Raw genomic sequence first — 144,179 nt, 5'->3', positions numbered from 1 at the left:
GGCAAAGAATGCCCTTGCTCATGCTGTGCAATCAGCTCGCCATGACTGTGACCTTCTGAGGGAGCAGTTTGAGGAGGAGCAGGAGGCGAAGGCAGAGCTGCAGCGTGGAATGTCTAAGGCCAACGCTGAGGTGTGTCAGTGGAGGAGCAAGTATGAGACTGATGCTGTCCAACGCACTGAGGAGCTGGAGGAGGCCAAGTAAGTCAGCAGTGTTTTTACCATAGAGTTATACCGGTATATAAACTAGAGAGCGGACAGCCCCCACTATTAATTTCAATTCCCAGATGCTCTGGGAGCTCGGTTTTACACTGTCAGGTACCACTAGGCCTGTCGCCCAATCTCAATTATCTGAGATAATCGCTTGACATTAAAAAAAAATCTAAATGGGCATAATCGTGATATTCATTTCAATGTCAAAATGTAAAAAAATATGTTTTCCAACATTTTCAGAAAGAGTGGAATTAGCAGATCTACAAGGTCAAAACGCATCACACGTTTTGCCCTATACAAAACATTTCCCACAATAATCGAATTCCATTGAAAACTGATCAACAGGAAGAAGCTCGCCCAGCGTCTTCAGGAGGCTGAGGAGCAAATTGAGGCTGTGAATTCTAAGTGCGCCTCTCTGGAGAAGACCAAACAGAGACTCCAGGGTGAAGTGGAAGACCTCATGATTGATGTGGAGAGGGCCAATGGTTTGGCTTCCAACCTCGACAAGAAACAGAGGAACTTCGATAAGGTGCTTTGACGTACATTATTACAAAATAATTCTTGTGTCCTTAAAGTGGGGTAAATGCCACATTTCATTACAAATGGTGTGCAGGTCCTTAAAGTGGAGGTAAATGACACATTTCATTACAAATTGTATGCAGGTCCTGGCAGAATGGAAGCAGAAATTTGAAGAGGGACAGGCAGAACTGGAGGGAGCTCAGAAAGAGGCTCGTTCTATGAGCACCGAGTTGTTTAAGATGAAGAATTCCTACGAGGAGTCTCTGGACCAACTGGAGACCATGAAGCGTGAAAACAAGAACCTGCAACGTACGTTTTCATACCTGCAACAGTAAAAAACAAAGGAAAACAACCGATCAAATGGTGGATCAGGTTACAACTTTATTAAAATGCAAATACAAAATATTTGCTGACTGATTCATTACTTTCAATCCACTGCAGAGGAGATCTCAGACCTGACTGAACAGATCGGTGAGACTGGAAAGAGCATCCATGAGCTGGAGAAGTCCAAGAAGCAGACAGAGACAGAGAAGTCAGAGATACAGACAGCCCTGGAGGAAGCAGAGGTATTAAATAAAATACCAACATCTATAACCTAAAGTTTTATTTATTTCGATACGTTCAAACAGTGTAGCAGTATAATGATGGATCTTATATTAAAAAAGTTCTACAACTTTTTGATCCTGTATTGCATTTCAGGGTACTCTGGAGCACGAGGAGTCCAAGATTCTCCGTGTCCAGCTGGAGCTCAACCAGATCAAGGGTGAGGTGGACAGGAAGCTGGCAGAGAAGGATGAAGAGATGGAGGGGATCAAGAGGAACAGCCAGAGGGTGGTTGACTCCATGCAGAGCACTCTGGATTCTGAGGTCAGGAGCAGAAATGATGCCCTTAGAATCAAGAAGAAGATGGAGGGAGACCTGAACGAGATGGAGGTTCAGCTGAGTCACGCCAACCGCCAGGCATCTGAGGCCCAGAAGCAGCTGAGGAACGTTCAGGGACAGCTTAAGGTGCAAAACATATTTAGACACATCTTCAAAAAATGGAACTGCTTTGAACAAATCACATTCTGATGTTTCTCTTATTGTGACCACCTCAAATGTGATTTATTTTAGGATGCCCAAGTGCACCTTGATGATGCTTGCAGAGGCCAAGAAGATAGCAAGGAGCAAGCTGCTATGGTGGAGCGTAGGAACGGTCTAATGGTCGCTGAGATCGAGGAGCTGAGAGTGGCTGTGGAACAGACAGAGAGAGGCCGCAAAGTGGCTGAGCAAGAACTGGTGGATGCCAGTGAGCGCGCTGGACTGTTGCACTCTCAGGTAAGTCAATGGAAAAACTCAACAAGATATTTTTAACATACAACTCATTCATACTTGCATTGCTAAACTGAATCTTTATTTTAGAACACAAGCCTTGCGAACACCAAGAAGAAACTTGAAACCGACCTGATCCAGGTCCAAGGTGAAGTGGATGACAGTGTTTCAGAAGCAAGGAATGCTGAGGACAAGGCCAAGAAAGCCATCACTGATGTAAGTTAGGAGCTCTGCCTCTTATCCAATATACCAGGACAATTAGACATCCTTATGGCATGCTTAATTATTACAATTGAGAGAATTCCACACCCACATTCCTTTGTGTCGGAAGTTTTGGTGACACAGAGGTGGCGACAGAAGTGTTGGCGACACAGAGGTGGCGACATACATTTTATTTCTGTTCAGAAGTTCTTTCAGTACTGTACCTTCATGATGCTCAGTGTCATCATAGAGGGCAGGTTTGTTTCCCCCCCGACCACATCACCTTTTTCACATTAATGTTCGGGTGAATTTCACCCGTGTTTAGTGAGAGAGTGATCCCACAATGGGCTTTTGATTAGCTTTTGATTTTTTGCTATTTTTTTCACTGGATCATTCTCACATGTCCCACATTTCCAGTCTACCAGAAGTAGTATTAACCTAGGAAGCTGAACGGAGCCTGGACAGGCCTTGTTTACAATATGAATCCAAACCGGGGCACTGGAGAGCTCCACATCGTTGGCTCTGTGCCGTCGAAGAAACGTCGTTATGACCAAAATGCCATCTGGGACAAGGAATAGGAGATATGGATTATTATGGCGACGACAATCTAAGATGGGCGATCCAGTGCTGTGCTAACAACATAGCTAGCTAACCGGTTAACGTAAGTAGCATTATGGCTCGATCGATCGAATGCACTATAAAAGCATTAATCAACGGCAATGGTGGTAAGCGTTGTATTAAAAATATGGTGGGGGGTTTTGCCCCCCTATGATGTTTTTGTTTCCCTCTGGTCTTATGACCACGATTAGTATCCGTTTATTACCCTATTATTACCTGTTATATTACAAGATATTTTCTCGCAGTCAACATTAATATAAATGTAATCTATGTACCATGTTTGTAAAGTGTGCAGTGACATGATTATTTCCTTGCGGGATAATTAAGTACATTTTATCTTCTTTCCAGGCTGCTATGATGGCCGAGGAGCTGAAGAAGGAGCAGGACACTAGCTCTCACCTGGAGAGGATGAAGAAGAACCTGGAGGTCACAGTCAAGGACCTGCAGCACCGTCTGGATGAGGCTGAGAACCTGGCTATGAAGGGAGGCAAGAAGCAGCTCCAGAAACTGGAGTCTAGGGTAAGATGTGGTTTACTTCAACACAGCTTATAGTCAATGAAATAAGAATAAGTCATTTCATAGTGCATAATTCCTTTGTGAAGGTGCGTGAACTGGAGGGAGAGGTCGACAATGCACAGAGAGGTGGAGCAGACGCTATTAAAGGTGTCCGCAAGTACGAGAGGAGAGTGAAGGAGCTGACATACCAGGTACTGTAAATTATGCTCACTTAAATATCCATCATGCCACTATCTAAATGAATAGATTGCATGAACTACAAAATACAAAGAACTATAAATGTCATAAATTCACACTTCAGACTGAAGAGGACAAGAAGAATGTTGCCAGGCTTCAGGATCTGGTAGACAAACTGCAGATGAAGGTGAAGGGCTACAAGAGGCAGGCTGAGGAAGCGGTAAGACAATATACATCTTTAGTTGTGTTCGCCATGGGCAGAGTGTTGTGAAATAATAACACTAACATGAACATTAGCCACAACCACACTTTACAGTTTTTCTGAAATTGTCTTGCTTGGACTATAATTGTAAGGTGCTCTTTTCAAATATTGAGGCTTTGAGTTTGAACCATCTCTATCATATTGTAGGAGGAAGCAGCCAACACTCACCTGTCTAAGTGCAGAAAGGTTCAGAATGAGCTAGAGGAGGCAGAGGAGCGTGCTGACATCGCTGAATCCCAGGTCAACAAGATGAGAACTAAAAGTCGTGACTCTAAGGTAAATACTAAATACATGTGCAATATCAAGGTTTATTATGTTGGCTGTCTAAGATGGCAAGATTTAACAAAATAAATCATGTTGAATATCTAATATCATACTCCTATTTTACAGGGAAAGGAGGCTGCTGAATAACTTCTCCAATACAACTCACCATAAAAACTCATAAAATATGACGCATTGTATTCAAAAAGTCATACAATATGACCCATTGTATTCAATAAAGGTGTAATCTCATGTATTCATTGTACATTGTATTCATTACATCACGTTGTATTGTCAGGTTCTTCAGAGTATTCTGGTTTCAATTAACTCACACGTCCACTATATACTATTTTGTAAAACCATTGCAAGGATAAATAAATGTACTTAAAACTCTATATGTATGTATGTATTTTAAATGAGCATTCAGTGATTTGGGTGATTTGGAAAACCCCCGGTCCCTCCCGGTAACAAGATGTGCACATGCACAGTGGGGAGACACGCAACAGGCCAACAGCACACACACCATGATATTTGATGATATCTGAGTTAAGTGAAATCACTGAATATACCTTTAATGATGTTTAGGACACACAAAACACTTTCCTGGGGTTTTTATGTGTATAATATGTGTGTTTAGCTATTTTAGTCATGATGCCATGTTCAGACCCAAATTTGTCATGAAAATGTGACTCACTTCCTTCCTGGAAGTCAAGTCACACCTTCACGCAGCCTCCCCCTCTCCGCAATGAGGGGCAGTGCACAAAAGCATTATGGTCATTGTAGGAATTCAGCTATCCAGTCAAACCCTAGTCAAACACACAGACTTTTTTCTGGCCATAGGGTGCACATTTGAAATTGTTATCTACTACAAACACTATTAACATTGAGTGACTGCAGTTTCTTCCAGAGGTGGAAATGTCCCTTTAAGTATAATGGTATAATCCAAGCTGTGTTTTGCCGTTGCATGGCAGGCACATACTAATAATCGTCACAAATCAGTACAAAAATATATATGACATTATTTGAAATAATTATTGTTCAATAATTATACAAAATTAGTTTAGCTCTTGCACATTTGCGACTGCAGGTCGCTGTTTACTATGAAAACCTTAATTTCATGTCGGTCAGTCACGCCTCGTGTCAATCAGTCCTAGCCAAAAACGAAACCTAAGGTTTTTTGAGTGAAATCACTCAATATACCTTTAAAGTATTTATTTAAAGACGGTTACGCCGCGGACAAAGCCAACTCGGATCGTGACAAATCATGACAGTGAACACAATATTTTGTTCATTGTCATGATTTGTCACGATCCGAGTTGGCTTTGTCCGCGGCGTAACCGTCTTTAAATAAATACTTTAAGAAAAGCCTATGGGCAAAATGCATTGGGATTCATTTCCTGGGCCACTCGTCGTTCTGAAAGGGGGTGGGACTGCGACGCTCTATTATGGGATCACATTAGGGGACCAGGGCCAACATTTTGTCCCAGCCAGACATGCAGAGTATGTATAAGTAGGCTATTGGCACCAAATTGATCCACCACTGAATATTAACCTTTTCCAAATAATTTATTTGACAAGATATAGTGACACCAAGTGAAGAAACGCAGCACCCTGCCACCCTCCCAGTTATACAGATTATTGTTATGCTGTCAGCAGTGATTTATACATTTATTACCAGCCACTGGAAAATGGATACCACGTAGCAAGTTCACCTCATTAACTCCATATACCAAGCGTGGGTTGAATGTTGTAAGTAATAAGTATCATTTACACTTGATGTGTCTTATTAATAGATTTTAAATACTGTTCTGGCTACTTTGATACTTTTGCCATGTGAGGGGGTGTGGGGGGTGAAGTGTGTTATTCTCATCAAAATATACTTATATACTAAAGTAAAATAAGTACTCAGACTTTCCAAATATTGTCAAGCTTTTTCATAAACGGCAGATCTACACAAGCACAACACGTCACATTGTAGCTCAGCTTTTTTCGAATAGCGTGTTGTAGTATAGTCACATAGGGACAGACATTGCTGTTCCTTGGAGTGGTTGCACCACTCAAAAACATGGAAAGTAAAGTAATAGTACCTCTTATTGTGCATTGTGAGCACTGCACTTTATTTTATAGTACTTGAGTAAATGTACGTAGTTACTTTGCACCACTTTCACAGGCTAAGCATGAAACAGCCCCAAGTGTAATAATTGCTACAGTGCAGAGTGACATGGGTTAATTGTCTTAACTTAAAATGTATAGCAGTAGTACATCACACAGATCTGTAGTGTAAGAAATGTGGCCGCAGTGACTTCACGAACTTAAGGTCATTCCTCCTGTGTCCTCTCTAGCAAAGACCATTAGTTTGTATTGGAAAAGCTGAAAAGACTGAGATCCACAGTTCACATCCTCCTTTGAAGTTGGATAGCTTCAAAAGTATAAAAGTGATCATAAAGTTAAACACATGCAGTAATCAAAGTCTGCTGCGATTATATCTCAACCTTTCAAAGTGTAAGTTAAAGCATGCTAAAGTGAAAGAAAAAAGGGGTTTCATATTATGAAATTAACATTCATTTCCTATAGATTTTATTGGTTGTTTAATTGTTTTATTATACAAAAACTAGTATAATATCATCTATATTAGATATTTGATTATATCGACCGAAGGTCGCAGATTATTATGTAAACTTGCAAAAACCGTCAGTCGGTCACGCCTCCATATATGGTCAAGCATCGTGACATCACGCTTCCATAATTATATAGTCACATGTAACGCCTCATGACATCACGCCTCCATATATGGTCACACCTCGTGACATCACGCCTCCATATGGTCACGCCTCGTGACCTGTCACGCCACCATATACTGTATGGCCGTCTGTGAAGATCACGACACTGATCTCATCAAACCCTGGATAGCCATACATGGAAAAGACCTGGATCAGCACCTAGATCTGCATATATGGAGCCGGCCAGCAACTGGCCCTTAATAGATCTCCATATATGGAATGGAGCTGACCTGTCTGACATTCCATAATGTTGATCCATCCCCACCCGTCCTCAAACTCTAGACGGGCCTGCCCCAAAGTTATTAGTGCAACCGCGCCCGGCAGACGGCGATCTCGACAGGCCCAAAATGTAAGGCCCGGCCCTACCTGGGCCCTCATCAGACCCTGTACACTCAAGACCCTCTATATATGGCCAGTAGAGAATGCCAAAGTGTCAGCGCTCGCCTTTGGGTTTTTGAGTGGTGCAACCAGCAATGTCCGTGTACACCTATATGTATGTGGTCATGAGCACCAGTATATGACTATAGGGTACCAGTTAGTGCTGCCAACGAATATTCTATATCCGAATATAGATTCGAATCAAAAAAAATAATTAATAACCGAATATATAAAATTAAGGTTCGAATTAAAAATAATAATAAAAAATATTTTTTTATTTATTATTATTATTAGTTTTCGGTGCCATGGGTAAGCGTTGTGACTTGTGAGCTTGTAGATTAGTTATATTTGCCACGCGACACGCCGACAACGGCATACATTGAAGAATAAATCAGCTGCCTCGCACTCTTCCTAAACACAGACTATACAGCGCAGCGCAGCGCAGTTCTGATTGGCTGCCTCGTCTCCAGCCATGTTGCCTCAGAATTCTTTAGGGTCACTAATTTGAGCATAACAGCGGAGCGCAGGCGCTAGCCAGCTAAAAAGTTTCATAACGTCGGCACTCGGCAGCAGACCCACAGTCCACAGATAATAATAATGCAGCAGAATTAACACTGCCTCCGTGCCTCGTTTTGATAAGGCTGTGTGGTAGGATTGCTCATTTAAGAAAAATGTTTTACTGGATATGGGAGAATGTATGCGTTCCGTTCCATCTCAGTTTTCAGCAACACCAATGCGCGGAGAGAGAGAGAGTTGCGCCAGCAATGCGATCTTAAATGTTATGTCTCAGGTTGTATTGGTGTAAATATAATTATTAAAAAATCCGATTGGCTCGAATTGAAATCCGAAATCCGAATGGCTCGAATTGTTCGAATCCACGTGGGTTTTTAAAACGAATATCCGAATCCAATTTTTGGACAATTACGGCAGCCCTAGTACCAGTAGGGGGGCGCCAGAAACAGAGAGGGATAGGTGCTGCAATGTTGCCTGCTAATGAGAGAGAGAGAGAGAGAGAGAGAGAGAGAGAGGGAGAGGGAGAGGGAGAGGGAGAGGGAGAGGGAGAGGGAGAGAGAGAGAGAGAGAGAGAGGTGGGGTGGGGGGGCTGCACCACTCAGTTCACACGGGTGTGATTCTTTTTGGGGGGGGGCATTTTTGGGGGAAATCACGGCACTCGATCTTTAAGTACAATAATTGATTAAATGTACTTAGTTACTTTACACCACTGCTCAGCACATTATATTGTCACTTAAAAAATGTGCAGATACTCTGTATACACTAAACTACTGTTGAGTGAGAAAACACAATGTTGCACAGTAAGCAAATCATCTGGATTCTGGAGACCCCACTAAATCATTCAGGGACCCACTTTGGGCTCCCAACCCACAGTTTGAGAACCACTGGTCTATTCATTAAACACACTAGATTTGGGTTTAGACTACTTTGTATCTGCCTGATTTTATATAGGCAAGCTGTGACAACAAACTTGGACTGTATCAGCTTTGTGACAGAAGCTGCATTTGCAATTAAACAGTGTCTTATCTGTTAACTTGAAAATTCCCAGTTCAGTTCCTATTCAGTTCTTTAATCAGTCTCTTTCTCCAATTTAGAGAACCAGATTACCACATTTGTGGGGGGAAGGGGGGTTCAGAATATCCTTTCAGGACACAAAAAACCTGACCTGAAAGGTGAGGTGAGGTGTCCAAATGAGTATTTGTTTCAAAATCACTGTTGTAGGACATCAAATAAACTATCAATGCATGAGAAAAGAGTTTGATTTGATCAGGATCAACCTCTTTAGTCATGATTTACATTAAACAATCTGGTTCTAGCGTGCATGCATTAATTGTCTTACATAAATATACAAAAGTGTATTTCATATGCAGTCTTATTCGGGTGCAGTACTTAGTTTAGACAGTTTTTGGTTTATTCATAGGTCATTAGTCCTACAACTACAACCTATCTCAAACCCTCACCCTAAACATAACCTCCCACGGGGAAGCACACCTAAACCTAATCTTAACCCATGTCTAACCAATGACTATAGTCTAAACTAACAAAAGTGTTATAAATTCAAACATAAATCAAATGCTAAATCAAGTGAGAACTCAAATACTTTCAATACAAACTCAAATCAAACTAGAAAAAGTGCCCTTCTGTGCACAGGTCTCCACCAGGAGGATAGGAGTGTAATATAATCGTGTGTGTGTGTGTGTGTGTGTGTGTGTGTGTGTGTGTGTGTGTGACACAGCTTGGCCTGTTGTAGCGCCACCATGAGGCTGATTTGAAAACTGTCAAGTGGCATTTCTTCCTCAGCCTAGTGGGAATATGCATGCACAGTTTCACCGCAATCAGATGCTGCGCTGAGTAGTTGGGGCGATTTGTACAAAACGGGTACAAAGCGGGCTACTCCTGAAAAGTTTAGAAGCCAATCGTAGGCAATGAAGGTGGATTATGAGAAATCAAACAAACCCGTCTTGATCACATGACTATGGAGAGCATGTGTACCGATCTGCGTGAAATTTGGATAACATCTGAAGGAGTAATATTTGAAAATGTGTTTTATATATGTCGGCCTCTTGGTGGCGCTATAACAGGCCGTTCTGGACATTTTGGGGAAGAAGTTCATCGTTGGCATCCAGGGAGTGTGTGTGCAAAATGTGGCATCGACCGAGTTAACGGTGCCGGAGATTAGCTGTTCACAGACGGACACATGAACGGACGGACAGACACACGGACGGACGGACGGAGTGCAAAACATACTCTCTCCCCATGCCTTTGGCCTGGTGGAGACAATAACTCAAAAACAGTTAACCAGTTGATTCAATGATGAAGACACCAAGCCTAAAATGACAAAGGGAACAAAGGGCTAGCACAGGAATGTAGAAGAATCACCAAGAGGAATCAGAAGCTGCTGCCATTGGCAAACATTCCAACCATCTTGGAATGGAGGTGGGAGTGGGAAGTGCCATAGATATAAAAAAAATAGATGCCTCATTGGCTGCTGCAGTTCGTTGGAGCAATGTGTGTTGACGGGAGGGCGGAAGAATTTACACTGGCACCGGAAGAGTGGACAGCACACTAGGTCACGCTGCCACTCAAGTGACTACTGGCCAATCACAGCGCATCTTTTCCGGGACTTATCAGATCCGAACATGCGCTCTGTGACGCATGCTCATGCTGGTTTTAGACCCGGCCACAGTACGAAAACAGCATTCCTAAAAGTTTTTAACAACCTCATTCAGGTCTTACCTGACCGATAGGACCTTCTCCGTCCAGCTGGGTGAAGTTTCCTCACCCAAGGCCCCTCTCACGTGTGGGGCAGGGGTGAAAGTGGCTTGCATTTCTTACAGGACCTCCCAGAAATGTTGCGGCGCGGACGACCCCTGAAATTTTGGCAGTTATAAAAAACAGTTACACCTACATTATGCTACCTATTTCATTACACTTACTATAACACAGAGGCCTAACCCTAAAGTAGTTATCCTTATCCTCTTGTCCTGAGTCACAGCGAGCCCATGCAACCCGTTGAGTGAGCTACTCTTCTTCCTTTGCCCAGCAACCTGCTCTGGATCCCCTTCCCCCAGACACATGTAAAGCGTATTTGAGTACTTGCTATAGTGCTATAAGATTCCTGATATAATATCAGGAATTTCATAATAATATCAGTGATATTATTATTATTATTATGATTGATTGATTGAAATATGTATTAACAGTTTGCAGAATTACAGTACATTTCAAGCACAAACTCAATACAAAGACTGTTAACTGTGAGTGGACGACCCAATTAAGCATTACACTTGTTTACAACAGGGTCCACCATGTTCAATTCATCAAAATATTTAGAGACGTACAAATAGACACTTCTATATAGTTAAAGAACAGAACAGGAATTCATCATAAAGGAAGCAAAAAGGGGAAAGAAACAGTGAGGGGGAAAAGGGGGGGCGGTGGGGGGGATTCAGATTTTACGGGGCCAGTTTCGAATTGCAGACGTCCGTAGGTGCCCTTTGAGAGCGGTTTTGAAGGAGTCAAGGGATTCACATGTCTTAATGACTGTTGGTAGGGCGTTCCACATTTTGGTGGCATAGGAGCGAAAAGAATGTAGTCCCTTAACTCCCTTTACCTGTGCTTGGTGCTGGTCCTGCTGCCACTTCTGCCTCCTCCTCCCATCTGTCTCGCTCTCTGTGTCATGACTCATGCAACTGTATGGTCTTGGTTGTTTTTCTAACTTTGTCTATAATGACATTAGGCTATCTTCTTCAACTCTTTCCTTTCTCTTAAAGAGCTGAGCTAATGTTAGATGCATTGCCATTTATATTAGCGCATTCTTCTACTGACTTTTTAGTTTACTTCTCAAAACAGTTGCCGTCGGCATTTCATTTAGTTTCCTGTTTTGTTTTTGGGGGGTTTTCTGAACCAATCAGAACCAAGTATTGCGTTGTGCCAGTCTTGTCAGCCAACCAGAAACATGGTTTGAACGTTGGTGGATTCGTCGTAGTAGAGAGCCCGCCTTCTATATCCGGTCATTTGCACAAATACCTTAGGCAGACAAACGTTCGTTTCCGTATCCGCTCTCTAGCGGATTTCCAACCTGCAAAGTGAACTGGTGCCCCCTCCTTCTTTGACTGGTACTGACTGCACGGCGCTGCTACGAGCGAGGCCGAGCCGAAGGGAGAAACTCTTCTCTCTCCTCCAGTCCGTGGCGTCAGGGCGTGCGGTGGTGGATTAATAAAATAACAACGGATCATTACGCTGGCTGACATAAACACACTGTTACAATTCAGAAGCACTTTTTATTAAGAAAACCCGATTCTGACGTTAGTAGATTATGTTTTGATTGTTTTCCTCGTGGACGTCCGCATGTTAAGGGCACCGTGGCAGGTTATTTAATATAGTATTTTGATAGCTTCGGTGCGCTCCGGCCGGTCAGGTCTTACCGGGTCGGAGCTCCGGACAGTCCCGGCCCACTTTCACCCCTATGGGGTCCCCCAGGCCCAGGGCTCTATATTTTGGCCCCATTACTGTATTTATTAGCCTATACCTCGAAGGCTCGGACCCGCCATCTCCTTCCACTGTTATGCTGACAACGTCCAAATTTACATGCCACTTGCATCCGCCAGCAACAATTAATTTGACCCCTTAATTAGCCTCGGTCCCAGGCTTACTTATCTGCGAAAAGGAAAAGCCCCTTAATTAACTGCATAGATGACATAAAAACCTGGATGGACGCAAATTTCTTACATTTCAATGACAAACCGAAATCATCATCTTCGGTCAACACCCCACCCCTTTTGTTAACAACCTCGGCCACCACATCCTAACCACATCCACCATACCAGTGCAAAAAATCTTGGTCTATTTTAGACAACCGCGCATGCACCTCAATTTCGACGGACAGATCAGCTCTGAACAAGTTTTTTAAATTCAAACATAAATCAAATGCTAAATCAAGTGAGAACTCAAATACTTTCAATACAAACTCAAATCAAACTAGAAAAAGTGCCCTTCTGTGCACAGGTCTCCACCAGGAGGATAGGAGTGTAATATAATCGTGTGTGTGTGTGTGTGTGTGTGTGTGTGTGTGTGTGTGTGTGTGTGTGACACAGCTTGGCCTGTTGTAGCGCCACCATGAGGCTGATTTGAAAACTGTCAAGTGGCATTTCTTCCTCAGCCTAGTGGGAATATGCATGCACAGTTTCACCGCAATCAGATGCTGCGCTGAGTAGTTGGGGCGATTTGTACAAAACGGGTACAAAGCGGGCTACTCCTGAAAAGTTTAGAAGCCAATCGTAGGCAATGAAGGTGGATTATGAGAAATCAAACAAACCCGTCTTGATCACATGACTATGGAGAGCATGTGTACCGATCTGCGTGAAATTTGGATAACATCTGAAGGAGTAATATTTGAAAATGTGTTTTATATATGTCGGCCTCTTGGTGGCGCTATAACAGGCCGTTCTGGACATTTTGGGGAAGAAGTTCATCGTTGGCATCCAGGGAGTGTGTGTGCAAAATGTGGCATCGACCGAGTTAACGGTGCCGGAGATTAGCTGTTCACAGACGGACACATGAACGGACGGACAGACACACGGACGGACGGACGGAGTGCAAAACATACTCTCTCCCCATGCCTTTGGCCTGGTGGAGACAATAACTCAAAAACAGTTAACCAGTTGATTCAATGATGAAGACACCAAGCCTAAAATGACAAAGGGAACAAAGGGCTAGCACAGGAATGTAGAAGAATCACCAAGAGGAATCAGAAGCTGCTGCCATTGGCAAACATTCCAACCATCTTGGAATGGAGGTGGGAGTGGGAAGTGCCATAGATATAAAAAAAATAGATGCCTCATTGGCTGCTGCAGTTCGTTGGAGCAATGTGTGTTGACGGGAGGGCGGAAGAATTTACACTGGCACCGGAAGAGTGGACAGCACACTAGGTCACGCTGCCACTCAAGTGACTACTGGCCAATCACAGCGCATCTTTTCCGGGACTTATCAGATCCGAACATGCGCTCTGTGACGCATGCTCATGCTGGTTTTAGACCCGGCCACAGTACGAAAACAGCATTCCTAAAAGTTTTTAACAACCTCATTCAGGTCTTACCTGACCGATAGGACCTTCTCCGTCCAGCTGGGTGAAGTTTCCTCACCCAAGGCCCCTCTCACGTGTGGGGCAGGGGTGAAAGTGGCTTGCATTTCTTACAGGACCTCCCAGAAATGTTGCGGCGCGGACGACCCCTGAAATTTTGGCAGTTATAAAAAACAGTTACACCTACATTATGCTACCTATTTCATTACACTTACTATAACACAGAGGCCTAACCCTAAAGTAGTTATCCTTATCCTCTTGTCCTGAGTCACAGCGAGCCCATGCAACCCGTTGAGTGAGCTACTCTTCTTCCTTTGCCCAGCAACCTGCTCTGGATCCCCTTCCCCCAGACACATGTAAAGCGTATTTGAGTACTTGCTATAGTGCTATAAGATTCCTGATATAATATCAGGAATTTCATAATAATATCAGTGATATTATTATTATTATTATGATTGATTGATTGAAATATGTATTAACAGTTTGCAGAATTACAGTACATTTCAAGCACAAACTCAATACAAAGACTGTTAACTGTGAGTGGACGACCCAATTAAGCATTACACTTGTTTACAACAGGGTCCACCATGTTCAATTCATCAAAATATTTAGAGACGTACAAATAGACACTTCTATATAGTTAAAGAACAGAACAGGAATTCATCATAAAGGAAGCAAAAAGGGGAAAGAAACAGTGAGGGGGAAAAGGGGGGGCGGTGGGGGGGATTCAGATTTTACGGGGCCAGTTTCGAATTGCAGACGTCCGTAGGTGCCCTTTGAGAGCGGTTTTGAAGGAGTCAAGGGATTCACATGTCTTAATGACTGTTGGTAGGGCGTTCCACATTTTGGTGGCATAGGAGCGAAAAGAATGTAGTCCCTTAACTCCCTTTACCTGTGCTTGGTGCTGGTCCTGCTGCCACTTCTGCCTCCTCCTCCCATCTGTCTCGCTCTCTGTGTCATGACTCATGCAACTGTATGGTCTTGGTTGTTTTTCTAACTTTGTCTATAATGACATTAGGCTATCTTCTTCAACTCTTTCCTTTCTCTTAAAGAGCTGAGCTAATGTTAGATGCATTGCCATTTATATTAGCGCATTCTTCTACTGACTTTTTAGTTTACTTCTCAAAACAGTTGCCGTCGGCATTTCATTTAGTTTCCTGTTTTGTTTTTGGGGGGTTTTCTGAACCAATCAGAACCAAGTATTGCGTTGTGCCAGTCTTGTCAGCCAACCAGAAACATGGTTTGAACGTTGGTGGATTCGTCGTAGTAGAGAGCCCGCCTTCTATATCCGGTCATTTGCACAAATACCTTAGGCAGACAAACGTTCGTTTCCGTATCCGCTCTCTAGCGGATTTCCAACCTGCAAAGTGAACTGGTGCCCCCTCCTTCTTTGACTGGTACTGACTGCACGGCGCTGCTACGAGCGAGGCCGAGCCGAAGGGAGAAACTCTTCTCTCTCCTCCAGTCCGTGGCGTCAGGGCGTGCGGTGGTGGATTAATAAAATAACAACGGATCATTACGCTGGCTGACATAAACACACTGTTACAATTCAGAAGCACTTTTTATTAAGAAAACCCGATTCTGACGTTAGTAGATTATGTTTTGATTGTTTTCCTCGTGGACGTCCGCATGTTAAGGGCACCGTGGCAGGTTATTTAATATAGTATTTTGATAGCTTCGGTGCGCTCCGGCCGGTCAGGTCTTACCGGGTCGGAGCTCCGGACAGTCCCGGCCCACTTTCACCCCTATGGGGTCCCCCAGGCCCAGGGCTCTATATTTTGGCCCCATTACTGTATTTATTAGCCTATACCTCGAAGGCTCGGACCCGCCATCTCCTTCCACTGTTATGCTGACAACGTCCAAATTTACATGCCACTTGCATCCGCCAGCAACAATTAATTTGACCCCTTAATTAGCCTCGGTCCCAGGCTTACTTATCTGCGAAAAGGAAAAGCCCCTTAATTAACTGCATAGATGACATAAAAACCTGGATGGACGCAAATTTCTTACATTTCAATGACAAACCGAAATCATCATCTTCGGTCAACACCCCACCCCTTTTGTTAACAACCTCGGCCACCACATCCTAACCACATCCACCATACCAGTGCAAAAAATCTTGGTCTATTTTAGACAACCGCGCATGCACCTCAATTTCGACGGACAGATCAGCTCTGAACAAGTTTTTACCACCTACGTTTACTCGCCAAGATCAAACCCTACCTCCCCCCTAAACAATTCGAAACAGTCATCCATTCATTCATCTCCTCAAGGCTAGACTACTGTAATGCACTAATTATGGCCCCAATCCTCTCTCAGTCCTCACTCCTCAGACTCAGACGACTACAATTAGTCCAAAATGCTGCTGCCCGCCTCCTCACTGCAAGGTTTGACCACATCACACCCATTTTAACCTCACTCCACTGGCTCCCCATTAAACAGAGAATAGATTTTAAGATCCTCCTATTTACCTTTAAATCTCTCAACGGCCTTAATCGATCTTAATAATATGGAGATGGCCATAGCCTATATGGAGCATGTGACAGACTGATTGGCACGAGGCGAATGACTAATGAAATTAAGGTTTTCATAGTAAACTGCAGTCACAAATATGCAAAAGCTAAACTCATTTTGTATAACTATTGAACATTTTCAAATAATGTCATTGATAGATAAAATGGGTCTTATCTGTTTACAAACTAATGTCCAGTGGTCAATGTCCCATATTCTCCTTTTCCTGAACTATGACCCAGGCATTCCATTGCCATTATCACATAGTTAAGTTACCATTCTGAATTCAATAATTATTCCACATATCTCCCAGTTCATATCTCCAAAACTTGTTTTAATTTTTCCCTTTCATTCTCTGTTCATCCATGCTCCAGGAACTGGTGTATGCCTGCCCATTAGGACCGATGAGGACTCAGGAAGTATTGAATTGAGGGAATGAGGAATACCATCTCATGTGAGTTTTGTCTAAATTATTTTATAGCCGGATGGCTATATGAGAACCCAACTTTGTGGGTGATAATATTAGTAAGGTTTCCACAGGGCCCAGAATGAAAATCTTGACTTCTCACTAACTTCTCCTGTCATACGGATAGCCTCTCTTAAGTTTACTGTTGTTTGCTATTTGAGAGCCCTGAAATGTGACTCACTGAGTGATCTGAAGGAATGTGATTGGTGCACCTGGCTGACAAAGCCCAATGGTGGTCCTGTGGTCCATTTGACAATTTACAATTTACAATTTAGGCATTTAGCAGACGCTCTTAATCCAGAGCGACTTACATTGACCTTTTGCTCCAAATTTTAGCGTGTTTTGGTCATTCATTTTATAAAGACCCATTTTCTGGGTGGAACATATGACATGGTATTCTCTGTTTACCTTAAACTTCAATCCCCTTACCTCAATGTAGATATTTAGATATATATTTGGCCATCTGTTCAACACCATATGCCATTTTTAGCTGTGATCTCATACATCTCTTTCTCCTCCTCTACATCTTTCCTGTTTTCTTAATCATTCTAATTTTTCAGATCCACCATTCAATCAATAATCAGTTCTATTGTTGTGGTATAGGGAAAGTCATTTAAGGTTTTCTTCATTACAACACCTTGTTCAATTAATTAGGTACATTTATAGAATTATTTGTGTTGCTAGTTGCTTAGCTTATGTTTCCATGTTATTATTTTTCATATAAAAAAAGGTTTTAATTGTTTTATTTTCACATTTTGGACATCCTAAATACACCATTTCCCATTTTAATTAGGTTTATTTTGGTTGCCAACTTGACATTGTTTGTAAACAAGGGCGGAGTTGATAGATAAAATGGGTCTTATCTGTTTACAAACTAATGTCCAGTGGTCAATGACCCATATTCTCCTTTTCCTGAACTATGACCCAGGCCGGATCATTGATATTGTCACCTTAAATCATCCTTTTACTCTTGGCCTACTGCCTGTTTATACAGCGTTGTTCCTAATCATCCTAAATGTCATGTCATTCAGGTTTATGGCCAAAATATGTTTTCATCCGTCCCATTTAATATCTTGTTGACTCCTTATTCAGTCTCCATGTTGTCTGCCACCAGCCACAAACGTGCAATAATGAAGTGTCTATTATGGTTTGAGTCTACATGCATATGACCTTGGCCGAGTGAGATAGCTGCTCACTGAGTCAGGGAGCGTTCTTTCTCTGCCGAAAGTTCATAGTGCAGGGAAAGTTATCTACAGGTTGCCTGGCAACGCCTGCCTAGGCGCTCTCCAGGCTTCAATGGGCATCAATGACTGAACCAAGGAAGATGAACTCTGCGTCGCTACGCCATCCTCATCATCTAGGCGTTGCACTAATGAAAGAGCGCCAACACTGGTCTTGTCATCTGACATGGCGGACATGAAACATCTACAGCCAATGAACATTATATCAACAAATCTGACGTGATCTGCAGTATTTAGCCTGGAACAAATACTGTGAAGAGGGGTTCAGGTCCGGAGTTCAGTTCGGAAGTTCAGTTCAGCTTCGGGTTCTTTTGGAATCAACAATTGATTATTCTAAAATATATTGATGTAAATACTATTATCTGAACCATGTAGCACATTCTCTATGTAAATTTACTTTATACCTACTAAAATAATGGTTAAACCTTAAACTCTCTCCGAACTTTATTTCATCTGCCTCCAAATAATTTTTTAAGGTATGTTTCTATTTTTGGTACAGTGATGGTCATTTAAAGGGCTATTCACTCATTTTAAGGTAAATACAGCACGGTATTGAATTGGTCTCCCTGCTGAGCTATTGAAGTTATAGATATTTACAATGTTTTCTTAATTATACAGTCCTTTCAAAGTTATCATGATAAAAGATGGATCCTATTTTTATATCCATCAGTCATATATATTTTTTGTACAGATTTATGTGACACTTATTAGTATGTGCCTGCTGCCCTGCCATTCAATGGCAAAACACAGCTTGGATTGTACCATTATACTTAAAGGGACATTTCACTGCTGGAAGAAATTGCAGTCACAGACACATGTTAATAGTGTTTGTAGTAGATAACAATTTCAAATGTGCACCCTATGGCCAGAAAAAGAATGAAGTCTGTGTGTTTGACTAGGGTTTGACTGGATAGCTGAATTCCTACAATGACCATAATGCTTTTGTGCACTGCCCCTCCTTGCGGAGGCTGCGTGAAGGTGTGACTTGACTTCCAGGAAGGAAGTGAGTCACATTTTCATGACAAATTTGGGTCTGAACATGGCATCATGACTAAAATAGCTAAACACACATATTATACACATAAAAACCCCAGGAACGTGTTTTGTGTGTCCTAAACATCATTAAAGGTATATTCAGTGATTTCACTTAATTCAAATATCATCATGATCAAGCGGGGGCGGGCCTTGGTGTGTGTGCTGTTGGCCTGTTGCGTGTCTCCCCACTGTGCATGTGCACATCTTGTTACCGGGAGGGACCGGGGGTTTTCCAAATCACCCAAATCACTGAATGCTCATTTAAAATACATACATACATATAGAGTTTTAAGTACATTTATTTATCCTTGCAATGGTTTTACAAAATAGTATATAGTGGACGTGTGAGTTAATTGAAACCAGAATACTCTGAAGAACCTGACAATACAACGTGATGTAATGAATACAATGTACAATGAATACATGAGATTACACCTTTATTGAATACAATGGGTCATATTGTATGACTTTTTGAATACAATGCGTCATATTTTATGAGTTTTTATGGTGAGTTGTATTGGAGAAGTTATTCAGCAGCCTCCTTTCCCTGTAAAATAGGAGTATGATATTAGATATTCAACATGATTTATTTTGTTAAATCTTGCCATCTTAGACAGCCAACATAATAAACCTTGATATTGCACATGTATTTACCTTAGAGTCACGACTTTTAGTTCTCATCTTGTTGACCTGGGATTCAGCGATGTCAGCACGCTCCTCTGCCTCCTCTAGCTCATTCTGAACCTTTCTGCACTTAGACAGGTGAGTGTTGGCTGCTTCCTCCTACAATATGATAGAGATGGTTCAAAGCCTCAATATTTGAAAAGAGCACCTTACAATTATAGTCCAAGCAAGACAATTTCAGAAAAACTGTAAAGTGTGGTTGTGACTAATGTTCATGTTAGTGTTATTATTTCACAACACTCTGCCCATGGCGAACACAACTAAAGATGTATATTGTCTTACCGCTTCCTCAGCCTGCCTCTTGTAGCCCTTCACCTTCATCTGCAGTTTGTCTACCAGATCCTGAAGCCTGGCAACATTCTTCTTGTCCTCTTCAGTCTGAAGTGAGAGTGAATTTACGACATTTATAGTTCTTTGTATTTGTATTTTGTAGTTCATGCAATCTATTCATTTAGATAGTGGCATGGTGGATATTTAAGTGAACATGATATACTGTACCTGGTATGTCAGCTCCTTTACTCTCCTCTCGTACTTGCGGACACCTTTAATAGCGTCTGCTCCACCTCTCTGTGCATTGTCGACCTCTCCCTCCAGTTCACGCACCTTCACAAAGGAATTATGCACTATGAAATGACTTATTCTTATTTCATTGACTATAAGCTGTGTTGAAGTAAACCACATCTTACCCTAGACTCCAGTTTCTGGAGCTGCTTCTTGCCTCCCTTCATAGCCAGGTTCTCAGCCTCATCCAGACGGTGCTGCAGGTCCTTGACTGTGACCTCCAGGTTCTTTTTCATCCTCTCCAGGTGAGAGCTGGTGTCCTGCTCCTTCTTCAGCTCCTCGGCCATCATAGCAGCCTGGAAAGAAGATAAAATGTACTTAATTATCCTGCAAGGAAATAATCATGTCACTGCACACTTGACAAACAAGGTACATAGATTACATTTATATTAATGTTGACTGCGAGAAAATATCTTGTAATATAACAGGTAATAATAGGGTAATAAACAGATACTAATCGTGGTCATAAGACCAGAGGGAAACAAAAACATCATAGGGGGGCAAAACCCCCCACCAAGTTTTTAATACAACGCTTACCACCATTGCCGTTGATTAATGCTTTTATAGTGCATTCGATCGATCGAGCCATAATGCTACTTACGTTAGCCGGTTAGATAGCTATGTTGTTAGTACAGCACTGGATCGTCGTCGCCATAATAATCCATGTCTCCTATTCCTTGTCCCAGATGGCATTTTGGTCATATACGTTTCTTTGACGGCACAGAGCCGACGATGTGGAGCTCTCCAGTGCCCCGGTTTGGATTCATATTGTAAACAAGGCCTGTCCAGGCTCCGTTCAGCTTCCTAGGTTAATACTACTTCTAGTAGACTGGAAATGTGGCTTTTCAAAATAAGAGCTTGACTGTAAAAAATGCTGGCGTGAATTAGATCAAATTTTCAATAATGCTAGCGCTGTAAGTGTTAATAATGGAGCTGGGAACTTCTCCTTTGGTCCATCCATTCCTGGGACATGTGAGAATGATCCAGTGAAAAAATAGCAAAAAATCTAAAGCAAATAAAAAGCCCATTGTGGGATCACTCTCTCACTAAACACGGGTTAAATTCACCCAAACACTAATGCGAAAGAAAAGTAAAAAAAACAAACAGGGATGTGGTCAGGGAAACAAACGTGCCCTCTATGATGTCACTGAGCATCATGAAGGTACAGTACTGAAAGAACTTCTGAACAGAAATAAAATGTATGTCGCCGATTCGCCACCTCTGTGTCACCAACCGACACAAAGGAATGTGGGTGTGGAATTCTCTCAATTGTAATAATTAAGCATGCCATAAGGATGTCTAATTGTCCTGGTATATTGGATAAGAGGCAGAGCTCCTAACTTACATCAGTGATGGCTTTCTTGGCCTTGTCCTCAGCATTCCTTGCTTCTGAAACACTGTCATCCACTTCACCTTGGACCTGGATCAGGTCGGTTTCAAGTTTCTTCTTGGTGTTCGCAAGGCTTGTGTTCTAAAATAAAGATTCAGTTTAGCAATGCAAGTATGAATGAGTTGTATTTTAAAAATATCTTGTTGAGTTTTTCCATTGACTTACCTGAGAGTGCAACAGTCCAGCGCGCTCACTGGCATCCACCAGTTCTTGCTCAGCCACTTTGCGGCCTCTCTCTGTCTGTTCCACAGCCACTCTCAGCTCCTCGATCTCAGCGACCATTAGACCGTTCCTACGCTCCACCATAGCAGCTTGCTCCTTGCTATCTTCTTGGCCTCTGCAAGCATCATCAAGGTGCACTTGGGCATCCTAAAATAAATTGAGGTGGTCACGATAAGAGAAACATCAGGATGTGATTTGTTCAAAGCAGTTCCATTGTTTGAAGATGTGTCTAAATATGTTTTGCACCTTAAGCTGTCCCTGAACGTTCCTCAGCTGCTTCTGGGCCTCAGAAGCCTGGCGATTGGCGTGACTCAGCTGAACCTCCATCTCGTTCAGGTCTCCCTCCATCTTCTTCTTGATTCTAAGGGCATCATTTCTGCTCCTGACCTCAGCATCCAGAGTGCTCTGCATGGTGTCAACCACCCTCTGGCTGTTCCTCTTGATCCCCTCCATCTCTTCATCCTTCTCTGCCAGCTTCCTGTCCACCTCACCCTTGATCTGGTTGAGCTCCAGCTGGACACGGAGAATCTTGGACTCCTCGTGCTCCAGAGTACCCTGAAATGCAATACAGGATCAAAAGGTGTTAGGACTTTTTAAATATAACATCCATCATTATACTGCTACACTGTTTGAATGTAAAACGTATTGAAATAAATAAAACTTTAGGTTATAGATGTCTGTATTTTATTTAATACCTCTGCTTCCTCCAGGGCTGTCTGGATCTCTGACTTCTCTGTCTCTGTCTGCTTCTTGGACTTCTCCAGCTCATGGATGCTCTTTCCAGTCTCACCGATCTGTTCAGTCAGGTCTGAGATCTCCTCTGCAGTGGATTGAAAGTAATTAATCAGTCAGCAAATATGTTGTATTTGCATTTTAATAAAGTTGTAGCCTGATCCATCATTTAACTGTTGCTCTTAAAATAATGATCTGAAAACGTACGTTGCAGGTTCTTGTTTTCACGCTTCATGGTCTCCAGTTGGTCCAGAGACTCCTCGTAGGAATTCTTCATCTTAAACAACTCAGTGCTGAGAGAACGAGCCTCTTTCTGAGCTCCCTCCAATTCTGCCTGTCCCTCTTCAAATTTCTGCTTCCATTCTGCCAGGACCTGCATACAATTTGTACTGAAATGTGTCATTTACCTCCACTTTAAGGACCTGCACACCATTTGTAATGAAATGTGGCATTTACCCCACTTCACGGACACATTCATTATTTTGTAATAATGTACGTCAAAGCACCTTATCGAAGTTCCTCTGTTTCTTGTCGAGGTTGGAAGCCAAACCATTGGCCCTCTCCACATCAATCATGAGGTCTTCCACTTCACCCTGGAGTCTCTGTTTGGTCTTCTCCAGAGAGGCGCACTTGGAATTCACAGCCTCGATTTGCTCCTCAGCCTCCTGAAGACGCTGGGCGAGCTTCTTCCTGTTGATCAGTTTTCAATGGAATTCGATTATTGTGGGAAATGTTTTGTATAGTGAGTGGAGCCTAGGGCAAAACGTGTGATGCGTTTTGACTCCACTCTTTCTGAAAATGTTGGAAAACATTTCTTTGACATTTTGACATTAAAATGAATATCACGATTATGCCCATTTAGATTTTTTTTTAAATCTCAAGCGATTATCTCAGATAATTGCGATTGGGCGACAGGCCTAGTGGTACCTGACAGTGTAAAACCGAGCCCCCAGAGCATCTGGGAAACGTTGAAGTCGCCCAACCCTTCTGGCCAAAGCTGCAACTGCAGGCAGGCGGTTTTGCTCGTGCATGTAGCTCGAGCAAAAGAGTGCGCAGCTGGGGTTTAACACAGAGCGCTTGTTCACGAGTTAGCACTTCCACATTTTCAATGCGGCAGTAGAGCGTTCTTCCGGGTGCTTCAAATGCCAGTGAGCAACTTCTATAGAAATTAATAGTGGGGGCTGTCCGCTCTCTAGTTTATATACCGGTATAACTCTATGGTAAAAACACTGCTGACTTACTTGGCCTCCTCCAGCTCCTCAGTGCGTTGGACAGCATCAGTCTCATACTTGCTCCTCCACTGACACACCTCAGCGTTGGCCTTAGACATTCCACGCTGCAGCTCTGCCTTCGCCTCCTGCTCCTCCTCAAACTGCTCCCTCAGAAGGTCACAGTCATGGCGAGCTGATTGCACAGCATGAGCAAGGGCATTCTTTGCCTGTCAGAAGAAAATAGAAAAAACAATGTCAGCTGAATGAAATGACAAAGATTATGAAACTAAAATAAAATAATCTGTTCCTCACCTTAACCTCCTCTTCAACAAGTCTCTTCAACTCCTCAATCTGTTGGGTGAAGGCCTGCTTGCCTCTTGTGAGCTGAGAGACCAGAGCTTCTTTCTCTTCCAGTTGACGACCAAACTCACCTAATTAGACATTTGAATATTAATTTCAAACATTTCAAACATATCATCGGTCCTGGAATCACTGTGGATCAAAAGCATTATCTCTAATAGCGTCAATTTACAATCGACAAACCATGTAGACAAATGATTTATGATTAAATGAAAGTTTACCGTTCTCTGTCAACAGTCTTGCTCTCTGAGCGCCGATATCATTGATCTGGCGAGTGTTTTCATCACTCTTGGCCTTGATTTCACTAAGTTGATCCTCAAGGGTGCGGCACATCTTCTCAAGATTTCCCTGGAAACGAACATTATACATGTTCAATCATCTTTTTTTCAGATAGGTTCATTGCTTTGATAAAGCAAAGCTAATCGATACAGTCTATGATTCCGACCTCCGGTTTATAACTGTATGGTTTCCTTACCCAACACTATCTTAACAGCTTCATAACATTTAGAGTTTGCAATCACCATACTCGTTCACAAGATTACTTGTTTTAAACATTCCCACTGTTAAATCTGAGCTATAAAGACTTTCCATGCCCCACACATGTGAAACTATCAGTTTTTAAACGTGAGTATTTCATTTCACTTTAGTCACTTTTTGTTTGTCTGAAGAATGATATTATACCATGGCATTTCATCATACCTTTGCCTTAGCAACAGCCTCCATGTTGCTGGACAGGTCATCGATCTCCATCTTGTATTCACTCTTCTCCTTCTCCAGTTTCTGCTTGACTCTCTGGAGGTTGTCGATCTGTTCACCAAGTTCCGCCACGCTGTCGGCCTGTTTCTTACGGAGAGCAGAAGCAGTGGCCTCATGCTGCAGGGTGGACTCTTCAAGGTCACGACGCAGCTTCTGGAACTCAGCCTCGCGCTTCTTGTTCATCTCGATCTGAGAAGCGGTGGCGCCTCCAGCCTCCTCCAGCCTCTCACTGATCTCTTCAAGTTCCCTGGAGAGATCGGCTCTCTGCTTCTCCACTTTGGCACGAGCGGCACGCTCTGCCTCGATCTCCTCCTCCAGTTCTTCAATACGAGCCTTTCAAATGAATGATGTTAGATTAACATCTGAAAATAACCATTCACACTTAGGCCTACTTATTATTAATGATCTTACAGAAAATAAAAATACCTGGAGTTCTTTGATCTTCTTCTGCAGCTGGGCCCCCAACGATTGTTCATCCTCAATCTTACTCAGAAGCTGGCTTACTTCAAAGTCCTTCCTGTTGAATACAGTCAATAGTCATATTTTAGCATCATTCTGCAGGTGGTTTCTCTCCATGACATTTCATATTGTTGGTGCACATTACTTCTTTATCTTCTCGTCAGATTGCTGCTTGTCATTTTCCAGGTCCATGATGGATTCCTGGGCCAGTTTCAGATCACCCTCAAGCTTTCTCTTGGCTCTCTCCAGGTCCATGCGGAGCTTCTTCTCTTGCTCCAGAGAACCCTCCAACTGCACAACAATTTATTGTTCTTATTAATCAGTACAACAATAAACATACGTAAGTAGGTAATAAACATATAATATTAAAGATGGAGTGCCGTGATATTTGTATCTTTTCCAGTTTTTCATGTGTTTATGAGGTCACAGTACTTCATTAGACCCCTTGGTGTGATTGTTATGTGCAAGGTTCAAGGTTGCAATGATGTCTTCCCTTTGTATTTAGGGTTTCTTCCTGGAGGCTGAAACATTGACAGTCAAACGTGCCAATGAAAAAAACAGTGATATAGTAACATCACAAAATCATCCCTAACCCCTTCCTCTTTCTCATCCAATAACAGCTGTGGGTGTGGCTTCAGTTCAGGTGGATCACCACCCATCACCACCCACCAGGCAAACCAGGCATACTTAATGAACTGGTGGGCGTGTCCACATAAAAACACTTTTTGCGAAAGAAATTGTCCACCTCATATAATAATAGTACCTGATGATCATGTTTTAGGGTTGAAAAAAATCACTGCACTCCATGTTTAAATTCAAAACATCTGATTCCCTTTGGTAAACTCACATCGTCAACTTGCTGCTCCAGCTTGGTCTTGGCCTTGGTCAGAGTGTTGACTTTGTCCTCCTCTGCCTGCAGGTCATCCAGGGTTTGCTGATGGGCCTCTTGGAGGGCTTTTTTCTCCTTGGTCAGCTTAGCGACGCTCTCATCCTGAGACGCCATCTCCTCAGTCAGGTTCTTCACCTGATAGAAGCAAAACATAATGTGTCATAGAAGGGCTTAAATCAGTGCTTTTCAAAGTGGATTCCAGGGACTCTCAGGGTTCCTTTAGGGGAGGAATTGACCCTTACAAGTCTGTAACTATAGTGTATGATCTTGAGTATAATCTATACCTTGTTTTCAGTGGCGTGTTTCTCCTTCTCCACTTTAGCCAAGGTGAGCTCCAGGTCATCAATGTCCTTCTTGAGCTCAGAGCATTCATCCTCCAGCTTTCTCTTCTTGGCAGTCAGTTCTGCATTGATCTCCTCCTCGTCCTCCAGTCTCTCGGTCGTCTCTTTGAGCTTTGCCTCCAACTGGATCTTACTTTTAATAAGACCTTCACATCTCTCCTCAGCATCATTCAGAGCCTCGTCTCCCTAGTTGTCAATGAAAATGAATTTGTCAGCATTTGTTCTGGGTGAGGGGAGGACAAGGAAGAAGCTGGAGGGGTGCAGTGCAAGTTCCGACACGTGTTTTGATCCGACGGTTATTAGACCGACCACCTACCTCTATCCCTAACATAACCACAACCGCAATCACGGGAGCAGCACATATTCGAGCGGTAGTCCGACCGCTGTTCCCGCATGTCGGACTAATAGACCGACACCACGGCGCGTATTCAGAGCTTCAAGCTGTGACTCCGCCCACCCCCGGGGGAAGTTGTGAGTTGCTCTCGTTCACTGCAATGCAATTTGAGGCATTTCCAAAACAATATTGCGCGAGTAGCAATTATCAAACGTATTTGCAGTGCCATATGTTGAAAGATCTGTTGCCCGTGGTCAAGGCACGCTACCTCCGCAAGTTAGATATTATCAGCATAGATGTTTGTCCGTATGTGATTAAGGATTGGACCAAGTTGCATTGGCAGCCATAGAGAATTCTTACCCCGGGCTAAAACCGGATGTGCTGACATTTGTGGGCGTTCCTGTCTAGCGTGGTGTCAGTCTATGCTCAAACTAATCAACCTCCTCCAAAAGGATATACTATAGTAGTGCGTGGGTGAATAGCAGTTGCACATTCAAATTCACCCTCCCCACATAAGAATGTCAAATTGGGTCAGGCCCTTGTACTGAACAGCCGTTCGACCACCAGGCATTCTCTGCCATGGTCTGCAATGTATACCATGGCAGAGAATACCTGGTGGTCGACTCTACTTATACATTCTAGCCTACTTTAGATAAAATATTTAAAGGGCAATATCACTTTGGTAGAGGTTTGGGTTGTGTATTTACCTTGCCATCATGATGTTCTCCAAATGTGGACAAGAAATCAAAAAGAATTGCTCTAGTAATTAGAAATTGATCATTCAAAATATTCTCCTCATTGACTTACATTGTACACTGAAACAGCTCACAAAGTCACTGAAGGAGGAGAGGACACTGGAGCAGCACGGACATTTAGAGCCTTTTATTAGGTACTAGTATACAGAACGACTAACGTTTTGACCTAAGCTCTCAAAGTCACTTTTAGTACGGAAACAAACAAAGTTGATTCAGACAATAAAGAGCATCACCAAACCCAGTTCTGTTAGTTTTTCTTTTATAAAATGTAAAATTCCTGTTGATTAATTTTGCCATTTTTATAGGAAGAAAACCCGGACTGGATCCAGATCTTCAATTAGTAAATTCAACAGGAAGTTAACGTTATTATTAAAAACAAAAACAGTACTGGGTTTGGTGATGCTCTATAGGCTATTGTCTGAATCAATTTAGTTTGTGTTCATTTAAAAGAGTGACTATGAGAGCTCTTTCAGCATACAATGTCAACGAGGAGAATATTTTGAATTATCAATTTCTAATCAATGGAGCAATTATTTTTGATTTCTTGTCCACCTTTGGAGTTACATCATGGCAATGTAACTACTGTATACAACTCAAACCTCAAAAAAGTGGTCTTGCCCTTTAAGATGATAAACAATATGAAATATTAGCAACATTTCCTGCCTACAAGTGTAGCTACTTACTGATGCCGATGCTGCTGCAAGGTTATTCTTCTCCTGCACTATAGCTATCAATTTCTCTTCCAGTGTCTTCTTCGAGGCCAGGGCAGTGGCCAGGTCAGTCTTCATCTTTTCATAGTTCTCCTTCATGTTCTGCAGCTCCTTCTCAGTCTCAGCACTCTGCAAGAGAGGCTTGATCTTGTAGTAGACCATCATCCATGGCCAGTTTTTCACATTGACGAATGAGCGGAGGTTGAACTGGATGCTGTAAATGGCCTCTCTGTGGACAACAGTGGATCATGATTGAAATGCAGATTGAGGGTTTCCATGTAATACGCCTGCAGGCTGTTATTATATAATTGTGTCATTATAGTTGTACTATTGTTGTTATTATTGCTGTTGGTATTATTGTTGTTAACCACCGCAATGTAAATGCAGGATGACCCCCCATCCTATAGCCTGATTCTGCTAGAGGTTTCTTCTGCTGTTTATTAAGGAGATTTTTCCTTGCCACCATCATCAAAAGCTTGCTCTGCAATTTTTTCTATTTTATTATAGTGATTTGACACTTTATTTCTTTTATTGAATAGATGTTTTCAAAGTACCTCCTAGCCGTCATCTTGACATACTCCTTCCTCATGATGTAACCCCTTGCGATTGCCTGAGTCATGCCGACCAGAGCAGCCAGCTTTTCATCTCGCATCTCTTCAAGGACACCCAGCAGACCAGCTTTGAAGAACACCTGAATACAATGTCACAAACACTGTAACTAAACAACCATAAAATCTATTTTAGTCCTCTGTCCATAATGTTAAACCAGATTGGGAGTGTGTTTACCTTGGTGTGTCCGAACCTGTAATCATCAACAGGTACGTCAATGGACCCAAGCAGCTTCTCAGATGCCTTCTTGTTGTCCATGAACGCGCCTTCGGGACATGCGCTGGCGTTCAGGACTTTGTATCTGTTTTGCAGAAGTTCATGGTCATTTTGCATGCCTCCCGTTAATACGTTTGGAACTAAAAGCTACTGGGAAAAAGGAATTGATACCTCTGCTTGAAGTCAGCATAGGGGATTCTGCTTGGGAAGCCCTTTCTACAAATTCTGATGCCCTCCAGCACACCATTACACCTCAGCTGGTGGATGACCAGGAAGTTCTCCATCAATCCTGTAAATATGTTGCTTCATTATTATTACAACAAAATAGTTACGCACTGACCATTTAATGAGTCAAAACGAGTCAACCAAAATAGAAATATAGCATTTGCTATAATTGTCTGGGCAAAGGGCCCTAGAGCTAAAGCAAATTGTGAGGACAGTGTCTGGTTAGTCAGTCTCCTAGCTGCAGTGGGGTTGCTGTACAATAGCCTAATCCATGTAATGAACCTATCTCCAATGTCAAATCGTTCCATCACTGAAGTATGAATATTCCACCTGGTTGAAAGCCTTTACCGCATACAAGGTCTTCCTTAGGGCCTCTAGAAGAGAATTGATAAGGCGTCAAATGTTTCTTTTCTGTTTACCTGGAGTCTTGGACTCGTTGGGAATCAGGCAACGCACAAAGTGAGGATGTGTGCTCCTCAAGTTGGTCATCAGCAACTGCAAGTTTGCCTATTGAGACATATAAAAGGTTTATAATTAGTCAAAAGTGATAGAATGTTGTAGTTTTTCTTCCACTATACTTATTTGAACTCTTTAGATACTACTTACTTTGCAGATTTAGATTGTTGGATATAATGTTGATAATAATAACGCTTCATTCTTACAGGGATATATGTTGATAATAATGAAAAGATATTATTACCCTGAAAGCACTAGACACAGTCTGCATGGAACCACCCTTCTTCTTGCCTCCCTTCTTGGTATTATCTGTTTATATTGGAATCATGAGTTATCATTAGTTATATAGAATGAAAATGCTTCCCTTCTTGTCAGTTTCTGAATGTTTATAGTATTGATATATATAACAATACCTTCAGGCTTAGGTGGGGGATAGAACACATTATATTGTATTATTGTCCTATATTAATTTGCTGTTGTCCCGCCCCCTTTGTGTTCCTATTGGCTGGGGTACAGCCATAACTCCAGTTCCCAATATGCTAAATGCTCCAAACCAATTGTAATAAACATACCTTCAGGCTCAGGTGGGGGATATAACACACAGAGCAGCTTCACTGTAGACTTCGTGTACAGCTGCACCACAGAGTCGTTGAGAGGATCCTTGTTCTTCTCTAGCCATCCTGTGATGCTGTTGATTGATTGATGGATTGATTGAATACTTTATTAACAGTTTTTTAACAAAAGCCTATCGCTTGTTTCCATTGGGGTCCTCCATACTCAATTAATCGAAAACTGTAGTCCACAGTTCCGGTTATATTATATTATATAATGTATAATTATATATACAGTGCATATATGCATACTATAGGGTTCTGTTCACCTGTAGTCCACAGTTCCAGCATAGTGGACCAGGGAGAAGTGAGCCTCACCCTTGCCTTTACCAGGCTTGGGTTTCTCAAAGGCCTTGTTCTTCCCCAGATGCAGGTCAATCAACTTCTCTGCAAAACTTTTGTCTGTAGCTTTTGGGAACATGCACTGCTCTTCAAGGCTGGAGAAGATGCCCAAGGGCTTTGGGAAGGAGATAAAAGAGACAAATCAACAAAAGCTTAGTGCCAATGACAAAAAAAATAAGTGTATGTGTGTGTACATTATGTCCATTAAAGCACAAAATAATTGTATACCTTCAATGAACGCAATGCTGACACCTAAGTCCATAGCAATACATAATAATATAATACGCTATACTATTAATAATTCTATACCTTCTCAATCAGCTCAATGTAACAGTCTATGTATTCAGGTCAATTGCAGGCAGCCAAGTCCATGTACAGTACCTACCTTCTCAATGAGCTCAATGCAGATAGCCAAGTCCATGCCGAAGTCAACGAGATCCCAGGGAATTCCCTCTTTCAGGTATTCTTCTTGTTCCAGAACAAACATGGTGTGGTTGAAAAACTGTTGCAGTTTCTCATTGGTGAAGTTGATGCACAGCTGCTCCAGGGTGTTGAACTGTGAGAGGAAATATCATTAGCCCAATCTCTTGTAAATGTGTAACTGTGACAAAAATATTTAGTCTCCAACTTAAAACAAGTCCATGCTTACATCAAAGATTTCAAAACCAGCGATGTCCAGCACACCAATGTAGAAGTTTCTCTGCTGCTTGGTGTCCAGCATCCCGTTGATCTTAATGACCATCCACAAGAACAGCTTCTCATAGATGGACTTGGCCAAGGCACTGACTGAGTTCATTGTCTAAAGGAAATAGGAAAATTATAGTGAATTACACAATTTAAGCAATTTTAGCCTTTGCATAAGCCTGCAAGGTTTTCAAGGCTAGACCAAGTGCTACGGGCTAGGGTGGAGTCTGAAGAGGTGACTCTTCAGATTACGGTGGAAGATTCTGAGTTTGTCTGCAGTTCTAACTGCAATAGAAAGTTTATTCCAAAAGTTTGAGAGCCAGAAGGGAGAAGAATCTCTCCCGAGAGCTTTAGGGAAGGTTGACAGCTTCCCTGTGTTAGCTGATCTGAGTGAGCGGGATGGGTTTTAGGGTTGGATACACAATAGAGGGTATGCACATGCATAAAGTGAATGGCAAATCGAGTGGCAAAGTGAGTGACAGTCAGTTATGCAATCAAATACAACTTCTCTATTTGCTGTCAAGGCCAGAAAGTAGTTTTTTGCCACTTAGTAGACATTCCTGCATAACTTCCGGGTTTGATGATTATGTCACGCGCATACCCTCTATACACAAGGTGTAGTCATATATACTGTATATATATATATATATATTTTTTTTTTTATTTTTTTTTTAAAAGATTAGTTTTTTGCTTGTTTGCCTTTATTGATAGATACAAGTGAAGATGGACAGGAAAGAGGGAGAGAGAGACCGGGAAAAACATGGACCAAACGTCGTCATGAACGGGACTCAGACACACAACGCACTACGGGCAGAGCCTAGATATGTGGCATGCGCCTGTCCTGGACCACTAGGCCAGCAGGCGCCAAACATGTCAGTGAGTACTTGGAACTGCACATGTTTCTGCAGTGTGCTGTTGTTTTTGTAGCAAAAATGCAGGGCAAAGGTTTTTCCTTGGCCTTGGTCAAAGTTTTAAGCAAATCAGTGCAGTTACCTGTAAAAATGCCAATCGGCCTGTTATAGTGCCACCATGAGGCTGATTTGAAATGTTTCAAGTGGCATTACTTCCTTGGCTGTATGGGAATATGCGTGCAAAATTTCACAGAAATTGCACACTGCGTTCATGCATTTTGTTCAGTTTAACCCTCTAAGACCCAGTGTTGCTTTATAGCAACAATTTTATTTTAATTAATTACTTAATTATTATTTTTTTCTGTTCTTTTTTCACATAAACATCATCAGTGATGTTCATTGCAATGCCATTGGTCATGATATTTGCATATAAATACCCCCCACAGAGGCTGAAATTCACACAAATTTCACAAAAATCGACCTCCTAGTGGCGCGCCGATTACGCCAATCTGAAAGATTTGGGGCAGAGGTTCTGCTCTGGGATCCACCGATCCAGGGAGTGTGCATGCATAATTTCGCGGCCAAACAGTGCCTGAGATTAGCTGCTCAGAGACACACAGACATGGTGCAAAACATAATCTCTGCCTCGCCTTCAGCCTGGCTGAGACAATAATGTTGGAGGATCATTTTAATAATGATTTAAAACAGTCTGGACACAACTTATAAGGTGTGTATGAAATCAGAACATGGAAATAATGTAACTTTACTCACCTGTGGCACAGTTTGTCCTTTAGTGACATATTCATTTCCCACTTTAACTCTGGGGTAGCAGTATGCCTTAAGCATATCCGCTGAGTTCAGACCCAACAGGTAGCAGATCTTGTCAGCCACTGAAATGATCATACAATTTGCAATTTACGATTCAGGCATTTATCAGACGCTTAATCCAGAGTGCGATTTAAGAAAGTTAAACACAATTGGTAATACATTGAATGCATACAGCTAGTAATCTAGGACCATTTAGGTAAACCAAATAACCTTCAGTATAAACAGTATAATATGAATAAATAATGACAATATATTGAAAATATATTTAGCTTAGTTCTTTTGAAATAAATAAATACAAGACTGTCACATTTTTTGTTGAAGATGCAACTTACCCTCCGTGCCGTCTGGCTCCGCCTGTTCCTCACGCTGCTTCTGTTTGAAGTTCAACACCCCATGATGCATCACTGCACCGGTGAACTTGTAGATGGCCGCTTTCTCCTCAGCGTTGAAGCCCAGGATGTCAATAGCGTCCTGAAGATTGAGATTAAGCATTATATTAGCAATCCAGTTTAAATAGGATTATTTTGGGAGATCATGGCCTGAAAACCACTGCTGTAGAAAATGTATTTTGCAGAGCAACTGCAATGCACAGTGAGTATTAGAAATGTAAAATAATGTCCATTTACATCTGTAGCCTCCAACTCGACTTTGTCATCAATGCTGGCCACAGTGATCTGACCCATGCTGATCAACGGGAAGTCGTATGGGTTGTTGGTGATGAGACAACTTTCTGAGAAGGGATAAAAGAAAAAGTGTGAACATGTGTTTCTATTCATTAGTGTGGTTCAACCAGACTAGTAATAATAACACTTTATTTTTTTTTACTTCTTTCTAGAGTAACCCTAAACTTTGGTTCACTACTTATCCCACAGTTTTCATGGCACACACTTGACCGGCTTCATCGGAAATCGTATTTTGCTAAGATAAATGTTTAATTGATTGAATTAATGTATTTGTGCATTACATTTCCCCATTGACATGAATCGGAAAATGCAAAAAGTCACGTTGAAGTATTTTTTCCTCGGAGACCGTAAGGGCTATAGTTACAAAACTAGGAGGGCAGGTTCCTAATAATTATAAAAATTATTTAACTTATAATTATATCGGTCGGCTATATTGTGGCGCTATAACAGCCCACTTTATGTTTTGGCTTATAACTCTTGAACCGTAGGTCATAAAATCAAATTTATTTTCCGCCATTTCGAATTTTCTCCAAAACACAATTTTTGTCCTACATATTATGTCCAAATATCACAAACATTTGTACACATGATCTGAGGACCTATCCGATTAAAACAACACAGACAGAATTTTGATAGTGTGTATCGTGCGGCCGTAATCGTCAAAATTAGTGGGAGGGGCCTATTTTACAAAAAACTTCCAATCCATCCCAAATTTGAATCACATGTCACGGGTGGTTTAATCAACCCAGAGCAAAAGGCAATTCCATTTTCATCCACAGGGGGTGTAACCTGACGCTGCCAGATCCAAAAAGCTTGCTACACAAATTTGTTTAACAGCTTATTGGGATCTGGGATCGCGGAAGCAAATTCGATGACGGGGCTGTTCCTTTTTTTCAAGATACATGGTAGATGATTGGATGGGAGCGTCTGTCTATCACCGTGTGATAGACAGATTGCGGCAACCACACTTTGCAATTTTTCAAAATTGCGACTTTTCTAGTTAATTTATGTTCTCACTGCATCATCAGTATAATTCCCCTTACCAATAATCCCAGGTAGGTGGTCGGTCATCATCTGGAAGAAGATATGGTAACCTCTCTCTAGAGGAAGCTGGTAGGTCACTCTAGACTTCTCCAGCAGATCTATATGGGTTGTACAACATAATTAATAATAATAATAATAATAATAATAATCTATATGGGTTGTACATAAATCAAAATGTAATCCTCAAATATATATTTTCTTATCTCTGAACTTCATACTTACATGTCTCAATATCAGCACTGGCCAATTTACCCGCATTGTTGAAATGGATTCTGATGAATTTACCCTGTTTGATATAGCACAATTAGTTGCATCCGTCGTGTGGAATTATTGCAGGTTTACTCATAAAATGTCATTATTTTACACTTACAAAGCGAGAGGAGTTGTCATTCCTCACAGTCTTGGCATTACCATAGGCCTCCAGCAAGGGATTGGCTGCAATAATCTGATCCTCCAGTGACCCCTAGAATGTTTTAGACATCGCCCAATTTAAAATTTGGTCTGAATTATTTTAAATTGAATTGCTATATTTCATATAAATGCTTTATGTTCCAAAACATTTTTGTTAAAGTTAAAAACATATACATATACAGTACCTTAATTTTACCACTATCGGCGGCCGATTTCTCTCCACTAGCAGTTGCTGCTGTTGCAAAGTACTGGATGACACGCTTGGTGTTCACAGTCTTCCCAGCACCGGATTCTCCACTGGTTATAAACGCATACATTCAGATAAATGCACTTAGTGAATTTGTATACAATGTTCTTTTTTTAATGCCTAGTAGATGATGGAAACTTACGTGATCAGGACAGACTGGTTCTCTTTATCTGTAAAATGTAAAGCAATTTTTTTGTCATGGATACACAGTACAAAACCATTGTAGTTATGTATTTGTTTACATTGTCCTGACTAGTACGTACCCATCAGCATGAACTGAAAGGCGTTGTCAGAGACAGAGAAGATGTGGGGTGGAGCCTCAATACGCTTCTTGCCTCTGTAGGCATTTACAACCTCCTGGTCGTACACTGGGAGCCACTTGTAGGGGTTCACAGTTGCACAGAACAAGCCAGAGTAGGTCTGAAGGGGAGAAGAGAGAGAACATTAACATTGAACATAACTTCAGAACCATGAGTTTGTTTGCATTTGTTTTTCTACGGTTTTTCATTTGATGATGTAATTTGTACTCTGTGTTTGTGTTTTTCTTTCTTTGACAGGTGAAATAGTGTACTGCTCTCAACATGTAGAAAAGCTTACATAGATCATCCATGCTGCATAACGCTCTTTGAGGTTATACAGGACAGAGGCTTCACTGAGGTAGGTCATCATGGCCATGTCCTCAATCTTGTCATACTTGGGAGGGTTCATAGGGGTCACGTCCGCCTCAGGGACAGTTCTTTTCTAAAAAATAAAATATTAAAATAAAACCACAACATCAGAATCTAATGTGATTACAGTTGTACTGTGCCACTATTTGATTTTATATACCTCTTTCTTGTCATTCGTTTCCACGGTGACGTTTGTACCCTCCTTGCTTAGAATCTTACACTTGACGTACAGCTCGGCCTTATCAGTCACATATGCTGCAGATTTGGCATCAAATGGCGCAGTTTGAGCTTCCATTCTCTCCCTCTCTGGCTTACGGAGATAAATGGCGGCCTGGCCGTACTGCTTCATCTCTTCGTCCGTACTCATGGTGGCGGCTTTCTGTAGACATTCGAGGAGAGGAGAAGCAAGCACTCAGTCGGGTAGTTCACAATATAAGAATATTGGGTAGTCTATAGAAAGGAATTCCAGCATTAACTTTTTATCCATTTAGGATTTTTTATTTATTAAAGGTTTACCCCCAGCAGCAGCAACAAACGGACGTTTCAGCTCTTCCTCTGCTTATTTTGTATTTATTTTATGCTGAGGAAGGCCTACGGTACATTTGTTACTGCTACTGGGTGTGAAACTTTAATATACAAAGAACAAATGGAACTTGAAAAAGTGCCCTTCTGGGCACAGGTCTTCACCATGAGGATAGGAGTGTGTGTGATGTTTGGCAAAATGTTTAGGAGTAATAGAACCATGTTTTGGGGGGGGGGGGGTTTGTTTTTGCAACAATTTTCTTCATTTTGTTGAGGAAATGCAGAGCCAGATCACTCATAGCATATTTGAGGATAGAATTCTGGATGAGCAGGACATGTGCAGCATTTTGTACAAAACGGGCCACTCCTGAAAACTTTGGAAGGCAATCTTAGCCAATCAGTGTAGAATCTGAGAAATCTCGGACTCGTCTTGATCACATGACTACAGAGATCAATCAGATGTTTTGATTTGCGTGAGATTTGAATTAAATCTGTGCGACTAACATAAACAATGTGTTTTGCAGAAATCGGCCTCATGGTGGCGCTATAACCGGCAGATGTGGAGGGATTCAGGGAAAATGTTTTTCCATGGCCTCTAGGGAGTGCGTATACATAAGTTGTATACAGATTGATGCAGTTATAGCCGGTCAAAACAGGAATTGCCCTGTTATAGCACCACCGTGAGGCTGATTTGGATAAAAATGTGTGGCATGTCGTCCTCGGCCTAGCCGTAAAATGTGTACGAGTAATCTACAGAAATGTGTTTTGCCTAAATCGGCCTCATGGTGGCGCTATAACAGGCTGTTGAGGAATATTTGGGGCAGAGGTTCATCGTTGGCATCCAGGGAGTGTGTGTGCAAAGTTTGGCATGGATCTGGCCAATGATGCCGGAGATTAGCTGGTAACGGACGGACGGAAGGAAAGGCCGGACGGACGGACACACACGGACGGAGTGCAAAACATACTCTCTCCCCATGCCTTCCGCCTGGTGGAGACAATACAAGTGTGTGCTGGTATGCCTTTCTATAGACAGACAATAGATGGTGTTGACGCCTTTGCTGACTGGACATCTGAGCAGATCAAGGACTATGCTAGGTTTAATAGAAAATGTATGAACACTCACTTTTCCCCTCTACCAGTAGCAGTGAAACCTTGAGTGCAGTACAAGTCCTAAGTGTGGGGGGAAAAAAACATAACTTTTAGTTGAATGATTTAGTATTATATGAATCCTATATTGTTCATTCTTGCCGCACAGCACTTCATGAGAGACATTTATTAATTACTCATTAGTTCCACATCTGAAAAGAGTGATCCATTCCATCCAATATTATCACTGCATGCAATGAAATGAATTGATGCTTGCCCATTCACTTCTTTTCATTGGTTTGTTTGTTATTGGCTTGTTTTTTTCCCCTTCCCCTTTCTAATACACTTTCATTCCATTGTATGAATTAAGGTTACATTCAGAGGTCACACTAGCCAAACTACTACTAGTAAGTAGTAAGTAAAATCATTATTATTTAACTTTAATTATAACGTTTAAATGTCGAAATAGAAGCAAATTCCAATCTGGCCTACACCATAATTACAAATAAAAGACTATACAGCCAATCATTTCAATCTGTACATTTTAACATCAATTATGCTGTCCACTATGTGGACTATGCTGTCCACTAAGTGGATCATCTATGTGGTATGTAAGGAGTCATATTAATGAAATGCTAACATGTCTGGTTTATATGACTAGGATTAGATAGCATCTCTAAAACATTTATATGACTATACATAGCTTAGATATCTAACATGTTAGGACTATTAAAGACTCACTGGTCACTCACCAGATGAAACGCGGAACACCTCTGCAGTGGGTCCGTGTCAACCGGCTCAGCAGGCTTATATGAGTTTCAATTGCATGCTATGCAGAAAGTAAAAGTAGGAATGGCCTTTAATGGTTCGTTCTTCTTGTTACATTGCAATAGCTAGCATGTACCATTCCCATGATACTGGATAGTGCATCTTGGAGGTGCATAAACTTTATGACCATGCCAGTGGCTCTGATATAAAAATAGCATAATTGGCAGGGTGTGGGGTGCCTGTTTTGGTATAGTCATGACAGCATGATACATTATTTTAATATTCAGTGAGGAAAGTAAATACGTAAATGTGTTGAGAATTGCAAATACTCCACTTAAGTAAAAGTACCACAAAATTGACCATTAATTGAGTAAATGTAATTAGTTACTTTACACCACTGGTATTTCCATTGTATGCTTCACACTCTTAGGACTCTTAAGCTTTAGTCACATTTTGGGGGGTTTGATGTAAATTTTTATTGTTTTGTCACAGTTCAGATTTAGGTTAGATGTCCTGATGTCAGATGTCTTAATGGCACTGACTTCAATGTAGGAGCAGCACTTGTACTTAATCACTCAACCTCCAGCCCATTAACGTGTCTCACCCTAACCCAATTTCCATTCCTTGTGCTCATCACATTTCAGCATTACATTTCACCATAAATGCATTAGTTAACAGACACCTTCCATGTTTAATTGCAAACACATGTAGCTTCTCTCACACAGATGATACAGTCCAAGTTGGTTTTCACTCACAGCTTGCCTATATAAAATCAAGCAGATACAAAGTAGCCTTAACCCAAATCTAGTGTGTTTAATGAATAGACCAGTGGTTCTCAAACTGTGGGTTGGGAGCCCAAAGGGGGTGCCCAAATGATTAATGGGGGATTTGCTTACTGTGCAACATTGTTTTTTCTCACTCAACAGTAGTTAAGTATATGCATACATCATTAGATGTCATGAATCATGACGCCATGTTCATGACCAAAATTGGTCATGAAAATGTGGTCTCACTTCCTTCCGGGACTACAAGGCACACTTCCAAACAGCCTCCCCCCGAGGGGCAGTGCACCAAAGCATTATGGTCGTTGTACGAATTCAGCAATCCAGTCGAACCCTAGTCAAACACACTCATTCTTTTTCTTACCATATGGGTGTACATTTCAAATTTTGCTACTGTTATCTACTACAAATGCTATTAACATTGAGTGACTGCAGTTTCTTCCAGTGGTGAAATGTCCCTTTAAAGATGGAGCGCTCAGATTCCCTGCTCAAATAAGTGTTAAAATTCAGTTTTTATGTGGCCATACCCACCAGTTCATAAGAAAGAAACCAGAAATACACATGGAAGACATATTTGAATATTAAAACCACACCTGGGTTCTATTTGAGTGATTTTAACTGTTTGTTTGAATATCGAAATTGTAGGCCTACTTGTAAACAGACTATTTCTACAATAGGGTATTGATTATTCATTCCATCACTGATAGGCATTATAGTAGATACATTACAGATCTGAGTCACTGAGCAACTCTACATGAAACATTATGAAGTATCATGCAGTGGTGTAAAGTAACTATACTGTGTAAATAGTACATTTGGAGTACATTAGAGTACATTAAGTATACTGTAAAACATTTGAGGGATTTCTTTTTTTTTTTTAGTATTATGCATTTTCAACACTTTCACTTCTGCTTCACTACATTTCTGAGGCAATTATTGTACTTTTACTCCACAACAATAATTTGACAACTTTAGTTTGAATATTTGGATTATTATTACATATAGGTCTAACATACATTCACAACTTCATCCCTATACTTTGGCTATTTGAAAATGGACGTACAACCCGTCGACACATTGTGAACTCATTGTAGATCTGCACCAGTCACCAGAACCAAGGTTGTGTGTTTCAGGGAATCTAACAGAGAGTTTCTAATGCAGGCTTTGACGTTTCAATGGGTTGTTATATACAGTGGAAAGAAAATGTGTCTGATGTCATTCAGTGTTGTTTTTGTCGACTAAAACTAAGACGAAAAATGTTCGTCGACTACCTTTTTTCACTGACTAAAACTAAACAAAAACTAAATAAAAACGAATCTATGGTGACTAAAACTAAGACTAAATATACTGACAATTTCGTCAACAAATAAAAACTAGACTAAAATGTTAGGAAGGGACTAGTGAACAAGAGATCCAGTTTTATGCTGGGTTGCATGATGAAAATAGCAGATATACATTATATATCTGCTATTTTCATCATGCAACCAAAGTGTAAAATATGTCATTACAATGACATCAAAACACATTTTAGTGGACTAAATCTACAGTTGATTTAGTCGACTAAAATCGTATGACATTTAGTCGACTAAAACTAGACTAAACACTAGAACATTCCAGGTGACTAAAATGTGACTACAACTAAGTGAAAACTATTCAAGAGACTATGACTAAAACTAAAATAGAAATTTGCTGCCAAAAACAACACTGATGTCATTATCAAAAAATATTACACTTTGCTAGAGAAGACAGGAGGAATGACCATGTGTTACAGTGTTTGTGGCCCCTCACATTGCAAAAGTAGTATCCAAGTAGCCATTACTGTACATCTATTAATAAAGCACATCAAGTGTAAATGATACAACATTCATCCCATACTTGGTATGGAGTGAATGAGGTGAACTTTGCTACGTGGTATCCAAGTGGCTAGTGATAAAATTGAATCACTGCTGACAGCATAAAATAATCTGTATAACTGGGAGGGTGGCAGGGTGCTGGGTTTCTTCACTTGGTGTCACTATATCTTGTCAAATAAATTATTTGGAATAGGTTAATATTCAGTGGTGGATCATTTTGGTGCCAAAAGCCTACTTATACATACCGGTATACTCTGTAGGCATGTCAGGCTGGGACAAAATGTTGGCCCTGGTCCCCGAATGTGATCCCATAATAGAGTGTCTCACATAATGTTATTTTCATCCCCTATACTCATCACTCATTTGATTTCAGCATTACATTTCACCGTCAAACGATGAATTAACAGACTATTTAATGTATTGTAAACAGACTATTTCTATGTATTGTAAACAGACTATCCTTTCTGATACAGTCCAAGATTGTCACAACTTGCCTATACTATAATATAGTATATCTTTGCTGTCGGGCAGAAACAATATACGAGCATATACTATACAGGTATAGTATATTCATAACCTCTGACTGTACTACCTGTACTGTTAATAAGTGAGAACTCAAATACTTTCAATTACAAACTCAAATCAAATAACTCAAAAACAGTTAACCAGTTGATCCCATGATGAAGACACCAAGCCTAAAATGACTCACAGATGATGAGTAACAAAGGGCTAGCACAGGAGTGTAGAAGAATCACCAAGAGGAATCAGAAGCTGCTGCCATGCTGGCAAACATTTAGGCCATCTTGGAATGGAGGTGGGAGTGGGAAGTGCCATAGATATAAAAACAATAGATGCCTCATTGGCTGCTGCAGTTCGTTGGAGCAATGTGTGTTGACAGGAGGGCGGAAGAATTTACACTTGTGCCGGAAGAGTGCATGGACCAAGGGGCCAGCTAGGCACTCCAATGTTGAAGCGCTGGTCCCTATAGTGGTAAGAGGAAGGACTGCAGGCGGACCCGTGGATTCTTGACGAGGAAACCCGTGCAACCGAGCGCTCAATGTTAAAGCCCAGCTGCAATTCCGCACTTCTTGACTTCCAGACACCAAATTTTGGTGTCCAAATGCTGAAATTCTGAAAAAATGCGGAAATAGACGGTACTTCCGGCAGCCTTCCGGGTGCTTCAAAACGCCACTGAGCAACTTCCACTGACATGAATAGCGGAGGGGGCGGAGCTTCGCGCCAGTTTAGTCTCTATCCTTTTAATACTCTATGGCATGGACAGCACACTACGTCGCGCTGCCACTCACACTACGTCACGCTGCCACTCAAGTGACTACTGGCCAATCACAGCGCATCTTTTCCGGGAAAGACCCGAACATGCGCTTTGTGCTCATGCTCATGCTCATGCTTCCACGGGGCGTCGCAAGGAATCTCGGGAATATTTTGCTCTCCCTTGAGCACATACGCTCCAGAGCCGAAAGGGGCGTCTACCTTTATATGTCTATGGGAAGTGCAAGGAAGCTTTGACTAAGGACTGTCTAAAGAGGACGAGACGTGAAGACCGTAAGGGCGCCGCCATGTTTCTCACATGGTGCTCCATGGAAGGAAAGAAACATGCGCAGTTGAGACCAAGGAAGCTGAACGCGGAAGTGTTGGCTGCATATAGCCCATTGCGCATGTTTCTTTCCTTCCATGGGAGCCAAACTCACACCGGAAGTGCAATGAATACATGGCAGTGAACGGAGCCGGCTGGACCGCTGGCATGGTTTTCGTTGCGGGTTTGAGTAAATGGCGACGCCCCCCTGTCAATCACCACCCCCCCCACCCAAGGCTCGCATCAGCGCGTCACCGTCTACCCAGAAACAGGAGTATTTCAACCTGAGAGATTTCGCCTGTACTAGCAATTTCGCAGCCCTAAACAGTTTATTAATTAAATATATACTAATATTCAAACTTTAAGTATTTGTGATTTTTCTGGTCTTTCAATATTACATTTTGTTTGCTAATTTCTCAAAGCATAGTATACTGTACCAGTACCAGTAAGCCAGCAGCATTGGTGGTGAAAACAAATAAGTGTATTTTTCTATTTTCCATTACTGACCTGTAAGACTGGATACTGAGAAAGATTACCACAGTGTACATCACCGCAACTTGATGGCTGACACTCAGACATGCCTGCTGTACGCCTGTAAAGAGACGAGAGAAGTGTGAGTGTGTGTCTGTCTGTTTGATTGATTGATTGAAATATTTATTAACAGTTTGCAGAATTACAGTACAATTCAAGCACAACTCGATACAAAGACTTAACTGTGAGTGGACGACCCAATAAAGCATTATACTTGTTTACAAGAGGGTCCATGGTCCACCTTGTTCAATTCATCAAAACATTTAGAGACGTACAAATAGACACTTATATAAAGCCAAAGAATAGAACGGGAATTCATCATAAAGGAGGTCAAAAAGTTAAAGAAACATATACAGTGAGGGGAGAAAGGGGTGGGTGGGTACTGGGTAGGGTGTGTGTTTAAGAACTGGACATATCATTTTGTTACACATGTCCATAGGTATGCAGTTTGATTACTATAGCCATGGTTCACATGACGATCAAGTCAACTTGAATTCCCACTGTTTTGGTTCACATGAATTAAAATGCTTTTTATTGTAGAATATTGAATGCACGGGTGCTAACCCGCACACGTGCTCAATCCTAACATTCGCGGCCCTGGGGTGAGAACTTTATATTTTAAATATGAACGTTTATGTACACGTTCACTTTGTAAATGTAACAATTAAGTCGATCTCGCCGTTATGAGAAACCAAACATTAAAACATGTGGTCCAAAAGTGCTGGTATAGTGTGGGTAGTATGGGGCTTTGTCATGTCTTACCTTATCAAACTGTATTTTTCCGTGAAATCGATTAAAAAATAGAAGTTGTTGTCACTGCATGGTGCGTCTCATCAACTGTGGGGGGGGCACAACAAGGGTCAAAGGGTGGAGGGAGCGAGGGGCGTTACGTGTTGCACCTTGGCGCCGTGACGCAGTGACTGGGGGGCGTCGCCATTTACTCAAACCCGCAACGAAAACCATGCCAGCGGCTGGACCAGCTCATAACAAACATTATTTCTGGGGTTTTTTGTCATCAAAGTTTTTTATTGATTTTACAATAAAGCATAAAAAATACACATGACTTACACAAAAGAAAGATACAAGAAAAACAAACAAAACACAAAACACAACTAGCAGTAAAAATAAAAATAAACCCAATGAACAACAACCATCCACATTCTGTTGTTGACAATAGTACAAATTGTTAATGCATCCATCCTTTAATATACAAATAAAAGTAGTCCCATATTTCATGGAACTTTCCTTTGACATTGTTCCTCCTGGCAATTGAGTATCCAAAGGTTGCACTTTCAGTCATAAGTTGGGTCCAGTCTGTGATCTCTGGAAGCAGAGCTCTTCCAGTTTCTCAGTATCAACCTGGCTGCAGTATTGCAGTAATAAGACCTGCAGTCACTAATATATGTTGTGCCTTGGTGACCCCCTGTGGCAGCACTGTGCGATCTCCCAAGAGACATAACCTTGGGCATTCTGGTAGTATTAGCCCCATCCATTCTCCAAGTTTCCCCAGTATACTCTTTCCAGAATGGTATAACCACAGGACATTCCCAAAAAGCATGTAAAATGTATCATTTTCCCCTTTACATTTCCAACACCGTCTTCCACCAAGCCCATCCTAAACAGTTTTACAGGGTAGTAGAATCTATGTATAATTTTGTAATGTATAAATTTGCTTTTAATATCCCTAGTGGCCCACCCAACTTTGGAAATTATATTTGACCATTTCTCTTCACTTATTTCACATCCTAAATCCCTTTGCCATATTAATCTAAGATTGTCAGTCTTTGCACTTTGTAATTCTATTATATTTTTGTAAATTATTGAAGCCCTATGCATTGTTGGTGGCCAGTGATGAATATGGATCAGATAAGGTACACGGGCTGACACAGTTAGAACATGCAAACTGTGGTAACTTCATAGAAAGAGTAATATGCGTAGAGTTATTTACAATCAGTCCTGTACATACAATGTCTCTGTTAGGAGCTGTCAAGACCCCAGGGGTCACGGGACAGTTCTAATCTTGATGAAATATCTCAACTGTGTTCAGGGAGCTTCCTGCTCTGCTATACAATGTATTTGTGATTGAATCAGTTAGACCTGTTAATAATATATTACATTCTACCTTTGTGACATTATGTGTTAAATAAGGTTCCGCATACCTTATAATATAGTATTGATATTTAATTAGTCCTATTGATATAAACCGTATAGTCACTGTGCCACATGAGCTACATGCCAGATGTCCCGTCTACCTCTTACAGGCAGATCCGGTGAAAGCAACAATCTGATTGGCTCCCATAGAGAGGAGGCAGCCTGTTTGAATCCGGAGGGGGGACTTTGTGAAGTGAATATATGGCAATGTTTGGGACCACTGTTTGTGTTCACATAGATTGGCTACTATGATGTGACTCCGAACTGAGGGCACGGGGCCTTCAGCCCGTGCCTCTGCCTTGTTGTACTGAGTGAATCCTGACAATAAAGCTGGATTCGTAAGACTGCAACCTGCCTGCCTACCTCCGTTCCTGCTCACTCATTCAACCATCGCTGCTACAAGACAAGGGTCATTTGACACAAAATATATACATCAGAATGGCGCCCCGATGTTGGAGGAGCGTTTGGTGGAGTTTTTTTTTCTTCTACGCCACGCGAGACGGACCTACGGCTGGTTTTGTGGGTGACTGTTGTTGCGGTGATGGGGTGAGTGAGTGATGTGATTTGGGGGAGGAGAGAGGGTTAGTACGTCCGCTCAGTAGACAACGCGCAATTCATTTGTCATTGTTTATTTTTCTGTAGTCACCGGGCGAGAGCTCATACCTCGTCGTTAACCCTGGTTTAAAAACACTTTTTAAGACAATAAAGTCCAAATTCTAGCTTTATGATGGCTCATCGTCAAAGTGATGATTCATCATAAGGCATATACCTGGCTATTATTGCAGCTGGAAGATATGGCCTGGCTGTATAAATATTTCCTTTGTTTCTATTTTTTGGGAGCGTGTTTTGTGTATTTCTCATATTGTTGTAATGACCAAAATGCTGTTTTTGGGAAGTGATTCCAATTCAAGGGGAGGCAATATTTTGGGTGAATTAGCTGTCTCCCTGGAAGTATCTCCAGGGGTTTAGTTGGGTAACATGGACCAACGCTTGCCACGGGTATTATGTTCTTCAGGAGTTTGGGATTATTAATTATGATTATTAATTCTTCACGTAGCCAGTCGAAACCGTGGAAGTTTAGTGCCGGCGGTGGAAGGCCTATTGAATGATGTTGGATTGAGATCTCTTGTTTTTTCTGTGGTTCATTATGGGACCGTGTATACCTTCATGTTGTGGGGGTGAGGGTTTTCTCCGGAGGAGGGGAATCCCTTTGTAGTTCATGCAGGTACGAAAGTGTTTAAACTTTAATACTTTGTTTTTTGTTTGCGTTGTGGTTACTTTCCCTGTGATGTCTGTCATATGGGGGACATGCTGATTTGTTTTCGTTATATTTGTCATTTGTCGCAGGTTTCACGAACGACTTGTTGTGATCTTGTCGGCCATTTTTTACCCAGTAGGCCTTTGCGGTTTTCCTTTATGCCCGCTCCGTGCGTGTGTGCGTGCGTGTGTGGGTATGCGCTCTTTTGGTGCTGATTTCGCTGGGGACTTGTGTGTGAGTGTTATTGGGGTTATTATGTGACCGGTGTATGTTTTTTCATCTGGTTTTTAGTTAGTTCATGTCTGCTCTTTTTGGGAGGGGACAGTCATGATGTTTGATAGAATGTTCTCTATCTTTGGCTTGACAAACAAGCCTAGGATTTTGGAGTGCGTGCGTGAGTGCATGTGCCTTGGGTGCATGGTTACGTCTGTGATGTGTGTGTGTCGGTTGATTTATTCTACTAACTGTGTGAGTGTATTTGTGTTCTTCTGTGACTGGTGAGAGTGGTGTGTTGATTTATAGATGGCATATAATGATACAGGGTGTGCCTGGTGATTTTGCACTGTTTTCTTTGAGATTCCTGTCATGAGCCATATGATGGTGATGGCTCAAGGGGGGAGGTTAGTAGGAGGTTAATAAATTATAAACAGATTAGATTAATGAATGGAAATTAATAGGAGGTTAATAAATAAAACTTGAAGCATGAACTAAATTAGATAAGGGAACTATAAAATGGCTAATCATGTACGTTAGAGTGTATGTATAGTGTGAAATTAAATTTAAGAAATTATTTAAGGTGCAGTTATGGACAATTTCTGTGTTAAAATGTGGAGCTAAAGTATCCATTTGGCATATAGTAATCAAAATAGCTAGACTATTAACTTCACTATAGTAATATGGTTTGGGATTAGGCCTTTTGGAGAAATAGTAGCTGGGATGGCTATTCAAATCAGACCTGTCTGAACGGAATGGTTATCACCTCATTTTTTGAACAGTGGCTGTTTAAAAAGTAGATTTACTTTTTTCTTAAAAGGATAATATAGATATTATGGCGGATGTTCATTTTCAATTTGACGGAGACAACAGCTCTATGGCTTGTTGTCTTGTGCTCCAAAAGTCAGAGATTGGGGACAATTTTGATAGTAGGATAAAACAGTTGCTTTGAGTGAGTTAAATCTACTAATCTACTAATCTACTGATTACATGAGTTTGGTTGTATGCAAATGAGTGTGGGGGATGTAGGGGTGACCATTATGGTTTCCCATGTATGTGTAAGAGAAGCACATTGTGTCGCTTTTGAGTGAGTGATTGAGTCAAGGGTAGTAGTCTAAGAAACTATTGTGTGATGTGAATGTGTTATGTTTGAAGGGTTGGAAAATAATGTTACTAAATAGTAGTAGTAATTTCAAGCGACTCTGTATTAGAGTGTCTGCGGCATGGGATGTTCTCATTTAAAAAAGGCATAGCGATGGTAGACGTTGTCTACTGTTGACATTTTTTTATTTTTGGCGGTGGAATTTGATTTGGTACATCTTAAGGGTGTCAGAAGAAGCAGATACTGCTTGCCATGTCATATGAAGCTTGAATTGGGGTAGTCTGGCCAGGGGTTTAAATGAGAAGATTACAAGCCTGTGTGAGTATGTGAGTGAAATCATGATGTGTTTGAGAATAGTGTATGTGTGAGTGAGCAAATTAATGAATGTCTGAATGTACTTCATACAAAGACTTACTTGGGAACAGACCAAGCTGTGTCCAGTGAAGTGTTGTTAAGAGGGGGAGAGGCGAGAGCTATTCCTTTCACCCTGAAGAGATAAGGTCGTGGACCTCCTGTCCTGTCATGTCTTATCTTCTATACCACTGTGTTTTAGAAGACCCACTGTGAGCTGTGAGCAGTTATTTATTGGGGGGTACTAACTAGGGAAACAGATATGACAGTGTTTGAAGATCTTTGCTCTCCAGGAGTGAGGAGAGACTAGAGTCTGATGTCAAAAGTAGATTGCAAGGACTCTGAACAAATTATTGGCCTTAGTCAAGATGCCTGTGTGTGTATGGGGAGTGAAGGCGACGGCTGACGCAACCTTTTTACATACAGTGATCATGGGGATTCGCGAACCCGTGATCTGAGCAGCTGGCTATAGCTGGTGGCATGGCTGAGGGGGTTTTAACCCATATCTCCAGGAGTGGCATATCTCCGGGAGTGGAGTTTTCAGCTGAGGGAAGATCAACCAAGGTTGAACATTTTCAGGGTTAGAGCTTAACCATCAGTCCTGCCCTATCGGTAAATGAGCTTGTTGATTTGACATCAGTGAGTTGTTAGTTGGTTCAGTAGATAGGCCTGCATATTTTCCTTTAATAGGAGTGGAAGAGAGGAGTCCATCGATGGAATGGATTCCATCTACACCAGTGGTCTACAGGTTCCAGAGGATGTCGACAGGTGACATCCGACAGTGCCAACAGGAAGATCCCAAGAGGACGGAGAGAGTCCAGGGGGGTGTGTCCACAGGCAGCTGTCTACGCAACATGAGAGAGGAGCTCCTAAATCAGCTTCTACTGAGAGGAGATCAAAACAGCAGGTGATCTTCACTGCTGCTGCTGCGTTCGCTGCAGGAAGGTGTCGGAAAGAAAACTATTCTGTGGCCATGGGGCCCACGGGCTGAGGCTACAATGGAGGAGAGGAAATGCTTCTGCTCTGAAGAGAGGAGGGCGGAGCGTTCCAACGTTCATGTTACAATGGAGAAGAGAGTTTCAATGCTATTGCTTTCATGATTGACATGATTGTACAATAAGCTGTCCACTAGAGCCTTGTGATTGCTCGAAGATACACTTGTGTTGAGACATATGGTGACTGTCTGCTCTGTACCTACAGATCTGAGAGCTATGCCAGTGCCGAGGATCAAGAAGGATTTTTCCAAGCGTTGTTATTCTGTAGGCGAAAAAAAGAAATGTGGGAACTGTTTCCTACCGTGTGTCTGGACGTCTGAACAATTTGCGTCATGGAGGAAAAGAAGAAAAAATCGTTGTTCATCTGGATTGTGATTAATGTCTGAAAATGTTGTTTTAATGTTTGAGTTTGTTGTATTCTGTGCTGACATGAGTCAAGTAGATATAGCAAGGTACTGGAAATGGTAATATTTTAGGGATGTTTGTGTTTATTTGTCACGTCTTGAGTGTTAACTTTTCATTTACAGGTATTTGAATTTAATCAGTATAGGAATTTTATTTGGTCTAAATAGGATTTTACATAATGGTTCAAAGTTAAACCTGTCAACAAGAGGGGGTTTGTTCTGATACAATTTAGGTGGTTAACAAGATGCTCCTGTGTCGAGGGGGGTCTTATCACGTCAAACTGTGGTTTAATGATTCATTTTGGAAAAAAATAAGAAAAATATTTTTGGAAATATGAATTTGACAGGTTATGGATTCTGATGCTGTAATAGTATTGCAACAGGCGTAAAAGCCTGTTGAGGGGGGAATATGATGAATATGGATCAGATAAGGTACACGGGCTGACACAGTTAGAACATGCAAACTGTGGTAACTTCATAGAAAGAGTAATATGCGTAGAGTTATTTACAATCAGTCCTGTACATACAATGTCTCTGTTAGGAGCTGTCAAGACCCCAGGGGTCACGGGACAGTTCTAATCTTGATGAAATATCTCAACTGTGTTCAGGGAGCTTCCTGCTCTGCTATACAATGTATTTGTGATTGAATCAGTTAGACCTGTTAATAATATATTACATTCTACCTTTGTGACATTATGTGTTAAATAAGGTTCCGCATACCTTATAATATAGTATTGATATTTAATTAGTCCTATTGATATAAACCGTATAGTCACTGTGCCACATGAGCTACATGCCAGATGTCCCGTCTACCTCTTACAGGCAGATCCGGTGAAAGCAACAATCTGATTGGCTCCCATAGAGAGGAGGCAGCCTGTTTGAATCCGGAGGGGGGACTTTGTGAAGTGAATATATGGCAATGTTTGGGACCACTGTTTGTGTTCACATAGATTGGCTACTATGATGTGACTCCGAACTGAGGGCACGGGGCCTTCAGCCCGTGCCTCTGCCTTGTTGTACTGAGTGAATCCTGACAATAAAGCTGGATTCGTAAGACTGCAACCTGCCTGCCTACCTCCGTTCCTTCTCACTCATTCAACCATCGCTGCTACAAGACAAGGGTCATTTGACACAAAATATATACATCACCAGTCAAAAATAGTTTTCAACATATTAGATTCCTCTATACCCCTATTAAGGTTGAACACACTAACATTATTTATGTTAACAATTGTGACCTTTTGTAAAGCAAATAACAGTGACATCATCTGTCAACAATGACCACATACAATATCACTTACCCTTCCTCTCCAAAGTCCTGGAGAAAATAGTTTACACACAAATACAATCCTTTTGAACTAATCATGACCTCATTTTCAATCTGGTTTTAGACCCGGCCACAGTATGGAAACAGCACTCCTAAAAGTTTTGAACGACCTCATTTTAAGTATAATGGTACAATCCAAGCTGTGTTTTGCCATTGCATGGCAGGCACATACTAATACGTGTCACAAATCTGTACAAAGAATATATATGACATTATTTGAAAATGTTCAATAGTTATACAAAATGAGTTTAGCTTTTGCATATTTGTGACTGGAGGTCGCAGTTTACTATGGAAACCTAAATTTCATTAGTCATTCGTTAGTCAAGTCTCGTGTCAATCAGTCCGTCACATGCTCCATGTATGGCCATCTCCATATATTAAGATCGATTAAGACCGTTGAGAGACTTTTGGTACCAGTGAGGAGGCGGGCAGCAGCATTTTGGACTAATTGTAGTCGTCTGAGGACTGAGAGAGGATTGGGGGATACCATAATATAGTGCATTACAGTAGTCTAGCCTTGAGGAGATGAATGAATGGATGATTGTTTCGAATTGTTTAGGGGGGAGGTAGGGTTTGATCTTGGCGAGTAAACGTAGGTGGTAAAAACTTGTTTTAACAACAAAGCTGATCTATTTGTTGAAATTGAGGTGGTTGTCGAAAATAACGCCAAGGTCTTTTGCACTGGTATGGATGGTGGATGTGGTTGCCGAGGTTAGCAAAAGTGGTGTTTTTTTTAATTGATCCATATTTTGAAAATTCCTCTAATCTGGTGTGCAGGTGATGATATGCACATTACATGCACAATAGAATTAAAATGTCTTTCTTTTATTTATAATGGGCTTCGGTGGCAATGAGGGCCAAAACTGGTGTCCACCAGGTGGCACTGAATTTAAAGGGACATTTCACCGCTGGAAGAAACTGCAGTCACTCAGTGTTAATAGTGTTTGTAGTAGATAACAATTTCAAATGTGCACCCTATACTACTTCTGGTAGACTGGAAATGTGGCTTTTCAAAATTAATTTGAAAAAAATATATATATATCAATAAATGCTAGTGTGTTAATAATGGAGCTGGGAACTTCTCCTTTGGTCCACCCATTCCTGGGACATGTGAGAATGATCCAGTGAAAAGAATAGCAAAAAAGAAAAAGCTATAATCAAAACCCCTTTGTGGGTTCACTCTCTCACTAGTGTTTGTAGTAGATAACAATTTCAAATGTGCACCCTATGGCCAGAAAAAGAATGAAGTCTGTGTGTTTGACTAGGGTTTGACTGGATAGCTGAATTCCTACAATAACCATAATGCTTTTGTGCACTGCCCCTCCTTGTGGAGAGGGGGAGGCTGCGTGAAGGTGTGACTTGACTTCCAGAAAGGAAGTGAGTCACATTTTCATGACAAATTTGGGTCTGAACATGGCATCATGACTAAAATGTCTAAACATAAAAACCCCAGGAAAGTGTTTGTGTCCTAAACATCATTAAAGGTATATTCAGTGATTTATTTCACTCAATGCAAATATCACTTATTTTTGTTTTTGTTTTTGGCTTTTGGCTAGGTGGCCCTGCAGCCTTCATCCAATCAGGATAGAGAGGGGCCTTCCGCCAATCATGACCGAGCGGGGTCGGGCCTTGGTGTGTGTGCTGTTGGCCTGTTGCGTGTCCCCCCCACTGTAGTGCGTGCATGTGCACATCTTGTTACCGGGATGGACCGGGTGTTTCCAAATCACTGAATGCTCATTTAAAATAAGATCTGGGTGCAAAAGGGGTGAAGTGGCCCTTTAATACAAGATAACTTATATATTTGAGGTCGTAGCATTCGTCTCCCTGCTCTTCTAGAGACATTTAGATCATGTCAAAGGTCACGTCTCAGCTAGACACAGGATCTGATATGAATTTTGGTCAAGATTAAATTCATCCTCTGAGCAAGCAGGCCAGCTCTATTAGATCAATGGTATAACATTTCAGCACAACACACAGGAAACTGGGTTCAAATCCGTAGAAGAGGAAAGTTACATAAAGTGCTGCTTTAAGTACATTTATTTATCCTTGCAATGGTTTTACAAAATAGTATATACTATATAGTGGACGTGTGAGTTAATTGAAACCAGAATACCCGGACAAACCTGACAATACAAAGTGAAGTAATGAATACAATGTACAATGAATACATGAAATGACACCTTTATTGAATACAATGGGTCATATTGTATGACATTTTGAATACAATAGGTCATATTCTATGAGTTTTTATGGTGAGTTGTATTGGAGAAGTTATTCAGCAGAATCCTTTCCCTGTAAAATAGGAGTATGCTATTAGATTCAACATGATTTATTTTGTTAAATCTTAGCCATCTTAGACAGCCAACATAATGAACCTTGATATTGCACATGTATTTACCTTAGAGTCACGACTTTTAGATCTCATCTTGTTGACCTGGGATTCAGCAATGTCAGCACGCTCCTCTGCCTCCTCTAGCTCATTCTGAACCTTTCTGCACTTAGACAGGTGAGTGTTGGCTGCTTCCTCCTACAATATGATAGAGATGGTTCAAAGCCTCAATATTTGAAAAGAGCACCTTACAAGACAATTTCAGAAAAACTGAAAGGGTGGTTGTGACTAATGTTCATGTTAGTGGTATTATTTCGCAACACTCTGCCCATGGCGAACACAACTAAAGATGTATATTGTCTTACCGCTTCCTCAGCCTGCCTCTTGTAGCCCTTCACCTTCATCTGCAGTTTGTCTACCAGATCCTGAAGCCTGGCAACATTCTTCTTGTCCTCTTCAGTCTGAAGTGAGAGTGAATTTACAACATTTATAGTTCTTTGTATTTGTATTTTGAAGTTCATGCAATCTATTCATTTAGATAGTGGCATGGTGGATATTTAAGTGAACATGATATACTGTACAGTACCTGGTATGTCAGCTCCTTTACTCTCCTCTCGTACTTGCGGACACCTTTAATAGCGTCTGCTCCACCTCTCTGTGCATTGTCGACCTCTCCCTCCAGGTCACGCACCTTCACAAAGGAATTATGCACTATGAAATGACTTATTCTTATTTCATTGACTATAAGCTGTGTTGAAATAAACCACATCTTACCCTAGACTCCAGTTTCTGGAGCTGCTTCTTGCCTCCCTTCATAGCCAGGTTCTCAGCCTCATCCAGACGGTGCTGCAGGTCCTTGACTGTGACCTCCAGGTTCTTCTTCATCCTCTCCAGGTGAGAGCTGGTGTCCTGCTCCTTCTTCAGCTCCTCGGCCATCATAGCAGCCTGGAAAGAAGATAAAATGTACTTCATTGTCCCGCAAGGAAATAATCATGTCACTGCACACTTGACAAACATGGTATGTACATAGATTACATTTATATAAATTCACATGTTGACTGCGAGAAAATATCTTGTAATATAACAGGTAATAATAGGGTAATAAACAGATACTAATCGTGGTCATAAGACCAGAGGGAAAAAAATATATCATAGGGGGGCAAAATCTTGCTGTAGATGTACGTAGGTCAATTGAAGTCTATTTTTTTATACAACGCTTACCGCCATTGTCGTTGATTAATGGCAATTGCGCTTTTATAGTGCATTCGATCGATCGAGCCATAATGCTACTTACGTAAGCCGGTTAGCTAGCTATGTTGTTAGCACAGCACTGGATCGCCCATCTTAGATCGTCGCCGCCATAATAATCAGTTTCTTTCAATCGCCTGTATCTCCTATTCCTTGTCCCAGATGGCATTTTGGTCAAAACAACGTTTCTTTGACGGCACAGAGCCGACGATGTGGAGCTCTCCAGTGCCCCGGTTTGGATTCATATGTAAACAAGGCCTGTCCAGGCTCCGTTCAGCTTCCTAGGTTAATACTACTTCTGGTAGACTGGAAATGTGGCTTTTCAAAATTAATTTGAAAAAAAAAAATATATATATCAATAAATGCTAGCGTGTTAATAATGGAGCTGGGAACTTCTCCTTTGGTCCACCCATTCCTGGGACATGTGAGAATGATCCAGTGAAAAGAATAGCAAAAAAGAAAAAGCTAATCAAAACCCCATTGTGGGTTCACTCTCTCACTAAACACGGGTGAAATTCACCCGAACACAATGCGAAAGAAAAGTTAAAAAAAAACAGGGATGTGGTCAGGGAAACAAACCTGCCCTCTATGATGTCACTGAGCATCATGAAGGTACAGTACTGAAAGAACTTCTGAACAGAAATAAAATGTATGTCGCCACCTCTGTGTCACCAAAACACAAAGTCACTCTGACACAAAGGAATGTGGGTGTGGAATTCTCTCAATTGTAACAATTAAGCATGCCATAAGGATGTCTAATAGTCCTGGTATATTGGATAAGAGGCAGAGCTCCTAACTTACATCAGTGATGGCTTTCTTGGCCTTGTCCTCAGCATTCCTTGCTTCTGAAACACTGTCATCCACTTCACCTTGGACCTGGATCAGGTCGGTTTCAAGTTTCTTCTTGGTGTTCGCAAGGCTTGTGTTCTAAAATAAAGATTCAGTTTAGCAATGCAAGTATGAATGAGTTGTATGTTAAAAATATCTTGTTGAGTTTTTCCATTGACTTACCTGAGAGTGCAACAGTCCAGCGCGCTCACTGGCATCCACCAGTTCTTGCTCAGCCACTTTGCGGCCTCTCTCTGTCTGTTCCACAGCCACTCTCAGCTCCTCGATCTCAGCGACCATTAGACCGTTCCTACGCTCCACCATAGCAGCTTGCTCCTTGCTATCTTCTTGGCCTCTGCAAGCATCATCAAGGTGCACTTGGGCATCCTAAAATAAATCACATTTGAGGTGGTCACGATAAGAGAAACATCAGAATGTGATTTGTTCAAAGCAGTTCCATTGTTTGAAGATGTGTCTAAATATGTTTTGCACCTTAAGCTGTCCCTGAACGTTCCTCAGCTGCTTCTGGGCCTCAGAAGCCTGGCGGTTGGCGTGACTCAGCTGAACCTCCATCTCGTTCAGGTCTCCCTCCATCTTCTTCTTGATTCTAAGGGCATCATTTCTGCTCCTGACCTCAGAATCGAGAGTGCTCTGCATGGTGTCAACCACCCTCTGGCTGTTCCTCTTGATCCCCTCCATCTCTTCATCCTTCTCTGCCAGCTTCCTGTCCACCTCACCCTTGATCTGGTTGAGCTCCAGCTGGACACGGAGAATCTTGGACTCCTCGTGCTCCAGAGTACCCTGAAATGCAATACAGGATCAAAAGGTTGTAGGACTTTTTTTAATATAACATCCATCAATATACTGCTACACTGTTTGAATGTAAAACGTATTGAAATAAATAAAACTTTAGGTGATAGATGTCTGTATTTCATTTATTACCTCTGCTTCCTCCAGGGCTGTCTGGATCTCTGACTTCTCTGTCTCTGTCTGCTTCTTGGATTTCTCCAGCTCATGGATGCTCTTTCCAGTCTCACCGATCTGTTCAGTCAAGTCTGAGATCTCCTCTGCAGTGGATTGAAAGTAATTAATCAGTCAGCAAATATTTTGTATTTGCATTTTAATAAAGTTGTAGCCTGATCCACCATTTGATCTGTTTTTTTAAATTTATATTTTAACTGTTGCTCTTAAAAGAATGATCTGAAAACGTACGTTGCAGGTTCTTGTTTTCACGCTTCATGGTCTCCAGTTGGTCCAGAGACTCCTCGTAGGAATTCTTCATCTTAAACAACTCAGTGCTGAGAGAACGAGCCTCTTTCTGAGCTCCCTCCAGTTCTGCCTGTCCCTCTTCAAATTTCTGCTTCCATTCTGCCAGGACCTGCATACAATTTGTAATGAAATGTGTCATTTACCTCCACTTTAAGGACCTGCACACCATTTGTAATGAAATGTGGAATTTACCCCACTTTAAGGACACAATAATTATTTTGTAATAATGTACGTCAAAGCACCTTATCGAAGTTCCTCTGTTTCTTGTCGAGGTTGGCAGCCAAACCATTGGCCCTCTCCACATCAATCATGAGGTCTTCCACTTCACCCTGGAGTCTCTGTTTGGTCTTCTCCAGAGAGGCGCACTTGGAATTCACAGCCTCGATTTGCTCCTCAGCCTCCTGAAGACGGGAGGCGAGCTTCTTCCTGTTGATCAGTTTTCAATGGAATTCGATTATTGTGGGAAATGTTTTGTATAGTGAGTGGAGCCTAGGGCAAAACGTGTGATGCGTTTTGACCTTGTAGATCTGCTAATTCCACTCTTTCTGAAAATGTTGGAAAACATTTATTGACATTGAAATGAATATCACGATTATGCCCATTTAGACTTTTTTTAATCTCGAGCGATTATCTCAGATAATTGCGATTGGGCGACAGGCCTAGTGGTACCTGACAGTGTAAAACCGAGCCCCCAGAGCATCTGAGAAACGTTGAAGTCGCCCAACCCTTCTGGCCAAAGCTGCAACTGCAGGCAGGCGGTTTTGCTCGTGCATGTAGCTCGAGCAAGTGCGCAGCTGGGGTTTAACACAGAGCGCTTGTTTACGAGTTAGCACTTCCACATTTTCAATGCGGCAGTAGAGCGTTCTTCCGGGTGCTTCAAATGCCAGTGAGCTACTTCTATTGAAATTAATAGTGGGGGCTGTCCGCTCTCTAGTTTATATACCGGTATAACTCTATGGTAAAAACACTGCTGACTTACTTGGCCTCCTCCAGCTCCTCAGTGCGTTGGACAGCATCAGTCTCATACTTGCTCCTCCACTGACACACCTCAGCGTTGGCCTTGGACATTCCACGCTGCAGCTCTGCCTTCGCCTCCTGCTCCTCCTCAAACTGCTCCCTCAGAAGGTCACAGTCATGGCGAGCTGATTGCACAGCATGAGCAAGGGCATTCTTTGCCTGTCAGAAGAAAATAGAAAAAACAATGTCAGCTGAATGAAATGACAAAGATTATGAAACTAAAAGGGAAAATAATCTGTTCCTCACCTTAACCTCCTCTTCAACAAGTCTCTTCAACTCCTCAATCTGTTGGGTGAAGGCCTGCTTGCCTCTTGTGAGCTGAGAGACCAGAGCTTCTTTCTCCTCCAGTTGACGACCAAACTCACCTAATTAGAAATTTGAATATTAATTTCAAACATATCATCGGTCCTGGAATCACTGTGGATCAAAAGCATTATCTCTAATAGCGTCAATTTGCTCAAGAACCTTCGACAAACCATGTAGACAAATGATTTATGATTTAATGAAAGTTTACCGTTCTCTGTCAACAGTCTTGCTCTCTGAGCGCCGATATCATTGATCTGGCGAGTGTTTTCATCACTCTTGGCCTTGATTTCACTAAGTTGATCCTCAAGGGTGCGGCACATCTTCTCAAGATTTCCCTGGAAACGAACATTATACATGTTCAATCATCTTTTTTTTCAGTTAGGTTCATTGCTTTTAAAAGCAAAGCCAATCGATGCAGTCTATGACTCCGCCCTCCGGTTTATAACTGTATGGTTTCCTTACCCAACACTATCTTAACAGCTTCATAACATTTAGAGTTTGCAATCACCATACTCGTTCACAAGATTACTTGTTTTAAACATTCCCACTGTTAAATCTGAGCTATAAAGACTTTCAATGCCCCACACATGTGAAACTATCAGTTTTTAAATGTGAGTATTTCATTTCACTGTAGTCACTTTCTGTTTGTCTCAAGAATGATATTATAGTATTTATACCATGGCATTTCATCATACCTTTGCCTTAGCAACAGCCTCCATGTTGCTGGACAGGTCATCGATCTCCATCTTGTATTCACTCTTCTCCTTCTCCAGTTTCTGCTTGACTCTCTGGAGGTTGTCGATCTGTTCACCAAGTTCCGCCACGCTGTCGGCCTGTTTCTTACGGAGAGCAGAAGCAGTGGCCTCATGCTGCAGGGTGGACTCTTCAAGGTCACGACGCAGCTTCTGGAACTCAGCCTCGCGCTTCTTGTTCATCTCGATCTGAGAAGCGGTGGCGCCTCCAGCCTCCTCCAGCCTCTCACTGATCTCTTCAAGTTCCCTGGAGAGATCGGCTCTCTGCTTCTCCACTTTGGCACGAGCGGCACGCTCTGCCTCGATCTCCTCCTCCAGTTCTTCAATACGAGCCTTTCAAATGAATGATGTTAGATTAACATCTGAAAATAACCATTCACACTTAGGCCTACTTATTATTAATGATCTTACAGAAAATAAAAATACCTGGAGTTCTTTGATCTTCTTCTGCAGCTGGGCCCCCAACGATTGTTCATCCTCAATCTTACTCAGAAGCTGGCTTACTTCAAAGTCCTTCCTGTTGAATACAGTCAATAGTCATATTTTAGCATCATTCTGCAGGTGGTTTCTCTCCATGACATTTCATATTGTTGGTGCACATTACTTCTTTATCTTCTCGTCAGATTGCTGCTTGTCATTTTCCAGGTCCATGATGGATTCCTGGGCCAGTTTCAGATCACCCTCAAGCTTTCTCTTGGCTCTCTCCAGGTCCATGCGGAGCTTCTTCTCTTGCTCCAGAGAACCCTCCAACTGCACAACAATTTATTGTTCTTATTAATCAGTACAACAATAAACATACGTAAGTAGGTAATAAACATATAATATTAAAGATGGAGTGCCGTGATATTTGTATCTTTTCCAGTTTTTCATGTGTTTATGAGGTCACAGTACTTCATTAGACCCCTTGGTGTGATTGTTATGTGCAAGGTTCAAGGTTGCAATGATGTCTTCCCTTTGTATTTAGGGTTTCTTCCTGGAGGCTGAAACATTGACAGTCAAACGTGCCAATGAAAAAAACAGTGATATAGTAACATCACAAAATCATCCCTAACCCCTTCCTCTTTCTCATCCAATAACAGCTGTGGGTGTGGCTTCAGTTCAGGTGGATCACCACCCATCACCACCCACCAGGCAAACCAGGCATACTTAATGAACTGGTGGGCGTGTCCACATAAAAACACTTTTTGCGAAAGAAATTGTCCACCTCATATAATAATAGTACCTGATGATCATGTTTTAGGGTTGAAAAAAATCACTGCACTCCATGTTTAAATTCAAAACATCTGATTCCCTTTGGTAAACTCACATCGTCAACTTGCTGCTCCAGCTTGGTCTTGGCCTTGGTCAGAGTGTTGACTTTGTCCTCCTCTGCCTGCAGGTCATCCAGGGTTTGCTGATGGGCCTCTTGGAGGGCTTTTTTCTCCTTGGTCAGCTTAGCGACGCTCTCATCCTGAGACGCCATCTCCTCAGTCAGGTTCTTCACCTGATAGAAGCAAAACATAATGTGTCATAGAAGGGCTTAAATCAGTGCTTTTCAAAGTGGATTCCAGGGACTCTCAGGGTTCCTTTAGGGGAGGAATTGACCCTTACAAGTCTGTAACTATAGTGTATGATCTTGAGTATAATCTATACCTTGTTTTCAGTGGCGTGTTTCTCCTTCTCCACTTTAGCCAAGGTGAGCTCCAGGTCATCAATGTCCTTCTTGAGCTCAGAGCATTCATCCTCCAGCTTTCTCTTCTTGGCAGTCAGTTCTGCATTGATCTCCTCCTCGTCCTCCAGTCTCTCGGTCGTCTCTTTGAGCTTTGCCTCCAACTGGATCTTACTTTTAATAAGACCTTCACATCTCTCCTCAGCATCATTCAGAGCCTCGTCTCCCTAGTTGTCAATGAAAATGAATTTGTCAGCATTTGTTCTGGGTGAGGGGAGGACAAGGAAGAAGCTGGAGGGGTGCAGTGCAAGTTCCGACACGTGTTTTGATCCGACGGTTATTAGACCGACCACCTACCTCTATCCCTAACATAACCACAACCGCAATCACGGGAGCAGCACATATTCGAGCGGTAGTCCGACCGCTGTTCCCGCATGTCGGACTAATAGACCGACACCACGGCGCGTATTCAGAGCTTCAAGCTGTGACTCCGCCCACCCCCGGGGGAAGTTGTGAGTTGCTCTCGTTCACTGCAATGCAATTTGAGGCATTTCCAAAACAATATTGCGCGAGTAGCAATTATCAAACGTATTTGCAGTGCCATATGTTGAAAGATCTGTTGCCCGTGGTCAAGGCACGCTACCTCCGCAAGTTAGATATTATCAGCATAGATGTTTGTCCGTATGTGATTAAGGATCGGACCAAGTTGCATTGGCAGCCATAGAGAATTCTTACCCCGGGCTAAAACCGGATGTGCTGACATTTGTGGGCGTTCCTGTCTAGCGTGGTGTCAGTCTATGCTCAAACTAATCAACCTCCTCCAAAAGGATATACTATAGTAGTGCGTGGGTGAATAGCAGTTGCACATTCAAATTCACCCTCCCCACATAAGAATGTCAAATTGGGTCAGGCCCTTGTACTGAACAGCCGTTCGACCACCAGGCATTCTCTGCCATGGTCTGCAATGTATACCATGGCAGAGAATACCTGGTGGTCGACTCTACTTATACATTCTAGCCTACTTTAGATAAAATATTTAAAGGGCAATATCACTTTGGTAGAGGTTTGGGTTGTGTATTTACCTTGCCATCATGATGTTCTCCAAATGTGGACAAGAAATCAAAAAGAATTGCTCTAGTAATTAGAAATTGATCATTCAAAATATTCTCCTCATTGACTTACATTGTACACTGAAACAGCTCACAAAGTCACTGAAGGAGGAGAGGACACTAGAGCAGCACGGACATTTAGAGCCTTTTATTAGGTACTAGTATACAGAACGACTAACGTTTTGACCTAAGCTCTCAAAGTCACTTTTAGTACGGAAACAAACAAAGTTGATTCAGACAATAAAGAGCATCACCAAACCCAGTTCTGTTAGTTTTTCTTTTATAAAATGTAAAATTCCTGTTGATTAATTTTGCCATTTTTATAGGAAGAAAACCCGGACTGGATCCAGATCTTCAATTAGTAAATTCAACAGGAAGTTAACGTTATTATTAAAAACAAAAACAGTACTGGGTTTGGTGATGCTCTATAGGCTATTGTCTGAATCAATTTAGTTTGTGTTCATTTAAAAGAGTGACTATGAGAGCTCTTTCAGCATACAATGTCAACGAGGAGAATATTTTGAATTATCAATTTCTAATCAATGGAGCAATTATTTTTTATTTCTTGTCCACCTTTGGAGTTACATCATGGCAATGTAACTACTGTATACAACTCAAACCTCAAAAAAGTGGTCTTGCCCTTTAAGATGATAAACAATATGAAATATTAGCAACATTTCCTGCCTACAAGTGTAGCTACTTACTGATGCCGATGCTGCTGCAAGGTTATTCTTCTCCTGCACTATAGCTATCAATTTCTCTTCCAGTGTCTTCTTCGAGGCCAGGGCAGTGGCCAGGTCAGTCTTCATCTTTTCATAGTTCTCCTTCATGTTCTGCAGCTCCTTCTCAGTCTCAGCACTCTGCAAGAGAGGCTTGATCTTGTAGTAGACCATCATCCATGGCCAGTTTTTCACATTGACGAATGAGCGGAGGTTGAACTGGATGCTGTAAATGGCCTCTCTGTGGACAACAGTGGATCATGATTGAAATGCAGATTGAGGGTTTCCATGTAATACGCCTGCAGGCTGTTATTATATAATTGTGTCATTATAGTTGTACTATTGTTGTTATTATTGATGTTGGTATTATTGTTGTTAACCACCGCAATGTAAATGCAGGATGACCCCCCATCCTATAGCCTGATTCTGCTAGAGGTTTCTTCTGCTGTTTATTAAGGAGATTTTTCCTTGCCACCATCATCAAAAGCTTGCTCTGCAATTTTTTCTATTTTATTATAGTGATTTGACACTTTATTTCTTTTATTGAATAGATGTTTTCAAAGTACCTCCTAGCCGTCATCTTGACATACTCCTTCCTCATGATGTAACCCCTTGCGATTGCCTGAGTCATGCCGACCAGAGCAGCCAGCTTTTCATCTCGCATCTCTTCAAGGACACCCAGCAGACCAGCTTTGAAGAACACCTGAATACAATGTCACAAACACTGTAACTAAACAACCATAAAATCTATTTTAGTCCTCTGTCCATAATGTTAAACCAGATTGGGAGTGTGTTTACCTTGGTGTGTCCGAACCTGTAATCATCAACAGGTACGTCAATGGACCCAAGCAGCTTCTCAGATGCCTTCTTGTTGTCCATGAACGCGCCTTCGGGACATGCGCTGGCGTTCAGTACTTTGTATCTGTTTTGCAGAAGTTCATGGTCATTTTGCATGCCTCCCGTTAATACGTTTGGAACTAAAAGCTACTGGGAAAAAGGAATTGATACCTCTGCTTGAAGTCAGCATAGGGGATTCTGCTTGGGAAGCCCTTTCTACAAATTCTGATGCCCTCCAGCACACCATTACACCTCAGCTGGTGGATGACCAGGAAGTTCTCCATCAATCCTGTAAATATGTTGCTTCATTATTATTACAACAAAATAGTTACGCACTGACCATTTAATGAGTCAAAACGAGTCAACCAAAATAGAAATATAGCATTTGCTATAATTGTCTGGGCAAAGGGCCCTAGAGCTAAAGCAAATTGTGAGGACAGTGTCTGGTTAGTCAGTCTCCTAGCTGCAGTGGGGTTGCTGTACAATAGCCTAATCCATGTAATGAACCTATCTCCAATGTCAAATCGTTCCATCACTGAAGTATGAATATTCCACCTGGTTGAAAGCCTTTACCGCATACAAGGTCTTCCTTAGGGCCTCTAGAAGAGAATTGATAAGGCGTCAAATGTTTCTTTTCTGTTTACCTGGAGTCTTGGACTCGTTGGGAATCAGGCAACGCACAAAGTGAGGATGTGTGCTCCTCAAGTTGGTCATCAGCAACTGCAAGTTTGCCTATTGAGACATATAAAAGGTTTATAATTAGTCAAAAGTGATAGAATGTTGTAGTTTTTCTTCCACTATACTTATTTGAACTCTTTAGATACTACTTACTTTGCAGATTTAGATTGTTGGATATAATGTTGATAATAATAACGCTTCATTCTTACAGGGATATATGTTGATAATAATGAAAAGATATTATTACCCTGAAAGCACTAGACACAGTCTGCATGGAACCACCCTTCTTCTTGCCTCCCTTCTTGGTATTATCTGTTTATATTGGAATCATGAGTTATCATTAGTTATATAGAATGAAAATGCTTCCCTTCTTGTCAGTTTCTGAATGTTTATAGTATTGATATATATAACAATACCTTCAGGCTTAGGTGGGGGATAGAACACATTATATTGTATTATTGTCCTATATTAATTTGCTGTTGTCCCGCCCCCTTTGTGTTCCTATTGGCTGGGGTACAGCCATAACTCCAGTTCCCAATATGCTAAATGCTCCAAACCAATTGTAATAAACATACCTTCAGGCTCAGGTGGGGGATATAACACACAGAGCAGCTTCACTGTAGACTTCGTGTACAGCTGCACCACAGAGTCGTTGAGAGGATCCTTGTTCTTCTCTAGCCATCCTGTGATGCTGTTGATTGATTGATGGATTGATTGAATACTTTATTAACAGTTTTTTAACAAAAGCCTATCGCTTGTTTCCATTGGGGTCCTCCATACTCAATTAATCGAAAACTGTAGTCCACAGTTCCGGTTATATTATATTATATAATGTATAATTATATATACAGTGCATATATGCATACTATAGGGTTCTGTTCACCTGTAGTCCACAGTTCCAGCATAGTGGACCAGGGAGAAGTGAGCCTCACCCTTGCCTTTACCAGGCTTGGGTTTCTCAAAGGCCTTGTTCTTCCCCAGATGCAGGTCAATCAACTTCTCTGCAAAACTTTTGTCTGTAGCTTTTGGGAACATGCACTGCTCTTCAAGGCTGGAGAAGATGCCCAAGGGCTTTGGGAAGGAGATAAAAGAGACAAATCAACAAAAGCTTAGTGCCAATGACAAAAAAAATAAGTGTATGTGTGTGTACATTATGTCCATTAAAGCACAAAATAATTGTATACCTTCAATGAACGCAATGCTGACACCTAAGTCCATAGCAATACATAATAATATAATACGCTATACTATTAATAATTCTATACCTTCTCAATCAGCTCAATGTAACAGTCTATGTATTCAGGTCAATTGCAGGCAGCCAAGTCCATGTACAGTACCTACCTTCTCAATGAGCTCAATGCAGATAGCCAAGTCCATGCCGAAGTCAACGAGATCCCAGGGAATTCCCTCTTTCAGGTATTCTTCTTGTTCCAGAACAAACATGGTGTGGTTGAAAAACTGTTGCAGTTTCTCATTGGTGAAGTTGATGCACAGCTGCTCCAGGGTGTTGAACTGTGAGAGGAAATATCATTAGCCCAATCTCTTGTAAATGTGTAACTGTGACAAAAATATTTAGTCTCCAACTTAAAACAAGTCCATGCTTACATCAAAGATTTCAAAACCAGCGATGTCCAGCACACCAATGTAGAAGTTTCTCTGCTGCTTGGTGTCCAGCATCCCGTTGATCTTAATGACCATCCACAAGAACAGCTTCTCATAGATGGACTTGGCCAAGGCACTGACTGAGTTCATTGTCTAAAGGAAATAGGAAAATTATAGTGAATTACACAATTTAAGCAATTTTAGCCTTTGCATAAGCCTGCAAGGTTTTCAAGGCTAGACCAAGTGCTACGGGCTAGGGTGGAGTCTGAAGAGGTGACTCTTCAGATTACGGTGGAAGATTCTGAGTTTGTCTGCAGTTCTAACTGCAATAGAAAGTTTATTCCAAAAGTTTGAGAGCCAGAAGGGAGAAGAATCTCTCCCGAGAGCTTTAGGGAAGGTTGACAGCTTCCCTGTGTTAGCTGATCTGAGTGAGCGGGATGGGTTTTAGGGTTGGATACACAATAGAGGGTATGCACATGCATAAAGTGAATGGCAAATCGAGTGGCAAAGTGAGTGACAGTCAGTTATGCAATCAAATACAACTTCTCTATTTGCTGTCAAGGCCAGAAAGTAGTTTTTTGCCACTTAGTAGACATTCCTGCATAACTTCCGGGTTTGATGATTATGTCACGCGCATACCCTCTATGGTGTAGTCATATATACTGTATATATATATATATATTTTTTTTTTAATATATTTTTTAAAAGATTAGTTTTTTGCTTGTTTGCCTTTATTGATAGATACAAGTGAAGATGGACAGGAAAGAGGGAGAGAGAGACCGGGAAAAACATGGACCAAACGTCGTCATGAACGGGACTCAGACACACAACGCACTACGGGCAGAGCCTAGATATGTGGCATGCGCCTGTCCTGGACCACTAGGCCAGCAGGCGCCAAACATGTCAGTGAGTACTTGGAACTGCACATGTTTCTGCAGTGTGCTGTTGTTTTTGTAGCAAAAATGCAGGGCAAAGGTTTTTCCTTGGCCTTGGTCAAAGTTTTAAGCAAATCAGTGCAGTTACCTGTAAAAATGCCAATCGGCCTGTTATAGTGCCACCATGAGGCTGATTTGAAATGTTTCAAGTGGCATTACTTCCTTGGCTGTATGGGAATATGCGTGCAAAATTTCACAGAAATTGCACACTGCGTTCATGCATTTTGTTCCGTTTAACCCTCTAAGACCCAGTGTTGCTTTATAGCAACAATTTTATTTTAATTAATTACATAATTATTATTTTTTTCTGTTCTTTTTTCACCTAAACATCATCAGTGATGTTCATTGCAATGCCATTGGTCATGATATTTGCATATAAATACCCCCCACAGAGGCTGAAATTCACACAAATTTCACAAAAATCAACCTCCTAGTGGCGCGCCGATTACGCCAATCTGAAAGATTTGGGGCAGAGGTTCTGCTCTGGGATCCACCGATCCAGGGAGTGTGCTTGCATAATTTCGCGGCCAAACAGTGCCTGAGATTAGCTGCTCAGAGACACACAGACATGGTGCAAAACATAATCTCTGCCTCGCCTTCAGCCTGGCTGAGACAATAATGTTGGAGGATCATTTTAATAATGATTTAAAACAGTCTGGACACAACTTATAAGGTGTGTATGGAATCAGAACATGGAAATAATGTAACTTTACTCACCTGTGGCACAGTTTGTCCTTTAGTGACATATTCATTTCCCACTTTAACTCTGGGGTAGCAGTATGCCTTAAGCATATCCGCTGAGTTCAGACCCAACAGGTAGCAGATCTTGTCAGCCACTGAAATTATCATACAATTTGCAATTTACGATTCAGGCATTTAGCAGACGCTTAATCCAGAGTGAGATTTAATAAAGTTAAACACAATTGGTAATACATTGAATGCATACAGCTAGTAATCTAGGACCATTTAGGTAAACCAAATAACCTTCAGTATAAACAGTATAATTTGAATAAATAATGACAATATATTGAAATAAATAAATACAAGACTGTCACATTTTTTGTTGAAGATGCAACTTACCCTCCGTGCCGTCTGGCTCCGCCTGTTCCTCACGCTGCTTCTGTTTGAAGTTCAACACCCCATGATGCATCACTGCACCGGTGAACTTGTAGATGGCCGCTTTCTCCTCAGCGTTGAAGCCCAGGATGTCAATAGCGTCCTGAAGATTGAGATTAAGCATTATATTAGCAATCCAGTTTAAATAGGATTATTTTGGGAGATCATGGCCTGAAAACCACTGCTGTAGAAAATGTATTTTGCAGAGCAACTGCAATGCACAGTGAGTATTAGAAATGTAAAATAATGTCCATTTACATCTGTAGCCTCCAACTCGACTTTGTCATCAATGCTGGCCACAGTGATCTGACCCATGCTGATCAACGGGAAGTCGTATGGGTTGTTGGTGATGAGACAACTTTCTGAGAAGGGATAAAAAAAAAAGTGTGAACATGTGTTTCTATTCAAATCATTAGTGTGGTTCAACCAGACTAGTAATAATAACACTTTATTTTTTTTACTTCTTTCTAGAGTAACCCTAAACTTTGGTTCACTACTTATCCCACAGTTTTCATGGCACACACTTGACCGGCTTCATCGGAAATCGTATTTTGCTAAGATAAATGTTTAATTGATTGAATTAATGTATTTGTGCATTACATTTCCCCATTGACATGAATCGGAAAATGCAAAAAGTCACGTTGAAGTATTTTTTCCTCGGAGACCGTAAGGGCTATAGTTACAAAACTAGGAGGGCAGGTTCCTAATAATTATAAAAATTATTTAACTTATAATTATATCGGTCGGCTATATGGTGGCGCTATAACAGCCCACTTTATGTTTTGGCTTATAACTCTTGAACCGTAGGTCATAAAATCAAATGTATTTTCCGCCATTTCGAATTTTCTCCAAAACACAATTTTCGTCCTACAGATTATGTCCAAATATCACAAACATTTGTACACATGATCTGAGGACCTATCCGATTAAAACAACACAGACAGAATTTTGATAGTGTGTATCGTGCGGCCGTAATCGTCAAAATTAGTGGGAGGGGCCTATTTTACAAAAAACTTCCAATCCATCCCAAATTTGAATCACATGTCACGGGTGGTTTAATCAACCCAGAGCAAAAGGCAATTCCATTTTCCTCCACAGGGGGTGCCGCAAATGCAAAAAAAATAAAATAACCATTTGTTGCAGAAGTGTTATATTTGGAGGGATAAATCCCCTACAAATTACTTCCGCATGATCACAGGGGTGACGTGACATTGTAATTGGCTAGAATAATTAGTGGGAGGGGCCTATGTCCTAGATTGCGGCAACCACACTTTGCAATTTTTCAAAATTGCGACTTTTCTAGTTAATTTATGTTCTCACTGCATAATCAGTATAATTCCCCTTACCAATAATCCCAGGTAGGTGGTCGGTCATCATCTGGAAGAAGATATGGTAACCTCTCTCTAGAGGAAGCTGGTAGGTCACTCTAGACTTCTCCAGCAGATCTATATGGTTGTACAACATAATTAATAATAATAATAATCTATATGGGATGTACATAAGTCAAAATGTAATCCTCAAATATATATTTTCTTATCTCTGAACTTCATACTTACATGTCTCAATATCAGCACTGGCCAATTTACCCGCATTGTTGAAATGGATTCTGATGAATTTACCCTGTTTGATATAGCACAATTAGTTGCATCCGTCGTGTGGAATTATTGCAGGTTTACTCATAAAATGTCATTATTTTACACTTACAAAGCGAGAGGAGTTGTCATTCCTCACAGTCTTGGCATTACCATAGGCCTCCAGCAAGGGATTGGCTGCAATAATCTGATCCTCCAGTGACCCCTAGAATGTTTTAGACATCGCCCAATTTAAAATTTGGTCTGAATTCTTTTAAATTGAATTGCTATATTTCATATAAATGCTTTATGTTCCAAAACATTTTTGTTAAAGTTAAAAACATACAGTACATAATACAGTACCTTAATTTTACCACTATCGGCGGCCGATTTCTCTCCACTAGCAGTTGCTGCTGTTGCAAAGTACTGGATGACACGCTTGGTGTTCACAGTCTTCCCAGCACCGGATTCTCCACTGGTTATAAACGCATACATTCAGATAAATGCACTTAGTGAATTTGTATACAATGTTCTTTTTTTAATGCCTAGTAGATGATGGAAACTTACGTGATCAGGACAGACTGGTTCTCTTTATCTGTAAAATGTAAAGCAATTTTTTTGTCATGGATACACAGCACAAAACCATTGTAGTTATGTATTTGTTTACATTGTCCTGACTATAGTACGTACCCATCAGCATGAACTGAAAGGCGTTGTCAGAGACAGAGAAGATGTGGGGTGGAGCCTCAATACGCTTCTTGCCTCTGTAGGCATTTACAACCTCCTGGTCGTACACTGGGAGCCACTTGTAGGGGTTCACAGTTGCACAGAACAAGCCAGAGTAGGTCTGAAGGGGAGAAGAGAGAGAACATTAACATTGAACATAACTTCAGAACCATGAGTTTGTTTGCATTTGTTTTTCTACGGTTTTTCATTTGATGATGTAATTTGTACTCTGTGTTTGTGTTTTTCTTTCTTTGACAGGTGAAATAGTGTACTGCTCTCAACATGTAGAAAAGCTTACATAGATCATCCATGCTGCATAACGCTCTTTGAGGTTATACAGGACAGAGGCTTCACTGAGGTAGGTCATCATGGCCATGTCCTCAATCTTGTCATACTTGGGAGGGTTCATAGGGGTCACATCCGCCTCAGGGACAGTTCTTTTCTAAAAAATAAAATATTAAAATAAAACCACAACATCAGAATCTAATGTGATTACAGTTGTACTGTGCCACTATTTGATTTTATATACCTCTTTCTTGTCATTCGTTTCCACGGTGACGTTTGTACCCTCCTTGCTTAGAATCTTACACTTGACGTACAGCTCGGCCTTATCAGTCACATATGCTGCAGATTTGGCATCAAATGGCGCAGTTTGAGCTTCCATTCTCTCCCTCTCTGGCTTACGGAGATAAATGGCGGCCTGGCCGTACTGCTTCATCTCTTCGTCCGTACTCATGGTGGCGGCTTTCTGTAGACATTCGAGGAGAGGAGAAGCAAGCACTCAGTCGGGTAGTTCACAATATAAGAATATTGGGTAGTCTATAGAAAGGAATTCCAGCATTAACTTTTTATCTATTTAGGATTTTTTATTTATTAAAGGTTTACCCCCAGCAGCAGCAACAAACGGACGTTTCAGCTCTTCCTCTGCTTATTTTGTATTTATTTTATGCTGAGGAAGGCCTACGGTACATTTGTTACTGCTACTGGGTGCCCTTGTACTGTTTAGGAGTAATAGAACCATGTTTTTTGGGGGGGGGGGGGGGGGGTTGTTTTTGCAACAATTTTCTTCATTTTGTTGAGGAAATGCAGAGCCAGATCACTCATAGCATATTTGAGGATAGAATTCTGGATGAGCAGGACATGTGCAGCATTTTGTACAAAACGGGCCACTCCTGAAAACTTTGGAAGGCAATCTTAGCCAATCAATGTAGAATCTGAGAAATCTCGGACTCGTCTTGATCACATGACTACAGAGATCAATCAGATGTTTTGATCTGCGTGAGATTTGGATGAAATCTGTGTGACTAACATAAACAATGTGTTTTGCAGAAATCGGCCTCATGGTGGCGCTATAACCGGCAGATGTGGAGGGATTCAGGGAAAATGTTTTTCCATGGCCTCTAGGGAGTGCGTATACATAAGTTGTATACAGATTGATGCATGAGTTATAGCTGGTCAAAACAGGAATTGCCCTGTTATAGCACCACCGTGAGGCTGATTTGGATAAAATGTGTGGCATGTCGTCCTCGGCCTAGCCGTAAAATGTGTACGAGTAATCTACAGAAATGTGTTTTGCCTAAATCGGCCTCATGGTGGCGCTATAACAGGCTGTTGAGGAATATTTGGGGCAGAGGTTCATCGTTCATGGCATCCAGGGAGTGTGTGTGCAAAGTTTGGCATGGATCTGGCCAACGATGCCGGAGATTAGCTGGTAACGGACGGACGGAAGGAAGGCCGGACGGACGGACACACACGGACGGATTGCAAAACATACTCTCTCCCCATACCTTCCGCCTGGTGGAGACAATAAAAGTGTGTGCTGGTATGCCTTTCTATAGACAGACAATAGATGGTGTTGACGCCTTTGCTGACTTGACATCTGAGCAGATCAAGGACTATGCTAGGTTTAATTGAAAAATTATGAACACTCACTTTTCCCCTCTACCAGTAGCAGTGAAACCTTGAGTGCAGTACAAGTCCTAAGTGTGGGGGGGAAAAACATAATTTTTAGTTGAATGATTTAGTATTATATGAATCCTATATTGTTCATTCTTGCCGCACAGCACTTCATGAGAGACATTTTTTAATTACTCATTAGTTCCACATCTGAAAAGAGTGATCCATTCCATCCAATATTATCACTGCATGCAATGAAATGAATTGATGCTTGCCCATTCACTTCTTTTCATTGGTTTGTTTGTTATTGGCTTGTTTTTTTCCCCTTCCCCTTTCTAATACACTTTCATTCCATTGTATGAATTAAGGTTACATTCAGAGGTCGTTACACTAGCCAAACTACTACTAGTAAGTAGTAAGTAAAATAATTATTATTTAACTTTAATTATAACATTTAAATGTCGAAATAGAAATGTATGAACAAAAGCAAATTCCAATCTGGCCTACACCATAATTACAAATAAAAGACTATACAGCCAATCATTTCAATCTGTACATTTTAACATCAATTATGCTGTCCACTATGTGGACTATGCTGTCCACTAAGTGGATCATCTATGTGGTATGTAAGGAGTCATATTAATTAAATGCTAACATGTCTGGTTTATATGACTAGGATTAGATAACATCTCTAAAACATTTATATGACTATACATAGCTTAGATATCTAACATGTTAGGACTATTAAAGACAGATAAAGTGTCACTCACCAGATGAAACGCGGAACACCTCTGCAGTGGGTCCGTGTCAACCGGCTCAGCAGGCTTATATGAGTTGCAATTGCATGCTATGCAGAAAGTAAAAGTAGGAATGGCCTTTAATGGTTCGTCCTTCTTGTTACATTGCAATAGCTAGCATGTACCATTCCCATGATACTGGATAGTGCATCTTGGAGGTGCATAAACTTTATGACCATGCCAGTGGCTCTGATATAGAAATAGCATAATTGGCAGGGTGTGGGGTGCCTGTTTTAGTATAGTCATGACAGCATGATACATTATTTTAATATTCAGTGAGGAAAGTAAATACGTAAATGTGTTGAGAATTGCAAATACTCCACTTAAGTAAAAGTACCACAAAATTGACCATTAATTGAGTAAATGTAATTAGTTACTTACTTACTTTACACCACTGGTATTTCCATTGTATGCTTCACACTCTTAGGACTCTTAAGCTTTAGTCACATTTTGGGGGGTTTGATGTTATTTTTTATTGTTTTGTCACAGTTCAGATTTAGGTTAGATGTCCTGATGTCAGATGTCTTAATGGCACTGACTTCAATGTAGGAGCAGCACTTGTACTTAATCACTCAACCTCCAGCCCATTAACGTGTCTCACCCTAACCCAATTTCCATTCCTTGTGCTCATCACATTTCAGCATTACATTTCACCATAAATGCATTAGTTAACAGACACCTTCCATGTTTAATTGCAAACACAGCTTCTCTCACACAGCTGATAGTCCAAATTGGTTTTCACTCACAGCTTGCCTATATAAAATCAAGCAGATACAAAGTAGCCTTAACCCAAATCTAGTGTGTTTAATGAATAGACCAGTGGTTCTCAAACTGTGGGTTGGGAGCCCAAAGGGGGTCCCCAAATGATTAATGGGGGATTTGCTTACTGTGCAACATTGTTTTTTCTCACTCAACAGTAGTTAAGTATATGCATACATCATTAGATGTCATGAACTCATGACGCCATGTTCATGACCAAAATTGGTCATGAAAATGTGGTCTCACTTCCTTCCTGGACTACAAGTCACACTTCCAAACAGCCTCCCCCCGAGGGGCAGTGCACCAAAGCATTAAGGTCATTGTACGAATTCAGCAATCCAGTCGAACCCTAGTCAAACACACTCATTCTTTTTCTTACCATATGGGTGTACATTTCAAATTTTGCTACTGTTATCTACTACAAATGCTATTAACATTGAGTGACTGCAGTTTCTTCCAGTGGTGAAATGTCCCTTTAAAGATGGAGCGCTCTGATTCCCTGCTCAAATAAGTGTTAAAATTCAGTTTTTAAGAAAGAAACCAGAAATACACATGAAAGACATATTTGAATATTAAAACCACACCTGGGTTCTATTTGAGTGATCTTAACTGTTTGTTTGAATATCGAAATTGTACTTGTAAACAGACTATTTCTACAATAGGGTATTGATTATTCATTCCATCACTGATAGGCATTATAGTAGATACATTACAGATCTGAGTCACTGAGCAACTCTACATGAAACATTATGAAGTATCATGCAGTGGTGTAAAGTAACTATACTGTGTAAATAGTACATTTAGAGTACATTAGAGTACATTAAGTATACTGTAAAACATTTGAGGGATTTCTTTTGACTTTAGTATTATGCATTTTCAACACTTTCACTTCTGCTTCACTTCATCTCTGAGGCAATTATTGTACTTTTACTCCACAACAATAATTTGACAACTTTAGTTTGAATATTTGGATTATTATTACATATAGGTCTAACATACATTCACAACTTCATCCCTATACTTTGGCTATTTGAAAATGGACGTACAACCCGTCGACACATTGTGAACTCATTGTAGATCTGCACCAGTCACCAGAACCAAGGTTGTGTGTTTCAGGGAATCTAACAGAGAGTTTCTAATGCAGGCTTTGACGTTTCAATGGGTTGTTATATACAGTGGAAAGAAAATGTGTCTGATATCAAATATTATTACACACTATGGTCTTTGCTAGAGAAGACACATGACCATGTGTTTGTGGCCCCTCACATTGCAAAAGTAGTATCCAAGTAGCCATTACTGTACATCTATTAATAAAGAACATCAAGTGTAAATGATACAACATTCATCCCATACTTGGTATGGAGTGAATGAGGTGAACTTGCTACGTGGTATCCAAGTGGCTAGTGATAAAATTGAATCACTGCTGACAGCATAAAATAATCTGTATAACTGGGAGGGTGGCAGGGTGCTGGGTTTCTTCACTTGGTGTCACTATATCTTGTCAAATAAATTCTGGTCCCCGAATGTGATCCCATAATAGAGTGTCTCACATAATGTTATTTTCATCCCCTATACTCATCACTCATTTGATTTCAGCATTACATTTCACCGTCAAACGATGAATTAACAGACTATTAATGTATTGTAAACAGACTATTTCTATGTATTGTAAACAGACTATCCTTTCTGATACAGTCCAAGATTGTCACAACTTGCCTATACTATAATATAGTATATCTTTGCTGTCGGGCAGAAACCATATACGAGCATATACTATACAGGTATAGTATATTCATAACCTCTGACTGTACTACCTGTACTGTTAATAAGTGTTAATAGAGATTGGACATTGTTATTGACATCTACTTGCTTCTATAGGAGTTCACATAAATGTGTCCTGTATATTATGTTTGTATGTGATATTGCATTATGTCATAATGCTGTGTGCAAATTGTGTTTTTATGGAATGGTCTGTGAATTGCTACCGAAGTCTGTACGACTCCATTGAAATGAATGGCTGGGGCAGTCTGCTCTCTAGTTTATATATAATTCTATATAAACTACAAAATCTACAAAATCACGCCCACAATTGAGACAGCACTGCCACTTCTGGTCCGGGAGAACGGTGTACTGCAGTTTCATCTGTATAGTTAGCCTACTTTTACAATAATCCGAAATTAACTGAAGACTACCAATGACATGAGCCGGAAACAAGGATTAAAGGTTAACTGAAAAAATATTATTAAACTTCACACAGAAAATAAACAGCTTTAAACATTCATGAAAAACAACAAACAAATGGGGGCCCCTTTAAGTTGGTGACTTAACTTGAAAATTCCCAGTTCAGTTTCTATTCAGTTCTAAAGGGAAATCAGTCTCTTTCTCCAATTTAGAGAACCAGATTACCACATTTGTGGGGGGAAGGGGGGTTCAGAATTCCTGGTCGGCTCGCCAGGTCTGGGTACCTTCCGGTACCAGTCCAGAACCATCCATGGAACAGAATCCTTTCAGGACACAAAAAACCTGACCTGAAAGGCGAGGTGTCCAAATGAGTATTTGTTTCAAAATCACTGTTGTATAACATCAAAATTAAATAAACTATCAATGCATGAGAAAAGAGTTCGATTTGATCAGGATCGACCTCTTTAACTCATTCAGTGCCACCTGGTGCACACCAGTTTTGGCGTTGCCACCGAAGACCATTATAACTAAAAGAAAGAAAATGTAATTCTATTATGCATGTAATGTGCATATTATCACCTGCACACCAGATTAGAGGAATCTTCAAAATATGGATTCATTTAAAAAAACACCCCTTTTGTTAACAACCTCGGCCACCACATCCACCATCCATACCAGTGCAAAAAACCTTGGCGTTATTTTCGACAACCACCTCAATTTCGACAAATAGATCAGCTTTGTTGTTAAAACAAGTTTTTACCACCTACGTTTACTCGCCAAGATCAAACCCTACCTCCCCCCTAAACAATTTGAAACAATCATCCATTCATTCATCTCCTCAAGGCTAGACTACTGTAATGCACTATATTATGGTATCCCCCAATCCTCTCTCAGTCCTCAGACGACTACAATTAGTCCAAAATGCTGCTGCCCGCCTCCTCACTGGTACCAAAAGGTTTGACCACATCACACCCATTTTAACCTCACTCCACTGGCTCCCCATTAAACAGAGAATAGATTTTAAGATCCTTCTATTTACCTTTAAATCTCTCAACGGCCTTAATCGATCTTAATATATGGAGATGGCCATATATGGAGCATGTGACGGACTGATTGACACGAGACTTGACTAACGAATGACTAATGAAATTAAGGTTTTCATAGTAAACTGCGACCTGCAGTCGCAAATATGCAAAAGCTAAACTCATTTTGTATAACTATTGAACATTTTCAAATAATGTCATATATATTCTTTGTACAGATTTGTGACACGTATTAGTATGTGCCTGCCATGCAATGGCAAAACACAGCTTGGATTGTACCATTATACTTAAAGGGACATTTCACCGCTGGAAGAAACTGCAGTCACTCAATGTTAATAGTGTTTGTAGTAGATAACAATTTCAAATGTGCACCCTATGGCCAGAAAAATAATGAAGTCTGTGTGTTTGCCTGGATAGCTGAATTCCTACAATAACCATAATGCTTTTGTGCACTGCCCCTCCTTGTGGAGAGGGGGAGGCTGCGTGAAGGTGTGACTTGACTTCCAGAAAGGAATTGAGTCACATTTTCATGACAAATTTGGGTCTGAACATGGCATCATGACTAAAATGTCTAAACATAAAAACCCCAAGAAAGTGTTTCTTGTGTCCTAAACATCATTAAAGGTATATTCAGTGATTTATTTCACTCAATGCAAATATCACTTCTTTTTGTTTTTGGCTAGGTGGCCCAGCCTTCATCCAATCAGGATAGAGAGGGGCCTTCCGCCAATCATGACCGAGCGGGGTCGGGCCTTGGTGTGTGTGCTGTTGGCCTGTTGCGTGTCCCCCCACTGTAGTGAGTGCATGTGCACATCTTGTTACCGAGATGGACCGGGGGTTTCCAAATCACTGAATGCTCATTTAAAATAAGATCTGGGTGCAAAAGGGGTGAAGTGGCCCTTTAATACAAGATAACTTATATATTTGAGGTCGTAGCATTCGTCTCCCTGCTCTTCTAGAGACATTTAGATCATGTCAAAGGTCACGTCTCAGCTAGACACAGGATCTGATATGAATTTTGGTCAAGATTCAATTCATCCCCTGAGCAAGCAGGCCAGCTCTATTAGATCAATGGTATAACATTTCAGCACAACACACAGGAAACTGGGTTCAAATCCGTAGAAGAGGAAAGCTACATAATAGTGCTGCTTTAATTACATTTATTTATCCTTGCAATGGTTTTACAAAATAGTATATACTATATAGTGGACGTGTGAGTTAATTGAAACCAGAATACTCTGACAAACCTGACAATACAAAGTGAAGTAATGAATACAATGTACATTGAATACATGAAATGTATTGAATATAATGGGTCATATTGTATGACCTTTTGAATACAATGGGTCATATTTTTATTGTTTTTATGGTGAGTTGTATTGGAGAAGTTATTCAGCAGCCTCCTTTCCCTGTAAAATAGGAGCATGCCATTAGATATTCAACTTGATTTATACATTATTTTGTTAAATCTTAGCCATCTTAGACAGCCAACATAATAAACCTTGATATTGCACATGTATTTACCTTAGAGTCACGACCTTTAGCTCTCAGCTTGTTGACCTGGGATTCAGCGATGTCAGCACTATTAGACAGATGAAGTCTCACTCACCAAATGAAACGCTGAACACCTCTGCAGTGGGTCTGTGTCAACCGGCTCAGCAGGCTTATATATGAGTTGTTAATTGCATGCTATGCAGAAAGTAAAAGTAGGAATGGCCTTTAATGGTTCTTCCTTCTTGTTGACATTGCAATATCATCCTTATAGTCCAACCATTCCAATGACACCGGATAGTGCATCTTGGAGGTACATCAAGTTTATGACCATGCCAGTGGCTTTAATATAAAAATAGCACAATTGGCAGGGTGGTGGGGTGCCTGTTTTGGTATAGTCATCACAGCATGACTTGTCAGATACATTATTTTAATATTCAGTGAGGAAAGTAAATGTGTTGAAAATTGCAAATTCTCCACTTAAGTAAAAGTACCTCAAAATTGTCCATTAATTGAGTAAATGTAATTAGTTACTTTACACCACTGGTATTTTCATTGTATGCTTCACACTTCCACTGAATTTAATTTCAGGAGGACTCTTAAGCTTCAGTTACGTTTTGGGGGGTTGGTGTATTTTCTTTTGGTCACAGTTCAGATTTAGGTTAGATGTCCTGATGTCAGATGTCTTAATGGCACTGGCTTCAATGTAGGAGCAGCACTGGCACTTAATCACTCAACCTCCAGCCCATTAACGTGTCTCACCCTAACCCAATTTCAATTCCTTGTGCTCATCACATTTCACCATCACATTTCACCATAAATGCATTCGTTAACAGACACCTTCCATGTTTAATTGCAAACACAGCTTCTCTCACACAGCTGATACAGTCCAAGTTTGTTTTCACTCACAGCTTGCCTATATAAAATCAAGCAGGTACAAAGTAGCCTAAACCCAAATCTAGTGTTTAATCAATAGACACACCTCCAAACAGCCCCCTATTTTTATGTTCATGTTTATTATTATTATTATTATTATTATTATTATTATTATTATTTTAGTATTATTTAGTATATTATTATAATTTGTGAGCTTGTAAATCTACTATTTTCAAAGGATTTTAATACATTTTATACCTTTGAAAGTGTGAAATGGACCTTCTGAATAAATAGTAGACTACTTTTACTTTTGGTACTTTTCTACTTTTACTCAAGTACATTTTGAATATCGAAATTGTACTTTTTCTACACTATTTCTAGACTATTTCTACAATAGAGTATTGCTTATTCATTCCATCACTGATAGGCATTATAGTAGATAGATTACATCTAGATCTGAGTCACTGAGCAACTCTACATGAAACATTATGAAGTATCATGCAGTGGTGTAAAGTAAAGTATACTGTCTATAGTTACTGCGTATAGTTACTAGAGTACATTTAGAGTACATTAGAGTACATTAAGTACTGTAAAACATTTGAGGGATTTCTTTTTTTACTTTAGTATTATGCATTTTCAACCCTTTCACTTCTGCTTCACACATCTGAGGCAAATATTGTACTTTACAATAATTTTACAATAATTTGACAACTTTAGTTTTAATTTGGATTATTATTACATATAACATACATTCACAACTTCATCCCTATACTTTGGCTATTTCAAAATGGGCGTACAACCCGTCGACACATTGTGAACACATTGTTATTGGGAATCTAACAGAGTTTCTAATGGCTTTGACGTTTCAATGGGTTGTTATACAGTGGAAAGAAAATGTGTGTGATGTCATTATTTTCAAATATTATTATACTAGTTTTTGAAATAGTTAACTTTAAACAACCAATAAAGTCTATCGGAAATTAATGTTATTTTCATATTAAAGCTCATTTTTCTTTCACTTGTTACTTCCCTGCTATCCAACTTCAAAGGAAGAGGTGGACTGTGGATCTCAGTCTTTTCCAATACAAACTAATGGTCTTTGCTAGAGAGGACACAGGAGGAATGACCTTAAGTTCGTGAAGTCACTGCGGCCATATTTCTTCGACTACATATCTGTGTGATGTACTACTGCTATACATTTTTAAGTTAAGACAACGCATGTCACTCTGCACTGTAGCAATTATTACACTTGGGGCTGTTTCATGCTTAGCCTGTGAAAGTGGTGCAAAGTAACTAAGTTACTATTCTACTCAATTACTATAAAAAGTGCAGTGCTCACAATGCACCGTAGGAGTTACTTTTACTTTATTTTCCCTGTTTGTTATACTTCATATAGCATTTGACAGCTTTAGTTACTGCTATTTGAAAAAAGCTGAGCTACAATGTGATGTGTTGTGTTTGTAGATCTGCTGTTTCTGAAAAAGATTGACACCATTTGGAAAATCTGAGTAGGCCTACTTATTTTATGTTAGTGACAATAAAACCCCCCACACCCCCTCACAGGGTAAAAGTATCCAAGTAGCCATAACATCTATTAATAAAGCACATCAAGTGTAAATTATATATACAACATTCATCCCATACTTGCAGTGCCGGTTCTAGGCCTTTTGAGGCCCTAGGCAACATATTATACAGAGGCCCCCCCCTCCTGCTTTGCCAAGGTCAACTGGTAGTGGTCCTACCCCCCCCCCCCCCCCCATGAGACTTACAAATCCCAAATGTTTATAAACAAATCCCAAATGTTTATAAACAAATCCCAAAATGTTTATAAACAAATCACAAATGTTTATAAACAAATCCCAAATGTTTATAAACAAATCCCAAATGTTTATAAACACACCCCAGTGCCGGTTCTAGGCCTTTTGAGGCCCTAGGCAACATATTATACAGAGGCCCCCCCCCTCCTGCTTTGCCAAGGTCAACTGGTAGTGGTCCTACCCCCCCCCCCCCCCCCCATGAGACTTACAAATCCCAAATGTGCCGGTTCTAGGCCTTTTGAGGCCCTAGGCAACATATTATACAGAGCCCCCCCCCCCCTCCTGCTTTGCTTTGGTCAACTGGTAGTGGTCCTACCCCCCCCCCCCATGAGACTTACAAATCCCAAATGTTTATAAACAAATCCCAAAATGTTTATAAACAAATCCCAAATGTTTATAAACAAATCCCAAATGTTTATAAACATTCCGGGGGCCGGATAAAAATTGTAAATTTGCCATGAAAATGCTTCAATCTGGTGCACTTTGAGATCAAAATTAAGAAGCGGTGGGGACCACATGTGGCCAGTAGCCCATGTAAGGGATACATGAAAAAAAAAATCTTCTCCCTGTGACGAGGCCCCCTCAGTGGTTGAGGCCTTAGGCGACCGCCTAGTTCGCCTATGCCTAGAACCGGCCCTGCTGGTATGGAGTGAATGAGGTGAATGAGTTGCTATGTGGTATCCAAGTGGCTAGTGATGCTGTCACCATCACTGCTGACAGCATAACATAATCTGTATAACTGGGAGGGTGGCAGAGTGCTTGGTTTATTCACTTGGTGTCACTATATCTTGTCAAATAAATTATTTGGAATAGGTTAATATTCAGTGGTGGATCATTTTGCAGCTGTAGGCATGTCTGGCTGGGATAGAATGTTGGCCCTGGTCCCCTAATGTGATCCCATAATAAAGTGTGATTTCAGCATTACATTTCCCTGTCAAATGATTAATTACAAGACTATTTAATAATTTTAATGTATGCACACTCAGCCTCTCTGATATAGTCCAAGATTGTCACAGTTTGCCTATCGAATCAAGCAGATACTAAAATTGCCAAAACACAAATCTAGAGGCTTAACGTTGTCTGGCAGAAACCATCTTTCAGGCTTTGTCACCCCCCGCACCAGGAAACATGTGCACGCATGTGCTCCCTCCACTGGCTCCCGGTCGCTGTCCGCACAGAATACAAAACTCTGATGCTGGCATTCAAAGCAACCAAAGGTATGGCTCCCCCATATCTTGCAAGTATGATTGAACCCTACAAACCCTCCCGCGCACTCAGATCAGCCAACGCAGGGAAGCTGCCTGGAAGTACCATCACTAAAAACGCCGGGACAACGCTCCACACGTCCCAAACTCTTCTCCCTTCTGGCTCCAAAACTGTGGAATGCACTTCCCATTGCAGTCAGAACTGCAGCATCACTCCCAATCTTCCGCCGTAGTCTGAAAACCCACCTTTTCAGACTCCATCATGGCCCATAGCACTTACCCTACCCTCTTAGATAGCATTTCTGTAGACTTAGATAGCATTTGATATAGACTTATAGCATGTTATGTAGACAGCACTAGAATTGCATTGTATATAGTCATAGCACGCCATAGTACATATGTATAGCATAGTAGTATATATGTATAGTTTCATTATATAGATATTCCACTGTTACTTTCTTAGCTTACGCATGTTTCATGATGAATGCTTTTATGTGATGTATTCCCATGCTTTTGTTCTTGCTTAATGTACGTAAATCGCTCTGGATTAAGAGCGTCTGCTAAATGCCTAAATTGTAAATTGTAAATTGTTCTAGTTACTTGCGCAAGCAGAGCGCGCAAGTAATAATTTCGCCCGGCCTCTTCACCGTGACAGCTGTCCCGCCATTTGATGTGTTTTAAAAAAAAACAGCAAATCTGTGCCTGGTTTGCTGGGACCAGATTACATAAATGACCATATGTCAAAACCAGCAAACCAGGCACAGATTTGCTGTTTTTCTTGCATACGCATCAAATGGCGGGACGGCTGTCACGTTTTGGCGCAAAGTAACCACAGTATACCGCTAATCAACTTACAACTACATACTCTATATAGTATATGTATACGTATGTCTTACGTCATCATTGAGAGCTAGTCATACATATACACACCACGTACTCTGGTCCCAGCAGATCAGGCACAATTTTCTATTTTATTTTACTGATTATGTATATAGTATACGTATGACTCTATAGATAGAAACTTGAACCATACTTAATAATACTAGGTGTTTAATATGCATAAAGTAGGTAGGTAGCAAATAGTTACACCTATTAATTATACATTTCAAACGTTCCTTCACAGAGATACTGAGATTTGACAGTTTACAGCGGTCCAAAGTACTTGCGCGCTCTGCTTGCGCACTAGTTGGCCATTTATGACCTACTAGTGTGCAACAAGCAAGTATGCACTCGACAGAGTGCAGTTCTAGTTTCATATATTTTTTGTACAGATCATTATTAATTAAATTAATAATCATTGATTGAATAATAATAATTTATTATTATTGCTAAATGTCTAAATTGTAATTGTAAATTATTATGATTTTATTTATTTTCATAGCGTTTCCGTGACAACAAAGTAGCCAATGGCAACGCGGCGTAAAGGATGGCCCTCCTCGGGGCTATGTGATCGCTGTGTGTCATGTGTTGTGAGCGGTTGTGACTGGACCAGAGCACGACCAGAGCCCACCAGAGTCATAGAGTTACGACAACTCCGTTCACTGGCTCTTCTAAAAGGGACAACCGGAAGTTTGCGGAATGCATTGGAGTCTATGGGCTCGCGCGAGTACATGAACCACGTGACTGCTCCCTCAATGTCGTAACTCTGTCTCTAGTGTCTACTCTAGAGTGTAGAGTAGGAGAGTAGCGACCATAGGTACCCAGCTAGCAAGTCGGAAACGGGCACCGAGAGCGCACTCGCCTATTAGTTTGGATTGCACAGTGCGCTATCATAGAAACGCGCCCTAGATCTCGCGATTCTCGCCGCAAAGCGGGTGCCTGCTTCCAAACATTGCTCCTATGGCTGGAACCGGCTGGAACTATCCCATTGAGATAGAATGAGCACTTCCGCATTCCATTGTTACAATGGGAGTCAAAGCTATAGTGTCGCCACTCTCTTGCTACACTACTCTGGGCTCTTAGTCTGGACTGGACCCTCGCAGAAGTAAGCCTGGGACCGATGCTAGGACTGGACTGGAGAGACCGACTGAAGTGACAGACAGGACTCGAGTGTGGGTGAACTTTCAGGTTTAGTCTGTCTGTCTGTCTGTCCTCTCAGAATGAGAAACATGTCGTGCTGTTGTTGACCACCACCACCACCCACCAAAAACAAAAACAGTCAGTGACCCAGTCAGCATCCATGTCCGAGACACTGATGAGAGAAATGGATGTGAACGTGTCGCTGTGTCTCGGCAAGCCGGGGGGCGACGGAGGAGGACGGCGCGGTGACAGTGACACGGACCGAAGCTTCCTGCTGGTGGACGAACAAGAAAACCTTCAGGTGTGTGAACTAGTAAAAAAAACTAACTTGGCTAACTCCATACTAGCTGGGTGGCTAACGCTCAAGCTCCGAAAACGGCTGATCTACAAGCTCACATTGCTTCGCGCCGCGACGTGCTGTGAGCTTGTAGATCTGCTGGAAACAAAACAAAGTCCAGTCCACATTTGACTTAAAAGGACACGCTTGTTATTTTGCATTGTGACAGTTGCGTTGTTGGCATAAATAGCAAGCGGGACACACGAAGACGGCATCATTTAAAAGTTTATAACGATAATAACCGAGATATAATAATATTATTACTGACAAAATGAATAGCCTGCCAAAGCTGTGTGTTAGCAAGCAGTTGATGACTTCCTGTGTGGGCGCTTAATATACACACCCACCATGATTCTGCAACAATAACAATAACAGCAATAGCACAGACACGGAATAATACATGTTTTATTTCATTATAACTGAGTAACTGACGTTAGTTGTGTGTCGTTTTGTCTTTGCGTAGGTAGGCTACGCTACTGTTTATTAATATACAAGAAGGAGTGCAGATTGAAAGACCGATAGGATACCCTGGGGAAATCCCTTATTCCCTTGAGTCATAACAAGAACTAGGACAAGAGGCAACACTGTATAAATTATAAAAGCGGTACAAACAATCTTTTTGATTGATTGAAATATTTATTAACAGTTTGCAGAATTATACATTTCAAGCACAAACTCAATACAAAGACTGTTAACTGTGAGTGGACGATCAATTAAGCATTACACTTGTTTACAACAGGGTCCACCTTGTTCAATTCATAAAAACATTTAGAGACATACAAATAGACAGTGAGGGGAAAGGGGGGGGGGGGGAGTCAGATTTTACAGGGGCCAGTTTAGAATTGCAGCCGTCCGTAGGTGCCCTTTGAGAGCGATATTCACATGTCTTAATGACAGTTGGTAGGGCGTTCCACATTTTGGTGGCATAGGAGCGAAAATAATTTAGTCCCTTGTTTGTGCCGAATCTGGGTTGTACATGGTTTGTTGCACTCCCTCTGGTGTTGTGGGTGTGGACTTCGTTTACATTAAGGAAGTATCTAGACAGGTACATGGGTATCTTGGTGGTGTATCGAATCTTGTGGACCAGACCCATTGCAAGATGCTGTACTCTGTCGTCGACCCTAAGCCATCCCATCCAATCAACCTGTTGTTGTCGTCCCGTCCCGTCCCCCAGGTGCGTGATGAAGAAGAGTTCCTGCAGGGGCTGGGCTGCGGCCAAGTGGCGGGGGTCAAGGTCCTGTCCATCTTCGGCAACACCGGAGACGGCAAGTCTCACACCCTCAACCACATCCTGTTTGGAGGGCAGAGCGTCTTCTACACATCCAAGTCTCCCAACTCCTGCACCGTGGGCGTCTGGGCCGCTTACGACCCCACCCTCAACCTGGTCGCCCTGGATACCGAAGGCCTGCTGGGGGCTGCAGCCCATCAGAACCAGAGGATGAGGTTGTTGCTCAAGGTAATAATAAAGCCCAGCGGTGGACAGCAGAGCCCTGCATTGGGAGTGGGATCCCACGCACAGGAACTATTCCACTATCTCCGAATGCTGGAGGAACGACACCAAACTACACCTGCCGAAAACAGAAGCTGTCCTCTGTTTGCCAGTTCTGTTTCTGCTCAGCAGCAAGCTATATACTTTAGGCTTCGACTATAGTAATTGCCCGACTTTACTATTTATTCTGTATAAACATTTTTGATTGTTTAGTAATTTCCCAGCTTTATTTATTTTAAGATCTTACATCATTTACGACAATTTCGTACTAAAAAAGTCATTAAATTGTAACTTTGGAAATGTACAGATACCCTACCCTACGCTAATCATCTCCGGACCACCCAAAATTTGGGAACCACTGCTTTAATTCTTGCAAGGTATGATCTCACAGTCTCTGTGCCCGCTCTCTCTCAGGTCCTGGCGGTGTCAGACGTGGTGGTGTACCGCACGCGGGCAGAGAGGCTCCACAACGACATGTTCCAGTTCCTGAGCAACGCGTCGGGTGCCTACCTGAAGCACTTCACCCCGGAGCTGAGGGCCCTGTCCAGCCGCTGTGGCCTGGACGTGCCCCTCTCCTCCCTGGGTCCTGCTGTCATCGTCTTTCAGGAGACCACACACACTCAGCTGCTGGGCGACGGTAGGTGAAAAGCATGCAGTGATGTGATAGTCTGGATGGAATTAGGTTTGCACGATTCTGATTCCCTCTTAACGCTCCAATTCATGAATATGAATAACGATTCCATAAACATATCATTGCTGCCTGTCGGGCAGAAACCTCTTAACTCCATGTTCAAACTGTGTTTTCTTTGGTAAATATTAAATGAATGCCCTACTAACGTACTTGATCATACTACAGCGTCACATTAATATTTCCCATAGAGATTTACAAAAATATGTATATAAATTATCTTAAGCCTAGAATCAAGCCGTTCAGGATCCTAGTGAATCATGACAATAAAACCTTTAATTCTGTATTTCTGTAACTTTTACCAGCTAAAATTAGATGCAGCTAATCAATTTTCATGAGAACATGAACATTTCTCAGGCAAACCTTCCCTGTCTCCCTCACACTCAAATTGCATTCCCACTAAAATATATGCTCTTTGCCTCCTGCTGAAAGTTGCTGTACCTGTCACCGCTCTAACATCTTTTGTGCTCACTCCAATGTGAGTAAAGGCGGTTTCACACAAACTCGCCAGGAAAATCGCGCCTTGTTTCCAACACTGTCATTCATTATAGGACAACTTCACCCATTTATAATCTTCATATAATTAGTCCTCACTATTGCTCCCAGAGGAGGGCCCAAGATAATAGAAATGTCAGCATCTCTATTCCTGGAAAGTTGACATTCTATAAAGGAAGCCATTGTTAATTTAAATTAACATAATCATACAAAAAATGTTTACTCCACTAACTTATGATTCCACACCCCTCCACCTGCCTCCCCACACTGGTTGCAGAGTCCAGAGTGTCCGGTCAGGCCGATACGCTGCTCCAGAAGCGCTTCCATGACCTGGGCATGGGCACGGAGGCCTTCAGCTCAGTGCAGTACGTAGGCACACAGACCATCACCCCCCCGACGGACTACAGCCTGCTGCTGGACGCGGTGAGGCAGCAGGTCAGGAACACCCACACCCGCTCCCCACGCCAGCCCGGGATCGTGTTCCACGCCCTGGAGGTAAGGGGGTTACCGTCTATACCAGGGGTAACCAACCGGGGGTTCGCGAGCTACCGGTAGCTCGCGGGAACGTTTCCAGTCGATCGCGAAGTGTCAGACAGACCCATTGGAATAATTTCAGTGCCGCTCGTCACATGCAAATTAATTTTGAGCAGAGCGCTGTGGCTCTGAGTTTGAGAATAGACCCCATCGTCCAAGGGTGTGTGTGCGTGTGTGGTGGGGGGGTGGTATCTTAGCAACACTGAATGATCTGTCCCATTGGTCGTGTGCTCGTATCATGAGCCAATGGCTGCAGCTCTGAGCTTCCCAGACCCAGGTTCACATCTCAACTATTCTACACTACGTCATGCCGTAAAGAGAACTGACAGGTCAGCCACAGGGCTGCTACCATATTAGCAGCTGTGAGCGCTCTTCTCTTCTCGTGAAGAAAGCAGGACAGAGTTGTCAAATAAATCCCGCCGTCATTCATACTGTATTTATTCTCCGACCCGACATTACAGGCTGCAGACACTTGAGTTGGGACTACTAGCCGATAGCGCCGCTGCTCCAGTGCTCCTTCAGTTTTCGTTGTTCGTTGTTATAATATTTTTTATTATTGGGATTTGATCATTGATGCAAATTCTAAACATATGGATGCAGCTGCAGAAGTTGTGTTGCTTAAAGGAATGCATAGTTGCGTTCTCCTCAACTGCTGCGCAGCAACAACAAAAATGAGAAAAATATACTGAATATACCAGTCTGCAATGCAAACTAATAGGCGAGTGCACTCCAGGGCATATGCAAAGGTTAAGAATGACTTCTGTCCGTGACAATAATCAATGCTACAGTTTGAATTCTGTACACATGCACACAGAGCAAAAATTATGATAAATATGAAATATGAAAACTTGTTGAAGTACAACGCATGAGTCAAGTAGCTGCTTTTGTATCAAACCCTTTCCTCTTTACTGAGCCTACTGTCATTGAACTGCTGTCCGATAAAATGCAGGATGTGTTTGCATTAACTTCAGATATTTAAATGGAGATTATTGGATTAGTAAGTGACTGTCACCTGCAGGTCAGAGCTAAAGAGAAGGAATTTTGGTCTCTTGTGAGCAGAGAAGTATCCCCTGATTGTGTCATGTGCACTGCAGGTGCACTACTTTGCCTACTTTGGTTCCACGTACTTATGTGAAATGGCCTTTTCACAAATGAAAATAATAAAATCCAAGTTTAGAACTCGTATGACTGACTCACATCTTAATGACACCCTCAGACTGGCAATCACTAAATATGAACCAGATTTCAAAACGCTTGCAGATAAAGTGCAGTCACAGCAGTCTCATTAAAGGTGGGCCGACCCTGAGAGTATGTCACCATATCTGTGCAAATATATATGGTCATGTTATGCCTATGTCATTTGAACATCTGCCAATGTGAATATTCATTGAAATGAGAAACAAAATATTTTTAATAATTATTTCTAATTTGTCTTAATATTATTTGACATTGATAATATAACTTACTATAAGTATTTATTCTAATTTAAGCTTTAGTCTTTGTGTGGATGTGTGCACATGCATTGAGCCTGTCAGAAATAGCAAAAAAACAAGTGTTTTTTCTAACACGTTTTAGTGGTAGATCTTGGCTTACAATTGGGAATAAAATGGGCTCTTGGGCTTGAAAAGGTTGGTTACCACTGGTCTATACAGTCTATTTATTTATTATTTATTCATACTCTGATACGCCGCCAGAAACGCCACCAGCCAATCGCGTACTATGATTGCCTGCCTCCGAAGCTATGACACACGCACCGTGGAAGGGCTGATTTCCGCACCGTAGCCAGCCAGCCAGCCACTCTACGACCGCAGCTCGAAGCGACAACAACTGCTAAGGTTATGAGCTAACTGCAAGGACAGTAGGAAAGCCACAACAAAACATTGAACCACGCACAGAACGTCGGAAACAAACGCAAACAACGGCGCGAGGTTGCCACACAGAAACATACACGTTACTAAAATAATAACAATAATAATAATATGGGGGGAAAACGAAAAGGGACAACGGAGACTCTGCCAACGCCGCCTCCACTGCAACAAGGTTGTGACAGAGAAACATACGTCACTAAAATAATAACGGAGACAGCGCCTGTTTCATCTGACACATTATGACTGTCATCATTCCTCGTTTTATTCCCCCTCCCCGCTATTTTTAACCCTGTTCTGGCTGACAAAAAAATTGCAGCGTCTTCTTTAAGTCCATTTCCAATGCATATAAATAACGCAGCATAAAGGTGGTTGCACAATGGGCGCGTTTTTCTGAAAACCGATGGAGAAACGCCGCTAGAAGTCGGAAAGAGTCGGAAATCTCTGCCTAGTGCCTACTGGTTGTCTGGGGACTTCTATTTTGTGTCTGTCGGGTGGAAAATTGGTCCAAAATTGTTACTTTTCAGGATTAAAAAAGAAAATGCAAAAGTAGCAGCTCTACAGATCCACAAGAACTTGTGGATCTGCTACTCTTTCTTTTTTAAGTTGTTATTCGGCCTTTTTTATTGATACAGTAGATGGAAACACTAACAGGAAATGGGGAGTGACACGTAGCAAAGGTTGTCGGGATCGGGAGTTGAACCTGCGACACACTGTTAGGCAGCATTAGCAGCTTAGAGCGCAGACCTGGATCTTCTACTTTTGATGCTTGATGCTTTTGTGACGCTGTAGTATGATCACATACTGTAGTGCTTTAATTTACGGAACACAAAAAGTTAAAATATGGAGATAGGTTTATGCCTGACAAACAATATGCAAGGTAGTTGCTGAAATGTCGGCTTTGGAAATCAGTCATTACATGTCACTGCTCCGGTATGAAGGGCCGACCTACATACTTTGGATTGGATCTGCAATGTAGGTTTGTTTTATTTATCTAATTGTTACCGCCCAGTTTTAAAAAACGAAACCTGGGACATTGTTCAAAGGCTCTAGTTGAGAGAGGCATTCACAGACAGATGTGTGTGTCTACTCTACGGCCTCACTGATGTGCTGAGCTCTGCATGCCTCCACTCCTCACTGTCCCATCTACTCCCCCTCTCTCTTTCTCCTCCACCAGGCCCTTAGCGAGCGCTTCTGTGGGGAGATCTCAGACGAGAGGATGTCTCTGTACTCCTTTTTCCCTGACGAGTACTTCACCTGCTCCTCTGTGTGCCTCAGCTGCAAGTAAGTCAATGACAAGCACGTCCCAAAACAAGCCCAAGTGAAGAATAGTAAAAGCTGTTATGACGATACCATTAAAACTCCGTCCTTGTGCAGCCGGCCTGGGTCCAACCTGAGGCCCTTTGCTCCTCCCCCCTCTATCTCTCCTATTTCTGTCTCCCACAACTGTCCCTATCAAATCCAGGCTTGAAAATGACCTAAACAAAAAATAAAACAAAACCTAAAAATCTATTTATCTATTTATTTTAACGCAAATCACTTGAATCCAGGCCTGGTTCGATACATCATCTCATCCCATAAACACAGAAACGGGAGAGAAAGTTCTGTCGTCATTATTTTCAAGGCCTGTGAGGGTATTTCTACTGGTGGGTGGGGGGTGTGGTTTGAAACACTACATCTACATTTTTCATGTGCGTAACTTTGTGAAAACCATCCTAGTATGAAGTCATCTTCCAACTCCCACGGTCTCCTCTCTGACCTCTCTCGCTCTCTCTCAATTCAATTCCAATTCAAAGGGCTTTTATTGGCATGAGAAAACATGTTTTTACATTGCCAAAGCAAAAGTGGAACAATACAATATAAAACAAAATAATGTAAATGCAATACAAAGGGAATAGAAATGATGTGCACACAGAGCTATTACATTGCAACTGGGGGAAATCTAACCATAAAATAATTCTGCATTTACCGTCAGTAACTTTGGCATATATATATATATATATATATATATATATATATATATATATATATATAAAAAAAGAGAAAAACCTTCCAAGGAAGGGACTGCACACTCCAGGGATCACACTTATTTATTAGCATGACGCGTTTCGCCGTGAGCTTCGTCAGGTGCTATATATATATATATATATATATATATAAAAAATAAGTGTTTTTGCAAAGTTGTGCACACAAATAGCAGCTGTTTTTCAAAAGTGTTTAAAGGTAATTGCTCCCTTTGCATGTACACATTTCTACAAATGGTGTAGTAACACTCTCTCCCTCCAGTGTGCGCTGTAAGATGGGAATGAACCATCTGAAAGACGGGGTCCCCCACTTGGCTGATGGACTGTGCCAGTATGCACACCAGTACAACAACAAGGTTCTCATATGCAAGGTGAGACGAGACTAGTACAACCGCCTGGTTCCTGAACTGAGGGGCCTCAGATAATTAGCTTAATGTGCAACATTGTTTTTCCACTCAACGGCAAACGGACCAACATACAGTATAAGTGCATACAGGCAGGGTATCTGCACTTTTCAAAATGTACAATTTAATGACTTTTAAGACCTTTTTAATACCAAATTGTTAAATATGATGTAAAGAAGAGTCAAACAGTGTGAAAATAGTATTTCACAACATGTTTCTGTGGAACCAAGTCAAACGAGTGCTTGTCAGAGTGGGTGGTCCCCAGTTCAAATATGAATATTTTGGGGGTCACGGTAACCCTTGCCGTACAACACCAAAACAATCTCAACCCCGTTTCAGTACTTCAGTAATGAAAGTAACACATTTACTGTTTGTGTGTATGTGTGTGCATGCGTGCGTGCGTGCACTTTCCCAACAGAGATGCTATGAAGGAGGCAGAGAGGTGATTGTTGTGCCCAAGACATCATCTTCCTCTGACAATCCATGGCTAGGACTGGCCAAGTACGCCTGGTCTGGGTAGGTACACACACATGCTCTCTCTCTCTAGGAGTCAGCATGTCTTATATTGAAGCATGTTGCATGTTGCACAGTGAAATTAGCCGATATACAAGCTTCTAGAATACTGTAAGCTATTTTTGGTTATTTGAAGAATAGAGCATTTGGAGTGGACAAACTATCAATATGTGCAGAAGACAACTTCCATAAAAAAAAATCTTGATTGATCTTATTGTATTCTTCCATTTGTCAACGGATTCGAGTGAAAATCAACCGATAATTCCCAGTAGGTTAGTTATCAAGCCGATCTTATCGGTCTACTGCACATGCTGGGAGCCTACTGAGGAAACGACAAGCCTCCTCATACCCTAACCTAAACATAAGCGCAAGCACGTAGCAGCATGGTCTCAACCTTAACGCATGTACGTAGCAGCATGGTCTCAACCTTAACGCATGTTCGCCAAGCACGTAGCAGCATGGTCTCAACCTTAACGCATGCACGTAGCAGCATGGTCTCAACCTTAACGCATGTACGTAGCAGCATGGTCTCAACCTTAACGCATGCACGTAGCAGCATGGTCTCAACCTTAACGCATGTACGTAGCAGCATGGTCTCAACCTTAACGCATGTTCGCCAAGCACGTAGCAGCATGGTCTCAACCTTAACGCATGCACGTAGCAGCATGGTCTCAACCTTAACGCATGTACGTAGCAGCATGGTCTCAACCTTAACGCATGTACGTAGCAGCATGGTCTCAACCTTAACGCATGTACGTAGCAGCATGGTCTCAACCTTAACGCACGTAGCAGCATGGTCTCAACCTTAACGCAAGCACGTAGCAGCATGGTCTCAACCTTAACGCATGTTCAAGCACGTAGCAGCATGGTCTCAACCTTAACGCATGTTCAAGCACGTAGCAGCATGGTCTCAACCTTAACGCAAGCACGTAGCAGCATGGTCTCAACCTTAACGCATGTACGTAGCAGCATGGTCTCAACCTTAACGCATGTTCACAAGCACGTAGCAGCATGGTCTCAACCTTAACGCATGTACGTAGCAGCATGGTCTCAACCTTAACGCATGTACGTAGCAGCATGGTCTCAACCTTAACGCATGTTCGCCAACCTTAATCTGGTCGTTTTGGTCTACTGCCTACTGAGAAACGACGAGCCTCCTCATCCTCTAACCTAAAAATAACCGCAAGCACGTAGCAGCGCGGTCACAACCTTAATTGTCGTTTTATCAATGCCAATTGCAGCCAGTAGGCTCCCAGACTACATGCAGTAGGTCGATAAGATCGGCTTGATAAGTAACCTACTGGGAATTATCGGTTGATACCATTCGAAGCGGGTGAATTCGAATCCTCCTTCCTTCCTGGTAGCTACGTGCTGGAGTGCGCCAGCTGTGGTATCATCTACCGCAGCAGACAGTACTGGTTGGGAAACCAGGACCCTGAGAGTGGCGTGGTGAGACCAGAGGTCAAACATGTCTGGGAAGGGGTGAGTGAGACCAGAGGTCAAACATGCCTGGGAGGGGGTGAGTGAGACCAGAGGTCAAACATGTCTGGGAAGGGGTGAGTGAGACCAGAGGTCAAACATGTCTGGGAAGGGGTGAGTGAGACCAGAGGTCAAACATGTCTGTGAGGGGGTGAGTGAGACCAGAGGTCAAACATGTCTGGGAGGGGGTGAGTGAGACCAGAGGTCAAACATGTCTGGGAGGGGGTGAGTGAGACCAGAGGTCAAACATGTCTGGGAGGGGGTGAGTGAGACCAGAGGTCAAACATGTCTGGGAGGGGGTGAGTGAGACCAGAGGTCAAACATGTCTGGGAGGGGGTGAGTGAGACCAGAGGTCAAACATGTCTGGGAGGGGGTGAGTAACTAACTACACACACTCAGTCTTGTCTGTATACTGGGTTATACAATTACAACGTAGCCATTTAGCAGATGCTCTTCATCCAGAGTGACTTACAGTAAGCAAGGTAAACACACACATCAAATGCAGAGAGGCAGTGTGGTGCCTCAGCACCACACTGGTATACCAAGTCTAAACAATATTGGAACATTTGCTGTACTAGACATTATTCACAAGCATGGCAGATGCACTAGTGCTTCTTCGTAGTAGGGTACAAATCTGTACTACCCTATGTTATACTTCGGCTATTAGAAAATATCCGATCTATAAGCTCGCAACATTCTTGAAAGATTTTATATTTGCTTATGCCACTAGTGGCTACAAAATCCCTACAATATGGACAACTTTGAAATGTTCAACAAATATCTTATCTTCTGGGGGGGGGGGTCCCTGGCACAAAACATTTCAGATGGCGGTGGGGGTCCGCGCGCAAAATACATATCATTTTGAGGGTCCTTGGCACAAAAAACTTTGAGAACTAGTACTGATTTAGAAGGCATTTGTAGTGACACAAAAACAATCACGTTTTGTGACCTGATTCGGTAGACATGGGGTACTGAGAGAAGTGTTCCCTCGGCCCGGTCGGCCGTTAGAAACGTTGCCGTGTTGTCAACACAGTTAAAAGATAAAGAACTCTTCTCTAAATAATAGTTTGTTTTATGAATGCAAGGCTCAAAGGTTACAGATGAGGGAACATTCACGACTCCACATACTGTACGGTGGAACAGTTTCCTCCTCATCCTGTAGGATTATCATTGCAAGTACATTAGTAATAACTCACGCCTCTTTCTACCTCTCTTCATGTCTAGATACTAGATAGGTAGGCCTTTACTGATCCCGCACAGAACATTCAGTTGTCAATGCCACAGTACAGCAGTACGTAAGAGCCAAAGCACTAAGGTGACGCATGCTAAAGGTTAGCTACACAATAATATTAGTCATGAATAAGTGACCGCGGGTAGCAACACACTCAGACTACTAAAGGAATACCAGGCACCAGGTTACTACAATAAAAATCTTGCCCAATCCGCACTTCTCTATGTACAATAAAATACAGCATATCGTCTGTCGGTTGGAAACCAAAACGGTACTTTCCAGGATTAAAATTTTAAAATTGCAGATCTACAAGCTCAAAACTATGATCAATTAGGGTTTTAATTTACGTAAAGAATAAATAAATCATAATAAAAACTATAAGGTGTGTGCGCGACTGCGCCTGCATGTAGCAGTCTAGCAGTCTAGCTCAGCCTGAGGTTCAAAAGATCCTGTTCCAAGGGGATTCCCTCAGTCTTAACCTAATCAGTAGATGTTTTACTGTGTGTTATACTGTTTGGGGTTCTGCCAATGGTAGATAACGGTAAGCACATTGTCCACAGGAACAACGTGCCAGCTGGATGTCTTTGGGCATGACAGTGACTCATATAGGTCACATATAAACACCAGTGCTGGCCGCTCTACACGGTTTGCTCTTTGATTTTAAAATCCTCTTAACCAACTCACACAGCATCACACAGGCTGGCCCCACTTAACATCTCTGAACTACTATACTGTCCACTTCAAAACCTCTCAGGTCAAAATGTGAGTTCTCTCAGGTCTTCTGACCAAGGCCTTCTGGTTGTCCCTAAGACCAACACTCAAAACTACAGGTGACTGAATCTTTCCGTCACCCTCAGTAGAATGTTTGAAGAAATTAGAAGGACAATATCAGTCGCCAGAACCAAGGACGCGTGTTTTCAATGAATCTAACATGATTTCTTTAGTATTAGTAGTAAGTATAGGAAAGGGGACATGATACAATAAATATCAAATATCTAAATGCTGAATCAAGCAACTCAAAAATGGTCTGGGGTCCTCACAAACCCAGGGTAGATGTTAAAATAAGTACCAAACACGTTGAAATATCCCTTTATTGGTTAATGTCGACCCCTGCTTCATCCCCCCCCCCCCCTCTGCAGTCGGATGCCTTCCTGACAGACCACCAGAACGCGGCCCAGAGGGTCCTGGACGGCATGAACTATGTCATCCAGTCCGTGTCAGATTACGGCACGGGACCCACCAAGGCTGTCACTGCCTGGCTCACCGACCAGGTGGCGCCGCCCTACTGGAGACCCAACATCCAGATCACAGTGAGTGACGCCACACACGGGTTGTTTTTTCAGTGCACACGCAACTACGTTTAAATCAGTCATGACTGTATCTGTAACCCCTACATCTAACTTCTAAATGTCTAATCCTAACCCCAACCTGCATTTTGTAACAATCATAAACCTAACTACCTGTCAGTGGGCAGTTTTGGCTGATGAATTAATAACAACATCCTAATACAGGGGGGTCTAATTATGACAGGCAATTCCTCCTGTCAAAATATGACCCCCAGTCACTTTGGTTGAAATAGACACTCATGCTTTCCAAGGTGTGATTTAGGGTCCTAAGGATGAATACAAAATGAATATCAACATCTTAAAACCAAAATGTTGAATTGTGGGTTTGAGTTCACATGCCCTGTGCACACACACACACCTTGTGAGACTAATTGACGATTACGATATTGATTGATATTAATTCCCTAACCTCTAACCCTAAGCTTCAAGTGTCACCATTACATGCCTAACCTAGGTTATACATAACCTAACTATAACCCTTAAGTCAAGTCCTTCCTAACCATAACAGAAAAGTAAAGTAATCGCTCTGATAATTACACACTAATTAATGTTAGTATTATTGTCTCTGTCGGGTATAAACCGATGTCCAAAACTGTTACTTTTCAGGATTCAAAAGTAGCAGATCTAGAAGCTCGAAACGCGCCACAATTCGAGCTTGTGGGTCTGCTTTCGTGTGACGCTCTAGTATGATCAAGTAGGGTGTTAATTTACAAAAAACACAAAAGGTTAGAATATGGAGAATAAGATAAGAGGTTTCTGCTTGACAGCATATATCCTCCTACTCCTAGATGTTCTCCTGTTCTTCTACAGTATGTCTCAACCATGCACACTTCTCTCCCTTCCCCTCTCCTCCTCGCCAGGCGTGCCATGGCTGTCAGAAGGTGTTTGAGGAGGCGGACAGGAAGCATCACTGTCGTTCGTGTGGCGAGGGTTTCTGCCAGCTCTGTTCCACCTACAAGATGCCCGTGCCAGAGAGGGGCTGGGGCAACGCACCCGTCAGGGTGTGTGGGGGCTGCTTTCGCCAGGGAGGACCGGCCGTCACCAACAACCAGGGTGAGGAGACGCCAAATAGGCACGGGGGTGAAATCAGCTCTCAACGGCTTCTGACATACATAGTAGGGGTTGGCCCTTGCATCCAGCAGCCCAACCCAGTAGTACTTTATGCCGGACATTAATAACCCTACCCCAAACCTTAACCTCAGTCTTAACCGGCCGTGTATGTTGGACTCCGTCACACAAAAACCTGCGAGGCGACAGCGCTACTGACTCACAACACATTCTATTGGAGCGATGAGTCTCCGCTCCGGGCTTGTATCTAAACTATACAGCTTTATTAAAATGAGACCATAGAATAAACTAAATGTGAAATACAAGGTTTCTGCCCGACAGCAATGATATGGATGTTAGAAATGGGTGGGAGCCTTTTTTTGGGAAGTTTGTGGGCTTTTTCTTCATATTTTCTTTTTATATAATTTATTTTATCTGCGGTGTATGCTAGGCTGGCATGGCCAGACTAATATCACTGCGTAGATATGATAGGAACTTGCATTTCCAAAGGGCAAATTTAAACAAGAATGACTCAGCTCACGGCTTCACGTTGCGGCGTTCAGAGTATGGGTTTAATGCCGTTCAGACTATGGGTTTTATGGGTAAGTAGTGTCCACTACGGTCGCTACTAGAGGTAGTAGCAAATGTAGTCCAGGTGCTTTTCAAGCACCTGGCAAAACTCCCTCCATATTTGCATACTTTGCCCTGATTGTTCTCGCACTAAATGAGACCAATTTAGCAGAGGGCATTTTTGTTCTGGTTTCCAGGCTGTGTGTATGCAATTGTGCATGAGGGCATGATGTTCTAATCATGCATACTGTGGAACCTCTGTGTCTGTGTGTCAGTGTGTAAGGTGGAGCCTCGTGGCCTGATAGCTCGCAGGGTGACCGAGGTGGCTCAGTCCACTCTAGACATGGTCAGCACAGCTGTGGACTACCCTCTCTGTGAGTATACAGCTCCATCTCACAATGTGTTTTTTCCTAAATTAACGCCATACTTGATCATTCTACAGCGTTGCATAAAAGTAGCAGATCTACAAGCTCGAAACGTGTCGCGGAGGGTCACGTTTGGAATACCCGCTGCCATAAAACTCAAACCACATTGCGCTCTGAAAGCAGTCACAGCCATTTTACCTTTCACCACAAGTGGACTGAAAGTCACAACATAAAAAACTAAACGCCGACGTATGGAATAACTCCAAGGTCGCAGACTTCCCGAACCGACCGCAGAAAAAGAAAACATCCAAAAGCTGACTAATCGGTTCAAAAAGCTTGAGCATGCTGTAAATTCACTATTAGTCGACACTCACAGAAAATGACCTTGTCAGGAATATAATCCCTTCCATTTTTGATTGATTGAATACCCTATTAGTCAGAAATATAAACGGCATGTAGACATTAAGGCTAGAAGAATAACGCAAGATTTGTTTCCACTGTGGTCCCATGTATTAATTATAATACATGTCATCAACAAATACAAACACTATGTACATGAGGTGCTCCGATCAGGTTTCTTGAGGCCAATCCTGATCACCGATACATTTTCTCACGATCAGCTGATACCGATCTTGTGTGTATTGTGTAAGAGGAACATTTTAATATTTCCAAAATTATGTCGATAGATACCACGTCAAAACTGTTCCTGTGTGTGTGTGTGTGTGTGTGTGTGTGGGGTGTGGGGGGGGCGGGGGGGGGGGGGGGGAGGGGAGAATGTTTAGGCCTGTCACAAAGATGCAAAACGATATTATACTATAACTATATATATCTGATTGACTTTTATACCACTTAAAATGGTAAAAAGAAATATCGCTTTCTCCAAATCACTGATCGAGTCATTTGGAGTGAATATCGGCTGATCACCGATCGGTGGGCGATCGATCGGAGCACATCTAGAGAAAAACACACGGCAGTGAATGACACCTCCTTTCGAAGGGAATTTCCATTTACCTCCCCTTGTGGGTTTTTTCAGAACAATTTGGAAAGAAACCAGTGACTTTTAATCCACATTTTGGTGTCAGAGTAGTTAAATGAGAATTTCCCCATGTTTGTTCAAAACGTCCAATCGTTCCTTTTCATGTACTTTCAACGCCTCCAGGTTTCGTGAAGGGTGTGGCGCGGCCGGAGTACTGGGTGCCCGACCAGGACATCACCCAGTGTCACCAGTGTTCCAAAACCTTCACCCCCGCCATGTCCAAGCACCACTGCCGAGCGTGCGGCCAGGGCGTGTGTGGCCCGTGCTCCACGCACATCAAGCCCGTCCCCTCCCGGGGCTGGGACCACCCCGTCAGGGTGTGCGACGGCTGCCACGCACGCAAGGGCACCTTGTGACGACACACCTCCCCCATTGTGGGTCGTACAGTATACACCTTCTGGACTGGAATACTTAAAATTCAGGGGCACCACACTTTAAGGTCCCAGGAAATCATCTTTTGATACTTAAAATCAAAAATAACAGTTTGAGTTGACAAACAAAATGGTCGTGTTTTATTGGTTGAGGAACTGTCACGGATGCTGTGACACAAGAACTAGTAGTGCTGAATGAATGAATAAATAAATAAATGGCCACCATCTGGGATGGCACTTCTGGGATGAATTTCCATTCTCCTTGACTGTCCTTTCGCGGTAAAAATGTTAATTGTCTCCAATTATAACCCTGAGAGGAGTACAAATGGGACCAATTTGTATGCTCAGAGTTAAAAGTTAACACTAGGAGATTTTACTGTGCAAGAGAAACCGAAAGTAGATCAGCACTGAAAGAAACGGGCGACGATCAATACGACGATGAAGCACTGTTGAACGAACCAGCAGTAAAGGAGCTGCAGAAGAACTCTGCGAGACGGCAGTAAAAACAATATATATCTAAAGACGGTATATAATATAACTGGACAAGAAGGGAAGACCGGGTGGAAAAACAATCATAACTGAACTTGTGAAAACTTTCCCAAACAAACCCAGTAGCATAGGAAAGGTGAAAGACACTTCTCACAGCCTATAGTATATACACTAAAAGACACTTTTATTGACAGATTTCACATAGTAGCACAGATGTAGTCCTCAACGTCGTAGACCGTGCAATCTGAGATGTCTACTCTACCAATATGTCTGTATGTTTCTTACCAGTTTAGGCCTACAATTCTTAAATGTTTTGTTTTTGTGGCTTTCGCCTTTAAAAAAAAACTTTTTTATGGAGGGACAGACAGTAGGCTGACAGGAAATGGGGAGAGAGATGGGGGGGGGGGGTGACATGCAGTAAAGGCCATCAGGATCGGGATTCGAACCCATAGGTAGGACCGCTGAGCCACAGCCCAGGCAGGCCTACAATTCTTGACTAAAACTGCATTGCAGAACCAATGGAAAGACCTTTGTTTACTACGTTTTGTTAAATTATTCTGGGAAGGGAAGAAAGGGTTGTGAGAAAAAGGTTTAAATAGTGGTGAAAATAGCAATTCTACAAATCAGCTATGTGATGTCTCCCGGGGAAAGACTTTGGCTTTTCCCTTCCTGCCTTATAGCCCATACCCGTATATTGAACTGAAACATCACCAGACGTTTGGCTAGGCAGATCTCTCAGACGGTCTGGCTACGTGAGAACCAGCACAGACCCACTGTTGCAACCCATCATCTCCACATCACGCCGATACCCTCAGAGCTCAGTGACAGGTTGACTGACACAGGAAGGTGTCATGTCCACATGTTGCGCTGGGAATTGATTACTGGTGTGACTTGAACTATTCCCCTTGAGTCGCGACAATGCACTGCAAAATATCTTCGCTGTCGGGCAGAAACGTCCTGTCTATATTCTAACTTTGCAAATTTACTTCCGACTTGATGATACTGTATGACGGCGTCATACAAAAGCATTAAAAGTAGCAGATCTGCAAGACCAAAAACGTGTAGTTTTGGACATGAGGTTTCCACCCGACATTGACTATACAGTATACATGACTATGTATACATTGACTATACTATACATGATTGCACAAGCCTAGAAGTAAATGTGTGAGATGATTTATTTCTTATATTTGTATGCCCATCCCTGTCTTGCCTTGTTTTTTGAGTGATGCCTAACAGCTCCGACTAACAGATATGTCTGTCTGTCCGTCCGTCCCTATGTACAGTATGTATGTCCATTTTAGTTTAGTTTAGTTTGTTCCAGTGCATACAAACTACAAAGGGGTTTTCCAGTTGTTCAGTGGCTGGCATGGAGGAGTGAAAACAAACTATTGCGAATATTAGGGGAGGAAGTAAGTGTGGGTTCCTCAGTGGTGGAAAGTAACTATTTACATTTACTTAAGTAATTTGTTTTGGTATTTGTACTTCTATCGCACTACTATCTGGGGTCCAAATATTTTACTTTTACCCGCTACATTGTAGATTAACTACTTTGTAGATTTTCATTATTACAAAACATACATTATTATTAACCACTTTACATTACAGCCATTTGAAAACAGTTGATCTACAAGCTCGCAATGTGACTCATTGTGAGCTGCCATTTTCAACAAATTTGTATACATTTGAAAACTGAACATCTTGAACATTATGCATATGAGTATTTTAAATTTTGGTACTTTTAAGTATATTTTGATGCCGATGCGAGTATTTCTATATTGCAGTATTGATACTTAAATTGGTACTAGAACCCGATGGATTTCTGCGTCCTAGACCAGTGGTTCCCAAACCTTTTCATGTCAAGGACCCCCAAATTGACACTTTTTGGTGTGAAAAGGTATGCCAGATAAGAGACGATTTTCACAGCTCTAGCAGTGATTCTAAACCCGTTAAATTTCAAAGACCCCCATTTGACATACATTTAATGCCTTTTTTCCCCCTCAATGTTAATTAAACTCTTGAGAGTGTACAAATTGAACCAAATGATGCATCACTCAGAGTTACAGACCCATTTGGTTCAACTATCATTTAGCTGGGGACCCCCTGGAACTCCCTCAAGGACCCCTGGGGGTCCCCGGACCCCAGATTGCAAGCCACTGTCCTAGACCTAGACCACTGATTTAGCATTTTAATCTCTCAAGACAGAATCTGTCGGCACTACTGCCCTAAACATGTAGTGGTGTTGTTAGTAGGAATAAACACAGAAGCAACTGGAAGGAAGTGGACTAAGAAACGGGAGGAACTTAAGTTAAACCGAGTTGCCCCAGAGGAAAAAGAATATATATTTTTTCCTTTTTATTCCCAGATTGCTGATGTTTTGACCCCCTCACCTGTATCTTGTTATCTCAAATCTAACCAAACCCTATTCAAACATTTTCAAAAAATAGCTCACAACATGCGATGCATTGAGCTTGTAGGTCACCAGCTATTTTGAAAACCCGCAATAACTGTTTTATACCCTCAAACTCTGCATTCTAAAACCAGGGACTCTGCCTGGGTTAATTATTATTATTATTTTAAGGTCCTTAACTAGACACTAGAGGTCCTATGCTCTGGAGCACATACAGTAGTTATGTATTTTTCACTGCTCTCTTATGGCGGTTTTGATGGAGGGTATAGGAGTCGCACTTTTTGATGGCTGGTGGTAGGGCATTCCACAATGTGGTGGCACGAATTAATTCATTCTCATGTCTGTGCCGATCTGGGGGGGGATGAGATATTGACCTACTGTTCTGTGGTTCACATTCTACAATGCAAGCAAGAGTTCTGCTGAACATGTGTGTGTGTGGGGGGGGGGGACGACATTGCGACCATTCAACTGGAGATTTATAATTATATTTCTTCCTCATGTTTGTGTGTGAAACTAAACTAACCTATATTTTGCATATTTCTTTGCTCATTCCCAGGAAGCTCTTGGGTCTCTGTTCAAAGCCCAGAGGCATTTGATTTTATTACATTTGTGTAGCACTCAAAGTTCTTATTGTATGTTCACATTATATTCATGATCATCCATGCAAGATTGTACTATAAACATCAATGAAAGATTAAAACTATTCTGGGAAAACCATACACCAATATTTAATTTGTCATCATTTATATTGTTCTTCTGTGGGACAGACAGCCAAGGAAGACCTAAGCGAGATGGGTGTCAGCTGGCACGGAGCAAGAAGGGTCGCCAGTGACCGGAATAAATGTTCTGTGTGAAAGTGTGAGTGTGAGCCTTTCCTGACCAGTCCATCTGGCTGGCCACCCAACCTCCCAAAGAGCCTCACCATCTTACCAGTCGGGCTAAACTGGTCAGTCCAACCAGTTAACTGGCCGACCAACTTGACCAGCAGACTCCTAAGCTGGAGCCTGACTGGGGGACCAGCCATACCCAGGTGTCAATACTGACCAGCAAAACCAACCTGGCCAGTTTGTCCAGCCTGGTAAACCAACTAAAACCCATCAACCATCTTGCTGTTCTGTGCTCTCTTTGTTTTTGTGTGTGTTTTGGAAACACAGGTCTAATGGATGGTGTGAAATGACATTTCCAAGAGAACATTTTACGCTTTCTTATACCTATATTTATTCAGGAAGGTCAGTTGAGAGTGAGACCAGCTCTCTTTTCCAATGGCTTTCCAAACTCTGACAAATGCTTGCATTGATAATGACATGTAGTAGCCTATTCCCCCTCTCCAAATTGCACTTTATTAGAAACAAATTGAAATCAATCCATTATCTGACCAACAGACATGTGATCTGTGACACTGACATACATTTCATGTTGATACATGTCAGTCAGGGCAGCTAGGCTGCAATCTGGGAATAGGTCGTTGATAAGACCACTGATGTGTACAAAATATAAGAGTTGTGTAATTGTAGTGACACTGTTTTTACACAAGAGGGCGCTAGAGAAGAATAAATGTGTCGTATTCCTCCTCAGAGCAGGTCCATCAGCTTTTCTGCTGCAGTTGATTTGAATAGGCTAGAGCAGTGCTTCTCAAACGTGTTTGTGCCGCATGGACCCCCAAACTGATACATAAGCCAATGTATAAAATTTGGATAAAGGGGTTCAAAAGATTGTGGCTGGAGACCCCCAGGAACGACCCCTCAAGGATCCGGCCCTGGGGGTACGTCCCAGCCAGGACCCCACTTTGAGAACTACTAGGCTGGAGACAGTGTTCTGATTTGAAAATGTCTTTCTTTTAATCCAGATTGCCAATGTTCAGATCATGAAGCAAGAAAGGTTCTAGGCTTCTAGCCGACAGATGTGGACCAAAGGGTGTCAGGTTTGATGCCCCGCCCAATGGACCAGTGCATGGGTCTTCAACAGAGGGACCGAGTGTCCTCAAAGTTACGACAGGGGGGACCCACCACATCTTTGTATGAAAGGATACAGTATGTACAAAAATGTTAATTTATACACTGATGATAGTGTTGTCAAACAACGCTATGAAGCTATATGTAATCTATGAAAATGTTGGATCTGCAACACAATTGCAATTGGTATACAATATAGTGTGGCTAGGGGGTCCCGGCTTCATCTCTCTCTCAGCTAAAGGTCCTTAAAAAAATAAAATACATTGAAGACCCCTGTAGGCTACTAGTGGCTTCTTCCACAGAAGAATGAAAGAAAGAAAGAAAAAAGCGATGGATGCTTATTTTATCAAAGCTGTAATTATATGTGGAGCTTTATGAAACCACAGCAGAATTTAAGCCTTTTTTATCTGTAATCCATGCTGGCTTAGCACATGAATCACATGTAAAGCCAGCAGAGGACATGACGGCCGTTGCGCGCGCACGCGCGCACACACACACACACACACACACACACACACACACACACACACACACACACACACACACACACACACACACACACACACACACACACACACACACACACACACACACACACACACACACACACACACACACACACACACACACACACACACACACACACACACACACACACAGAAGATAGATATCACCACTCATATTGCATCATCATTATGTACATTAGGAGCTTTGTGTATGTTTACATAAGCTTGGGAAATCCCTATGATGACATTGCATTGAGACGGCTTTTACTCATGTTGGCATAAAGCATACAGTCCATGCAATAAGGCCTAGGATAACTTATGTACTGTATCTGTATGAGTCTGAAGGTGATGATCATGGAACCTTGCAGTCAGTCAGAGAAATGTGTGTGTAAAGTTAACCAGGGGTCTTTAATAGGGATGTCCCGATACCTCAATTTCTGTGTTAGCCAATACCGATTCTGAATACCTGCAGTGTCGTGATCTCATGTTGTGTTTATAGCCATCTAGCTATATATCTCGTGTTGCGTTTATAGCAGACTCCTCACTCAAATGTGCACTTGCAGTTTGGGCAACTTCAAAGCAAACTTCACATGTCCCAACATTTTATTTACCTGCCATAGTGTCAACCACTTACTCCTGTGTCAACCACTAAAACACCTCGATCTACACCAAAAAATAAGAACTCTAAACTCACAACTTGGACACATCAAGCATCATGTTCATAATGTATGACAGGCACACAATCAGTGAATCAATCAATCAATCCACTAGTCTCTCAAATGAATGAAAAGCTCAAACAATCAACCCTTGATCTATCGACTCAGTTAGGAACTCAGTTTCCTTCACAACCTTTTTGTTAATATCATAACACAAAGACACAATGTACACAGCTACCAAAGAAAACCCCAAATCTTCATTACCATCTTCATTTACCAAACATCAAGATCTCCTCATTGTTCCAATATAGCAAACCATTGCAAAAAGGAAATCAATCTCTCACCTAATGGCAGGCGTATGAACTATGAAGGATCCAGGAGATTCCTTTGTTTTCTTAGTTCTGGAGGATCCAGTAGATCCCAACTTTTCAGGTTCAGTCCATAATTATCCACCAGCAGAATGTACTCTTCTTTAGGACACTTATATTATCAACATCAAGTTATTTAAAGTTCTGATTGGGATTAAAGGAACAGCATGATGCAACGTGGTGTGGACCATAGGGTGTGGCAACAACAAACAATTTCACCCTCAATCTGATCACTTCCTGGATCTATTCAAGGAAGCTTTAAGAAGGAATGGACATATAGTCACACTGACTGCGCCATGACACTTTCATGGGTGCTTTCATGGGAGCCAAACTACACCTGGAAGTTCGGCAGAATGCAGTGACCAGGCTAGAAGGTTAGTGCCACTGAAACAAAGAGTGAATGACAGCATACTATGATACTGGCACCCATCACTGATGAAATTATGACACAGCTGGCACCCATCACTGATGAAATGATGACACAGCTGAGGCAGGGGTAGCTGTGTTTGCTTGCGTGCAGTTTGTGTGTGTGTGTGTGTGTGTGTGTGTGTGTGTGTGTGTGTGTGTGTGTGTGTGCCACAGGGACCCAGTGGCCAGGAAAGTGTCTGAAAAATGCTTGCCAGGCATGCCAGAGAGAGGCCCAGTAGAATGGAATCTAGAAGTACATACTGTTACTGTACGTGGCGTGCACACGAATGTCTTTCTTGACATGCACATCATTTTCACAAGCATACATACCCATACATACCCATTAACACACACATTCTGCTTCCTCGATCCATGGCTTGGACTGGCCAAGTGCGTTTGGTCAGTTGCCTGTTGTCAGTTGCGTTTGGTGCACATATAGACACTAGTGGGTACTAGAGCACCCCCTGCCCTTTTGGCAATGTGCAATAAAAGGGGGGGGGGGGGGTATACTGTACAGTATGTGGACCATGCTGACATTGATCAATTCTTGATTAAAAAAAAGCTTCTAATATATTATTTAGGCCCTCACACTATTAAGGCAATCTCACACTATTAAGGCAACCGGCCGGTTCCACACGCTGCACAAGGAGCCCTTTTTTCACTTGAGCACCTGCCCCAATGTCTGTGCACGCCACTGCACGCACACGCGCGCGCATGCACACGACACGCGCACGCACACACACACACACACACACACACACACACACACACACACACACACACACACACACACACACGCACGTCCTCCCTGTTCTATACAATTGTTGTGTATGTGTGTGTGTGTGTGTGTGTGTGTGTGTGTGTGTGTGTGTGTGTCTGTGTGTTATGATGTTGTGTATCCTCAAATGTCTCCAGAACTCCAGATGTACAGAACAATAGGCAATCTGCGGGCCAATCAATAGCCAACAGATGCAATTAATCAATGTAATTACTTCCTCCAAGCTACAAGGACTGGAAGGTCAAGTTGGATACATTACACTCATTGCTGTGTGTGTGTGTGTGTGTGTGTGTGTGTGTGTGTGTGTGTGTGTGTGTGTGTGTGTGTGCGTGTGTGTGTGTGTGTGTGTGTGTGCGTGCGTGTGTACACATTGCACAAGGGATTTTGGCAAATCTTCTGGCTTCTGAAAATTCAGAGATAAACATTGGTGGAGAGATAACGGCTAAACTGTGTATATTCTAACAAAAGTGTTGTGTGTGCGACGTGCGTGAGTGAGTGTGCTTGCATGTGCGTGTGCGTGTGTGTGTGTGTGTGTTTAGAATGCATTATCCTCGCCTCACAGCTAGAAGGTCCCGGGTTCGATTCCCACCGGGGACGCTGTGGGTATACCCACAACAACATGCAGTGGTCTCTATACTCCCTACCCCTGGTCAGCCGGGGAGCCTGATGGAGGGGAAAGTTGGAACATCGTGTTTGTGTTCCTTCCACTCGCTACGTCCTATACCAGAGAGAGTTGTGGCAATGAGGGGGTCAGAAAACAGAAACAGAACAAAAACCAGAGCCAGGTATCCGAAAAAAAACCCTGTGAAGCCTTGTCTACCCGGCTCCCATAGATTCCAGTGCATTCCGTCAACTTCCGGTCCAGGACTTTGTATCTATTCAGCTCCCCCGTAGCCGCCATTGAACTGCATGGCCCCATAAAGTGAACGGAGGTGGAACTATTCAGCTCCCCCAGAGGGAGCCGCCATTGAACTGGCCCCATGAAGTGAACGGAGGTGAGCAACTCTCTCATCCTACTGGATATAGCTCTGGTCATAGACATATAAATGTAGACACCTCTTCCGGCTCTGAGGCACGTGTCACAATTGAAGGCACAATTTTCCCAAGATTCCTTGCAAAGCATTTGCCTTCAATGAACGGAAGCTTGTCAAGCTTCTGCGTGCGTAACGGAAGTCCCGGAAAAGCATTGGCCAGTAGTAATTTGAGTGACAGCAAGAGACATGGAGGAGTCGCATGAGTGACGTCAGCATGCCTTCAGCAAATGCCCTCAGCACTTCTAAATTAGCAAGCTGCGGAGAACTGTTGCTTTGTGTTCACTCTTTAATGTTTTCTGTTAGTAATCCCCCCTGGCTCGGATGTTGTATTGTTGTACTATAACTTTGTTTGTTTGTTTGTCTTGTTTTGAATTGTAATGTATTGTAGGCCTACTGTATGTCATGACTGAAGATTTGTTTAAAATTCAGCTCTGCACTTCCGCTTGACTTCCTGCCTTCAAGTCAGTATCGTGGTCACTATCATGGTCAGTACAGGGTGTACAAATACAACCCTTTGAACACAATCTGAGTTCGGATTTTTATATTATTGATTGGGGTCCCAGGGATATAAAACTGCATCAAATGGGAGTCCGTGGCCCGGTGCACATCCGAGGCAGCAGAAGCCAGACATTAATCATCAATGATATTGTAAATTCAGTCACCGTGGCGGTTCCTGATAATGGCACTCTAATGTATGGACGGTTGTTTCTGCCCACGTCAGCAATTTCGTATAGATGTGTATAAATGAGGCTTTCCCCCTGTAACTATGGCAACATATCATCTTTGTCCCTTATGTACAGTGCTGTACAGGACATTTACAGTAATGGGTAAAAGCCCTGCAGGTACCAGACTGCATGCGCTGCTGCAATTAGAGTTCTACATTCATATTTTTTCACTTTCTTTTGTAATGTCGCTTACTCGCTTCCACGCGTAGGTCGACTCGCCAAGGTCCCAGGATAATTATGGTTCCATTGCTGCGGGAACTATTGAATTAGAATAGTACGATATATAGGAGTAACACATTCCAACATGCTGCAGAATCATAATAAAAGATTAGACCCCAATTGGCAAACAGAGCCAACTTAATTTGAAGTGCTGTAAACCTGCTGAGCAGAGGATTTGAGTGGATGTGAGTTCAAATCCATCCGACCTGTTTCACTGGATGCAGTTAAACCGAATATGAGGATGCCTATAATGAATTGGCCTCCTCTGCAACAGCGTTCCCGGATATGTAATTTTCCTAGAGAACGTTAAATGGTTTGGGTGAATAATGTATGTTTCATCTGAAACTAGCAACTTGCGAGATACACAGTACATAGCCTACTTGTGTACTAGTACCCTCCCGACTTGAAAGTTGTCATCATACGTTGACATAAGAGCCCCTAGGGTTTGATGTAAGCAAAACTGCTGCCGGTATAAGTTGCCACCTCATCAGTGAGCAGGTTCACTAGTGTAGTTTAGTAGTTCTGTGGCCCAGTGCACTGTTTGTAAACTGCTCATAAAACTTTCAGTTAGGTCAGTCTACAACTGCTCTGATGTTCACTTTAAACTGCTCAGCAACACATACTCAATCTCACTGTCCTCCACACATCAGACAACAATGGCCTGCTGGAAGTTACTACTTTCATGACCCCGAGAGCTGTGTGTGTGTGTGTGTGTGTGTGTGTGTGTGTGACTGTGTGTGTGTGTGTGTGTGTGTGTGTGTGTGTGTGTGTCCTGATTCTCACGGCCCTGGGGAAGAAAAGTGGCCTTGTGTCCTTGGTGTAACATGGGCTGGACTGGAGCCACAGTGAATAGCATATACTGTAGGTCAGGGATACTCAAATAGATTTACCTATGGGCCACATTACAAAAATGGCAAGGGGCCAGGGGCCAGTAGATAAAATTACGACATTAATGATACTTGATAACTTCTCTCTTTCAATTGCTTTATTTTCGCAAAATGTATCAAAGTACAATGTGCATGCACACAATATGTAAATAAATAAATGTGTTACATTTTCTTGCATAAACACAAAGAGCTGTTTCCATAACTGCACAAATTATTGCACATAACATGAGTAGCTGTTATAATAACATAACATGAGTAGCTCTTTGCCTGCCTGCCTGCCTGTCTGTCTGTCTGTCTGTCCATGAGTAGTTATTTGTCTGTCTGTCAATGAGTAGCTGTCTGCCTGCCTGTCTATGAGTAGCTGTCTGTCTGCCTGCCTGCCTGTCCAATTGTCCATGAGTAGCTGTCTGTCTGCCTGTCTGAGTAGCTGTCTGCCTGCCTGCCTAATTGTCCATGAGTAGCTGTCTGTCTGCCTGTCTATGAGTAGCTGTCTGCCTGCCTGCCTAATTGTCCATGAGTAGCTGTCTGTCTGCCTGTCTATGAGTAGCTGTCTGCCTTCCTGCCTGTCCAATTGTCCATGAGTAGCTGTCGGTCTGTCTATGAGTAGCTGTCTGCCTGCCTGCCCAATTGTCTATGAGTAGCTGTCTGTCTGTCTATGAGTAGCTGTCTGCCTTCCTGCCTGTCCAATTGTCCATGAGTAGCTGTCTGTCTGTCTATGAGTAGCTGTCTGCCTTCCTGCCTGTCCAATTGTCCATGAGTAGCTGTCTGCCTGCCTGTCCAATTCTCCATGAGTAGCTGTCTGTCTGCCTGTCTATGAGCTGTCTGACTGCCTGTCCAATTCTCCATGAGTAGCTGTCTGTCTGTCTGCCTGTCTATGAGTAGCTGTCTGCCTGCCTGCCAGCCAGCAAGTTGGTTAACAGAAAATAAATTGTTATGGCTGAGTAAAATAAAATACAATAAACACAATTTGCCTGAAAATAGATTACCCAGCTATGACCTTTTTCATGAAAAAAAATGAGTAGTGATATGGCTGACTGAGTAAAATAAATCTACCTGAAAATAGATAGCTATAAGTGAAGAGCAATATCCGCAATTACCATTTCCGCAATTTCCATTTCCACAATTTCCTCAATTTCCATTTCCGCAATTTCCATTTCCACCATTTCCGCAATTACCATTTCCGCAATTTCCGCAATTTCCATTTCCGCATTTCCGCAATTTCCACAATTTCCATTTCCACCATTTCCGCAATTTCTGCTCTTAATGTTTAATTATGTTAATTGTGCCGAGCAGGGAGAAAATGTAGCAGAGCCGAACACCAAGATAAAATCTTATATGCACACTTGTATTCTCATTCGATAATTAACATTGGTTAAATCTATTCGTGAGTTATCTCGTTATCTGACTGAAATAGTTAGAATCTAAAATGGCACATGCTTTCCCGGTTTTGACAGACAGACAGGACAAATAAAAACAAAGCCTCACACATGTAACATGAGCAGATGTAATATTATATTACTTTATTTATCTTTTGTACAATGTAATTACAATACAAATATGTAGGTTTAAATACAAAAATTCTGTAAATAAAGATTAAAAATAAACTCCACTGGTTTTGTTCATTTTTCTTTTCTCTTTTTTGTTACCATCACTAAACTATGTTTTTTTTTGTTTTTTTTACAATCAACTTCATGAGGTCATTTAGTTTGCTTAATATGGAACACAATAACCTACATCTTTTTTATTTTATTTTGGAGGGCGTGCTTAACGAGAGCCTGGGGAGAAATAACAATGTTCTCAGAAAACAAAACAAAAGCATCAAATTCATCCAAGACAGGAGAGGATGGAAGAGAGAGGAATTTGTCCTGTTTGTCCAGAAAACAAAACAAAAACATGGGCGGGCCCAGAGATCACATAAATTAGGGCCCATGCCATATACATTTAAAGTCCTCTTTGGAGACAGCCTATGCCAGTGGTCCTCAAACTGTATAGTGGGGATTCCAGGGGGTCCCCCAACTAAATGATTGATGGTTATAGAACCAAATAGACCCGGTCTGTAAGTCTGAGGGTTATGGGGGGTCCGTGACGTGGCTTAATGGTGGGGGTCGTTTCCTCTGACCTATCAGACGGGATCTCTGCCACAGACCGAGGGGGCTCGATTGGCCAACTGAGCCATAATTTGGAGTTAATGAGAGGGGAAACTCTGCTGTGGTGGAGCAGAGGCATCCAGTGGAATTCCCCTCAAAGGTTTAGTGGTTCTCTAGACCAGAGATGTGTCTGGTCTGGTCAGACGAAACCAGACCAAATGGTTCTCTCTAGACCAGAGATGTGTCTGGTCTGGTCAGAAGAAACCAGATGGAAATCACTATCTATACGAATTACAGTGTTCTATCTCCCACGGTTGTCAGAATTGAAAGATTTGCATATGTACTTGAGCGTTAAATGTCTATCTAGCCTTCAACTGGGAATTGTTTTGGTTGGGGGAGGGGAACCGTAATTTATAATAAATATGAAAAGGTTCTATCACCAAAATCAACCAACAAGTAAAAAAACGTTGATGCTCAAAATCAGGGAATCACAACCAAACGGAGGAGGAAGCTTATAATTCTGTGTGAAATATGCCATAAAAACTCCTCTGCACCCAAAAAGCCCTTCTTCTACAAAGCACATTTTACACCTTGCACGTTTTGCAATGTTGTCTTCTTCTTCTTCAACGGACCACACCTCCGATGATTCATGCTTGCAAGTAAAGCCAAAACGCATTAAAAAGCACTGGAACACATTGTTGTGTAGCGGCTGTTGAATATATACTGTATAGAGGGTTGCGCATACCATTTGTTACACAAAAGAATAACTTCCTGTTTATGTGGCCACAGTCGTATGATCTGTAACTCTGCAGGAAATATTGATGGAAGTTGAGCCATTTTTCTATTCTGCAGATGCAAGTGAATATGATGCTGAAAAGTGCCTGTTGATTTGTGTAGACCTACAGTATACTGCTAGTAAGAAAGTGTTAGACTTCCAAAAAAAGGGACGCAGACAATTAACTACACTCTGTTTATGGATTTTGAATACCGTATACCGTCTCTATCGGGTAGAAACACCTTTTACTTTTCAAGATTCAAATTCAAAAACCGCAAAAGTAGCAGATCGGCCAGCTTGCATATCTGCTACTTTTGATACTTTTGTGTGACGCTGTAGTATGATCAAGTAGGGCGTTATTTTAGGAAGAAAAGTTCAAAACCACAAAAAGTCAGAAGATAAGAGTTTTCTGCCCTATAGTGACGATATCCTCATCTTCCTTCACACCCTTTCTTCAGACATCCTCCAGCACTATTATCTTTATCTTTCTCTTCATTCAGAAGGGGACTTTTGATTTTCTTTCCCTTTTTTCCGCTCTCCTCTATCCCTCTGTTTTCTCATGAATCAGACTCGAAACGCATTTCAAACCAAGTAGGAATGTGGTTGAACAACAGATTCTGAACAAATCAGTTTCCATGGATTTGAGCTGCCAGTCTTCATCAATTCAACTCAACGTGACTTGTAACTTGTCTGTCCACTACTAGGTACGTGGACCATGCGAGGCACTATCTTTTATTTCCCCTGTTAGTTAAGGGCCATTTACACAGACCACTATAACTACCGTATAACTATAACTAGGCCTATATCGTGCTGCGGAGAATGCGGCGTGAACTCCACTTAACATTTTTTTAAACTATAATCTTTATAGCTATAGTTATCGCGCTTGGTTGTGAACATCCCTTTTAGCCGTGGAGATTTCTTTCTCTCTCTACTCCATCTGGTCAAACTCTCTCCCGGTTAGTCCTAGCAGTGACACAGTGGTGAATGAGCACCACGCCTGTACGTGACATATGACTGTACCCTGTGTCTGTACGGAATGTAAGTGCATCATTTATTTGGACCAAGTTCCACAGTGTTTTGAATAGTGACATAAAAGTTCCAGAGTTTATTATTAGAGCTCCTTGGGATTATTTTTTCTTTTTTTGTTTGTTTTGCTCAGTTCAAACAAGTTTTTGTTTTCCTTCTTTTCTTTTCTACCCAACGAGTTAAAAACAACTGCTGTGTAAAGAGTAGTAGTAAATCCAGAGTGTTTGTTTGGGTTGTCCTGAAGTGATCTGGATGCGTTCCGGTTCCCTGGGCAAGGAGCTAGAACAGTGGTTCTCAAAGAAGGGGTGTCCTTGAGGGGGTTCCCAGGGAATGTCCCCAGCTAAATGATTGAGCGTTAGGAACCAAATGGACCTTACACGTCTGTAACTCTGAGAGTGTACAAATGGAACCAAATGGACCCTTACACGTCTGTAACTCTGAGAGTGTACAAATGGAACCAAATGGACCCTTACATGTCTGTAACTCTGAGAGTGTACAAATGGAACCAAATGGACCCTTACATGTCTGTAACTCTGAGAGTGTACAAAAATGGAACCAAATGGACCCTTACATCTCTGTAACTCTGAGAGTGTACAAATGGAACCAAATGGACCTAAATGGACCCTTAGGGATTTGTAACTCTGAGAGTGTAAAAATGGCATTACAGGTCCACTGGGGGTCCACTGGGGGTCCTTGAAATGACAAAGTTTGAGAACCATTGAGCTAGAAAGCCATGGGAAGGCAACGGATTTAGCAGCAGTGGAGCGATACACATGAGTGCTACAGAAGCATGCTGCTATTTACACGCGCACGCACACACGCACGCACGCGCGCGCACACGCGCGCACACGCACACACACACACACACACACACACACACACACACACACACACACACACACACACACACACACACACACACACACACACACACACACACACACACACACACACACACACACACACACACACACACACTCTGCCTCTCTGTCTCTCTGTCTCTCTATCTCTAACACACACACATTACTGTGGTGTACTGTAGTGCTGTGCTAGCAGCCCTGATGTTTTGGTTTGTTTTGTATAGTGTCAAGTTATGTATGTTCTAATGTAACTCCCTTTACCTCCTCACACACACATCTGCTTTCTTTTTTTGACAGTCCCTTTGCATGTACAAAAAAAATAAATATGGGGTGGGGGTATGGGGGGCTGGCGGAGGGGGACAATCTCCCAGAATACTGCTTTTCAAATCGCGTTTCAACGATATATATTATATACAGTATATATATATCACCCATTCTTGAGATAAGGGACAAAACTTTTTTCAAACTGGATTTTTTTTTTTTTTAAGATACATTCAAATCAAATAGATGTATTTGTAGACACAGGTCTCAACTACCAATCTTGAGAAGGAACAGGTTTTTCGCATAACATTTCTTTCTAAAATGGGACATTTATGCACTTAATACCTGATTCATGTCAACTCCGTCAGACACACTAAAATCCCTTTTAATTGAATTTTATCATTTCAACAATAATATAAAGTCCTCAGTTATCTTATAATGGCTTTCAGTAATCAATTTAAGTAATACAAATCTTTTAATATTATTTTGTTCCAATATCACACTATTATGAAATATCCAATTTCTCAAAACCGTCATTTCAACCTTTATTTTCAATATTATAACATGAAAACCATGTAAAAAAAAAAAAAATCATCATTATGTATCATTTCAGTTGGTGTTTCAATACATAAGCACAAAAGATTTGACAGCGAATTTTCTATTTCTTTGGAAATTAACAAAAACATCACGGGACGAACGTCTGACGGAGTTGACGAACATCTGACGGAGTTGACAAGTTTAACTGATTTAGGTTCTAGACCACCTAGGATCTTGATTCTGGTGACTAATCCCACATTTTCAAGGATGAGGAATACAGTGGTACTATTTAGATTTGCCCTGTGAACATGGCAGCCATTTTTCAAAATGGCCGCCAACTTTCTGTTATTTCCCAATAACTCAAGTTCTACACCACCTAGGATCTTGATTCTGGTGACTAATCATATATTTTCAAGGATGTGGGATACATTGGTACTATTTAGATTGGTCCTGTGACCATGGTAGACATTTTTCAAAATGGCCGCCAACTTTCTGTTATTTCCCAATAACTCAAGTTCTACACCACCTAGGATCTTGATTCTGGTGACTAATCATACATTTTCAAGGGTGAGGAATACAGTTGTACTATTTAGATTTATCCTGTGACCATGGATGGTAGACATTTTCAAAAATGGTGGACCTGCTATTATTTTACCAATTTACTCAGGGAATATTATCAGAATAATATAAAATCTGTGAATACATTTCTTACCAAGAATTTTCTTCACCAATGTTTGTAAAGGTGTCTACTAACATATCCCACATTGGTTTCTATTTGACCACCCTAGGGGCATGTTTGACAGCTGCTGAAAGTTGGGTACCATCAACAACCAATATAAGGCTAAATGTTCTAAATTTCATTATGCTTTAAGTAGCATGTGGCATGTCAAACTAGGGGCTTTTCATGATTCTGGATCCATTCCAAGCATTAGTTTTGCACAAAAAACACTACGTTGGCTAAAAACGGCCATAGCCATCATCACAGATGTGATGAGGTCAGCACATGTCGGCACATTTGGGCAAGTGGCTATGGCCAAACTAGGGGGTCTATGGCCAAACTAGGGGTCAAACTCCTTGGGCTAAATTCGGTGAGGTGAACAGTGAGCAGTGAACAGTGAGCGAAAGACTGAAGACAGAAGATTTGGCTTCAGGACCATCAGGCAGGATGTGCAGATACTGAAGGCATCAGTGTCTTTCTCTGTGTCCCCAGCATGTCAACCAAAGCAATGTTACCAAATCAAAGGAGCCTTCACCTCATGTCACCTGGGGCTGGGTGAGCAATCGTATCCTGTATCTAAACTCACAACTAAATACAGACACTTGGCCAGACTGCCGTTTGAAAGGGTCAAACCCCTCATCCTGATTGGGGAAGACCACCCCACCTAATCACACCAACCGAACAAGTGAGGTTGGGGCCTCCAGGTGGGCCAGCAGCCATCTGCACAAGACTGGGCTGGACCCTGCAGGAAAGCAATCTCCAGCCAAGACAATGTAAGTTGACTATAACAGAGCCCCAGAACACAGAGCTCAGGAGAAGGATGGAGAAACACTGGCAGGAGGCCACCAAGATACAATGCCCCAGAGACCCAGAGTGTGCCACCACTGGCAGTAAGGAGATCAACTGCTGCAGCAAAGATGTCATGAAAGGCAAGTCTCCACCAAAAAAAACCCTGAACCTAATCGGGGTGTCAAGAGACCAAAGTTTCTCCCCCACAGTTCCCTGCAGTGGCCAGTGAAGTCAAACTGTGCATCTGTACCTGAAAGGGGCAAGTCAAAGGCCAGAAAGCCCACCTCCTTTTAATGTCCTGTCAGTAGAAACTCAACCTGCACCTGAAATAAGCCCTTACCTCTCCCAGAGAAAGTTCATCCTTGAAAATGTAATGATTAGTCGCCAGAATTAAGATCCTTGGTGGTCTAAAACTTGAGTTATTGGTAAAATAACAGCAGGTTGGTGGTCATTTTGAAAAACAATGGCTGCCATGGTCACAGGACAAATCTAAATAGTACCACTGTATTTCTCATATTTTAAAATGTATGATTAGTCGCCAAAATCAAGATCCTAGGTGGTCTAAAACTTGAGTTATTGTAAAATAACAGCAGGTGGCGGCCATTTTGGAAAAATAAATGGCTGCTATGGTCACAGGACAAATCTAAATATTACCAATGTACCCCACATCCTTGAAAATGTATGATTAGACACCAGAATCAAGATCCTAGGTGGTGTAGAACTTGAGTTATTGTAAAATAACAGCAGGTGGCGGCCATTTTGAAAAATGGCTGCCATGGTCACAGGGAAAGTCTAAATTGTACCACTGTATCCCTCATCCTTGAAAATGAGGTCTTAGTCACCAGAATCAAGATCCTAGGTGGTGTAGAACTTGAGTTATTGTAAAATAACATCAGGTGGCGGCTCTTTTGTAATATGGCTGCCATGGTCACCACGAGACAAATCTGTGATGGCCCCATAGCCAAAAATGTTCCTTAAGGCATGCTCTAACTGTGTGCCAAATTAGAATACTGCCCATTATTCAAAAACAATAATTTTATTGTTTTAGGAACACTTTTGTCAACTCCGTCAGATACACGTCAACTCCGTCAGACACAAAATCTGACGGAGTTGACGTCTGACGGAGTTGACAAAATGGCATTTGTTTTCATCTTAACCCTCTTTAGTACAATGTAGCCATTTTGTTTTTGCTTAATTTTGTTAGCTAAACCTAACCCCTAAACTAAAATAATAAACATTATTTTGGAATTCTTAACAAAGATCATAAAAATGTGCAGACGGAGTTGACATGTAAAAGCTGTGACCACATTGTTATCAACATTGTTTGTTTAAAATATCAAACAATTGAATGCTTGTCAGACCAGGTACTCCACTGTTGCAACAAATATAAATGGGACTTGGAAAAGGAGTCTTCAGGCTAAATCTGTCGACAATATTTTCTGATTAATTTAAGACTTTTAAAAAAACCTGACGGAGTTGACGGAGACGTGGGACGAACATTTGATATGAGATATTTAATAGAAAATATAAATTAAAATTAACTGTGTATATTATTTGCTATGTTGTTGACAATCTACTTTAATTTAGTATGTATATTTATGTGATTGTGACAGTATTAGACACTTTTTTGGCAGTTTGAAATTGTGGCCACTTGCTGGGGACAGGCTAAATACAGGCCTTTTTGGGTACAGGGCCTGCTTTTAACTAATTCAGATGGAATATGAAAACAATTATAATGAAATTAAGGGCATAATAATACACAACTGTATTACACTTAACTTTGCAAGTGCTTTTATTTTTATGAATTAATTTATTTTTTACATAAAATAAGGCTCTTATGTGTGGGACATGTTTTTTCCACTTTTGTCCCTCATCTCAAGAATGAGTGATATATATATAATATACTGTATAACTTGTTAAAAGAAAGAAATTAAAACCAATAAATAAAGTAATAAACACATCCTTTTGGCCTTTCTTTCAATCTCCTCGATTATTGGTCAGTGAGTCTCCTCTTTGTTGGGGTGTCTCACGTCATTGGCTTCCTTCCTGGGGCATGAAAACCCTCTTCACTGTGCTTGGCTAATAGCAATGGCAATCTCAACCAATCAATCTCTGCGTGGACATAAATATCTCCACAAATAAATCAAAACAAACTCCAGAAACACCTCATGGACTGGAATGCTTCTAGTGGAGCTCCCATTAAGAAAACAAGAAATAAAGAAACTGCAACTTGGACCCCTGCTGTTTTCAGGATGCATATAAACACAGGAACGGGTGGAATACATCCGGACTGGAAGAAGCAAGAGCAATAAGTGGGTTGAGAGGGAAGGCTGGAAGGGTCGGTCCAATCCGGTTTGGGTCTATAGTGAGCTAGGAAATCCAGCCTCCATATTTCAGATACGGCCCAGCAACTTCCCAACGCCCTTCCTCGCTCTCGCTGGAGTACAAACTAAAGAAAGCAATACACTTGATTAGACCATCCAAACTCCTTTCTGGAGCTGTTAGCAAGTTGCTAGGCTATCATGGTTCGGATGCTAGGCTAGTTCCAGGACCTACCTTCCCAGTCTATGTGTAGCTGCCGGAGGTTAGCACCTGGCTATCACAGGCTAACTCCAGGGCTAGTGGTATAGGGCTAAACGAGACTAAACTCCAGCTTTAGAGCTCGATCTCGAATGTCTTTTGCAGGTCATTGGAAAAGGGGTTGGCCGCCGCAGGCTGCTGAGAGGCTGGCTTGGTTTCCAGTGCAGCCCACTTGGCCTCGAAACGGTCGACATCGTGTGACTGGCTCGCAGCCGGCGCCGTCAGCTGACTGCCCTCTGGTGGCCAGCTGCTGCTACTGTTCCCGGCATTGTTGGTGGAGGTCCCGTTCTGGAGGGCCATGGCGGTCGCAGAGGACAGAGCGCTGCCGAGCGGCGGCAGGCCGTTAACGGCCGCCGACAGTGGCTGGGTGGAGGAGAACGGAGGGGAATGGAAGCCTCCGGTGTGGCTGATCGCACCGGGGAAAGAATGGTGCTGCCCGGCGCCTCCGAGCGCCACGCCCACTTTAATGGCTCCTGTTCCTCCGGCGCTACCGCCGCCCACGCCGGAGGAAGAACCGGCGGCGGTGCAGAAGACGTTGGCCACCATCTGCGAGGGCGTGATGCCCACCACGGGCACCACGCCGGCATTGGGGTAGGTCATGCTGCTGTTGGGGTATGTCATGCTGCTGTTGGGATAGGTCATGCTGCTGGCCAGGCCCGGCATGTAGGTCTGCATGGGGACGAAGGATGGCTGCGCCGGCTGGCCGGCGAACATCCCCACCGGGGCCGACGTGCCGTCAAAGCCCAAGGGGAAGCTGGGGAGGGAGCCGGGGAGCCCCGGCATGGAGGCCTGCATCATAGGGGCCCCGGACATGCTCGGTCCAGACATGGTGGGGATGGACATGGAGGGGAGGGACATCGGGGGACCCGACATCGGAGGGCCCGGGATGAGCGGAACCGACGACAGTGCCATAGGGGGCGGGAGGGACATGGCGGGCTGGCTGGCGACGGTGCAGGAGGGTCCCGACAGCAGAGGGTTGGACATGGAAGCGAGGGACATGGCGACAGTGGACACGGGGGCCTGGAGAGACATGATGGTGGGCGGGCCGGGGATGTTGGGGATGATGGCGGGATGGCCAGGGGGCGGTGTCTGCTGCTGGGCCCTGACCGCCACGGCCACCTCCTCCAGCCAGCGCTCCGCCTCCGACGGCGTCCGCCTGTGTCCGCTCTGCCTGTGCGTCGCCACAGCGACCCCCAGGGGAGGAGACTGGACAGGGACCGCCTCCGTCTGGACCCAGGAGACTGGAAGCCAGAAGGAAAGGCAATGAAGAGATTAAACACATCAGTAAATACTGGGATGGAATAGGATTCTGATCAACCCATTACGACCTGAGGCCTGAATGCCTTCTACTGTACACTTTTTCGTGCCAAGGACCCCCAAATTGATGTGTATTTGCCTGCGGACGTCCTCATCTGAGGGACCTCCCCAGCAGAGAAGATTTGTGTTTTAGAAATTAAAATGTATTATAAGTGTTTTACCGGTTTTAATGGGTTAATGTGTCTCAGTATATCATTGCAAAGTGACTTTTCTAAATATTTAACCAATGCAAAATATAACAAGAACAAAATTTAGACTAAATTATAACTATATTGGATCCAATCGAATCCAATCCAAATAAATGTAATCATATTTCTCTGAGAATGTATTGAATACTGAATTTCTACTTGTACAGCACTGACACAGTTAATAGATGACTATCTAATGAATGTGGATTCTAAGAGACTAGTGGGGTCTGTATTGTTAGATTTTAGTGCCGCATTCGACATTATTGATCACAATCTATTGCTTGACAAACTTTCATGTTATGAATGGTTATCTGCACTAAGGTGGATAAAAAACTATTTATCCAGCAGAGAGTATACTATAATGGGAGTCTCTCAGACGCTAAACATATTCACTGTGGAATTCCACAAGGAAGTTGCTTAGGTCCTTTGTTGTTCACTATATTTACAAATGACATGCCACTGGTCTTAGACAGGGCCAATGTAGCCATGTATTCTGACGACACTACTTTGAATATGTCTGCTACGAATGTGGAAGATCTGTCTGTAGCTCTCAACAAGGAACTACAGAACATATCAGAGTGGGTGGTGAACAATAGGATGGACATCTCAAAGACTAAATCCATTGTATTTGGATCACAGCATACTGTATGCTCAAATCAAAACCCAAATTGAATCTGAGCGATTTAGCAATTGAGCAGGCAGATGAAACAAAACTACTTGGGGTTACATTAGACAGTCTAACATGGTCTACTCATATTGAAAACATAACTAAGAAAATGGGAGGGGGTTTGTCCATGATTAGGAGATGTGCTGAGTTTTTAACTCCAACATCTGCTGTCCAGGTCATCCAAGCACTAGTGATATCCCACCTTGACTATTGTCCAGTTGTGTGGTCCAATGCAGCTAAAAAGGACCTGCATAATTACAAATAGCCCAGAACAAGGTAGCTCGCCTTGCCCTGAACTGCAATACTAGATCTAGTACACTGTTAAATGGAGCAGAGATTAGCTGCTAGTCTGGCTGGATTTTTTAGGAACATTTGTTCAAATAAAAAAACAAAATGCTTACCGGTATATAAAAATATTCATTATACCAGTGATAGACACAGACATAATACCAGACATGTTGCAATGGGTCGATTTACAGTGCCTAAGCCAAGAACTGATGCAATGAAGAATACAGTCATGTACAGGGCAATGACTTTCTGTATGCTGTAATGTATTTTTTTTTTATATCTGTAACGTTGTTTTTATTTAAAAACATTTTGTTGTACTACGTATATTATTCTGTGAGGACCCCAGGAAGAATAGCTGTTGCCAGGTGTAACAGCTAATGGGGATCCTAAATAAAATAAACTAAACTAAACATATCTTTTTCCTTTTCCTGAAATGTGTGAGCAAAACCCAGATCATCTAAGGAACATTTCTAAAGTTAGATGCTTCTTGCTTGTTCATGTTTAAATTTTTAGGAGGCTAGACTAGTTGTAACATAAAATTTCAGCTTGTTCAAAATGCGTTATTGTGTTGCATTAATTCTTATGTTTAAATCATTATTATGTGTATTTTGTGTATTTTCGTTTAATTTTTTTTAACCCATTATTTTAGGCCTAAGGCCGATTCTAAAAACGCCTTCTAAAGCCTGACCTAAGCTTTCTGAAAAACTTCAAATATTTATATAGCAGCATCAACTTCTTGTAATTTTTTAATACTGTACATACTGTACAGAACCCAAATATGGGTTCCCGGCCTGAGGGGGTAAGACACCAAAAGGGGTTCCCGCCCAGAATGGCACGATGAATCTGCGCCTGTCGTACGAACTGTGCTAATACAGTATGACATATCGTCTCTGTCAATTGGAAAACCAATTGTCCAAAACTGTTATAATTTTCAGGATTTATTTTCAGCAAAAGTAGAAGCTTAACCCATTCTGACCGGGCACCCATTTTGGTGTTAGCATCATGTTATGCTTTACCTATTGAAAAATAGCAGATCTACAAGCTCATATCGCGCCACCGAGTGGCGCGATACGAGCTTGTAGGTCTGCTATTTTTGAAAAATCGAAGAACGACTGACATTTTTTTAAATCTGATCTCAGGTCTGAATGGGTTCATCAGACCAGTGTGTGTCCAGTGGAAACCTCGTATGAATCTGATCTCAGGTCAGAATGGGTTAAAAGGTGTCACTTCGTGCCGCATATCAAGCTTGTAGACGTTCTACTTTTGATGCTTTTGTGTGTTGTATAATGTTCGAAAGCCAAATGTTGGAGGGGCTAGAAAAACACAAAAAGTAAAAATATGGAGATAAGAGGTTTTCTGTCCGACAGTCAGCAGTGTAGAGCAGAACAGGTTCCTGCTGGTTGTCACCTTGCAGTGGAGCGGGCGGGGGTGGCAGGATGGTGGGCACAGCGCAGGCCGGGCCGCCGTTGGCAGAGGACGGAGGGTTGGAGAAGAACTCGTCCGGCGGCTTAGTGAAGGAGGTGTTGATCTGACTGCACAGGGCATTGATGCTGCTGTCCGCCTCGTCTAGTGGCACCCCCATGTCCATCTCTAGACACACTAGAAGAAAATAGAGGGAGGTAGAGGGAGAGAGGGGGGGGGGAGAGAGGGAGAGAGAGACATCTATAAGTCATCTATTCATCTATAAAGCATGCAGGAAACCAGCAAGGATCTGGGAAACAAACATGGCATTGTGTTCATAAGGATATCCTCCTAAAAACGGGTTGAAAAGAATAAGTGGAGCCGTGGTTCGGTCATAATTAATCTGAATTAATTAAAGCGTTTACCCATGCCCTCAAAATATTAATAATAATAATAATAATAGTTGAAATAAACCTCGACAGCAATCTTATGTGAGCAAAAAGACTTCAATATAGAGGGTATGCGCGTGACCTCATCATCATACCCGGAAGTTATGCAGGAATGCATCCTGAGTGGCAAAAAGCTACTTTCTGGTCTTGACAGCCCATACAATGTATGGGCTGTCAAGACCAGAAAGTCCAAACAGAATATCTGATTGCATTAAACAACGTTAAACTCACTTTGCCACTCACTTTATGCATGCACATGCTTACCCTCTGTAAGCATGTGCAGTGTTATGTATAGAGATGATATAATCCAGCAGCATGCTAAACAAAAACCCTTCTTCTGACTCAGCCCCAATATGTCTGTCAGACTGATGGGGCCTGCAGTGGATTTGAAGGCAGGATGTCCCCATTCTCTGCTCTCGGCTTCTCTGGCTTGGAACTGGCTTACAGCCCCATACTTCCATAACAGCGTTGCCAGATTTGGGGAAAGAAACAAGCAACCCAGGTCTATGAAAACAAGCCCAAAATACTGTCTATGCTCTAGGTATGTCAGTCGAATATTTCAAAAACATTCCATATTTTTTCCATATTTGTTGAAAATAGGCGATTTTCAACCCGCAATTTTACAGGAATTCAAGCTCAAAGTGGCTTATAATAAGCAGACTTGGCAACACTGTTCCACATCCTTTCCGCAGATATAAATAGACACTCCACACAATGAGGTCACAACAGACAGAGGCAGTGCATTGTGAAGAAGACACAGTAGTTAACACCCATTCATCTTTCTGTCACTAGGGGAAGCTATACTATTCACTCATTCACTTTTACTCAAGTAACATTTTGAAAACAGATTTACGGTATTGCTACTATTACTTTAAGTTAAACAAAAAAGCACTTCTTCCACTCACTTTCTGTGAGACTGTATAACAGCCTTCATGTCTTTCTTTCTTTATTTCTCTTTTCCTTTACTTTCTTCCCCTTTCTCCCTCTCTAACCTCTGTCAGTGTGATTAGCATAGGGGGAACAACCAGGGGCCACTGCAGTGCAGGGAGCATGGGGGGAACCATGGGCCACTGCAGTGCAGGGAGCATGGGGGGAACAACCAGGGGCCACTGCAATGCAGGGAGCATGGGGGGAACCAGGGGCCACTGCAGTGCAGGGAGCATGGGGGGAACAACCAGGGGCTGCTGCAGTGCAGGGAGCATGGGGGGAACAACCAGGGGCCACTGCAGTGCAGGGAGCATGGGGGGAACAACCAGGGGCCACTGCAGTGCAGGGAGCATGGGGGGAACAACCAGGGGCCACTGCAGCGCAGGGAGCATGGGGGGAACAACCAGGGGCCACTGCAGCGCAGGGAGCATGGGGGGAACAACCAGGGGCCACTGCAGTGCAGAGAGCATGGGGGGAACAACCAGGGGCCACTGCAGTGCAGAGAGCATGGGGGGGACCAGGGGCCACTGCAGTGTAGGGAGCATGTGGGGGACTGCAGTGTAGGGAGCATGGGGGGAACAACCAGGGGGCACTGCAGTGCAGGGAGCATGGGGGGCACCAGGGGGCACTGCAGTGCAGGGAGCATGGGGGGAACAACCAGGGGCTGCTGCAGTGCAGGGAGCATGGGGGGAACAACCAGGGGCCACTGCAGTGTAGGGAGCATGGGGGGCACAGGGAGCATGGGGGGCACCAGGGGCCACTGCAGTGCAGGGAGCATGGGGGGAACCAGGCGCCACTGCAGCGCAGGGAGCATGGGGGGCACCAGGGGCCACTGCAGTGCAGGGAGCATGGGGGGAACCAGGGGCCACTGCAGTGCAGGGAGCATGGGGGGAACCAGGCGCCACTGCAGCGCAGGGAGCATGGGGGGAACAACCAGGGGCCACTGCAGTGCAGGGAGCATGGGGGGAACCAGGCGCCACTGCAGTGCAGGGAGCATGGGGGGAACAACCAGGGGCCACTGCAGTGCAGGGAGCATGGGGGGCACCAGGGGCCACTGCAGTGCAGGGAGCATGGGGGGAACAACCAGGGGCCGCTGTCACAAGTCACACTGTTGAGTATCGGCTCACGACGCGTTCATGTTTCAGGCCCAGAGCCGCTCGAGCTGCAGTACCTAGACCTACGATCGGCCAGCATGTCCATTTGGCTTCCATGCTTCCTCCAGGGCTTGCTACCGACCTACAAGCTTCCATGCTTCCTCTCTGTGTCCGGGGCTTGCTACCGACCTACAAGCTTCCAGCTTGTGGATCTGCTACTTTTCATGTTTTTGTCCGACGCAGTAGTCTTATGAAGTAGCCCGACAGCAACGGTATTCGCGAGGCGGTGTGAGCTTGTAGATCGGCTGTTTTCACTACTCTTGTGCGACGTATAGGACATCCATTTCCGGGGAGAAACTCTAAAACAAAGATTTTAAACATGGCGATACGAGGTTCCTGCCCGACGACAGCCTCTTATTTTCCACTCTGTACAGCAGTGGGCTTAAAGTAGTCATCCTGTGAGTGGGCACATATGGCATCTGTGCCGGCATCTGGAGTTTGTGTGTGTGTGTGTGTGTGTGTGTGTGTGTGTGTGTGTGTGTGTGTGTGTGTGTGTGTGTGTGTGTGTGTGTGCGTGCGTGCGTGCGTGCGTGCGTGTTGAGACTATCAATTATCCAATAAATTAAAGCTCTCAACCTGCATCCTCTCAGAGTCACATGGCCTCTGCCATCGACACTGAAACTCTGACACTTTGTTGAGAACACTCAACAACCGCCTTTTCGTCCCTGTCGGGCTGAAACCTCTTAGCTCCATATTCTAACTTTTTATGGGTTTTTATTCGTAAATGAACGCTCCCTTACTTGATCATGATACTACGCCACACACACAAAAGCACAAAAGTAGCAGATCTGCAAGCTGGAAACGCAGCGCAAAGCTTTCGAATTTGAATCCTGGAAAGTAACAGCTTTGGAGATAATGAGGTTTACACCCGGCAGAGACGATATGATTCCAGAAATAGTTTGTGATATGCATAACATTTGCAAACGTGAAACGCATCCAAGGGCTACGGAATGTGTAAAAAGACATTGCTGCACAAAGGCATTCAAGGCGCTAGCAAGGACATTAGTATGCACACTGTAGTCGACTGTAGACAGTTGGGTCCAAGCATTTGTTTGAAATTCACATCATAACAATGTTGATGTAATAGTAGAGCAATGGGAATATGAGCAGTTTGGTATGCTTGAGTTTGAATCTGGTCTCATCTCAAAATGCAACAATTTGGGAAAGCAGCTGATTGCGATAATCTAATTGTTGAAGAAGAGCCATAACTAACATCTCATAACAAAGACCATTTGCAGTTTTGCACGGCATCGAGGATAACGGTCACTGCGGATAATGCATTCGAACACCTGGTCTTAAAGATGGAGTGCCATCATTTTTTTCAGGTATTATTACAATATAAGAGGGAAGAACTTTTTCCAAAAAGTGTACAGTATTTGTTAAAATCATGCTTTTATGTTGACACGCCCACCAGTTCATTAAGTATGCCTGGTTTGCCTGGTGGGTGGTGATGGGTGGTGATCCACCTGAACTGAAGCCGCACCCACAGCTGTAGTTGTATGATAAAGGGGGAGGGGTTAGGGGAGGGGCTGATAGTGTGGTGTCACTATATTAATGTTTACTTCATTGGCCCGTTTGACTGTCAAGGGTTCAGCCTCCAGGAAGAAACCCTAAATACAAAGTGAATACACCATTGCACATAAAAACAACTCCATGGTGTCTAATGAAGTACTGTCACCTCATAGACACATGAAAAACTGGAAAAATACAAAAATTGTGGACCTCCATCTTTAAGAAATATCCAGAAATCATGCATAATGGATACAAATATTTTGGTCACTTAAGAAGTCGGTCACAGACACACTCACTCACCAGGGTTATTAGCCTGGTAGTCGGTCACAGACACACTCACTCACCAGGGTTGCTGGCCTGGTAGTCGGTCACAGACACACTCACTCACCAGGGTTGCTGGCCTGGTAGTCGGTCACAGACACACTCACTCACCAGGGTTATTAGCCTGGTAGTCGGTCACAGACACACTCACTCACCAGGGTTATTAGCCTGGTAGTCGGTCACAGACACACTCACTCACCAGGGTTATTAGCCTGGTAGTCGGTCACAGACACACTCACTCACCAGGGTTGCTGGCCGTGTAGTCGGTCTTGCGCTGCAGCGTGGATGGCAGGTCGTTGAGGCGCAGCGACAGCTGCCTCTTGAAGGGCGAGTTCTTTCCGCTCAGTGCCGGGAAGCCGCGGAACGAGCCCTGGCGCACCAGCTGCTCGATGGGGGCGTGGCGCCGGGGGATGGCATGGGGCCCGCCGGGTTCCGGGCGCTCCCCAGGGGACGCCGCCCCCTCGGGAGGAGAGGCGGAGCCGGGCGGCAGGGCAGGGATGACGTCACAGGCCAGGTCTGGACGGGACAGAGAGCAGTGGTGTGAAAAGGTATTCACAATATTTTTTACTTTTTAAAAAATATATATTTTGGGGGCCTTTATTTATAACCTAGATTACAGTGTAGATAGACAGGAAACCGGGAGAGAGACAGGGAGGGACATGCAGCAAAGATCGTTGGGAACAGGACTCGAACCCGCAAAGCACTGCCAGGCCACTTATGTGCCTGCTAGGTGCCTGGTCCGTTAAGAAAAAGTATGCATTGTGAGTTTGTATACAGGGCTGAAGTGGTTAATGTATGTGTTGCAATAATAATCAAAAACAAAGTACAGTACTTCATATACTGTACATTAAAGTTGAGCGGAAAATGTTGTTTTATCTTTATTTATTTCGAATTAGGTTAAATCACTTGTGATAGTAATCATTGCTATATAGTGTTTGTGTTTGTTAGATGCCTCTCTGGCCGCTGCAGTTCATTGGAGCGACATGTCTCCATTGAAGGCAGGAAGTCAAGCAGTAGTTCCATATAGGGAAGCTCTGAAGGCACGCTGCGTTGCTGCTCAAAGTGACGTCACTCATGCGACTCCTCCAAGTCTCTCGCTGTCACTCAACTGACTACTGGACTTCCATTACACACATGCTTCACAAGGAATCTTGGGAAAATTGTGCCTTCAATTTTGACATGCCCCAGAGCCGGAAGAGGCGTCTACCTTTATATGTCTGACTCTATGGTGTCTTCTTACCTTTCTTTTTCTCCTGCAGGTGCAAGATGTTGTCTCGCTCCCCGCTGCTGCCGCCCTGCTGGCCGGAGGAGGAGGAGGCGGTGATGCGGAAGGAGCCCTCGCGGACGAAGGAGGTGCGGCTGGCGTCGAAGGAGGCCGTCACGCCACATTCCTTCTCCCTGCGCTGCTTCCTTTCCAGGCAGGCGGCGAAGGCACAGCCCACCGCATGGCTCAGACGCTCCCCCTGGTGGTACCCACAAAAACACAGTATAGGTTCATAAACCCACCGCATGGCTCAGACGCTCCCCCTGGTGCTACCCACAAAAACACAGTATAGGTTCATAAACCCACCGCATGGCTCAGACACTCCCCCTGGTGGTACCCACAAAAACACAGTATAGGTTCATAAACCCACCGCATGGCTCAGACGCTCCCCCTGGTGCTACCCACAAAAACACAGTATAGGTTCATAAACCCACCGCATGGCTCAGACACTCCCCCTGGTGGTACCCACAAAAACACAGTAGGTTCAGGAACTTTTTCAAGTCAAGGACCCCCCCAAAGCGGAAAGGAACTGGATGGAATAACGTGTTCCTTCCACGCGCTATACGTGTTCCTTCCACGCGCTATAAGTCCAACCGGGGAAACTACCCCCTGTCAGGTGAAAAGAAGCGGCTAGGTTGCTCTTGCATGAGGTCAGTCTGTTGCTCTCCCCAGGTTGGTGGAGGGAGTGTAGAGCCGAGGATTACATTAGATAATTGACACTGGGTGAAAAAATGGGTTGCAAAATCATGGGATAAAATTTACTTTAAAAAAACATTTACCCCCCCCAAAGTGATATATATATATATATATTTGGCAGAGGACCCCTATCTCAAGATATTTTGTGCCAGTGGATCCCCAGAACAGAACATCTATGCCATTTTTTCAGAGGCACAAGCTTACAGCGCCACACAAAGTAGAGCGCTGTGAGTTTTACATATAAAAATGCATAAAGTTGTTAAAATGTGATGAAAATTGTGATGCTAGAGCAGCCTATTCACTACTTTTGCAGGGGTGGTTCATTGAACTGATTTAATCTGACAGTGTGTACCAGTGTTTTAATGGAACAGTTAGATGCTCCAAAGCATTTTGAATGATGCCTTCAATTTTGGCTATACACTGCGGGATCCAGCCCTACAATCACTAGCATTAAAAAAACATGATTCATGTTCTGGTCAACATGTCGATGTAGAGCTGCTAGTAAGCTAGTTGAACATTTTCTAAATAGTAGCCTAGTAAGCTAGTTGAACAATTTTAAGATGTTTTTCTGAATAGTAGCCTAAAAAAGGCAAAGAAGTTTAGGCATGAGTGGTAAAGGCACTGACGAAAATAGGGCCCTGCGTGTCCAGTTTTGTAATTACAACAATGATGCAACAATGATGCTTTTAGACTGTTGCAGAGTTGTGCATGTCGGCCCGTCTCACAATTCAACCTTGCAGAATAATAAGCAGGTCATCATTTGGAGCTAAGCCTATGCATTATCTAAGCTCTTCAAACACAGGTCGGATGCAGCCGCAAATTATCGGCTTCTAAATCCCCTTTTGTCAAACGCCAATCATAGGTTATGCCCCTGTGTCAGCGAGTGCAACTAATTCCACCAACACCGTCACAGTGCGTCACTTTCGTGACGTGCTGTGAGCTTGTACGTCTGCAATTCTTTGAGAATTCTTGAATAATTTCAAACGTATTTTATAATACAAATACTCGTCTTCTGGGGGTCCCTGGCCACATTCATGTCAATTTGGGGGTCCTTGGCGTGAAATTAAACGCTCGTTTCACACTTGGAAGGGTAACGTTGGAACTGGAGTTCTGTGTACTGGGTAGCCAGAAGTCGGGGGCTATTAGGTTGAGCTGACCTTACAGGTATCTGAAACCGAGGCAGAAGGGACAGAGCTGCATAGAGATTGTACTGTACGTAACCACTCAGGCTGCTCTCTCTCTCTCTAATCCCCTCCTCTAATCCCACACGACTGTGGTGTTCCGTTCAGATTAATAATCCAAGCAGTCTAACGCCAGTCGAAGAGCAGATGACACAGTGGGGTTGTTGGTTCTAGTCTCTCCTTCCTGCTTGCTCAAGAGTCATGTCCGTCGCTGTTGGGTGGAAACCTTGTCTCCCCATATTTCAGATGTGTTCATTAGTACTTCATCCTGTGACAGTGTGGCACAAAACTTTGCGAAAATAGCCAATCTACAAGCTCACCAATGCGTCAAGACAATGCAAAAGTGGTAATAAGTGTGTCTGTAGGTTTTATGAATATTAAACCAAAGAAAAGTAGTCTATGAACAAGAGCTTGTGTGCAACTACATTGATTAGAACCATTGGCACACACTGACAGGTTGGATAATAACTATATTGATTAGAGCTATTGGCACACAGTAACCTGGAAAGTCACCGTTTTGGAACTGTATGTGCATGTGTGAGGTTTCTGCCCAACAGCGGCAATATCGTCTCTGTCGGTCGGGTGGAAACTGTTACTTTTCAGGGTAGCAAAAGTAGAAAAAGTAGTAGATCTACAAGCTCAAAGCTCAAGCTCACGTTGTGTTTCAAGCTTGTAGATCTGCGTGACGCTGCAGTATAAGTAGGGCGTTAATGTACAAAACCATAAAGAAATAAATACATATATATTATGGAGATAATGTTTCATACAGTCATTTTCTGGTGTGACCCTGGCTGTATGGAGCGTCTCACCGAGTCTTTGAGGGCCATGAAGCAGTGGCAGATCCACCGTCTGGTGGTTCCGTCTCGGCAGATGTAGGAGAAGGCCTTGTCGTAGTTCCTGTCCGGAGCGCAGAACGACACCTTCTCTATGGTCTGGTCCACTATGAGGTCCTGAGAGAGAGAGAGAGAGAGAGAGAGAGAGAGAGAGAGAGGTCAGAGTGAATCAATTTACAATTTAGGCATTTATCAGATGCTCTGGTCTAGAGTGACTTATAGGAAACAAGGTAAACACATAAAGCACATCAAATGCATAGAGAATTAGAGATAGTAAATCAAGAACCTAAACCTAAACCGTCTAAAAAGTATAATATAAAAATAAAACATCTGTACATTGAAACTATACAAACTATAGGACATTGGTTCTCAAAGTGGGGCCCATTTGGTTCCATTTGTACAGTTACATTAACAGTGATTTTACAATATAAATTGGGGTCCGAGACAGAAATGCCATTGAATGGACTAATGCGTGTCAAACTGGGGGGTCCTTGAAATGAAAATGGTTGAAAAATCACTGTTAGAGCCGTAAAATAATCCTCTCTTATAGGGGTCCCTAGTGGTGTATCCTTTCAAATGGGGGTCCGTGGGCGCAGACTAATTTGGGGGGTCCTTGACATGAAAAAGATAGATCAAGTGCTACTGGCTAAGGTAGAGGAGGGGCGTCTTCAGATTACGGCGGAGAATTAGGAATGAATCTGCAAGCAGAGCTGTCACAAATGAGCCTGGAAACAGACACATCTGCCACAGGAAATAAAAAGCCCTGGGCAGTGATATTAGTCTGGCCATGCCAAGCTAGTCACAGAGATATTAGTCTGCATGTCTAAAAATACTGACATAGAAACATAGTTTTTTTTTTCAGAAAACTGTTAGGATTTAGAAGACATTTGTAGAATCGTCCTCAGGTCGAAATGGGTTAACCGAACAGAATTGGGGACACACAGAGTTTAAGTGTCCAACCCCTCCACTACAGCCTGCCATCTTCCTGTTTGCACACGTCACCACCCAGTCAAAGAACATCACATGATGACATGACACTCTTTTCAAGGCTGAGGATGTTTCCACCACTTCACACTAGAAAAGGCTTTATTCAGTCTCAGTCACAGCATGGATACTGAGCGGGGGGGGCAAGGGGGGCCTCTTTCAAGTGAGTCAGGGGCCCCTTAATGTACACATACATTAAGGGGCCCCTGACTCACCCCCTCCCCCCTCCTCATGACCCTCATGACAGCAAGAATGAGAGAGAGAGAGAGAGAGAGAGAGAGAGACAGAGAGAGAGAGAGAGAGAGAGAGAGAGAAAGAGAGAGAGAGAGAAGAAAGGAAGGGTTCACACACACTTCCTCTCCTCCTGTGATGCTGAGACAAAAGGAGGGGAGATGAGGGGAAGGAGAGGAAGAAGGCAGTGCTATGGAGGAGAGGAGGAGGAGGGGACAGAAGAGGAGGAGAGGAGAGGAAAGGGAGGGATGTGGAGATAAAGGAGGGAAAGAATAACAGTCCTATTCATTGTGGGCCAATTAGTGAATGGGCCTGCTGGTACCGAGGTGAGAAGGCTTCCAGCAGCCAAATGGAGAGACGGACAGAGTGTGCGTGCTGTGCGTGCGTGCGTGCACATTTTGTGTGAAGTTTCAAGGCATTTGTGTACAGTTGTGTATATTGACTGTGCTACAGTGCGTGCGTGCTCAAGGCAATTGTTTACAGGTTCCATATCTGATCCGTGCAACGTGGATGCATACAGTAGATTGATTGAATATTACTTTATTAACAGTTTGCAAAAAGTGCAGAGGTTGTTATATGAAAAGCCCCTGTGGGCTTGTTTCCATTGTGGTCTTATATACGTATTGACAGGACAGTGGCCTACATGTAAAGAAATGTGTGTTTGTGTGGTGTGTGTGTGTGTGTGTGTGTGTGTGTGTGTGTGTGTGTGTGTGTGAGAGAGAGAGAGAGAGAGAGAGAGAGAGAGAGAGCCAGAGAGAGAGAGAAGGTGACTCACAGTGTGACGCATGTGACACAGGTTGCGTCATAGTTTGCCCGTACCGAGGCTTTATAAAGGTCGCACGGAGGTTTCTCGCATACGTTTGAATAGGCTGTGTGTGTGTGTGTGTGTGTGTGTGTGTGTGTGTGTGTGTGTGTGATACATCGGCAGGGACGTTAGAAGGTCTTATGTGACCACTCAACCAGCTGAAAAGATAGTGTGTGTGACAGCAAGGCATAAGAACCCCCTCTCTCTCTCACGCACGCATGCACAAGAGAGAGAGAGAGAGAGAGATAGAGAAGGAGAGAGAAGGAGAGAGAGGGGAGAGGGAGAGGGAGAGGCCAGGAGAGGGAGAGAGGGAGAGAGCATCGCTAGAATATTTTTTACCGGTCTTGGCGTCACCTGGCAACGCTTTGCTTCCACGTTGTGACATCATTGAATATTTTCCCTCCGTCTACACTAATCTTAGCGACGTGGCGTTTATCTCGGAATTGAAGCTCAGATTGAGGTGATCATACATACAGAACATCCATGTTTTTAGGAGCTCAATAAAAACATCCCCTGTAACAGCAGTAGCTTCTGACGAAAACTAAAGCAGCTGCCGCTGTGCTCCGGAAATGATTGGTTGTTACTTCCGGTCCAGCAAATCAGCTGGTGGCTCTTTACAGGGAGAGCTCTGCGGCTGAAAAAGTGTGGCACGGAAGCGGCTAAGCTTGACCTTAAACGTGGCACTAAAGGAGTTAACAGCGTGCATGGAGCTGGTAATACAAGCAGCCTCCTTTTCATCCCAACAGGTCTGGTAACACCTCGTAGGCACTACGCACGCACGCACCGCGCGCACGCACGCAGCGCTACGAACACGCATGCACGCACGCTACGAACACGCACGCACGCGCACACACACACACACACACACACACACACACACACACACACACACACACACACACACACTCGACATTACGTGCACACTTATACCTTTGTTTTCTCATCCACCACCCCTGAGTCCGTCTGCTGACACCCACAACACCGCTTTGGACTGTCTTCTTACCACTCTGGACACAGAGACAAGCAGACAGAAAATATAGATTAGTTTAAACTCCCAAGAGGGTTGAGGGTTTTGGGTGTTGAAATGGTTCCATAAGATTACGTTGTGATACGTTTTGACAGTTAAATGAACGAGGAGAGGAGAGCGGTTGGCACTAGGACAGTTTCTCCAGAGGAGGGCACTAGGCAGCACTCTAAGCCTGCATGTGTACACCAGCATGTGTGACTCTGACTGGATGACAGAGGAATAGAGGAAGACAATGACAGAGTGACAGAGTGACAGAGAGAGGAATAATATGTTGTTTACTGGTTTCATAACACAGTACACATGATGGGCATATCCATTTAGACAAAGAGGAAAAAAAGATTGTGAGTGTGCTGTGTGTGTGTGTGTGTGTGTGTGGTGTGTGTGTGTGTGTGTGTGTGTGTGTGTGTGTGTGTGTGTGTACGCACGTGTGCGTAAAGATACTCACAACTTTGAGCTTCTTCACTGCCTCCTCACATACATGCATCCCTCGTGACTCCTCTACCTCGACCAAACCTAGGTACTAGAGAGAGAGAGAGAGGGAGAGAGAGAGAGAGAGAGGAGAGAGGGAGGAGAAGGAGAGGGAGAGGGAGAGAGAGAGAGGGAGAGAGAGAGAGAGAGAGAGAGAGAGAGAGAGGGGGGGGGGGGGGAGAGATAGGGAGAGAGAGGGAGAGAGGGAGAGGAGGGAGAGAGGGAGAGGAGGAGAGAGAGAGAGAGAGAGGGGGGGAGGGAGAGGGAGAGAGAGAGAGGGGGGGAGGGGGAGAGAGAGAGAGAGGGAGAGAGAGAGAGAGAGAGAGAGAGAGAGAGAGAGAGAGAGAGACTGTCAGAAAAAATAACCTTGAACAGTGAGATGGATGGACTAAAGCAAAATAAAGCTCCTGGCTGAAAAGGTTTACACGCACTGTGTTTCCATAAAGAATAAACCCAATCACATACTGTCAACCAGGTGAAGAAATACTCTAAATCAATCTGAACATTTGATAGTTTGACCGTTTCAAATGCTCTAAAAATAACCTCAACATGCAATGCCTGAAAATCAGTCGTGGCGACCGAGAACTCTAATTCCTGTGAGTGACATGAAATGAAAGGCACCTTTGTTTCCAGCAATGACTTGGCTACTGACTACTGTATGAGGAAGGGAGGAGAGAGAGAGAGAGAGAGAGAGAGAGAGAGAGAGAGAGAGAGAGAGAGCAGGTGGGAGAAGGGCGTTATTGCAGGTTCACATCCTCTGCATGTTGAACGGAAAGCCCCGGGGACAGAATCACAGGCACCGCACCGCTCCTCGAGTGGGACATCCCTTAGCCTAATATAGCCGGAGGAGGTTCCTGAGAGTCCGTCTATCTTTCCGTTCTGAAATGGAAAGATAGAAGGTTTCTTTCTTTCTCTGGACCCAGGTGGTATTATTAATGTGCTGCATTTCTAAAGCGTCTATATCCAAAAGCACTTGTATATTCACCCTAGCCTAAGATTTAGACTCTTGTAGGGGTATTTTTAAATTCTGACGTCTGCTCTCTACAAGAGTCTAAGTAATCATTACTCATGGTGTTAAAAGTTTTGGCTCGCGGACCTAATCGCTCTTAACATGTACATACACAAAATCTAAGGTGCTTACGTTGCTGCCCCACTTCTCAGCTTGGCCTACGTCCTGCGTTTGAAAGTCTACGGTGCGGTGTTTTGATACACTCTGTCTCGGAATCTGGCATCCATCTGGATTTCACTCCATTGTAAATGCGCAACAGAACATTTTGTGTATGTACATGTTAAGAGCGATTATAGTTCCGCGAGCCAAACATTGAAACACCATGAGTAATGATCACTTAGACCTCTCGTTAGAGAGCAGACGTCAGAATGGAGAAATACCTCTACGAGAGTCTAAATCTCAGGCTACATTCACCCGTGTTCGCTTTCTGGTAGCCAAATCTATCTTATCTATAAATGGCCCACGTCTCTGTACAGTATGTCTGTCTGTACAATGTGTACGTCTGTAAAGCACGTAAATCGAGTTAGTCGGACACCACGGCAGTCCAGAACCACCACAAAAGGCCTCTGTCCGGGCTCTGGACATAGGCCCTAAATCTCCATATATGGAGCTGGTCTGTTCTGAAATCACAACACTCCATATTTGGGCATTGCCTGACACAGAACTCCATATAGAGGAATACAGAGACACAGAAGGACATAAATCTCCATATATGGGCATAAAAGGGACACAGACAGATGGGTGGAACGGTATACTCTGACACGGGTACAACAGGTATTGCAGAGCCGTGTGGGGCATGGATCTCCAACTTCCATCGTTACCAACTCAGTGCTCTACAGCCGGGGCAACCGGTCTATAGTATGTACATATCAATTTGGGGGTACTTGACAAAAGAGAGAGAGAGAGAGAGAAAGAGAGAGTCTTCCATTTTGAGCCATTTCACTGCTAACTTTGTGAAGCATATCCCTACTATATACTTGTTCTCTTTCTCTTCTACTACTGTTCCTCTCCTCTGTCTCTCCTCCTCTCTCACTTTCACATTTCTCTCTCTCTCCCTCCTCTCTCACTTTCACATTCTCTCTCTCTCCTCCTCTCTCACTTTCACATTCTCTCTCTCTCTCTCCTCTCTCTCTCTCTCTCTCTCATCTCTCTCTCTCTCTCTCTCTCTCTCTCTCTCTCTCGCTAAGTGATCCAGATGTAATCAGCAAAAACAATTAAGGCTGCTGGTCCCGCTACAAAAAAGAAAAGAAAAAAGAAAAAAGGCAATGCAGCATGTCGGGAGAAATGACCCCAAAAAAGCCACTGCATCCAGCGTTGCCAGATTGTGCAAGAGAAATAAGCCACCAGGTGTATGAAAACACGCCCCCAAAAGGCCAAGAAGCACTTTAAACCATACATCGGCTATTTGAAAATTGCTGGATCGATCAAAATATATATATATTTTTTTAAAAGGTGAAAAATGTGAAATATATTTTAAACATTTTAATAACACAATAAACACATATCTTGTATGGGCATCCTTGGCATAAAATATTCTGCGGACAAAGACATTTTCCTTCACATGAAAATGTTTGAGAAGCACTGGTTTAAAACAACATTAGGAAACAAGTCCAAATAAGCAACTACCCTTTAGAAACAAGCCCAAAAAAACCACAACCTGCGACTATACATAATTTACAGCCCAAAGTTCTCTATTTTTGGGTGTATCCGCTGAACAAATAAAACTATTTAAAATGTTGGCCGATCAATTCCTGTTGTGTCATATTATTTGGAAGGAAGCCTGTGAGTTTTTTTTTCCCCAAGGAAGAACCAAACCACAATGGTATGTCCTTATCTACAATAAATCTGGATATGAACGCATCTGTCAGGAGTCAGGACCTAGGCATACTATCAAAAAATAAACCAGAAAATGATTGTGTTCCCTCATGCTAATGCAGCCTTTTTGCCTGCGACTGAGAATGGTCCTCCTGCCGTGTGCCATATTGAGTTATTCTGGTCTTGTTCCACTTATTCAGTAACAAACTCAGTTGAACCACTCCCTTTCTGGTTGTCATTCTCCTTTTTAGCACTAAACTTGAGTTCAAACAAAATCTCAGTAAAACGTGACTCTAATTTACACACACACGCACACACAAACACATTCACGCACAACACACACACACACACACACACACACACACACACACACACACACACACACACACACACACACACACACACAAAACAAAAATAGAAAATACGAACACAATTGGCCCGTGTGCAGGGGAGGGAAGCCGGACTGGGGCGTATGCTTAGAATGAAAATTCAATAGCGACTAGTTAGATTCTTATGTTGACAGCAAGGTGCTTCCTAATGATTAGCTCCTTGAGATCAGGGTTTAGGCTTACGGTTTAAGTTTAGAGTTTAGTGTTAGGGAGCCAATAAGCATTGTGCCTGCACGGCGTCAGTAACATTAGAGGTGCGCACACCTCACATTCTTATCCTGAAAATAATCACATTTCGAGTGAAGTATGAATTAATTCAGTCTTTATCCCGCATCTGTGTCACCTTATAGCTTTTTTTAATATATTTTTTATCCCACGATTTTGTAACCCATTTTTCACCCATGTGTCAATCATCTAATGTGATCCTGGGCTCTACACACCCTCCACCAACCTAGTCCCCATATAGGGGACAAGGGGAGAGCAACGGACTTGAACTCATGCTTCCTTCATGCCTGAGTGTCCAAGTTGCTCCTTTACACCTGACAGGGGGGGTTCCCTGGTTGGACGTAGCGCGTGGAAGGAACACGTTATTCCAACCAGTTCCTTTCCCCTCTTAGCTTTACCCTTATAGCTTTTAACCATTATTTTTAAACTTTAGCCATTTTTGAAAAATCTAAAAATGTGTGCAAATTGTGATCTGCCATTTTGGATTTTTTTTTTTTTAATGTGTGCAAATAAACATAAACTTAATAAACATATATTCTTTCACAGTGAACTTTTTAAACTAAAAAAAACATTTTTTTGTTGGGGGGGGGCATAATCATTCTGGGGCTCCTTGACATGAAAAAGTTTGAGAACCACTGACATAGAAACTTTTTTTATGATTCAGTTTGACATTTGCAGAATCTGCATGGTCTCAGGTCTGAATGGGTGAACTCAGTCTTTATACGTTCCACTAGTCATAGCGTCTTACCCTGACGGGGAAGTTACATTTGCCCTTGCGCACGGCCTCCTCGTCGGCCTGCCACTGGTGGGGTCTGCTGGCCTCGGGCACGTAGGTTGGCTTCTTCCGCCGCAGGCTCTGACGAAGCTTGTTCATCTCCGGGGTCTCGTGCTCCCTGGTGCTGTGGACAGAGGAGGGAAGGAGGGGACACTGGGTGAGCAACAGAGAAGAAAGGACGGGTGTGCCTGATTTACACTCGTTTGCGCATACCGTTAACTATCTGCCGTGCACCGAAAGTATAGCAGAGAACAAGTATAAAATTCTAAAGGTATGAGTATAAATCAAGCCTGAGGAGATAATGATGAGCACTGTTGGATTTTAGTGTCGTCGTCTGTCAAGTCTCCTGACAGATATTCTGCAAAGGAGAATCTTAAAGCTTTCAAAGGAACAAAGGCTTTATAAAACATGCTAGAACTTCACCATCACCCGCGTCGCTGGAAGCACTTCTGGATCACACCAGACAGCTTCACTTTAAAGGTCTGGTGACATTTAAAAAAATCACACCCGTGTGAACTGAGTGGTGCAGCAGTTTTGTAATTTTTCTTTTTTTGTGTGTTTCTGAGCTCAATTGCACCAAAAAAAAACATGGGGTTTAGGCTTGTGTGGAAACACAAGCTGTGGTTTCCAGCTTGTGAATCTAGAGGTACTTTTCATGCTTTTGTGTGATGTTGTAGTATGTGATTAATAATTCATTAATTTTAGGATAGAACACAAAACGTTATAAAATGGAGATTAAGAGGTTTCTGCCTAGCAAAGAAATATTGAACCAATGAAAAGTACTAACCATTGTAACATAACATTTTCTGTCGCACGTGCATGCACGCTCACGCACACGCGCATATTACGCACTAGTATCCTCTGATCAACTTCTACACATTTGCACACAGACACAAAAACACACACACACAGTCACACACACACTGTAGGAATGACCGTGTTGGCTGGGATGGAGAAACAGTACAGAGGCATTGGTAAAGGTTAACCAATGGTATGTTTATTCACCAAAAGGCGCACTACCCACTGGCATAAATGCAGGAAGCTCTCTACTCCCAGCACAGACTTCAGTTCACCTGCAAAATGGCAGCCTTTTATACCCAGCTGGAGATAATGAGAATGGACTATCCCATTTACAGGGTGTCTTCAAATGAGAACATACCATAAATATATACATAAGCATTAAGCATACAATAAATACATATCAATAAATAACCTTAAACCATACAAATGTTACAAGTTTCTGTGAACTACATTAACTATACAAGTTATATAAAAAGTCCTTCACACTACAACATAAATAATCAATCACAACAGCACATCTTAATCCCCCCTGCTATCCTCACATGGTCCAGCCCAATCCTTACTGAAACACATCACAGGCAATTGTTAGGCATTCAATCAAACCAACAATAGAACTCCACATTATTGCACTTCCCAAACATATTGAATCTATAACCCACATTGCACTTGCCCCTCATGTTTGTTAATTCCCAGGTGGAACTCGATGGCTGAGTGGCCATCTCAGCTAAAGAGGAAACGGTATTCAACAATAAAATCAAATACCACTGTGCAAGTTAATAAAGTGCCAATATGCTGTGCAGAATAAGTAACAGAGGACCACACACACACACACACACACACACACACACACACACACACACACACACACCAACACACACACACACACACACACACACACACACACACACACACACACACACACACACACACACACACACACACACACACACACAAGCATTTGCATACACAGACACATGCTCCAATCTACTTCACGCGTCTCTCCTCTCTACGGCTTAATTATGCCATTCAGTTAAGCCGGGCTTCTTGATTAGCAATGCTGCTTTCCAGCAGGCTGCATAATGAAATGTGACACTAACAAAACATGACCTGCTTAAAAATGATAATTACTGTTTTCGTTTCCTCATCACCGCCCACAGTCACTTTGCCCTCTTTGTAGGGATATCCTGAGAGTTCATTTACGCCCAGTACTCCAGGTATACTGCTTCCATTTCTCACCCTCATTTCTCTCCACACTTTCTGCACTGCGTCGCATATTCTTCTATATATATCTCCTCGTTGCTGTTGGGCAACTCAGAATTTAAAACGAATATTTTTTTTTTTGCTTACTAATTTAACTGCTCATTTCACAGAATGTTCGACCTAGAATAGGTATTTATTCTAATTGAGCCATGTGATTCCGGTTTCGAAAAAAGGAAGGAAGGATTGTAGGTTTCTTAGTTTACTATATAGTACTATAGTTGACTATTTCTATTTGATGTGCATACCTTGTGTTGTTCTTGCTTATACTCTAAGTCGCTCTGGACTAAGAGCGTCTGCTAAATGCATGTCTAACTGTAAATGCAGAATACAAATTTCAGGTGCAAGTTTACTTCCATCCATCTTCAACCACTCATCCGTATAGTCGGGTCACGGAGGCAACAGCTCCACCAGAGAGCTCCACACGGGTCCTATAAGGGAGATGCCAGCCACCCGTCGAAGGAAAACTAATTTCGACCTTATCCTTTCGGTCATGACCCACACATCATGACCGTAGTACCCACATCATGACCAGGTGAGAGTAGGAACGAAGATCAAGTTTACATGACCAGTTTACCCATTATTGAGGGTATGCGTGTGACATCATCATCAAAACCCGGAAGTTATGCGGGAGCGCCTACTGAGTTGCAAAAAAACTACTTTCTGGCCTCGACGGCCCATACATCCAAACAGAAAAGTCCAATATGATTGCATTAAACAACAATGTTAAACTCACTTTACCACTGGATTTGACACTCACTTTATGCATGCGCATACCCCTCCTATTCCCATTTCCCTCTCTTACCGTGGAGGTCTCTCGCCCCTTGTCATGCTGACCGATTCTTTCAAGATTCTTTCTTCTTTCCGTCACAAAGTACACGTTCCCACTAATGTTTAATCGCAATGTTCACTTTCCCACTCACAGTCACAGCCTGGACCTCTGTATAGTAGTATAGTATACCCTCTCTGGTCTTCCACACACAGTACAGGGTTTATATACTGGACAAAGGCCCTGACACACACACACACACACACACACAAACAAACACACAGTCACACACACACACACACACAGTGACACACACACAGGCTCACACATCACTTCCCATAATCGCCGCTAACAGGTGCGACCGGGGAAAGACAGTTAGTTCGTTTTTTATCGGAAGTGAACGAGCTCGTCCGATGCGTCCTTGCATGCCGGTTACTCATACAACTCAACACTGATACGCATTAAGTACCAAGTATTTAGATGCGTCTGGTTTGCGGCTCACATGTACACGCACGAACGCACGCATGCATGCACATTGAGTGGTTTTACGCATCTCTGGTATGGGAGGCAACAGGCACGCAGCCCGTGCCAACAGTTTAAATGCTGAGGCCTAAACATACACACACACACACACACACACACACACACAGGGGGGGGGGGGGGGGGGGGGGGGGGGCTGGGGCTATAGCTGGAATCCTGCAAACCCGCGAGGGATTACTGGAGAGGAATTAGGAGGAGGGGGGAGAGAGAGAGAGAGAGAAAGAAAGAGAGAGAGATGTTGTGAACTTGCCATCGGAATCTCGCACCCTCCTGGGGCGGGGGAACATTGGGGTGAAGGTCGGGAGGGGCTAACTGCAATTGCAGATGGGGGGAGGGGCTGGTTAATGCCCCGTAACGGCATGCCCTCATATGCTCGGGGACAAGGGGGTGGAGGGGGGGGGGGCTGGGGGGGCAGGGGGGGGGGGGAGGGAGGAGAAGAGAGACAGAGAGATCTGATCTCATCTGAGTCACGACTAATTATGAGATTATGAGAAATGCTCTGCTGACCAGACTGGGAAGCATATACTGTATGGAGACAGAGGGAGAGAGATGTTACTGTATAGTAATGTCCATGATGTACCGCATGTTGTTTACATCGTCCTACATGAATAATACCAGAAAAAGCTGGAGCGTGTACAAAACAAAACCAAAAACATAAATCACCCTGCACTGCTTTACAGTAAGACTGTGAGTGTGATGTGTGATGTGTGATGAGACAGATACAACTGATCCTGGTTCTGACGCAATCCTGAGGATGCCGTCTCTGTCGGGGAAGGAAAACTCATAATGTCCTGCTCTGACTGTTACTTTTCCAGGATTCAAATTCAAAAATAGCAAAAGAAGCAGATCTACAAGCATTTTTTACACGCTTTTTCATGCTTTTTTAATTTACCGAAAAGCAACGGACTGACTTCCAGAGCCTCAGCCTGGTGGCCTCAAAAGTCTAATATGTGCCC

At 42.6% G+C, this 144,179-nt stretch overlaps 5 protein-coding genes and 2 long non-coding RNA genes across 7 annotated transcripts in view; 2 read left to right on the top strand and 5 right to left on the bottom strand.

Annotated features, from left to right (window-relative positions):
• Positions 1 to 4,331, top strand: part of LOC308321525 (myosin heavy chain, fast skeletal muscle-like) — an 18,170-nt gene extending 13,839 nt beyond the window's left edge. Inside the window, exons 30-41 of the mRNA XM_080772459.1 lie at positions 2 to 198; positions 556 to 739; positions 873 to 1,038; positions 1,171 to 1,295; positions 1,429 to 1,737; positions 1,843 to 2,046; positions 2,131 to 2,256; positions 3,208 to 3,378; positions 3,462 to 3,566; positions 3,677 to 3,772; positions 3,962 to 4,090; positions 4,205 to 4,331. Of these exons, the coding sequence (XP_080628585.1) occupies positions 2 to 198; positions 556 to 739; positions 873 to 1,038; positions 1,171 to 1,295; positions 1,429 to 1,737; positions 1,843 to 2,046; positions 2,131 to 2,256; positions 3,208 to 3,378; positions 3,462 to 3,566; positions 3,677 to 3,772; positions 3,962 to 4,090; positions 4,205 to 4,225 (1,833 nt within the window). The 3' untranslated portion in view covers positions 4,226 to 4,331. The remainder of the gene's footprint in view (position 1; positions 199 to 555; positions 740 to 872; positions 1,039 to 1,170; positions 1,296 to 1,428; positions 1,738 to 1,842; positions 2,047 to 2,130; positions 2,257 to 3,207; positions 3,379 to 3,461; positions 3,567 to 3,676; positions 3,773 to 3,961; positions 4,091 to 4,204) is intronic.
• A 15,170-nt stretch (positions 4,332 to 19,501) lies between these two features.
• LOC308321397 (myosin heavy chain, fast skeletal muscle-like) lies at positions 19,502 to 38,798 on the bottom strand. The gene is made up of 42 exons (XM_080772259.1): positions 38,721 to 38,798; positions 38,006 to 38,052; positions 36,521 to 36,739; positions 36,290 to 36,433; positions 35,956 to 36,112; positions 35,835 to 35,862; positions 35,631 to 35,742; positions 35,405 to 35,497; positions 35,257 to 35,320; positions 35,034 to 35,132; positions 33,934 to 34,037; positions 33,640 to 33,778; positions 33,251 to 33,369; positions 31,594 to 31,743; positions 31,330 to 31,500; positions 30,872 to 31,059; positions 30,564 to 30,679; positions 30,236 to 30,300; positions 29,955 to 30,042; positions 29,482 to 29,599; positions 29,272 to 29,395; positions 29,040 to 29,176; positions 28,459 to 28,714; positions 26,630 to 26,872; positions 26,304 to 26,480; positions 25,602 to 25,747; positions 25,424 to 25,514; positions 24,941 to 25,330; positions 24,463 to 24,589; positions 24,194 to 24,312; positions 23,912 to 24,108; positions 23,177 to 23,360; positions 22,878 to 23,043; positions 22,634 to 22,758; positions 22,185 to 22,493; positions 21,882 to 22,085; positions 21,672 to 21,797; positions 20,452 to 20,622; positions 20,264 to 20,368; positions 20,048 to 20,143; positions 19,736 to 19,864; positions 19,502 to 19,628 (listed from the first exon to the last, which is right to left on the bottom strand). The coding sequence occupies exons 3-42, from the start codon at positions 36,725 to 36,727 to the stop codon at positions 19,608 to 19,610; spliced, it is 5,805 nt and encodes a 1,934-aa protein (XP_080628385.1). The 5' UTR covers positions 36,728 to 36,739; positions 38,006 to 38,052; positions 38,721 to 38,798; the 3' UTR covers positions 19,502 to 19,607.
• A 14,664-nt stretch (positions 38,799 to 53,462) lies between these two features.
• On the bottom strand, positions 53,463 to 72,762 carry LOC308321398 (myosin heavy chain, fast skeletal muscle-like). The gene is made up of 42 exons (XM_080772260.1): positions 72,654 to 72,762; positions 71,920 to 71,966; positions 70,517 to 70,735; positions 70,286 to 70,429; positions 69,952 to 70,108; positions 69,829 to 69,856; positions 69,625 to 69,736; positions 69,395 to 69,487; positions 69,247 to 69,310; positions 69,037 to 69,135; positions 67,949 to 68,052; positions 67,655 to 67,793; positions 67,292 to 67,410; positions 65,643 to 65,792; positions 65,379 to 65,549; positions 64,921 to 65,108; positions 64,613 to 64,728; positions 64,285 to 64,349; positions 64,004 to 64,091; positions 63,531 to 63,648; positions 63,321 to 63,444; positions 63,089 to 63,225; positions 62,508 to 62,763; positions 60,679 to 60,921; positions 60,353 to 60,529; positions 59,651 to 59,796; positions 59,473 to 59,563; positions 58,990 to 59,379; positions 58,503 to 58,629; positions 58,235 to 58,353; positions 57,951 to 58,147; positions 57,214 to 57,397; positions 56,915 to 57,080; positions 56,645 to 56,769; positions 56,195 to 56,503; positions 55,886 to 56,089; positions 55,676 to 55,801; positions 54,401 to 54,571; positions 54,213 to 54,317; positions 53,992 to 54,087; positions 53,696 to 53,824; positions 53,463 to 53,589 (listed from the first exon to the last, which is right to left on the bottom strand). Exons 3-42 carry the CDS (start codon positions 70,721 to 70,723, stop codon positions 53,569 to 53,571), a joined length of 5,805 nt encoding a protein of 1,934 aa, XP_080628386.1. The 5' UTR covers positions 70,724 to 70,735; positions 71,920 to 71,966; positions 72,654 to 72,762; the 3' UTR covers positions 53,463 to 53,568.
• A 5,185-nt stretch (positions 72,763 to 77,947) lies between these two features.
• Positions 77,948 to 78,297, bottom strand: LOC308321399. The gene is made up of 2 exons (XR_013964604.1): positions 78,188 to 78,297; positions 77,948 to 78,072 (listed from the first exon to the last, which is right to left on the bottom strand). It is a non-coding gene; the product is annotated as an uncharacterized lncRNA (long non-coding RNA).
• A 5,586-nt stretch (positions 78,298 to 83,883) lies between these two features.
• Positions 83,884 to 101,195, top strand: LOC308320900 (zinc finger FYVE domain-containing protein 1). The gene is made up of 12 exons (XM_080771629.1): positions 83,884 to 84,372; positions 85,583 to 85,864; positions 86,312 to 86,534; positions 87,358 to 87,575; positions 90,657 to 90,763; positions 91,766 to 91,874; positions 92,326 to 92,423; positions 93,785 to 93,902; positions 96,270 to 96,440; positions 97,337 to 97,529; positions 98,369 to 98,467; positions 99,618 to 101,195. Exons 1-12 carry the CDS (start codon positions 84,232 to 84,234, stop codon positions 99,848 to 99,850), a joined length of 1,992 nt encoding a protein of 663 aa, XP_080627755.1. The 5' UTR covers positions 83,884 to 84,231; the 3' UTR covers positions 99,851 to 101,195.
• A 132-nt stretch (positions 101,196 to 101,327) lies between these two features.
• On the bottom strand, positions 101,328 to 103,468 carry LOC308320901. The gene is made up of 2 exons (XR_013964572.1): positions 102,896 to 103,468; positions 101,328 to 102,054 (listed from the first exon to the last, which is right to left on the bottom strand). It is a non-coding gene; the product is annotated as an uncharacterized lncRNA (long non-coding RNA).
• Positions 103,469 to 118,741: 15,273 nt separating this feature from the next.
• Positions 118,742 to 142,843, bottom strand: numbl (NUMB like endocytic adaptor protein). The gene is given in 11 exon segments (XM_080772296.1): positions 118,742 to 121,171; positions 123,798 to 123,989; positions 128,398 to 128,670; positions 129,395 to 129,617; positions 132,105 to 132,245; positions 135,079 to 135,099; positions 135,101 to 135,136; positions 135,138 to 135,155; positions 135,621 to 135,695; positions 139,830 to 139,980; positions 142,720 to 142,843. Coding segments are annotated over 11 exon segments (2,322 nt in total). The 5' UTR covers positions 142,746 to 142,843; the 3' UTR covers positions 118,742 to 120,005.
• Between the last annotated feature and the right edge of the window lie 1,336 nt (positions 142,844 to 144,179).

This window comes from Protomyctophum bolini (genome assembly GCF_963924005.1).
Source record: "Protomyctophum bolini genome assembly, chromosome: 9".
Lineage (NCBI taxonomy): Eukaryota > Metazoa > Chordata > Actinopteri > Myctophiformes > Myctophidae > Protomyctophum > Protomyctophum bolini.
Note: the sequence above shows the minus strand (reverse complement) of the source record. Positions and strands in the feature narration are given on the sequence as shown.

What these genes read in the sequence shown, in the direction of transcription:
- LOC308321397 (XM_080772259.1), bottom strand. Translation starts at nt 36,727, where the DNA reads ATGAGTACGGACGAAGAGATGAAGCAGTACGGCCAGGCCGCCATTTAT. An exon ending in AACCAGTCTGTCCTGATCAC is followed by an intron (nt 35,743 to 35,834) that starts GTAAGTTTCCAT and finishes GTTTATAACCAG; the next exon opens with TGGAGAATCCGGTGCTGGGA. An exon ending in CTAAAAGTCGTGACTCTAAG is followed by an intron (nt 19,629 to 19,735) that starts GTAAATACATGT and finishes CCTATTTTACAG; the next exon opens with GGAAAGGAGGCTGCTGAATA.
- LOC308321398 (XM_080772260.1), bottom strand. Translation starts at nt 70,723, where the DNA reads ATGAGTACGGACGAAGAGATGAAGCAGTACGGCCAGGCCGCCATTTAT. An exon ending in CCACCTACCTGGGATTATTG is followed by an intron (nt 68,053 to 69,036) that starts GTAAGGGGAATT and finishes ATCCCTTCTCAG; the next exon opens with AAAGTTGTCTCATCACCAAC. An exon ending in TATGCTGACTTCAAGCAGAG is followed by an intron (nt 63,445 to 63,530) that starts GTATCAATTCCT and finishes TCTGCAAAACAG; the next exon opens with ATACAAAGTACTGAACGCCA.
- LOC308320900 (XM_080771629.1), top strand. Translation starts at nt 84,232, where the DNA reads ATGTCCGAGACACTGATGAGAGAAATGGATGTGAACGTGTCGCTGTGT. An exon ending in CACTCAGCTGCTGGGCGACG is followed by an intron (nt 86,535 to 87,357) that starts GTAGGTGAAAAG and finishes CACTGGTTGCAG; the next exon opens with AGTCCAGAGTGTCCGGTCAG. An exon ending in GCCAAGTACGCCTGGTCTGG is followed by an intron (nt 92,424 to 93,784) that starts GTAGGTACACAC and finishes CCTTCCTGGTAG; the next exon opens with CTACGTGCTGGAGTGCGCCA.